The sequence below is a fragment of the Varanus komodoensis genome, unplaced genomic scaffold (assembly GCF_004798865.1).
Source record: "Varanus komodoensis strain SLA01 unplaced genomic scaffold, ASM479886v1 scaffold5, whole genome shotgun sequence".
In the NCBI taxonomy this organism is placed as follows: domain Eukaryota; kingdom Metazoa; phylum Chordata; class Lepidosauria; order Squamata; family Varanidae; genus Varanus; species Varanus komodoensis.
In genome coordinates, this window is record NW_025336087.1 from 36,383,668 (window position 1) to 36,527,846 (window position 144,179).

The following is a 144,179-nucleotide window of genomic DNA, read 5'->3' on the forward strand; positions in this document are numbered from 1 at the left end:
ATATTTGTGTTCATTCAAATACTGCAACTGTCATGGGGATGATACTAACTGCAGTGTTGTGCAGTGAGTGATTATTGCCCAGGCTCTGACAATTATAATTGATTGCCGTGCATAAAACTATAGCTAAATTGAGCTATTGCTCAGTCATAACATAGCTATATAATTATCGCTAAACCTATATGTTCTTGGGGTCATTGGATGAGAGTATGGATCCCCAGTGTAATGTAATCTGCAAGGAAAAGGGGTCATAAGCAATATGCCCTTGGTGGGAACACTTCCTATAAAAACTTTGTGGCAAGCATAGTGACCCCTATACATTACCTCTCAATCTCTTTAAATGATTATCCATGTTCTTACTCTTGATACGAAACTAAAAAGCAGCTTCTTCTTAGATTGCTTTGTGAGTTTTCAAGATGGACGTGTGAATCAGAAAAACGTAAGCTTGTTGAGGTTCTCTGAATTCCACCTTGTTTTGCCATGTGCACATTGTCAGATTGCAAACTTTTATTCTTTTCTCATGGTAATTCATGCATATTTTCTTGTGCATGGTTCCAGTAACCACATCTGTTGCATACCTTTTGGAACTTTACATGTGTTTCTCTGATTGATTAAAATGTATGTCACATGCTTGCATATTTGAACATATTTTCCCACTGCAAATCACACTGCAAGCTTGAAAATGTACAGACCTCAACCATAGGTCATGTTCAGTTCCCCATTTCTTTTGCATTTGTTTTTGGAGGATGTAATTGGAGTAAATTCTGGTAAAAATACCTGAAATGTATCACATAGCTTAGTTTGCAATAACATGCTGCCAAAGAGGTAGTAAATGACAAAAGTCTTAAATCCAAAGGTGGCAAATGACATGCACATGGACATATACATGGTAGGCATGACATGAACAGAGCTGGCTGGAGCCTGAGGTCAGACTAGATGGCCAGAGAAGCCCCATCTGACTCGTTCTGTTTCTAAATGACAAAAGTCCCTTCTTCAGTCTGGAACAGTACCTGGTAGACTTTGCAAATTTTGTTCACATTTCTGAAGATTTATTTATGTCACCTTTATCTGGTGGCTAAGCCACAGAATCAGAAGTGTACACCCCCTGCTAATATTTTTTAAAAAAATGCTCAGTCACCAGCAGACATATGACCTTTCCTCTATTTCCCTGCTGCTGCTGCTGCTGCTGCTGTTGTTTTAAGATATCTTCCATGCATTCATCAGAGGCCTCACACGCAGTTTTTCTAGAGCTGAATCACATATTCATGTACAATATTTTCTTGTTTATAGTTTAAAAAAACAATACAAAGCAGAATACCATCAGAACAGTAGCAAGCATGGGAAAGGCAATCCGTCTCTATGACAGTCTACCACTTTTTCTGTTGTAAAGGCCCTTGTCAGTTTTTGTGCTGGTGTAACAAATGGAAAAGGTAACATTATTGTATTTCTGGAATAATTGCATAAAAGTTAATGAATTCTAGAGCAGATTAAAGTGGTTTTCTTCCAACTAATTCAGATAATCGTAAAATGTAGCAACATACTTGTAAACTCACAGTTTTGAGGCTGTATAGGGAGTTCATTAATTGAAAAGAACAGGCATTCAAACTGGGTATCCAATGAAGGGGTATGTAGGGAGTAGTTCTAAAACAAGGAAGAGAAGACAGCTGGTGAAAACTATTATCATGATGGTATCGGATAGCATCAGGAACAAATCAGGAAGGAAAAGGGGAACAAATAGATCTTGGCATGAGTTGGCAGTGATGTTTATAGCCAATTTTCTTTTTGGTCCCTGAAAATATTGGATGTCTAGGGATGGCCTCTGTTCACCAGAGATGGCAGCAATTTAAATCTCTCTAGGTAGGCTGAAGGTATTACTTATGCTCAATTTGGCCCTCAAGAGAACATTTAAATTGTTTCCCTAACTTCTAAAGTATAGCGTTTGGACCCTGTGGTTGAATAGAACCTGGTGGAAATTAAGGTTTTTATGCTGGCCTTTAAAATGTGCTGCCCCTGCAAATCATTTAGTTAGATTGCCATAAAGAGTATTTATACAACTTTTACAACTAACCATTTCCATTATTCACACTCATGTTCTAGGTTTGAGTATGTTTGCAGCTAGCTAGTGAGCACTGTGATGAATCTATGCACCATATTTCACAGATTCTCTCTCTTGAATAGATATGTTGCTTCTTTATAACTGCCAGAACCTGAAAAGGTTGCAGCTGGGGTTCAGATTAGACATTGGTAGAGGAGGTTCAGAGGGCCAGAACCAGGAGAACCAGGTGATCCAAACGAATTGTGAAGATGAGAGACCAGGAGTCTGCTATTTGCAGAGTAAGTTTCTCAAACTGGAGGGCTGGTTTGTGCAGTTACTTTTTAGTATTCAGACTTGTAGGCTAGCTCTCATCATTTAGGCTGTACCTGCAGTTCAGGTTGGAACTGCAGCCTAAGGTTCCACATGGAACCATACAGCTGGTGGTGTAGGAGACAGGGTTCTCCTGGCTGGGTGCCTTGATGCAGGGCACATGCACACGAGCTGTTATGGATTGTGACTTTTCTAGGAGTAATTTATTTAATAAAGGGTGGGCAGATAGTATATTAATATATTACATTGTTTTATTCCACTGCAAGAAGCCTATCTATCTTCTGTTCTTTTTCCCTACTTTCTTTAATGTGTGGATGAGATACAGTTCCATTGCTGGTCTGTGGGGACTTGTGTTTATTTTAGATAAGGAAAAATACTCATAATTGTAGCATGCTTTGATTGAAGGCCTTCATATTCTTTAATTGCAATATGGAAATAACAAAAGATATAAGCTACTCCATGTACCAGAAAGCATGGAAAAGATAAAGGCCTATCTTTTGCAGATGTCAGAACTAGGCAATTTCTGGCTCTCCAGATGTGTTGACCAACAACTCCCATTCTTCTTCTTCACCATTGGTTATGCTGGGTAGGACTTAAAGGAAGTGCAGATGAAAATATTTAGAGAGTTGCCCATCCCAATGCAAATAATAAACAATTGCTACAGTTTTACCTATTGAACTCAGCTAAAATTTAGCTTCATACAACCACATTTTTCATTGGTCTTTTTGCCCAGTCCTCATCTTCTGCAAGTTTGGGAAATGCTAAAACTTGGGAAGCTGTAGAAGCAGTGGCCACCTATGTGAACACTGATTCTCTGCTTTTGGTTGGGAAAGAATATGTTACTAATGACCAACTTTATTGCTGATGAAGAGAAAAGATGAGGTGTACCCAGTGAGGTGTAATAATTGGGACATCCAAGTAAGACTGAAAATCCAGGTTTAAATCCCCAGTCAATCTAAAAATAACCTAGTTTTTTGTTTTTGTCTGTAAGGTGATATGGCAGAATTCTTGTGCTTTCAAAAGCTGCCAGAAGTCCAGCAGTTTGTTGTTGTTCCTTTGTCATTGTAAAGCCCCTTATCATTTTACAAGTTCTATTTTTCTAGGAAAAGTCGAAGGCAGAAGAAGAAGAGGAAGACCAAATAGGAGATGGATTGATTCCATAAAGGAAGCCACAGCCTGGAGTTCGCAAGAGCTGAGCAGGGCTGCCAAGAATAGGATAGTTTGGAAGTCTGGAGAACACTTGTTCATAGGGTCATCATAAATTGGAGACCACCTCATGGGATGTAACAACAAAAATTTTACATATAGGGAAAAAATCCTTATTGCAGTCCAACTTATCTGAGTGTTGTCAGCTTCAGGAAGTCTGTTTGATCCATATATATATATTTAAAAAGTACATGTAACCTTTCCTCCTTGGAATCTGGCCATTCTCTTTTGTCCTTCTAAAAAGTGGTGGTGAGGCCAATGCTCCACTGTAGTCTATGACAATCTTCTGTAACCTAGTGACCACCTGCCAGTTTTGGACTTCAGCCCAAAACTCTATGATCCATGATCAGAGATGCTGGAGATTATCATTCAAAACATCTGGAGGCTACAGGCTGAGCAATGTTTGGCTAGGGTACAACCCATCTATGGAAGACAAGTAGTTTTTCAATCCTGGACTTAATATCTCTTGTTGCATATATGTGTATTATAGGAGATTCTAGAAAATTTTTAGGGAACATGAATTTCCACTATTTATCCACAGGCTGAATTTAGGGGAGTAGTCACGTATAATTCTGAGTCTTTCTTGTTTCTTCTGATCGATTCTTTAACACTTCTGTAGCCTGGTTTGGTATGATTGTTGTCTTAATATTTAACATGTTGACTTGCAGGGTGCTTTGTGTAAGGTGATGCTTTATGTGGGTCTCTGCTTTTGTTTATTTTTATATGTATTTTATGATATTGAGATCTTAAATTGCAAGTCACCTTTAGTGCTTTGCAATTTAAGATCACAATACCATAAAAACACTAGAAGATCAGGATAAAAATATTTAAATAAATGAACGAGTAAAGAGACAAATTATGTCTTTTTATCTTAGAATCATGTTAGAAACTTCATGAAGTCCTAGAAACTTTTAAAATCACAACTCTCCAGAGCTACATTAATTTACTAACCTGATTAACTTAAAGAAAGAGTAAAACAGAATTGACCATGAAGCATAGGAGTTGGTATTCTGTATGAAAATCTGCTTTCCATTTTAAGCCTGAAGTAACAACAATGGTAACACAACATTGTTCATGTGACAGCTGGACAAAGAAGCTATTATGTGCAGCTAACCGGAGTTGCAGTCTGCTCAAACTTATATTCAGGCAAAACTTGGCAGAACCACAGTTAGAAAGTACACTTTGGTACACACTTTCATCTTCTATGCAGTTATAAGTCCCGGAGCAGAACTACTGAGTTTTGTATGGATGAGAGAACACCAGAAACTTACGGTATCCTTGATTTACAGTTACATAACCATATTGGAATTTGGAGGTCCTAAAAACAAGCAGCCAATCTCCAGGGAGCAACTTGTGTGACCAACACAAGTTCCAGCTTTCAACTTTCTCCCTGTTTCTGTATGTGTCACAGTTTAAAACTCCAGCATAACTGTTTCTTACACATATAGGCACACCTTGAAAGCTCTATGTTAAAATTCTCCCTGCAGATGAAATTTAGGGGACTATTAATTAATATGAATGTTCTTCTGTAACTTTCTTCTAGTGATAAGCCAGCCAAACCCTTAACAATATTATGTGATCAGTAGTAAATAAAACCAAACTAAATCTAGCCTAGATCATCTTTCATAATATGGCTCATCATAAAATAACAGGTGCAGATCATCTGCCACATGCACCCCTTCAACCAATGACTTACATTTTAATTTTATCAACTTTAAACTCTTGAATTTGATACTGCCTTCACGGATTGACTGAATGCCATTAATCAGACAATTGGGGCGTTAGCAAATGAATGGTTAAATGGGATGCTATGCCATTATAATGTAAGGCATTCCTGAACTGTGCCTTGCTCTGCTTCTTTATCCTTGCAGAGCATCTGGACTCAGGGTAATGGAGCTAGTTCATCTCACTATTTATAGCACCTGCATTTTTGATGGCATTTATTGAAAGCATTATACATTTCCTTATATATATTCATGCAGTCCTGCTTGAGTCAGTGACTGACGATGCTTCCAAAATATACCCCAGTTAGAAGCGCATATTTATGGGAGCAAGGTTGTGGGCCTGTGATAGCTGAACCTACAGAATTCAATCCAGCCAATCCAGCCAAAGGTGCTGTGTGATAGTCAGCTGCTGGGAAAGTGGCCGAACAGAGAGTGGGCAACTATATTCATTCTTCATTGCTACCTTGAAAAGGTGGTGGGCACCATCACCATCTTACAGGAACTGCACATGAGATGCAGCTCAGGACTAGGCATTAATATTGCTGGATTTAGTCCAGTGTGTTAAAATGGCCTGAGTCCACACATAGCAATTGTTCTTTATGAGCGGAGATCCCTTCATTTCCCTTACATTTATATACTGCCCAATAACAGAAGCTCTCTGAGCAGTTCAGAACTATTAAAACCATAAAGCATACCATAAAATGTACTATAATGTTTAAAACTACAGTATAAAGGAGAAGTAAAAGCTACAGGGAAACCTAGTAGCAGAACAAATAAAATATTTAAACTACAATAAGGATTTAAAACAACATAAACTAACAGATTTCTAGTGGACCTCCACCTCACTTCCTTTGCAGAGGCTCCTGGAGAAGGATCACTGAGGAGGTCTTAGGATCAGGCAGGTATAAGTGGGAGAAGATGAAACAATCTGGTCCCAGGCTGTAGGGCTAATCATAACGCCTTCCTTCAAGGTTTCACAGTAGTTTGTATTTTCTGATATTATAGACACATTATTGAGGACTGTAAAAATATTGCAAAGATAATGCATTGGAGGAATATTATAAAATTATTAAGAAAGTGGATTGAAAGAAGGTTTTTTTTTTTCATCTCTCATAATACTAGATGGAGGTCTGTGGTCATGCTATGAAATCAGATAGTGAGAGAATCAGGCCATGAACCCAAGGAAGAGCTGCTTCAGATAGTGTATAGTGAGGCAGTGGAAATTGGTATCTCAAGAAATGGATTGTTCTGTTTATACTAGTTTTTTTCCTCTGTTCTACTTTTTTATGTATTTGTATATGTTAAGAAAATAAAAATTAAAGAAAGAATAGTGAGAGCCACCAATTTAGGGAATTAGATAAATGAGTGACAATAAAGGCTATCAAGGCTGGCAAGTGGATATTGGTCATGATAGTTATAAGCTATGTCCAGGATTAGTAGCAACATGTCTTTAAATGACAGTTGATGGGGACCAGAGGGACATAACTGTTGTCCTCGTGCCCTTTCCCCTAATGACTCTGGTTGGCTACTATGTCAGGGATGGAATGCTCGCTAGGATAAGACTTTGGTCCGATCCTGCATAGCCGCTCTTCTGTTAATAGAACTGTATATTCCTCATCTAATACTTGGGAGTGCTCCTCAACCCAGAGCTTTCACTGGAAGCTCAGGTGATAGCGGTGGCGAGGAGCGCTTTCTTTCAGCTTCGGCTGATCCATCAGCTGCGCCCCTACCTGGAGTACGACTGCCTGGCGACAGTGACACACGCGTTGGTGACTTCCCAACTTGACTTCTGTAACGCGCTCTATGTGGGGCTACCCTTGAAGACGGTCTGGATACTTCAGTTGGTTCAAAATCGAGCTGCCAGGCTGCTGACGGGGACTGGGCGTTATGTTCACATGACTCCAGTCCTCCGTCAGCTTCACTGGCTTCCCATTGAAGTCCGGACCCAATTCAAGGTGTTGGTTATGACCTATAAAACCCTCAACAGCTTGGGTCCTGGTTACCTGAAGGAGCGCTTACATCCATATATGCCCTCCCGCCCCTTGAGATCAGCAATGGATGCCCTTCTCCGGGAACGCTCTATGAATGATATTAGGAGGGTGAGTACCTGGAGGAGGGCTTTCTCTGCGGTGGCGCCCAATCTATGGAATGCGCTCCCCAGAGAGGTCTGCCTGGCGCCGTCGTTATTTGGTTTTCGACGCCAGGCGAAGACATTTTTATTCAAATGTTATTTTAATTGTTAATATTATTTATTCATTTTATTCTTTGGCCAGGGCAACTTAATTTATATTGTTAATTTATATTATTCTATTGAAGTTTATTTATGGTTGTGAGCCGCCCCGAGGCTTCAGCAAATGGGGCGGCATAAAAGTCTCCTAAATAAATAAATAAATAAAATGTAATAACTCACAGATTATTTGAAGAAAATAAAGGAAACTGAGATTCTTGCAATTGGAAATGTAATTCTGCTAAATTATATTTAGTTTGCTGTTGTTAAAATGGTTTATTAAGATACATTTGAGAAATGTACCAATAATTTGTTTATAGGAACAACTTGAAATCAGCATAGAATCCATTGAGAAAGTTTAATGCTTGTTTTGCTTATTGCATAACTGAAAGAGAGAAGAAAAGCAAGAAAATACTTGCTTATTTTTTTAAAAAAAATCATAGGTAAATTGATGCTTGCCTTGTATGACTATGGTAATCCCTATTACTCATATTCCATAAATAACAATTACATCAAGGATAAAATATTGTACTTAATTATCTCTTGCTTTTTTAATGGTAGTGAGAATAATTGTCCCCTCAGTAATCAGGCTTCTGCCTTTTGAAACCAGATGTGCTTTGCTGATGGTGCTGCAGAGCTAGGCATATCCCACCGCTGCCATCAAGTGGCATGTTTCATAGGAACATGGGAAGTTGCCATGTCCTGAGTCAGATCATTGGTTCATCTTGCCAGGATTACTGAAACCGATTGGAAGCAGCTCTTCTTCAGACAGTATTCTCTGCCCATTCAGGCAGGATTCTCCTGAACCCTAGCTGGGGAGGCCCCTTCTCTGATGTGCACCTTAATGTGGTGAGGGGGCTTGAGAGGGTCAGAAAAGTTGAAAGCAATGCCACCAACTGTCTCAATATTATTATTATTATTACATTTTTATACTTTGGCACATAGCCAAAGCTTTCCAGGCAGTTGACAGCAATAATCATAGAATCATACACTGAAGTCACCCATCCCACTTCTGCCCATGCCTGACCCTGCTTAGCTTCCAAGATTAGGCAGGATCAGGCACTTCAGGCTACATGTCTCCTAGCAGGCTGGTTACTTTGAGATTAAGGAGGTACTTTGAGATTAAGCTGGACCCATCACAAGGCGAGCCCTTTATTGAATAACCACAAATCTTCAGATTAGAAACAAGGGTGCTTTTTGAATTGACTTGTCAACAATTTGATTCTTTGAAGAGCAGAATTGCTTTGTGAGGTTTTGTTCATCCCGTGCTTCAGGGCCCTGCTAACTGCACAAAAGCAAGCCTTCTTGTTACCTCTACTAGAACCTATGAGAAAGCATTGTTCATAACGCATTATGGAATAACACATTCCACAAGCAGCTTGCTATTCTCTACTTTCCCTTTTATTGTGTGCCCTTTGCCATCCCGTTTCTGCACCTGATTGACCGAGCTCTTGTCTAGTGTCACAACACTCCTGCCATCTGCTGTTGTCTCTTCAAATTCTTCCCCCAGTTTGAAGGAAATTTCTCTGTCTTCATGGTTATCCCCATTGCAGCTGAAGACCACATTCGGCTTGACAGCATTAATCATCTTCCTGGTGGCAGAGCAGAGCATTCTTTCAGGCATTCCTCAAATTTATCACTAGAAACCAGTTAACTAGTTCCCAAGAATTGTTCACCCATTATAGGTTTCCGAAGCAACTTCCAAAAGAATAAAAACGAATGATTAGTACTGTACAAAAGAAGGCAATGATAAACCACTCCTGAATATTTTCCTCTTGAAATGCTAGGATGAAACAAACTAAGAGGGATAGTGCCAGAAGATGAGTATCCCAAGTCAGAAGTAGGGATGAGTGAGGAATCCATCTGAGTGATGGGAATCTGTCTCAATCGTTGGGCTCAGCAAACTGGACTATGGTCTACTTTGTGATGGCCATGAATCTAAGTTCCTGGTGAGTGCCCGGTGCTCACGTGGTTCTTGCCAAGAATTGAGCCTGCATGCATACTTCAGAAGTGTCAGTCCTTTCCTCTCCTGGCTTTGTTTGTGCTGTATATGACACTGAAGAAAGCTGCTGGTTGCACAATCTTCATTTTGAAGAGCTCAAAGACATCCTCTCAGCTTGGCTTACTTGCTAAGATAGGGCCAAAATGAAAGGAAGCACACAAATGCTAGAGAGATGGGTTCCATGGAGCCTCAATCCAGCATTAGTTAGAAGGTTCTCACCACCTACTGTAGAAGAATAAAGGACAAGTATGAATAGCACTGTTGCTAATGATACAATTAGAACAAAGCTGAAAGGCAGGCTGACATGCCCAGATGAAGTCCAGTGCAGCACAGTACATACAAACAGAGCATAGAATGTGAGATGTATGAATCAAGGCAACCTGGAAATCATAAAGCAAGAAATGAAATGCTTAAACATCACAGTATTTGTGTGAGCAAACTAAAGTGGTCCAGAATACAACATTTTCATTCAAACAAACACAAAATGTTTTACTCTGGAAATGACAAACTCAGAAGAAATAGAGCGGCTCTTATACTGAGACAGGATGTAGCATAAGCAGTAAGTATTTATGTATCCTTTATGAGCCGCCCCGAGGCTTTGTTGCGATGGGAGCGGCATAGAAATGTTTTAAATAAACAAATAAATAAATGTATATACAGTAATCCCCCGAAATTCGTGGGGGTTACGTTCCTAAAGCACCCGTGAATTGTGAAAAACCGCGAATTTGGTGCCGGTGATGGGTGCTGGCTGCCAAGGCGGTGCGGGTGGGAGGCGCAGGCTGGGCCAGGCTGGGGGGCGGGCGCATGTGCGTGGCGAGGCTGGGGCAGGGGCCCATGTGCGCAGAGATCGTTTTCTCCAAGCGAGTCCAAACTCAGAGGAAACGATCTCCTTGTGAGTAAGCTGCCGCACGGCGAGGCGCCGGCTTACTCTCAAGGAGATCGGCTTGGACTTGCTTGGAGAAAGATCCTGCGAAATACTGAAGCCACGAATACTGAACTGCGACTTCAGGGGGATATACTGTAATGCAAATCAATAAGGGCAATAATATAAATCACAGTATGTGGAAAACATACCAACATAGCCATCATTCAACTCTACGCCATAACAAAAGATGCAGAGGAAGTAGAAGTAGAAACCTTCTGTGCAAGTGTTCAAGAAGAAATTGATAGCACACCAAAACAAGACATAGGTGACTGGATTTAAAAAATGGATAACAAAGCAGATTCAAATATGGTGGGAGACTTTGGCCTAGGGGGTCACTGTCAGGACCAAAAACAAAGAAGAACATTGAGATTCTACCAACTTTATCTGAGACAATAAGGATTATTTTTCAAAAATCTCAGACATCCTCGGAACATTGTTAAATTAATCATTTCAAAATGGAAAGAATATCACTCAATCACAACTCTGCCTAAAAATGTTTGTTCATGAAGACTCAATGACACTTGTCACAAAGCTGGGTTTTGTGCAAGAATTTGTTACTGCTAGAACAGACTCTATATCAAAGCCTATTGGGAGTTGCTAAAAAGCAAGTGAGAGATACAGAACACTTTAAAAGGTTTCCCGGATCTGATAAGACTAAAGTTGAACTTTTTGGCCATGTTGTAAAACGTGATGCGTGGCACAAAGCCAACAGTGCTTGTCACCCTGAGAATGCAGTGCCCATGCTGAAGTACAGTTATAGTAGCATCTGTTGTGGAATGTTTTTCTTTGGCAGGACCAGAGAAACTGGGGAGGTTTAAGGACAAGATGAATAGGGCCAGATAAAGGACAATTATAGAGGAAAAACCTGTTCGACTGTCCTGGGGAATGAACCAAGGTTCACCTTCTGGCATGACAATGACCCTAAACACACAATCAGAGTACGACTGGAGCAGTTTCGAAACAAGAAGCTGAATGTCTTAGCATGGCCCAGAAAACCCAGTCCTCAAAATCTGAATGATTTGCATTTGAACAGGCAATTCATCAACAGTCTTTAATGATATGGCTGAATTACAAGGATTGATTCCAACTAAAGAAGTAATCAGGTCTGGATATGAATTTCTCATTGTTACTCCTTTTCACTGGTTAAGTTAAGGAGCAAGTCTAGGAGGCGGTTGACACCTCGCGACTCCTGGCTCAGAAACAGAGTCTGTCTAGGGTATCAGCATCGGACATTCTTTCCATTGACTGGATCAAGCTTCCTAGGAAAAGTGATCACTGTGACAACACAGCTGAATGGGTTAGGCAAATAAAGGCCTCACAAGCACAGGCAGCCTGTTTCTATTCTGTAGGAGGCAACTTTGAAGAGAAGGAGCTTTATTTAACCACCAACAGCCCCCACCCCCTTGTTTTTGAGTCATGCCAGACATGTAGGATGAGGGCGGAGAGCAAATGGCTTTGTAGGCTATTAGGGAAGTACTTGTAAATGATGCCTCATGCCTCCGCATGAGCTTTGCATGAACCATTGTTAAAGAATATTCTTAAGCCATAGAGCATCATTAATTGCTTAAGTGGGTTTTAAATATGCATGCATGTTTCTACTTGCAGAAGTCACCTTCATTATAAGAACCTACTAATAACTTTTAAAAAATGAAAATCACATAAAACTAGTTTCTTTCAATGCTGTTAAGATGTAATGGAAGAGTTAAGGAAATATATGTGAAAAATAATGACATATTCTAGTTTCAGTAATACTGTTCTATAAAACAGCACTTATCTATATGGCATTTATTCAGACTTCATCATTATTGGGTCATAAAATTCATGCATATGTATCATCTCTATACCAAATAATTGCTTACAGAGTCTGTAATTACATACAGCTTCACCTTAGAAGCCAGCACTGTTTACACTCCCATAGGGTGAACTTGGCTTCATTTTACCTTCAGTTTGCAAATTGCATATAGATTTGCCTCTGAGCTCAAGCCTAATTCTATGGACTGTACCCCTGACAGAAGGCTCTGATCCTATTCAATGCCCAGCAACACGAGCCTGGCAGGATGGAGGAAGGATGGGGCTAAAATAAGCATTTCTTTGACTTTGTTACCTTCATTGAAACAGGCCTCTGAGTGCAATTAAGCAATTCATTTTTAATGGACAGAGATGTGAATGGCAAGGCTCATGTAGGTCCTCGTCTCTCGTTCTCCCTCCTCTTCCTGAGCACTGCCTACTCTCTGTCCCTGATCTTTCCAGCTTACCTTCTTCCAAGTTTTCTCTTGTGGCTCCAGAAGAGGAGCTGCTATAGAACCTCTCAGAGTGCCTGAGAGGAACGGGCTGTGTGGATTTGGATCTCACCTCCTTAAGTCATAGTTATGTTCACGGGGTGCCCTCTTGCAGACAATGGGATTGTTCTGTGCATCTGGATTGTCCTCCCCCATGTACTTAAGGATAATATCAGTTAAAATGTCTTTTTGGTTCTCATTTTTCCAAACAAGTTCATTGCAAACTTGGAGATGCTTTTAAAAATAGCATCAAAATTGTATGTTGATTTGTGTACATTTGTTTAAGGAGTCTTTAAGGAGTGGTGCCTTAGCAAAGCGGGTTGAGTTAGCAGAGGAGTCTTTCCCAAAGTGCCATGAGTCCGATGGGATGGCCTGCTGGGCTGTAGGTTCCCTTTTCTTGGTGTATAAGATTATAGCCTAAGGAATATGAGGTGTCTCTTGAAGATAAAGACATTTATTATGGGATCTGACTGTGTAAGGAATATTCCTTCAAATTGAGCAGTTGCATATAATCAGGTCAACTCAGCACATTTTCCTATCTGAAGTGAGGACAAGACACCACCCCACACCTTCATGTACAGAAGCTAAATGGATTGGAGGTTGACTCTCATTTGGTAGATTGGTAGTTGGAGCCATGGGAGACACGGCTCTGTCCGCCTAGCTCCCAACCACAGCACGTGCCATTTGAGAGACTGTCTCGTTCTACCTAACGGTAGGGCTGGCCATGCACACAATTTTGTCTGTGCACACAGATTTTTAAGTGTTGGACAGGCAGGGGCTTTTTCACCTCCTCATCTAGCTATGAAATCCTTTTCTTAATTTCTGTATCTGCCACGTATTCTGTTTGCATTATCTACATAGCAGTAAAAGGTTCTGTGTCATCAGTGTGGCTATATTGTCCATGAAGAAGTTTGGAAGAAAGAGGGGGATTGTTCAAGATTTAAGTGTCTATTCCTAAGAGAATTCCAATTGAACCTTTACCTGCAGACCAGATCTAAGTCAACATGGTGCTGCTGACTGCATGCCTTGCCAATAAATATTTACCCCAGGTTTACTGAAGGAAAATCTCACAAAATAGATAAGATTTCTTATCAGTTGCAGAAAAACAAAGAGGATTAGAATGTATCCTATTAGCTTCCAATGGTTATTCAGTTGTACTGGAGAGTACTTATTATTAGAATTCTGACTATGAAACCATGTAAGAGTAATTACAATGTGTGTATGTATTTTGTTATCTGGAGAACCACGTCTTTCATACAAATTATTTATGTGGGTAGTTCATATGCAGTACAACCCTTGCAATGGCTTTGCAAAACTGAACTCCTTTCTTTTGTCCCTTTTGTTGTGTATCTTGTTATTAGTTTTGTAAACTTGATGGCACAGATTCTCCTTGTACTGTTGTGAGCCACTTTGGGAGACAATAATTGTCTGAAAAGTGGGATACAAATGTAGCAAATACGTATGAGTTTATTCAGCAGTAAATTGCATGCAGTCCCATGAGACCTTCTCTCTAGTAAGCAACTGCAAGATTCATTACAGCCTTAAATTACATTTTGGGCTCTTTCTTTCTAGTGTTTTGATGTCATTACTGGATAAATATTTTAACCCGAACCAAAAGAAAGGTATAAAGCCAGTGCACTGTACTGTTAATGTTTGCAGTTTGAGTAAGACATCAGTATTATCTTATCTATCTAGAAAAACATGAGAAAAAATATGCATTCAGGGTTTCTTTATCCTTTCCCCTTTGCTATGGCCATGTGCCTGAAACTTATGTTCCAAAACAGTGATCCATTTCACATGGCAGAATTATGGTATTTTGCTATTCAAAAAGGTATTAAATATTATTATTATATTACATTCATACCATGCCTTTCCTTTTCTTGCAAGGAACCCGAGGCAGCTTCCAAGGTTTTCCTTCTCTCCATTTTTGTCTCACAACAACCAAATCTCTGTGAGGTAGGTTAGGCTGAGAGCATGTGACTGGCCGAAAGTCACCCCGTGAACATCTTGGCTGAGTGGGAACCAAAACCCTGAGCTTGCAGATCCCCAGTCCAACTACTCTAACCAGTATACCACAATCTCTCTCTCTCTCTCTCTCTCTCTCTCTCTCTCTCTCTCTCTCTCTCTCTCTCACACACACACACACACACACTACAAAAGGGTATTGTTATAAGCGTGGGTCCTACCTAACATGAAAATCCTGTTTGAAGCTATCCTTATTTGAACAGTAGTCCAGTCCAACTGATCGGATGGAGTCAACGTTGAGGCCTTGAAGGTGCCTGCAGCATTCAGCAGCTGGAGAGCAGGCTGGCCACAGTCATCCTAATGAGATGTAGAGTGTCTCAGAAAGGGCCAGTATCCAGTGCTGTTTGGGTGCCTCTGCTGGCAAAATCCAATGAGACCTCCAGCCCCAAAGCAGGAACCTGGCATTTCCTAGAGTTACTTTAGAAGTTTTCCAGAATGCTCATTTCTGCAATGAGCATTAGAGTGAAGCAGCATCACTCCCCTCTGTGAGCTCCACTGATCTGCTCCATTCTAGTAATGTGCATTTTGTCTCACTTCTGATTGCTTTAGAAAGCATTTGTTTCCTGTTGTGTTGGTGCTGGGTCCTGCTGGGTTCTGTAGCAGTTGTTTCTATATTTCTCAACATTTGCACATTTTATGTGTATCTTTTGTCCTCTTCCTTGTTGATATATTTCCTCTTTTGGGAGTGATACTTAAGTATTGGGGGCAATTCATTGCATTGCAAGAACGTGTGAGTTAATAAGAGCTACTCTGCCTGATGAAAAGGTCCATTGGATAGATACTTCTCAAAACCTCTTCCCACATACTTTACTTTTTTATACATAAGCAATGCCCAAGATGAATCATCAGTTCTGGGTCCTTTGCAACGGTGCTTAAAAGAAAACATTTATACAGTTCTCTTTATAATCAATATATGGTAACTTCTCTGAAGAGAGTGTCAGATGGCAGAATTTACCAGTGTCGCGGGAATCTGTATAAACTTACTGTTTAGCCTACTTTTATAATGGAGCTTTATTGCGACATTAATCCATGCCACATGCTGATGACCTGAACAAACCCTGCAGGAAGACAGAAGCCTTGTTGTGTACATGTGGAACAGTTGCTCAAAATCTGATGCAGCAGCTGTGACTTGACTAGTTTGGAAGTCAGGGAAACTTGATCTCTTGATCTTTTAATCTTTTTTTTCACCAGACAGATACTGTAAATAACAACTGTTTCTGAAGTCTACCTGTCAGTTAGACTGAATACACAGTTTGAATAGAGGGTCCGATTTGAAATTTATGTACTATGTGAATGTTAGAGGAAGAAAAGGTTAGGAAAGAGCATGAAGTGGAAAGTGTTCTTCCTCCACACCCAATAATGCTTATATTTTGGCCTCTGTGTTTCCCCCTTCTGTATCTGAACTTAAATATAATAGCTACAATCCAGAGAATTAAGTTTGTATATGCTGCATTGCTGTGTAATGATATTCTGAGATCTCACTGATTTCTTAGGTTTACATTCTATATATTTCAAGGTTAATGCACACTGATATAACAAAGAATGTTTGTCGTGGTTCCTGATAGTAAACTAAGATCATCATCAACAGCAGCAACAAAACCACCCAGCAACCAGGGTGTATGCCTTTTCTGAGAGGATCCATTCTTCATAACTATGTAGCACCTACATTAATAGCAGGATGGTTTGTTGGTTTGTTACTGGGTTGTTTAGTTTCTAAGCAATCAAGCAATTCAGGTATGCATATCAGACGGACAACTTCCGACTGGAGATTCTTTATTGTGTGCAGAAGCTGCTTGCATCCTAGCAGATCATGGGTTAATTAGACTGCCGTTTCATGCGAATTGTTCCATTAAGAGAAACCACAAAGACAAATTGGAACACATGGGTATTTATGCAATATCCTCCTCTTTTGGCCCAGAGCTGGACAGACATTCCAGTCAATCACTCCAAAATTCTTCTTGACGCACATTGCAGTTAGTTTCTTTCAAAGTTCTTCATTAATGACACAGCTACAGATTAATTGAAAAAAAAAAAAAAACCAAATGTCTGTAAATCTTCTAGGTGCTTTAAGATTCTAGGTCCTTTGTCAGGCAATTCTACAAATGGCGATCATTTCTGCAAAGACACAGAATAAACAAAGGACCGTTGCTACAGGGTACCCTTTATCAATGCCATTCAATTTCAAAAGGAGGAGCAGTCAGATTTAAATAACGCAAGTATGCTAGAAGGAACACAGTTTGAGGATTGGAATCTTTTCTGTTTATGTTAGTAAAATATACTCAACATGAATTTGACTTAAATTAGTGTTTACACTGAGGAATTAACCTCTAAATTCTCTTTCAGATGGTTTCAGATAACCTGAAACCAGAGTCAATTAACATATTTTAATAAGGGAAATTATTTTGGAAAAATATTAATTACAACAAAAATGTCTTTGAGTGTTAGGATTTCTAAGGCAGTGCCTTTGTTAGTTCCCTTTAATGATTAAGCACACTCTCTAAAGTAGATTCTGTTCCACATTAAAAGGAAATGAATTTGAGGACTTAATGACATGGAGCATCTTCTTCTTTAAGTGGTACTAAGAAAAGCTACAGTTATATGAATAACATTTGAGAATTTTGCTATCAAATTGGTATTTAATTATCAGTGTTTATATGAATAATGTATAGGGTTGTTTGCTACCAGTAAACTAGTGCATAGACATTATTTCCTATTTGTAATGCCAAATACTGCATGCTATTTAAAATAATTTAATCCATTTTCCAGTTTCTCTCTGTGTCCCCAAAACAGTACTGAACTTAATATTTCCTAATATGCAGCCAGTTGTTCAAAGGGGAAATTGCTAACCTACATAATTCTTAACAAAACAAAGATAATCATGGTGGTCCATGAGAAAAAAATATCCAAAATCCTTTATGGGGGCCAACTAAAATACCACAAAAGTGTGCAAGTGTTAGTTCTCCAGAATGCTAAATCAATCTAGGTAGTACAAAAAGCAGAGGATGGAGGAAGACACAGAAAAGTCCAAAAATCTGGCCAGATGTGACCATGCATACTGTAGTTTCAACTCAGTCTCAGAATGAAAATTTGCAGACTGACTGAATTAGTAATTAATAGGTTTCAAAATATCAAATTATACCTAACGATGCATTCTGGGACAGATAATGCAATGGCTAGTCTACTGTAACTCAGATCTGCCTCTTGCTTTGGATGGAATCCACAGGTTCTTGAGTTGGCATAGAATGACAGTACAGAAAATATGACAAGCTAGAGAAATATGACAGTTCATATATTAGCAATGCTGCAGCTCAATTTTAAGTGGCGTGCTTGAAAAAAAAAGTCAATTGAACTTATACAATGTAGTATTACTTAGTAGTTGGAGGAAATGGAACCCTGTGTTTCTTTATACTGCCAGTCTACGCTGATTCCAAAAGCGTGTGTTTCACTAAGGCAGGAGACATCTGCAGGCTTTGATGAGACAAGCAGATGTGACAGCGGAAAGACAAACATACCCGAGAAGTGCAATTTCAGAATTTCAGTCTGCTCCTCTGATCTCACTGCTTTAGGAGCCTTTCTCCCCACTTTATCGGTGGTACCTCTTTCCTCTATGCACTTCAACTCCTTGAAGAGAATGCCAGAAAGAAAACCAGGAAGTGCAGCAGTAACAGGAACAAAAAGTCACAGCAGTTCTGGATTTAAGGGTTTCAGGGAGTTTTCAGCTGGTACTGCTGGGATCAGGGTTTACCCGTTACGGACTGCCCAGTCATCTCTTCAGTCAGTGGCTGAAACAGATAGTCCAGTTGCTTCAGGTAGTGTGAGTAAATACAGATTTACAGATACTGGCATATTTGTAAAGAAGTAAATCATGCAAATTGTGCACAGTGTTGTGAAATGGGCTGCAGAAGTAAGTTTAAAATACTCAAGTATTAAGGGAATAGAGGAGCCACTGAAGATAAACCTTACCTTGATGCTTCCGGTATAGGGCAGCCATATAAGATGATAAACTGGGTAAACGCCTTCCATGGTAAATTCCTTCCATGAGTTTTCACAGGAGACTATGAATAAAAATCTTATTTGGAAACATAATGACCACATTTGCACATAATAATGAACTAGGATGCCTCATTTATCCTCATTTACTGAAACAAAGAATTCAGTAAATTCTGAATATACTGATTCATGAAGTGTGAGTGGGTAAAACTGACCAAAACTCGATAGGTTTCGTGCATTTGAACCCAGGATCCTGGTTTGTGGTTTCCAAACAAGCTAGGTTTTATAAGCCAAGAGCAAACCCTGACTTACAATAATGACTTGTTTGAGAAAAACAAACAAGATCCCATGTCTGTACATCACAGCTGACTGTCCATTTCTGGTTTATTACTTGCTCATATGAAAGGGAGAGTGAAATGGGAATGAACAAGTTGCATGTACTAGCATGCAGGTGTTTCATCTTTGTGTTTGAACAAAGTCATTGAAATACATTCTCCTTCTAGATCAAACTTTTATATAATTTTATTTCAGTAAGAAGAAAGAAATACTATGTATGTTTTGGTTTTTCCTTCATTATTGTAGATCTTAGTATATCCGTAATTTACTGAAGTTGAACGTATGTTTTAACATAGACAGTTTTGGGATACTACTTTCCAAGAGCAGACAATCTATCCTTTGCCTCTTTTCTAATATAGTATTTATATGCAATTGCAATCTTAAATGATTTGCATTCAGCACGTTACAATATAAAATATCTCATTTATAAAAGAATGTTAGTCTAGTGCCATGCTACTATTGAATAATAGTTTGAGACACTTTTTCAATACTCATTTGAATATTTTTATTTGAATGTTCCAAAACACAGTTTTGACATTTGTGTCTCCCTTCATCTTCAGTGGTCTGCTTGATGTCTTTCATTACCAAAAAATGCATACCAAATGTTTAATATACCTTTTCATCAATGTTATCTACATTCTTCAGTAAAGACATTACCCTGACTGTGGCCCCATACTATATTAAATAAGTTAATAATTTAACTTGTTCACTTTTATGTATTTTCAATGGGTCAAGTTATAAACTATCTGACAGAACATGAAAGTATATGTACATTAATTTTACTAGCAAGTTTTTGTGAGTCAACATGTGAAATGTTTTCCTAATACACTGTAATATCAACAGCATGTTATACTCTTTATCTATTAACACTGCAAGCACAATCAATAAAAGCAATCAAGTTTATTCATAGTCACAAGTTAACATGAGACTAATCACTGCTGACAAGATTGGGTCAGGTACACATTTTGATAAGGTCAGCACTGGTTGTTTTAATTAATGTTTCTGTCTGTAAACAAAGGCAGCATTATTTTTGCTCTTATGTCCAAGTTCTACCTTTCGAGAGTTACTCTCTGCTGTAGGAGCACAGCCTCCAAACGCAGGAGCAAAACAGAGAGAGCACAGCAGACATCCTCTTCAGATGTTCAGCATGTGCTTTACAATACCCTTATATTCTCCCACGCACCTCCCTCACAATAATGTGCATGGAGCAAAGCTGATGCATGAGGCCCCCAGCTCTCAGTACTTAAATATAAGAGACATAGATAGCAGCTATGTCTTTTTGTATTCTAAAGTAAGTGGAGGAGGCACGGTATGGCTGAGGTCCCTAGCGTGATTTCAACCATATCCCACCCTTTGTAGTCCCAGTCTGGGTTGACCTGCCCTTGCACCTGACGTTTCTATTGCCCAGCAGTGACCCATTTGCTTTGTGGGAGTGATTCTAACTGTGTAGGGGGTATGAGTAATGGGGGGATAATTTCCCCCATTTGATTTATTACAGGCCATTTTACTGCCATTGATTTTGTGGGCTGCTATATGAATAAAATATCTCTATTCTGACTGGATGAAAATGGTAAATTTACTACACTTGCAGCTGCCGTATTAAGTCTAGCTGTTTAGGTGATAGTGGGGCTTTGAGGATCCTAGGCACAATTCCACTTACAAAATGCTTTTGCACATGAGTGGGATTTCAGCGTCTTATGTTCTTTTTGAGAATGGACTGCCACTTGTACCAGAATCATGACTGGTTAAGAAAAGTGGAACACTCATATGCTATAAAGGTAGCTAATCAGGGAGATGGAATGGGTATGTATAATGACAAAGAAATGGTCATTATTTAGAAATGTTTAATTTTACAAAAGAAAAAAATAGTTCCTTGCTAATCTGAAACAGATCTGGATTGGTCAGAACAAAGTGGATTTTACTCTCCTGGAATATCCTTTCCCATAAAAGTATGTGGTTTTCTTTGTCTCTTGTTTTGTTCTCCACTGTCATGGCATGTCTGAGTCAGTAGTTTATATGTTTTACAGCCATTGGGATGGATCAGAGTGCAAAACCAGTGGCTGCATGTAGCCCTGCCCCCCCCCGATACCCTGTCTCTGCAGCATAGACCTCCCTACTGCCAGACTACCAGATTTCCAGCTGTTTCATGGACTGGGGAAATAAGATATATGCTCCCTTCATATTTGGCTTTCCTGAGGAAATGGCATTTCCATAGAGAAATAGGGCACAGCAGGATGACACATCCTGTTTCTCGGCAGGATCATACTTCTCCAGTAGCTAAAAACCTGGTAATCCAGGGGCACAGCAGAAGTGGCTATCATGCCGCTTCCTGATTAGTGTGCCCCCTTCCAGTTGCAGAAAGGAAGGCAGCAGCTGGATTAGGAGGCCTTTGGTGCAAGCTGTGGGACATGGAGCTTTCCAATGAAGAGCCACTTGAGCCAGTGAGCCCTGAATCACAATTCCCAGAGTCAGAACCTTGTGAGCCAAATTCCCCAGTATGGGCAATGCACAAGCAGGAGATCACTAAATGGTGACAGAGGCATTGGCTCCTTTGAAGAGGATAGCACCAGAGGCAAGTAGTGTGACCCAAGAGGCTGTTGAGCTCCAGAGCTCATTGGGACGGGCTGTCTCCCTGAAGTATCCAAGCTCCTGCACCTCCAACACAAAGCCTCTCATCACCTGTCTGACTAAGGTGCCACAGGCATTGGTAATATCCACGGGTTCTGATCATGGTTGGGCTCGTGTTCACAATTCTGGTCCAAAATCAAGATTGCAAAATTTTGCTTGAAGCTGTTCATAGTGTTAACGTCAGAACAGCTATAATGATGAAGTATGGTTAATTCTAGAATCAGTAGACTAGGGGAATTCATACTAGAGCAGAAAAAAAGAGAACAAGACCACAACTCTGAACCATGGTTTTGTGATCAGGAATGTTACATCTGCATCAAGCTTTCTTCAACTTCATTGGTACCCATCTGCATTCAATCAGAGCTTTAATGCTTGATAATTGGAATTCTTTCCTATATTGTACACTTGACTTGCTCGCTCATTAGAATGTATTGTGTTCAGTTGACTAATAACATCTGATTGACCGAAAAAGTCCAGAATGAAAGAGAGTGGAGAAAATGTGCCACTCTGAGATAATTGAATATAAATTTGGCTTAGTGGTCTTCTCCTAACCATTGTCCTTTCTTTGTTACTCCTGCAGCACAGTCCTCTCTTACTTCAGATTCTCTTGTTCCTCATACAGCTACTGTGCATTTCAGGTTTTGTTTTTAAAAAAATATAGCTATTCAGCTTCTACACCCCTTTTTCTGTCTTTGCTGCCTATGCACCGGTTAAAATGACTTATGCAGGAATCTCTAACCATTCAGAATCAATTAGAACGTTTGGAATTTTGAGGTAGAGTTATGGGGACTCTCAGAAAATGGATGCTGTGAATGCACTGGTTCATTCATAAAATGGCTGCCATGATGGAAATGACTGGCCATAAAGTACTCATTTCCTAGAGAGCAAAGTGGTAAAATTGAAACAAGTCCCTTGCCCAAGAACCTATGTACAAGGTGGAAACATCAAGGCATCCATAACATCAAATCACTCTTTGGAACCCAAGCAAAGATGGTGCTGCAGCATAGCAGCTTCCTGGTTATATTGGAGACTCCAAGCTTAAGGAATCCACCAATGACTTTTGGAAGCCTTAGTATCCAATAACTGGCTATGTTAATGGTTGCTCTGGAAGGTCTTCATGCAGGCTTCATCTTAAAAAGGCTTAGTGCCTGAAGAGTGCTTCCCCATCCCCCATTAGACTTACAGCTGGAGGGTTCCTGGTGCCACCAGTGAGAAGGAAATGTGCAGCAAGCCCATCCTATGTTCATTTAAGAAATACATTTTCTTCAAAATATCACCAATATAATACTATACAGCAATACCAACGAAGTGTGACGAAGAACAAATATAGGATATTGCATATGATACTGAGAACAGTCAGTATCATATGCAATTTTCTATAAAGTTATTTAATTTGGCCTTTTTTGTATTGTCTGTTCCCTCACTTTACTTAAGGAATAGGGCCAGAAGGTTGAGACTGCTTTAGGAGGTTTAGGATAGAGGCTTTCCACCACCAGTCCATGGGCTGGCACTGATTTGCTGGAAATTTCCTGCCAGTTCACATCCCGCTTGCTGAAAACTGGCTCTATCTCCTCTCCCTCACATTTGTTGGGGGGGGGGGGGCGGGGGGGGGGGGGGCAAGTAGGTGTGAGATGGCTTGATGAGAGCCAGCTGGGAGCCACACCATGCCAATTCAGTATTTTGTTCTTTTGTGAGCATTTTTTGTTGCTCATTTTCTGGTTTTGCAGAATTTTCATTTTTTTGGTATTGTGTTTGGAACCTAATACACAGAATACTGTATTGGGTGTATGGTGCTTTTAGTTTCTGCTTCCTGAAGTGGTTTTCCTGTTTTTGCCAGTCCCAAGCTGCGGAAAGGTCGAAAACCACTGCTTTAGGAACCTCTAAAACAGTATTCATATAATGAAGGATAACAAGATTCCACAACATTGTTGCTGTTGCTGTTTAACCAGAGCCCCTTTGAAAATTAGATTGGACTTTGAAGTGTTCAAATAAAGATATATTCCTAAAGTTCTTGTACTGGTTCCTCAGAATGAACCCCACACTTGATGCCCAGTAACAAAAGCACTGCAAGAAGCAATACAATAAATCTTTATAGAAGATTGACTTAGGAATATAAAGATGGAGGCACAAAGCCCCACTTACATAAGTGGTGGAGGTCACTTGGTGCTTAGGAATCTACCCCGGCATCTCTGTCACCTCGCACAGCTCCAGTTGCTTGAGCTGGAAAGCAACTGGAGCCAGAAAGAGGTAAATCTGTGATAGTCGAATTGAGTTCAGTTTGCAGTCTGCGACTTAGCTGAAATCTTTTGGAAGCCTTAGTATTCAATAACTGGCAACGTTAAAGGTTGCTCTGGAATCGTCCTGGCTTTGTATCTCAACCTCACAGGCCAAATTTGGCCCACTTCGGGCCCCCTTCAGTTCCTTGTTAAGATTCCTCCAGTGACAATGCCTTTTTCCCCTGCTCCTGCCCTATTTTCTCTGTGTTTATTTGGTGGTTTCTGCCTTTTGGCCTTTTCTTCCCCATTCTGAAAGGCTGAAATTCTCCTAAGGAAGAACATAATAAAAACCATGCTAAACACTGATTGACTTAATGGTGGCCAGAAGAAATTTTGTGCTTTATTGTAATTTTTTAAGATACGTATACTATATTTCTGTAATATTCTTTAGTATTCTTTTTCTTACATTTTTCATTTTTTTCTTTTCTGTTTTTTACTTCTGTTTTATGAAAATAAGGAAAAATAAAAAATAAAGAAACAAAGATTAAGGTTTGATTAATGATTCAGGGTGATAGTAGTAGGAAATCTCCTTCTGGAAGCATCCTTTAAACATTACATATTTTGTGCTTCATACTATGAAGACACTGAGATATGAAATGTACAGCTTCCATATTTTGCATGTTGCCAGTGTTGTACATCCAGCTATGAGGAATGCTTGACACATTTATATTAATGTGTGATTTGAATCTTCTTCTGCATATTAGAGTGAGTAAGAGTTAAATAAACTTTCTACATTTTTATTGCTAATAAAAACACTTTAGCAATGCTAATCAGATGTACTGATTTTGTGTTTTGATTTTCCTTAATAATTAAGCAAAAAAACTAGGATGCAATCAAGTATTACACTAGGGGGTTCATGCAAATAGTTGGGTCTTTTTTTTAACACTGATTTTTCTGTTAAATGCATTCAAAAGGAAATTTATTGACATTTCAAAAAAGGAAATACAATTTATTCTCATAATCTGTTTTAATAAGGGAAATCACCACTTCATTGGAAATGAAACTGTAAATATACCATTTTATTCCTATTTAACATAACTCACTAACTACAATAATAAAATGTGGTAAGATTATTGTACTTTGATTCTCAAGAAGTTTGCAAACTCTCCCTGTGCTTAGACGAAAAGGCTGAAAGAAGGACTGAAAGAAATATTGAGCCCTTCCTTTGCATGCATCTTAACCCAGCCTGCCACTTTGTGTTGGTTTTCCTTTGGCTGAGCTCAAGCACAGGAACGAGCCTAGTTCTTTGCAGTTCTGGATTTACCACCTATGCACCTTTATTCCTCTTCAGACTCTGCTTTCTGTATCATTGCAGTTGACCTGAGTGGCCGCACAACCATTATGACATCTGGTTAGGTCATCCAGTGGTGCTTTACACAGACTGAACTTCAAACCATGGTTTGTCATTCCTAAAACATGGTTTCCCTCTTGTACAATTTGGAAATTCAAGTCACGATGTTGATTTTTTTTACTATTGTTACAAGGCACAGTTTGGTAACTGCATGATTCCCGAATTGAGCCACATTGTTATGTCAGAGCAGCAATTCTGGTCTGCTTTTATGCATCATTCCTGTTTGCTTTTGCTATGCTGGTCTCATTTGTGCTGCTTGCAATAAGCGTGTAAATTGTAAAGAACAAATACTCATTCTGTGCAAATAATGGTATTTGCCAGGAAGTTAGGGCCCGTCAGGAACAGATGTATTCCTAAAAGCATCTGGTGCCATTCTCTTTAGTACATTTCCTCCTCTTCCACTGATGGACATGGGAGCAGAAAGACTGCAAACCACTGATAGACTGGCTTCTTATAAAATAGCAAAAAGACAGGATAGGTATCACCAAGGAAAACAAAAGAGGGCACCAATTTTCATAGAATGTGCATGTGCTAATTTATATGACTAGCTGCAACTCTAGAAATTACTCCTATAATTTTAAAAGTATGAACTATGATACTCATCATAGTGAGAAAGTCTACAACTGCTTCACTCTCCAATCTGCCCAGCTGCAGTTGACGGGCAACTACAAGGCTCAGCTCTTCTTTCTGATGGTTCTTTTCTTTAAACCAGACTTGGCTTGGATAGCCCTTCAGACAGATGGCACTTTCAAAATGGTGGACACTCTTCTGCCAGTCCTCTAAATAGAGGACTGTCCTATGCAACAGAGGACATATGGCCACTCAGTGCAATCACTTTTCACTCAGTGAAAGTAGAGAAAACTACCATCCTGTATCCATGTATTTTAAAGTCAGTCTTCTTGAACTCAGTGGGGCCACCTGACTGGAAATGTGTAGGATTGTGCTGTGTTCAGTTACTTATGAAATAGACTAGATTAGACAACATGACCTAAATATGGTCTGCAGCCACTCATAGTACCCCTGCCAAGTTGTAAAGGATGAAGTTTATCTCTCAGCTCCTGCATGCCTCTGAAAACAGGCATTTTTGTTGAAAGGTTTCCATTTATCATTCCTACAACAACACACCTTCATCATTGTTTATTGGGCCTGCCTGCTGCTAAAACTAACATTTTAAAAGGTCTTGCTACAGACATAAATTCGTACTTTCATTTTTTCCTTTGTCATGATACTGCCTGAAGCAGGAAGTTTTACCCTGCCATGTAGCAGGGCCAGCCTCAGTTGTACCAAGCATAGTTTTGATGCAGCTTCTTTAGTACCTTACAATAATATTAGCAAATATTTCCTCTTTCCTCACAGGGCTTTTCCGTTGAAATGATGATTCTTTACCTGGACCAATTTGTTCCTTTTCCACTTATACTTTTGTACCACTGGACTGTCATTACTCTATCCCTAAATCTTGAGGATCCAAATGTGTGCAGCCACTGGGAGAGGTAAAAATTATGTATTTTTCTCTGTTAGTTTATATTTGTTCTAGTTCTTTTGATTAAATGTGTATATTACAGTATTAACTTATGAGAACAAGCTGTGGACTATATTCTGAAATTACTATATAGGAAACATGTGTAAAGGGAGTCAAATACACATAATTAATGGAAAACGGGGGGAAGAAATGAGGGAGAAAATCAGTATGATGGGGTCTCAGTTGGAGATCACAGACAGCTCCATCTCTGACCACAGCCCAAGCACAATGGCCACTCCTCAGGGGTGGCCCATCATTTTCTTCTCTGGCTTTCCCACCCAGAAACCCTCCCGTGTGACCCCCTCTTGGCCCTTCCTTCCTTTATGCGATCGGCAGGCTCAGCCTCTTGTACTCTCCCCAGCATGCCCCGCCCACTCCTGCTGCTGAGCGCCCAGGTGTCCTGCTCCGGAGCGCCTTTGCACTGGTCAGCTGTGGTGGCCTGGGCCATGTTGCGATGATCTCTCAGGAAGACAGCGGCTTGGGCCGAAGGCCATGGGAGAGATGGTTGCAATCATGCCCATGCCATCACTGGGATCTGAATGGGAGGGTAAGGGGGGATTCTGAGTGGCAAGGGGGGCACAGAACAAGACCTCAGGGGCCACATGAAGCTCATAGATCATATGGTGGACCACCTGGTTATAAATGGTTCCCTGTCATCCAGTTAACTCAGTGGAAGAACCTGCATATTTAGAGTTGGAAGCTTTCGAAGTATAAAGCTTTTAAAATCTGCACTATTTATTTATTTAATTTATAATATCTATCTATCTATCTATCTATCTATCTATCTATCTATCTATTTATTTTCTATGCTGTCCAATAGCCAAAGCTTTTGATTATTGTTGGCTTATTTGGTTTTCTTATGGAGTCAGGAAATTCAGAACTATACCATGTATAGGTATAATTTTGGTGCAGTGTTGTTCGTTTTACTGGCCAGGCAGTTCTGGGCCTGAGGAGATGTGCAGAAAGTGGCCACCTCGGTAAAGCAAACAATCCAGTGGCATCATCAAGAATCTGCTATGATAATTTTGCCCAGCATTTTAAGGTGAAAATCACTCAGATTCGTCACGAGCTGGATTTCACAGTCGATAGGGTTCCGTTACAGGAAGCATCCAGAGTCCTGTCTGCTCCAATATTGTTGGATGAGTTCCAGTTGTTACAGCCTGGTGATGTGGACAAGGTGCTTGGACTGGTATGCCTAACCACCTGCTTACTCGACCCTTGTCCTGCCTGGCTACTTACCAAAACCAAACACAGAATTGGTACCTGGGTCTAGGAGGTTATTAATGTTTCTCTGAGGGAGGGCCGGGTCCCTGCCCCTTGAAGGAGGCGGTGATCAGGGACGACCCGAAGAAGGCATCCTTGGACCCAGAGATGACCGCCAGTTATAGACTGGTGGCCAACTTTCTGTTTGTGGGCAAGGTGTTGGAGCTGGTGGTAGCGGGACAACTCCACGCCCTCTTGAATGAAACTGATTATCTGGACCCATTTCAGTCTGGTTTCAGATCCGGTTATGGTACTGAATCTGCCTAGGTCGCCCTGCATGATGACCTGTGCAGGGAGAGGGAGAGTGTCCCTGTTGGTTCTCCTGGACCTTTCAGTGGCTTTCGATACCATCAACCATGCTATCCTTCTGGATAGGCTGGCCTCCTTGGGAGTAGGAAGCACTGCTTGGCAGTGATGATGCTGATTCCAGAAGGTGATGCTGGGGGACTATGGTTTGTGGCATGGCAATGCTGGCAATTGTGGCATGGCAACCACAGGGTTCCATTTTGTCCTCCGTGCTATTTAACATCTACATGAAACCACTGGGAGAGGTCATCAGGAGGTTTGGGCTGAGGAGTCACCAGTACGCTGATGGCACCCAGCTGTACCTCTCTTTTACAACCAATCCAGGTGAGACAGTTGCTGTCCTGAACTGGTGACTGACCAAGGTAATTAAACTGAAACTCAATCCAGATAACACAGAGGTCCTTTTGGTAGATGGTTCAGGTTTTCAGATTTTGGCCCTGTCCTGGATGGGGTTGCACTCCCTCTAAAGGACAGGGTCCGCAGCTTGTGAGTGCTCTTTGACATGGAGCTGTCCCTGGAGGCCCAGGTGCCAGCACTTTCCTTAGGCTTTGGCTGATCCATCAGCTGTGTCCTTTCCTGGATGAGCACTGCCTAGCAACAGTGACACATTTATTTATTTATTAAAACATTTCTATGCCGCCCCTTGCCAAAGCCTCGGGGCGGCTCACAACACAAAATAAAATACAATAAAATACAAAAATAACAATATAAAATTAGCAATATAAAATAAATAACAATATATATATGCTCTGGTAACCTCCTGGTTGGACTATTGTAATGCGCTCTACATGGGGCTGCCCTTAAAGACAATCCGGATGATTCAGTAGGTTCAGAACAGAGCTGCCTGATTGGCTGTTGGGGACCAGTTGTTATTCTCATATAACAGCAGTCCTCTATCAGCTTCACTGGCTTCCAGTTGAAGCCTGGGCCCAATTTAAGGTGCTGGTATTGACCTATAAAGCCCTAAACAGCTTGGGACCAGGATACCTAAAGGGACATCTTTTTCCCTACATGCCCACCCACCCCTCAAGATCTTCAACAGAGGCCCTGCTCTGGGAACCCTCCTTGAAGGATGTTAGGAGAGAACACACTTGAAGGAGGGCCTTCTCTGTGGTGGCGCGCCAGCTATGGAATGCGCTCCCCAGAGAGGCCTGCCTGGCACTGATATTATACGCTTTTTGGCGCCAGGTCAAGGCCTTTTTATTTTTCCATAATATTAACGTTTAATATTTTAACAATGTTTTATGCTCAGTCATGGATTATTTAGTATTATTTGGGTTTATATGTATTTATTGGATTTTGACTTGTAAGCCGTCCAGAGCCCTGCAACATATTGGATGGGATAAAAATACCCAAATAAATAAAAGAAAAAATAAATAAACAAGGGGGTGACAAATAAGTGAAGCATATATGTGGTGTGGTTCTCACCCACTTAGACAGCTAAAGGCTTGATGTGATTATTCCACAAAATACCAAACAAGCAAGCAGAAAATATTTTTTTGTATAATTTTCATGCCTATAAATTGCAATCTTTTCATTTAGCCCTCCGACCAATTTGTTGCATGCTGGAGAAATATAAATACTATAGGTTGTCCCAGAGTATTTTTTCCCTTGTTTAAAAATCCAGATGGCAATGCAAGATACCGGGCAGAAAAATACACCAAAACAAAACCCAATGCAAGTCTGACTAGTGGTTGGTTCTAAGTATAGTCATCTTTTATCTGGCTTCCCATATTCGAGGGTGTGGAAAGATGGAAAAACACTGTTAAATCCACATTCTGGAAACTAACCATACCACTAAGAGTTGTACTGGAATTGTGGTAGGCAGCACAATTAAATCAGTACCTATATACTTACTATCACTTGTATTTTTGAAAATCCAAAGGATAATTGCAACAACTGACTTGAGAACATAACAAAAAAGAGCATCCCGCACTGAATGAATGAAGAATGTGCAGAATGCCAGACAAATATTTCATTTCTTATTTTTTATATTCTATAATGTAAAGATTAGTGTCTTGCGTGCAAGTCATGGCCTTTTGTGGGCATTGTTCCGATAACAGAAAGATAGCATTTCTCATCCAACTGTAGCTTTACATGTTCCTTATACTGCATTTATATTAAAATGCTGTTAACCTCAAACACCTGTCTAAATAACTGAGGCTTTCTAGGACAATCTAATGTTTCCTGAAGTTGCCCAGTGCTGGGTGAGAGCTACTGGGGCATGGGTGGGCACAAGAGGCGGTAGGAAAACAAAATATTGGGTGAAAATATGTGTTGATATGCTTGAGACAAAATGCTCGATATAATTTGTACTTAGCTCTTTACCAAACAAAAAAGTGTACCATTCATTTGGATAGTTTATGATCTTCTATGCAACCCAAGGGATGCAGGTGGTGCAGTGGTTTAAACCGCTGTGCTGCTGGGCCGGTTGATCGAAAGGTTGCCGGTTCAAATCTGCACAATGGGGTGAATTCCCGTTGCTCCGTCCCAGCCAATCTTGCAGTTTGAAAGCATGCAAATGCAAGTAGGTAAAAAGGTACCCCTTCAGTGGGAAGGTAACAGCGTTCCTTGCACCTCAGTGTTTAGTCATGCCGGCCACATGACCATGGAGACTGTCTGTGGACAAATGCTGGCTCCCTCGGCTAGGAAACGGAGATGAGCACCGCCCCCTAGAGTCAGGCATGAGTGGACTTAATGTCAAGGGGAAACCTTTACCTTTACCTTTATGCAACCCAAGGAAAGCAGAAATATTTTGTTTTAAAGATCCTAGGACTAAACTTTCCTCCTTCTATATGTACTTAGCATTCTCTTGTATCTCTGAACCTTTGGTAAGCCTAAATCTTTTTCCTCCTAACCATTACACTTTCTTCAATTTCTCAGCAGTTTAATTATAATACATGCTAAAGAACTTAATTTTGTTCTTGTGCAGTTATTCTGTTACAGTGCAAGAATCCTATCCACATCCTTTTGATCAGATTTACTACACCAGCTGTACTGACATTCTGAACTGGTTCAAATGCACCCGGCACAGGTAATTAAAAAAAAAAAAAACTGTTTTCACATTGCTTTGCTTGGGTAATCCTTTGTAGATGATTGTTGCTTCATGTTTAAAAGAGTGGAGAATAAATCACATGCACTGACATATTGCTAGCACCTGGAAATCAGATCATATGGTCTACCACAATTTATCTGTGGGCATATGGATGCTGGTTATCCTCACTAAGACTACAAAAGATTAAGCTCTGAAGTGATATCTGCGGATTTTGCCAATGATTATTAGGCAAATGAAGATTGTGTGAAGCAGTGTGAAAAGATGTTCCCCCTTTCTCAAGAATTATAGATAGAGTGTAATGTTGATGCAGTGCCATACTGTTATGAACTGAGAACAGAACCTGTTGAGTGCTCTGTAGTGTAGCTTTCCTATATTTTTGCAGGGTTTGTGGTATGGCAATGTCTCACATGAGCCCTTGAGTGTTGTCCTTATCCCGTTCCACCTCTGCTACCATTTCTCAAAGGACTAGCTCACTCCCTCCCACCTCAGAGATGACTGTATTTGGCTGGCCATCTCACTTGCCTCCCTCTCTGAACATCAAGCACAGGCTCTGTACTGAGGTTCTCCCACAACTTCCCCAGACACATCAGCCTCTGCCCACATCACCAGTAAGGGCGCGGGTGCCTGTGCATGCTCCATTCCCTGGTTAAGCAGTCTGATTCCAATAAACAAAGGAGTTTAATTTTTGCCACTTGAAATGAAGTCTAAATTCATAAGCTCCCTGTGCTTGGAAGTGATGATACCTCTACTCTAGGCAAATGTAATTCTTCCACACACAATTTATCCAAGACTCCAGTAAAGTCATGCTCTCCTTCCCTTTCCCAGAAAAGCCCCACAAAACTGCCCTGCTGTGATGGATTATTTTTTCATTGTCCTTTTGGTTCTCTCCTTTTCAGCAATACTTTAGGGACTGTGGTTGGTTCTTCACACTCCAGTAGAAGCAGAACTTGCACTGTCTGTCACAGGGGGTAAACAGAGCGCATAGTCTTCAGTAAAGAAAAATTCTTCTTGAAAAACCATGTAGAAAAGAGACTCCTTCAAATTGTCTCTTTACTTATTGACATGGCATACTTTGTTCTAAGGATCCTAATCTTGCTGAGGAATGATTATATGTTCTGAACAGTTATCTGTTAGCCAGAATTTCTCCCAATTCTTTGGCTCAGTAGGCCACAATTCCACATGAAAGTTAAGCCCAGTGTAATTCATAGATGCATAAGGGAATCAGCTGCACCATATTAACTCTGTGCTGCATTTCAACACTCAGCAATTCACATTTGAATCAGGGTTGCCGGACAGAAATCTAATTCATTCTTCAGCTTGTTTTTGTTTGTCTCCCAACATGCAGAGTAGTTCTGGAAATCCTTGAACACTTCCATGTAAAAGCACTAGTATGAATATTCAGGTTAAAGACAAGTGGGATTTCATTTATAGGTTAATCTACAACACTCTTGAATGTGTATAATTGTTTATTTTCAAAAACACATCAAAACTTTTACATTTCTGTGTTTCAATAGAATCAGTTATCGAACGGCCTACAGACATGGAGAAAAAACTATGTATAGACGGAAATCGCAGTGTTGCCCTGGATTTTATGAAAGCAGGGAAATGTGCATCCGTAAGTATGTTTATTCTTACTAACATCTCATTGGATTTCTCTGTGCTTGAGTTGTCAGAAATTCAGTAGTCTATACTCCTGATGAAGCATGTTAGCATACATTGGTGAGTTCCTGAGCTCCAAGAACACAGGCGCTCAAGTGCATTACCTGGTAACGCAAATGTCTCTTTCAGGGAGAGTGGGTTTTGTGTTGCCTTGTTTGCTTTGTTTTTGTGGTGGTTTGACAGTAGTATCATGAGCTCATGGAAGACATGCCCTTACCGCTCTGTTGAAAGGCAGCCTTGTGGCTTCTACTGGTTTGGGGTAGAGGATTACTCTTTCCTTTCCTACTGGCAACCAGTAAAGAAGAGCAATATGTTTCTTTTTATTAAGAGTCTAATAAGACTGGCTATCATATTTTGTCATCTCCTGTTGGAGAAAAAGACTTTCCATGGTTGTAGATAACTGAAGGGATTATCAGTGAAGCAATTCTTCTGAATGCTTGGGAGCTGCAGTGACAATGCAGCTCTAAGTATGGCTTGCATGTACTGTAGTTGTCACTGAATTGTGGGTAGCTGCTTCAGAGCTCACATTGCTCTGAAGTGCTGCTAGTCCAAGTCTGGTTTAAAGGTAAAATGGACCCTGAGTTGCCCATTAATGCAATACAGTAAGAACAACGGTAATTAACCGTTAGCACCTGGATGGCAAGCCAAACAGGCAGAACCACAGGCGAGCTGGTCACAGTTTTCTTCACTAGGAAATCAAGTTTCCATTTAAATTTCAGGAATGATTAATGTATTTACATTTATTTATATAAATTAGCATATGCATATATTACATAAATCTAGGTCCTCTTTTGTTCTCTTTTTTGCGATAATTCCCAGCTTTGGTGATGCATGTACCCACCCCAATTCTGTAGGTTTTGAAAAAGCCTCACTCAGGGTAAGGAAGTGGCAAATGTTATGCCGCTCTGTCTTTTGTCCTCTTTTTGGGGATGCATAAATTGCCGTGGTACCTTTCAAGTTCTTTGAGGACCTACTCTAATCAGCAGGGAGTCCTTCACTTTGTTTATATAGGCAGTTGAATTGTTTTGAGAGGGGCATTTTGTTATGGCTTTGTTACTAAATGGTCTGCCGTTTTCTTTAGTAGGACAGGAATGTATTTGGGGCTTTGGTCATGCTTTGCTATAAGCTACTTTGAAAATAATGCATACAGGGAAGTAGCATACAAATAAACTGAATAACGATGACCATTGCTTCCATTATAATTTGAAACTATGTTGAACTACAATAGTTCTGAAGTTAAACTCACTACTTTTTCAAGGATTCTTCTTAAGGATACAGTTAAACCCATATATGCCTACCCGGCCTATGCAGGGGGCCCTTCTGTGTGAGCCATCCCCTAGGGAGCTGAGAGGGATGGCTGCTAGGAAGAGGGCCTTTTCTGCAGCTGCTCCCCATATTTGGAATGCTCTCCCCAAGGAGATTTGCCTGGTGCCTTCTTTATACTGTTTTTGGCACCAGGCAAAGACTTTCCTTTTTAAAAAGCATTTTAATAGTTGATGCAATTAAACCTTTGTTTTGCATTTTTATCTCTATTTTATTAGCTTTGTATTTTTTAATTATTAGTTTTATTGTGTTTTTTATCTTATGATTGTTAGCCTCCCAGAGGCACTGTGCCAAAATAGGTGGCATGAGAATGTTTTAAATAAACGAACAAACAAAATATGGATTGGGATTCTTAAATGAAGACATACAAATAAGACTTGGAGCTAGAGTTCCCAGTAAACCTCGTAAAGTATTAAGGTTCTTTAAGCTGTCCCAAATCAATGCACTCTGAAGCAGTGAGACCTATTTATTCCTGTTACATCAGTCTACACGTTTACACACAGTGGGCCTTCCTGTGCAAGTGTTTGGGTTCTCGCACATCTGTTCTCCCTCACTTCATCAAGCAGATTGATAGTAATGTAAAAAGCTGTAGTTTAATTCACCCTCTAAATTCCTTTTCCCTGGATGTGCCAATGCTGATAGATGCACGATGTTTCTGACCGACAGCTCCAGTTGGCAGTTGTAGTTTCTGTCTAGCATCTCTGGTGCCAGGATTAGAAGAGCCACTGATTATTTCTTCAGCTGTCAGTCAGCCAGGAAGATCCTTGAGCGTACGATTAAAAGTGTACAGTGGCTCTCTGAGGCAATGGACAGCAAAAGAGGAAGAGGAAGGGATGCATGGAAAAGAAAGACTATTCTCAGGGCTCTGCCACTCCAAGGTTTCCCATCTGCTTGTTGTTTAAAAAGATGAAACTCTACTCGCATTATTTCCTGGATGCACATAGGAGCCAGAATTATTTAGTTCTCTTGATATGTTCTCTGGTGAGCAGGAAGGGACTGTCAGCATGTATGTAAAACAGCTATATGGACTAGAGACAAAGCTCACCAAAGGGGTATCTGTGGTATGAAGAAAGTCTCTGGTTTACTCCTCTGCATCTCCATTTAAATCCTCAGTGGCAGCCTTGGGAAGGAGTCCTTGCTCAAGACCTCAGAAAGCCACCACAGTCCATGTAGATGTTAGTGGGACAGACAGACTATGCTCTGACACACAGCGGGGCAGCTTCATATAATAATTGGTGCTCAGAAACCATTTCTCAGTACCCTTGGGAAAAACCATTACATTTTATTTTAAGGTCACAGGCAAAGAGGAGATGCCAAACAGGTTAAATGCCTGATGCTAACCATTCTATCCTCCATAATAAACTATACTTTCAAAGTCCTTTAACATCCTCCCACATATGGTCTTAAAATTTCCTGCAAACCGTGGCACAAACACACCCATTATACCTTCATAAAATGCTGCAAGTCTTTGAACGCAGCCCAGAAGTAAATATTCTTACAGCTGCTCCTAGTGTGTAACGTATCTCCTTAGCAGCTGTGCTGCCTTTTAAGCTTCTGATACATGAAGAACCGAAACTTATTATGCAGTTCCCATTTAATGCTGCATCTTCATATTGCCATAGCCATGCAGATTTGCATTAATAGTAGGACCTGGAGAAAAAGGATTGTAAGAACAGGAAAAAGGAATAATAAATAGGGGAAAGAGGGACAAGAAGGTTGCATACACTGCCGCTTGTGCTGTTTGACCAAATATCCTTTCAGCCTTGGGCTGCTTGCATTAGTGAATCTAAGGGAGAAATGTCTTTTTAACTCCTTATACAGGCTAGATACACACAGCATGCATTTACAAAGCATGGTAAAAGATGGAAGGGAGAGTTTTTATCCCTTTGGAGTGGAAATGCTTATCTGCAATAATAATAGTAGGAACAGAACCAGGAAGCCATTGAAGATACCCTTGCTAATGATGTTTACTAAAGCTGAAAGTCACAGGGAAAAAACCTTTAATGCACCTGCTTTTAGGAAATGTTAATATTATTTCCTATGAATGCTTTACATCACTGGAATCTGTGCTTATGATCTTGATGTAGGAAAGTTTTTGCATTCTTTCCGTTTTTTAATTTTTTCCTTTTTTTGGTCCCTGAATGTAGTGAAGCTTTGGCCATCATGGTGCCTTCATCATAACTGAAAAAATGTGGCACAAATACCAACAGTTGAGGAAGGAAGAAAAATAGGATGTCAAATACAATTGGTTAATAAATGGCTGGGTGGGTTGTATGTAATGAAAATGATAAAGTAAGAAAATCAGAGAAGGAAAATGCAAAATATTAGCTGTTTTTGTGTGCCTTGGCTTTAAAGTACATAATGCTCTTTTCCCTTATTTGGTATATGGATAACCCTGGAGGCATCACAGTGTGATTCCTGCTGAAAGTTAAAATCTGGAGAGGACAATCTATGGTTATTAATTACCTAGTCAGTGTGAGATTATACAAAAATTATACAATACATATGATGTTTTTCTTTTTTTAAGGGAATCTGTAGACAATAAAAGCAGCTAGATTATTAAAATATTAGAGGTTTCCCCCTCTAATTCAACATTTTTATTCTTCTTGGTTTCTCTGTGTGTCTCTGACAGCTCACTGTGCTGATAAATGCATCCATGGCCGTTGTATTGCTCCAAACACCTGTCAGTGTGAGCCTGGCTGGGGTGGACCCAACTGCTCCAGTGGTAAGTCTGCATCTGCTGCTGTCCATCTCAAGCTCCGTCTGTTCCGTTGTCCTTCTTTGCAGAAGTGTTTTCTGTGCAGCATTTCCTGTACTTGTCTGAGTTATTGACTCTGATGTACATGAAAGTATAGGGCCTCTGGGTGTGTGATCCAGTTTCCCTGTTTTCTCTTTATTAAAGTGCAGAATGTGCCAATTATCAGCAAATAAAACCACTTGTGAATTTGTTTCCTGACCCACAGACAGGGCTTTTAACAGGTTACCTGGGAATGGATGATCTGAAAAGCCAAATCACAACAATGAAATAATGACCGAACAGCAATAAGCTCCCGACCTTGGAAATATCTCCAATACCAAACAAGCTTGAAAATATTTTCTAATTTCTGGGAAATTAAAAGCAAGAGAGGACTTCTAGTTATACAGATTTCTTGATAAAGTTCCATAACCTTAACTGGAGGATTATATTTAAAATTAACTTAAAATATAACCTGTGCTTTATATATTATTTCCATTCTCCCCTCTGCCCTCATGTGCTGTATAATAGATGCTACTTTTTGACTTTGCTCAGCTTTTTCAGAAGTGCCTGTTTTGAAATCCAACATATTAATGGATGAGACCCAAAGCTGAAGCATTTAATTAAATGATGTGAAGTCTCTTTGCTTTGTCACTCCCTTGTCCTGATGCACTGAAGCAAGTAATGGAACTTGTCCCTCACTGGGGAGTCCTTCTCCTTGAAGTGTGTGTAAGGAACATGTACATGCCTCTTCATTCACACTTTCCAAAATAGCTTGAAGACTACACATATCAGCCAAGCAACATGCATAAATATCATTTCCTACATTTCAATAAAAAAGCATAGCAGTATCCAGTTTTGGGACCTGGGGTATTCAAGTGGCCTACTTGAGAGCAGAAAGGGTTTGAAAGTACTGTAACCATTCAGAGGCTGGACTTTTCTACACCAGTTCCAATTTCATCACAATTGGAATCCAAGCACTAAGTGAATGGGATATATTTTGCACCTAACTAACCTCTAGGTGGCGATGTGGTATATCAAAACAGTGCAAACACGCAAATGGAAAAAACGTTTTACTTCACTTTAAATGCTTTAAAAATACTTATGAGAAGTGCTCTTTGACAAAAAGAAGTAAAACAGGAAAGTTATGATGTCCTCTAAACAACCTGTAAAGAACTGTGAGTAGGGAATGATAAGTACACAACAAACGCCTTGGGTAGGAAAGCTCAATATCTTTTGATTTACCCTTGATGCACAAAAGTCCTATTTTCCATTGAAGTTTTCTTTGTTCATCAGCTTTCAAAGTGCTGCAGGAAAGTTTTTGAAAATAGTCTTAAGCACAATGAACTCTGCACTGGATCGTACTTAATGTTTAAAAAGTGTAATTCTTTTGTGCATCCTGAACATTATATGAAATATATACCAAGTGCTTTAAAACGCCTTTGATAGTCACATGCAACTAGGAGATCCTAAATGGCATTCCTGCATTGTAAAATGTGAATCTTTACGTTGCACAGTGTCAACTGACTCTTTCCTAACACCTGCACAAGAGACAGGAGCAGATACTCCCAAATGCAGCAAGTACTGTAGGTCAAGAGCCCTTGATAGGGTGGAAAAACAGAAATGACTGAACATTTCTATTTCATCATAACTAGTTTTTCAGTATTGGTAGCTGACTGAAGGTGAATTTGCATATAGTTTTGAATCCTTGTGCTTAATACTTGAAGGCTCACATGACAGGAAACTGCTTACATGAGTTGTTATTTAATGCATCATCTGCAATTCACTTCTTATCATCTCATCATAACATAAGGGATCCAAGCTGCTAGTGATCAGCTTGAGATGCACAGTGTTGTCACTTACATGGATGTTCTTATTGTGAATGGGGCAACATTGGGAAGAGCTATAAAACAGCCACTCTGCTAAATTTATCCTTGCTATTGGCTTAGGAAACAATAGGAAACAGCTCTAGATACAGCCTATATATAGAATTTATCTCCAAATAGCTCACAGTTCATTAATGAAGCTATTCTAAGGTATGCTATGCTGACATGAAAGGGCTTGCCCCACCCTGGATGGGGTATAAAAAATGTTATTCCAGCAACCATGTTAATGAGAACCCTACAGATGTTCAGCAGTTTTGGTAACAATTGTTCGTTCTGCACAGGCTGCCTGAAGGTTTCTAGGAGAAAAGCAACCCAAATAAAAGGTTATCACAGCATGAATAATTGTTGCAGAGGAGTTTCTTCATTTAACCACTTGAGTCCACCTCTGCCACTAGTGACAGTGTTGCAAGGAAGATTACCCCCTTTCAGACTCTGCAAAAAATGCACACTTGATTATTTAGGTTTAATATGAACAGTGTAAACACTGTTCACCCAGACAAATGAACAAGTCATAGACAGTTACTTCATCTTATTTGGACTGAAGCTCAATTTATTTGGCCTCATGCAGTCCTGAATGGGGTTCAAAACACTAAGCACCTCAATTCTGTTAGATGACAAGAATAAGTATAGCTGGATGCCATCGGTATATTGGTGATAGCTCAGTCCACATCCCAAGATAACTTGGGATACCAGTGTGCCAGAGTGAGAGTCAGTGTGGCGTAGTGGTTAAAAGCATGGGAATGGGACTCAGGCAATCTGGGTTCGAGTCCCCGCTCGGCCATGGAGCCAACTGGGTGACTTTGGGCCAGTCACAGACTCTCAGCCCAACCTACCTCACAGGGTTGTTGTTGTGGGGACAAGGTGGAGGAGGAGAATGATGTAAGCTGCCTTGAGCCCTTTGTAGGAAAAAGGCAGGCTATAAATTGAAAAAAAAAAAAAAAAAAACTAACTTTACCCAGCACTTCACACAGATGGTAAAAACCAGAGGCAACAAAATGAAGCTGAATTCGGTAGAAATTCTGCAGAATATGCACAGTAGACCAGTACAATGGGGATTTCATTATTTTCTGGTTGGTGATAACTCAGAAAAGCAATCTGTTAATCAAATTCCATTAACTACTGATAGTCTTTGGGAAACTGCTGGTTTTCTCCCTTCTTCCATTCATGTTCGAGTTAAAGCCCCTTCTTCTGTCCCTCCCATTCCTCTGTTCGTTTGCCACTTGCTGCTAGTGCCATCAGGTTCAACAGTGCAAATACTGTGTGCTTGTCTGTGCACAATAGAAGTCATGTGAAAGAGCCCTTGTTGCTGTACCCTGAACTGAGAGGTCCCCTGGGATGCTAGTGATCCCCTATAAAGGTTTTTGCATACTAATTGTAGCTAGGTTGAAATGCTAAAAATTTATTTCTTCAAAAAATATACTTCAAGGGCATATTAGGACAGAAAAGGGCTTTTGGTTCACATGCTGTTGATTTTGAGTTTTGGGAGAAAGGGGCTTTCACTGGCTGGCAGGCATCCATACTCCCCTCGCAGACAAAAGAGAAATGAGATACTGCTTTTATTGGATTGTCCTGCTGCAAATCAAATTCTCCATAGTCATTCCAAAATGAAAGAACAGTTTTAGCTTGCATAGTTTGAGCAATACCGTTTGTTATTGTTTGTGCTATAAGGCATGCATGGTTTTTCCTTATCAGTGTCTACAAACAGGGCTTTTCACTGTGAAATGGCAGGAAAATTCTCACCAAAGAAATGAATGAGCAGCAGTGAGAGGAGGCTGATTGGAAATCTGACAATATGGAATTGTTCCTGTAACATGCATATTGTTTTTATGATGGAAAACTGTGAAACAGACCAGTCTTTCAGACAGAGTAAAGCTGGACTTTGTCATTGAGTTAATATCATCTTACCATCTTCTTGTAGAATTTTCAAACATCTTAGAAAAATGGTTTGATAGTCTGTCTCTTCATTTCTTCTCATCCAGTGTTCATTCTTTTGCATATAAATTCTGTAGGTAAAATTTACTGGTGCAACTTTTAGCCATTTTTAGCATACTGGATAGTAATTGAAGTCAACTCAGTTTTGAGTTTGACCAGTTTAAAATGACAATGTTAGGGCTGTGCTACATTTTTACTTAAAGCATCCAACAATGGCATGGCGAAAGACATAGCATTTTGCTAATCTAACAGTATAATCATATTTATGCAGAAATAATCCCCCTGTATTCAATAAATTTAACTCCCGGGCATTGTTCATAGGCCTAACTTGCATTGGAAAAGGTGCTTTTATGAAGTAGCTACATTAAATGGCATCACTACACATAATCTGTGACATTACACTTTAGCAATGCATTCGGAAAGCTGTATTACACTGTCATCTTAAGATGCTCAAGAAATTGTGCTGTGAATATTCCCGAAGACAGGAAATGAGCAAAGGGTATGCTGAAGTTCAAGGGTTCAAAAGCTTTCTGTCCAGTGTGATTTAATATATAATGAGAGCCCAACAGAAATTAGCTTTGAAATTAGAACTGTGAGGAGACAGAAAGACAGGGACCAAGCTGCACGATAGGCACAGTATTCATGATGTGATCTCCCAACTTTTCAAAGAGGGTGAATGCAGTTGCAAGGGCCTGGCAATTCATTTTGGGTAATGGCTCTCACTCAGGTTGCAGCCTTATAGGGGGCAGAGCTAAGAGGAAACCCTACACTCTGCCAAAAACCTTGGAAAACACTGTCTTGTGTTCAAAAATTGCGGGTCAACTCAAGAGCTGAAAACTGCTACTTATACATGTGGGTGAGAATAATGAGGTATAGAATAATGAATGACTTAGGATGCCATCCTGTACCCATTTTTCTGATAGTCAGTCCCATTGAACTCAACAGAATCATCTTATACATGCATAGGATTGCACTTTTAAGTGGCGCTGAATTTCCGGCTCGCCCACTGAGCCATATTGCCTGGCAATGACTTTGGTGTCTCTTCACCATAATGCTGGAGGCTTGGATTTGCTTAGCTCTAACGGGCCCAGTTAATGTGATTTGCTTTCCTTGCCTCTCATTATCAAAGGACGTCCAATAAGTCGTCTGCTTTCTTTCCCATCTTGCTTTTCACACTCCATGTTCTTTCTTAGGATCTATCCTATCTTATTGTACTCTATCTTCTTATTGCTTCCAGACACTGCACTCTTTATACTTTCAATGGAAGCTCCCTGGAGGAATGCGCCTGAGCACCAAGCACCCCATAGGGTCATACGGCTGGTTCTCTCTCTCTCTCTCTCTCTCTCTCTCTCTCTCTCTCTCTCTCTCTCTCTCTCTCTCTCTCTCTCTCACACACACACACACACACACACACACACACACACACAGGTGGGGGGAAGCAGGTAAAATATTATTTCTGTGACTTAGCTGGGTTCATATTAGAAAAGTCTGAAACTTCTGTAAAAAATCCATTCTTTGATTGGATTGTTTCACATTTGATGTATCTTTTCTTGTTCTAAAACTTATTATATGATATTGTCAAACTGTTTCTATCTATTCTTTCTCTGGCAAACCTATTATAATTTGAGTTTGTTCCCTGAAGTGTATTTTGGATAAAACAGATAAAGGTGATGAGATGTAACTGAAAAGAAGCACAAGGTGTAACATGGAAACACTCATACAAAATATTATCTTTTTAGCCAGAGAGTTGACATTCATATAAACTCAAGGTTGATTGAATGGACACAGAAGATAGATCAATGTAATTTGAGCTGGACAGAAAACAAATTAAAGCTGTCTCTTTCAGCTGGGGAATCAACACACCACATTGTCAGCGTTACACTGAAAAAAATTGTTCACAAAGCTGTAAGACTATTGATAGATCTGTTTGTTTCAGAATTTATAAAGGAAAGGGTGACAGTTAAAACCCTCATAAATGCAGCTTTGTGGCTCTTGGTAATCCCACCGAGAAGAAATTCTTTGCTCCTGAAAGGGGTTTGCTTCTTACTGTTACTACTACTTTGTTAAAAGAACAACTAGTTCGCTAAACGCCTATCATCTGGAAAGGCCCTAAGTGAATGTTGTATCTCCACAACTGAGTCGTATTGCACAGGCAGACTCCCATCACACGCAGGTATGCCTGGCCCCTTTTAGACAGGAAAAGCTGCTTCCTGAGGTATCTGGAGGGCAGGAGAAAATGCAGCCCTCCGTATTGCCCTGCTGCCAAGTCACCCTTCAGCAGCAATGCTTCTCTCCTCCCAGGAAGCACCTGTGCTCTTCCACTGAATCCTCCACTAGGGATAGGCAGTCAGCCTTCAGCTCACCTTGGAAGCACTTGGGACTTTTCAAGTGTTGCAGCTGAATACTTGACAGTGTTTTGAGTACTCATCAGGAATACCAAACAAAAACCAAAAAACCTTGTTGAGTGCTCACTATTGCTCTCTCTCCCACTTCTTTCTTTCTCTTCCTGAGAGTGAATGGATGTAATGGGCCAGACAGAAGCAGAGGCCCTGCTTGCAACTGGCTGCGTTTGCACTCGGAGTCCATTTGGCCTACTGCACCCTTCGCTGCAGGTGGGACCTTTCCTTATTTTAAAGAGCAAGTGCAAGGGCTCGCACAACACATTAACCCCTCCTGAGAATTTTAGCAAGGAATGTGGTCCGACAGCTGATCAGGCAAAGCAGAGGGCTGTGTGCTTTCCCCACTCTTCCTCCCTTCTCCTTTCTCCCCAGTCCCGCTACAGAACCATGGGGATACCGAGGAGGGCAAAACGAGAGGGCTAAACGGCGGCACTTTCGACAGCTGTCCTCTGCTTCTGCACACAGTACTCCTGCCAGCGTGAGCTGTTCCCCTCTTCAAACTGGGTGGGGAACTTGGAGCAGGGATGTGGGGGGAGAAGGAAGGGCAATTCTGTGCTCGCCTTGAAAACCCAGCACAAGATGACCTCATGCTCGGCTGCATGTGCCATGGCTGACCTGTGTGGCCCTGCCTGACGCTCAGCTGGGTCATCGAGGGTGGGTGACTGTGGGCCAGGAAACTGCGCTCTGCCATTCTCCCCAGGAAGACCCAGCTGAATATGCTCCCTGCCTCCGGCTAAGCAGCACAGAGGGTGTCTGTGTATTATTGCAGTGGCAACTTGCCACAGCTGGCCAGTGAAGCATCAGGGTGCATTCAGAGAGCTTCCAGGAGTAGTCCCAGCTGAAGGCACCACCCTGGCCCACACTCTCATGCCTTCACATGGCATGGGGCCTGAGGGAACACAGCACCCCGAAGTGGAAAAGGGAGCAGGCGTCTACTGCCTGCCTCTTTCCAAGTCCCACCTGGAGCTGGAGAAGGTGGCACAGGGCAGGCACTGTAGCAGCTTGGCTTGCACCCCTCTCCTAAGATGCCCACAGGGCAGGCCACTGAATGGCATCCCTCCTGCCCAGTCCGCCCTGTCCCTGCTGGGCAGAGAGCTGCTGTTATTACCTCCAGCAGTTGTGCTGGCACCAGGCAGGATGCAGTGCCTTGGCCTCATTTCCTCTCAAGATGGTGAGGCCAAGCAGCTGGTTCTTCTGAGGGGCCCTCTTCCTCAGGGCCCAAATGGGGATGGGTTAGGGTGCATGGAGAATCCAGCAGCTTCGCCTGAAGCAATCGCTCTCTCCCTCCAGCATCAGCAGGAACCTGGAGCAGCTGATCACAGCTAGAGCCCCTCAGCCAGAGCAGGACTTTTAATTTTTGACCATGGCTTATTGTGTCATCTGAACTCAGTCAGGTTCTGTTCAGTGAAGCCCAATTGCTATGACACCTATTTGAGGACTAGATTCTGCTGAAAAACCTGGTGTTGAGGATCTTGTTTCATTTAAGATGTCACATTCCAAAAACTACTGAGCAATGTTAAATGATAGCAGGCATTAGGAATGCAAGATAACAGTTATTTAGCTAAAGAAAAGTACTCAGAAAAGCAACAACTATACACTTGTCTGCCTAAGCAGGGAGTGGCTATCTGCCACATTACAAAACAGTAGCTGAAATTTATTAGAGATAAGTGAATTTAATACCATTTAATTCAAGCAGTACATGCCCTGGAAAGCAGAGATGGAACGAAATATAGAAAAGATATTAAATGAAAGCTAGATTTTAAAGGAGACAAATGTACCATGAAGCAAGGGAATGTAAAAGGCTTTGGAAAATGAACTGTGTATATGCCTGACTTACAAAAGGTTTTGCATGTATAGCTTAACTTTAAAAAAGGAAAGCAGGAAAGATAGGAAGAGGGGGTTTTCAGGACAGTGGTTTGTGATACATAGAGTTCAAGAAATAGCTGTGCTATGGAAGGGCAGACTTTATATCGCAAAAATCTGGGATTTGAAAGCAAATGAAGATTATGGGCTGGGTGGCAGAGTGAGTAGCTAACTAGGCAGAGGGATAGGAAAAAGAAGGTGATCTGAATGGGAAAGAGAACAAATTTGGGATTAAAAAAATGGTTTCAGCATCAGCACTTATGACAGCACAGGGATTGCAAAACACTAGGAATTTGACAGCAGATCAAGATGTGTTTTTTTGGATAAGGACAGAATGAGCCACAGAAAGAATGAGAAGCTTCTGCAGTAAACCAGGTGTAGCAAACCAGGCTTTAGATAAGTGGCAAAATATTTAGGGAAAGACAGAAAACAATAGATGACTTATAGTTTCCCTATGGATCAACTAAAGGAAATTACAAAGAATGTATGTCTTTGACTGATTGTGGGGTGGGAGATAGAAAGAAGGGGTAATAGACACCCCAAAATTATTTGTGTAAGAGTGGGGTTCTTTTCTAGGAAGAAGAAGAATTTCAGATATGATTAGCTATAGGTTATGTGGACAAGTCTGAGTTAAATAATTGAAAGGAAGACAAAGATAAGATTCCTGTTTCCTGAAGGATCATCCCAGCTGTTATTGAGGCTCTTGAGAAGTTTAAAAAGGCGTCAGTTTTAGAATAAACTGACCGGCAATGTTTTTTCTACAGGCTTAAGCAAGAGGGCAAAATTAGCATACTGGTGGGAACCGGGGACATGATTTATACCTTTTGCAAATGATATTCAGGCAGGGATATGGAAAGGTATGGAAATTAATTTGGATACAATTAGATTGCATAAAGGTCATGCAAACCGTGTGCGCGCTGAATGCTCCTTGCTTGGATCCTATTACGGCAGAATTTCTCCTTTCCATGCCAGATTGGACCTTCTTTCTTCAGATACAGGCTACTGTTCCCAAAACAGCAAAACAGAGAGCAGCAGTAACATGAGGATCCCAGCCACCCTGGTCTCCTGCATGCACTTGCGCGCGCGCACAAGCAAGAGATTGAGAGAGCCTGCCCACCTCGTCTCTTTCTTTGAGAACAGCGTTAGAACAAGACATGGGAGATGGTTGCTGCTGTAAGGATCTTTGCTGCTCTCCTGCTGTGGCTTTGCTGTAGCGGGGGAATGGCACTGGTGTGGTGGTGGCAGTGGCGTGATCCACAGTGGCTACCAATCCCAGGCCACTGACTGATTCACCTTCCCATTCCTGTTACAGATCATGTAAGACAGTCAAAAGTGAGGGAGTGATTTATTGAACAACGACACACACCAGGACAACACTTAATTCCTGCAGGGACAACACCAGTATAAAAAAGCGAATGTTCATGAAGCTAGTGTTTGCTTAAATACAACCACATTGCTTTCACTGGTTGACTACCTGTTAGACTATGAGGGTAATTCAGGTCTTTATTGTATTACTTAACATCAATATACAATCAATAGCATGTCAGAGGGGATTATCGTGAATCGTATTTGTGTACCATCCCAAAGCTGAAGATGACTTTAAAGAGCCCAGCTGCCATCAATGGTGTACCTTTATTCTCAAATCTCCAGGCTCAACAGATCAAAATTTGAAACAGCAACATGCTTGCAGTTATTTTTCTCACAGGATCTGGCAGATACAGATGAGAGCTGAAATGATATCCCTCGACACAATTTGTGTTGGATATGTCAAATGCTCAGAGAAGCCTTTAAGTTTTTTATTAGCTCCTAAAAGCCAGAATTGAATTGACAACTAAAACGAATGTAGTCAGTCATCCCAGGAAGAAGATGACCAGGAAATCAAACCAAACTTGAGCTGGCTTTTCCTTTTAACCTAACCAGAACTGAATCTCAGTCATTATCAAAGAGACCATTCTGTATGCCCAAAATATTATGGAGGTTCAGTTGATGGCTTTCACTATTTGCATGACTATCTGCATCAAACACTTTGAGTTTAAACACTTTAAAACAAACCCTTTATACTAATATTAAAACATCACAACAATGTTATCTGAGAGCTGCATCAGATGGCCTTTGATGGATTGACATGAGATGATCACAGACTTAAACCCGGGAAAACGCACCACAAATTGTATCCTACAGATAAACCACATTCAGAGTTTCCTATAATCATAATTTTCTCTGTCTACCATTTCCTTTTTGTTTAAACTAACATAAAAACCCATTTCTACTCTTTCTGAACAATATTTAAGTAGATTTACAATCTAAAATATATTAAAGGTTTGGGAAAACATTCCAGGTCTTTTACACCTCATTCATAAATGTTCTCTTTTCTTCCTTTACATATTTCAAAATCCTTCTCCAAAAAACCCAACAACTCAGATTCTTAAATAAAAATGCTTTACACTCAACAAGAAAGAATGAGAAATGTGCCCATGAGTAGAAAGCATACCATGAACAAATAAAACTGAGTAGAATGCTAACAAAAGCTTCTAGAGAAAATCTTGAATGAAAGAAAGTGTACTGTGCAAAAATGTACTATGTATTTCTGGAATCCATTAGAAAAATAAATTAATAGAAACTATTCACTGAGATATATATATGCAGAGAGAGACAGAGAGAGAGCGCGCAATAGAAGCAATGCATTTATTACTGCAAAGTTTTTCATAGGTGGGACTTCATAAAATTTGGACCTTAATATATTTGTTAGTCTTGATTTGCAGCCACCAAAGTGAAGGTTTTTCCAAACTGACAGCTCCTAGCAGTATCAGTTAAAAGCTATCCAACTTGCACTATCATTCATGAAATGTGAAAACATCCCAAGAATGAAGCCATTGATATTAAAGCTAAGGTTGTCTCTTGAAGATAGATTTTGTTTCCTGGGATTTTTTTCTCCACACAAAGATGTCATTTGTCATTGAGCTTCAGAGAGCATTAATAATTTCCCTTTGTTGCTGTTGCTGGTAAACTTGTACTATCTTAGAGTTCTATGCATTTTAATATTGTTTATATAATATAATATTCTTAATCCCAAAGGCATATCTTTCACTGGAGATGCTGTAAGCGAAATGTTAGCTCTTCCATATTTTGCGTGAAGTCCTGAATTTGTTCTACAGAGGACTAAAGCAATATTGTCCTCAAATTATTTGAATGTTCAAAAAGAAAGAAAGAAAGAAAGAAAGAAAGAAAGAAAGAAAGAAAGAAAGAAAGAAAGAAAGATGTGAATAAAAGTTTAATGAGATTTTTAATTTTCCTAAAATATACTTTTGTTTTGCATGGATTCAAATGCTTCCCATTAAATTTTCAAATCATTACTTGATGACTTTACTAGAATATATCATTAAAAATTGTGCTTTTGTTTGCTTAATATTTATTTTCCCTGAAAACCAAAGTGGCTTCTTTCCATTTATAATGTGGTTCCCCTTGACCTCATTTAAGCATTCTTATATGACTGGCAATTTACTACTTGATTTAGTAGAAATTAGTCTTGGCTGCCCTTCTCCTTCTCTTCTCTCTGACCTTGGAACAGCTATGGCAGTTGTTGGGGTATATATTCTGATTAACCCCTTGATTGATCATCTGTAACCTGAAGGTAATCATTATAACAAGATAATCATTATACCAGACATACTGCTTCCAACAGATCAACAGCTGTGCAGTTTCCATATGCTTTTAATATTTCAATATTAAGCGATAAAGCAATGTTTCAGACATAGAATTTCTAAGCACACTTACACAATTTTAGAAATCATAATTTTCATTGTAACTATGCTCATACCTCATTTCAAGCAACTTCAAGGAATTATGCTTGGCAGATCTTTTCAATTCTCCATCTTAGACCATTTAAATTAGAGGCCAATCAATATTTGATGAAAAACAATCTGACTTGCCTTGCACACGAATATTATTTGCTTCCAGTAATCATGTGTGTTCCTACAATGGCCATAATCTGCTTCTTGGATTAAAAAGGTACTGCAAAAAGAGATTGGAAGCTTTCTTTACTTAATTTGTAAGCAGAGGGGAAAATCAGAGTTTTGTGGCCCCTTAAAGTCTAATAAATCTCTAAAGTGCCAACAAAGATTCTTTGTGGTTTTTGCTGCAGCAGGCTTACATGATTACCCCTTGAACGTAATTTATGAAGTCTGACATTAGTATTTCTCTTTCTGTAAATACACAATTTCAGTGGAAGTTAGTATACTGTAGCAGCTAAAAAAAGTCCTTATGTTTCTCAGGAGCCTTACACATGTATCTGCAGTATGGAGATACAAGAATGTTGCGCAGTAAGAATTATCAGAAAATGAATATGTCAGAAACAAAAGTGCTATATAAATGTTAAGTCTCACTATTATTATAGGGCAGAAGGCCAGGGAGTGGAGCGCCTTCCTGACTGATGCATTCATGGTAAAATGAAGTTCTTGCTGCATCTTCCAACCTAATAGTGAAGATTTTAAGTTAGCTGGGAGCAGAGCAGAGTAACTCCCGCTTCTGTAGAAAGCAAAAATGGAAAGACCTCTCAGGCATGGCTCTGCATCTTGCTGAACAGCAGGATGACTCTTTCACACTGGTATATTTTGTTTTTGGGGGGAGGGTGTGCAGGGAGGCTAAAACCCCTTTTCTTCCTCTCTTAGGTTTTTCTTGTGTTCTGGGTTTGGCTTCTGTGGTGGGGAGGGATGAAAAAGCCAGGCAGGGCTGCCTGTTCTGCTGCTCAAAATGCCTCATCGCTAAAGAGTTAGTGACAACTGCTCCTTCTTTGGATGTGGCAAGTAAAGTTTGCTAATGGTGGAAGAAAATGATCCTCTGTGAGCAGTGGCCATTTTCTGAACCCAAGAAATTTCTATGCAGTGTTGGCAGGGGCATCCATATCAGGGGTTCAGCAAGGCCTGATAAAGGATACTGTTCCATCAGCCTTGGGTGCTTCCAAGGGGACAGGGATGCCAGTTCTGGGCAAAGAGGGCATCCTGCACTTAAGCAAGCTGATGGTCCACGAAGCAGCCATGGCCCCAGCCTAATAGCTTGCATAGGAGTCTCATGGTTGCAAACAAAAGGGACAAAGATGCTACAGTCCTTCATCATACAGCCTTTCTTCTTCCTCACCCCACCACTGTCTCTGCTTCATCCCCAAGCTGTGAAAAGTTGTCCTGCATTCAGAAAGCCCATCTTACAGTGGAAATGTTCAGACACACAGTGAGGCAGGTTAATATCAGCAATAGTCAGCCATGCTCAGGGAATGTCTGAGCATGTCATAGCCTCAAGACCAACAGTGCTTCAACAGATGACATAACAGTTATATGAGCAAGTACTGTCTCATCTGCATTAATGCTGTGGAAAATGTGGAATAGCATGCACTTGCTGGGGCAACTTTGAGAATGGTTAAACTCTATCAGTATGACTGGTGGTGGGTTGCATGAAATAAATCACTTCTAGTCATTGATAAGAAAGGTAAAAATAAAAAGAGCTGCATTTTCTGAGCTTCATTTTATTGCATGGTACCATGCGATACCATGGAAAAGGTAACAGCGTTCGGTGGAAAAGGTAACAGCGTTCCATGTGCCTTGGTGTTTAGTCACGCTGGCCACATGAGTGGCCAGACAAAGCTGGCTCTTCTGCTTACAACTGGAGATGAGCACTGGTCCCAGAGTCAGACACAACTAGCACGTATGTGTAGGGGAACCGTTACCTTTAATAGGTTGACTGTAGTTAGAGGCACTGGACTTTACTTGTGCCTAGTACAAATCCACCCCAGATATGAATGTTCTGCCTTTTATTCCATATCAGTGCTGTCCAGTGACTAGCTCTTCAATTCTGAGTGGTTTGTTCAGACATTCCAAGACATTCAAGTTCATTTTTTATCTTTCCTTGGAGAAGGTCTGAAGCAGTCTTATTCCTCTTTAAAAGCGATTGTAATCTGAGCACTCTAGGAGGTGTTATGAAAAATTAGTCTGATCTCTGTGCTAAGTCTTCAGGGAAGATACATGAGAAGAAAACAAATATCTTAAAACATGTTAGTTTCTGAGATTGATTAAGCATAAGCATGTAATTTTCTTATAATATAATCCATTATATATCCATTATATATCCATTATATATCCATTTCTTATAATATAATCCATTTCTTATAATATAATCCATATAATCCATATGCATTTAAAATTTCTGATTTGTGTGAATAATCATAAGACTTTCTCTAGTTTTAGAGGTAAGATGTCCAAATTGAAATGCACATGATATGTGATTGTTGCATGTTTATATAGCATAGTGTACAGAAACAGATGTGCAACTTGACCAGACTAGAAAAGGAGCATTGCAAAAGCTTGTTTTGGACTGTAAGACCCTATCAAATAATGGTGCTTTTTGCCATATAGACACAATGATCATTCTGTTGTACATTGCAAATCATAAAGCCATTAGAGGACAGTCCTATTCAAGGGGAAACTGTCATAGCCACATAATCTACAATTTTAAGATATATCTGGGTTACTAATCATATAAATGGGAAATGATCCTTAAAGGAAGCTAGCCTCTTTTGTTTGTGTAGTCTGAATGATTTAGTCCTGTGCCAGAGTAATTTTCACCCTGAGGAGATGTCTTAAGTTCTTTTTGTCTCCTCCAAGAAAAGTAGGTCTGTTCTCTGGCTGACTGCTCTGCCTTGGGAGCAGGCAATGACAACAATAGCTGTCAGTCACTAAGTGCACATGATCAGCCAGCACTTAATCTCAAATGTGGCCATGGAGCTATTGTTATCGGTACAACATGAAAATAAAAAGCAGATGCTCTGAGCATATGTTTAGCAAATTCCCAGTGAACCCAGTGTGACCTTTTTATGGGTTACATGTACTTTTTCCCATCGGAGAAAAACTACCCTGTTTATTCTTTTTTTGGAAGTGAACAACTAAGAAATTTTGCAGGAAATGTAGTCATAGGGCTTTTCATACATACATTTTACAAAATGATGCCTTTGATTCAGTTTGCCATGGGTACAGCAACAATGCACAGAGGGCCTGCCATAGGGTAAAATGGAGCCTTCTTCCTTGAACTTGGTGTGTGTGGATGCATAAAGGTTCAATGGGTCAGGTCAGTACAAGGAATGGAAGATGTACGCAAGCTGCCTCTGCCCATTGGCTGAACAGAGGGATGATGGGATGGCATATGGGTCCCATGTACATGGCCTGGTGTTGTCCATTCCCTTTGACTGATCAAAAGGGAAATCAAAAGCTCATATTTCCAGTATTTTGACTCATCATAGAATCATAAAATAATAGAGTGGGAAGGGGCCATGAAGGCCATCAAGTCCAACCACCTGGTGTTGTAGGACATCATGATACACCATTCCACTCAGGGGTCTGTCCAGTTTCTTTTTGAATGTCTCTAGTAAACAGTTCAGTACAATTCCCTTACCTGTTTTGTTTTTTTCATAAAGGAAAATGGGGCAATCCACTTTACCGCCAACTTTCACAGAGTTACAGCATTTAATTATTGGAGGATGTGTGGTGACATGTAACCCCTTTGTAATTTTTCCTTTCTGCTCAGCATGTGACAGTTACCACTGGGGACCCCACTGCACCAGTCGTTGCCAATGCAAAAACGGAGCTCTGTGTAACCCCATCACCGGAGCCTGCCATTGCTCTGCTGGATTCAAGGGATGGCGCTGCGAAGAGCGCTGTGACCAAGGGACATATGGAAATGACTGCCACCAAAAATGCCAATGTCAGAATGGCGCCACTTGTGATCATGTGACCGGAGAATGTCGATGCCCTCCTGGATACACCGGAGCGTTGTATGCAACACCTGTGCTTGTCATGTGTGGAATAGCAGCAGATTTCATAGTTACCTTTCCTGTCTTGTTGTCCCTCATCTGTCCTTATGATTTTATGTGACTGTTTTACGCAAGGGTCATAGCTTAGTTGGGCTGGAACTTTCCTCCCAGATGAAAGCCCAGAATACTAATTTGTAGACAACAGATAAGCAACCAAGCCTTACGGAACCTTTAAAGAATAGCAAATACATTATAGCATAAATATTCCATACAGGTAGTGTTATCTTTAAAATGGTTAATTCATGTGTCTAACAAATTGGCCTCTGGTGCACAAACAGTTGTGCCACAATGAGTTTTGCTGCTGCTGGAATTTTTTGCAACTATTTAACAACAAAGCAATGTGTCAGTGAGCACGAGAGGCTTCCAGCCCACCATGCTCCTTCTGGCTGAGTGTGCTGTCATGACATGTTGGACTTGAACCAGAGAGATTCAGCTGCAAATCTCCGCTCTATGATTAATCTCATTGCATGGCATTGAGTGATCACTCTCCTTTTTAGCCTAACCTACCTCGCAAAGTTGTTGTGAATGGGGGCAGGGACCAGTTCTGAGAATTGAAGTGTAGCAGATTTTTCTGCCGCTGTGCAAAAGAGTATTACTTGCTGGAACAATTTGACAGATGACTGACTGTTGTAGTAACTCATGTGAATGAATTTGTTAACAAGGCATTTCTAAAAGACAAAAATAGGGGCAGGGATCAGGAAGCAGGTAGAATCCATTGTAAATAGGAATAGCTTGACCATATGCTATTTTGTACATACTTTCAGGGTGGCTCAGCCAGAAAAGTAAATAAAACTGATTGCCTCAGGTGCATATCCTCTGTTTGTTCGTGTGCCCTGAAACCCCTGTGTATGAATGTGAAGAAATGCTCGGTTCCTCTCCAAGGCGCTGCTAGGAAAACTTTGGCTTGAGCTGCTCACATGGATTGTGATAGGCTGCTTCAGAGCCTTCTTTCATAGTCTGTGGGCAAAAGGCCCAAAAGCCAACAGAGCCCAAAAGGGGTTCTGCAGCGGTGTGTGTGTGTGTAGGGGTGCTTTGTTCTGTCCACCCTGACCCTCAAGAGGACTGAGGGGAAATATTGAGGCAGAGGAGAGGAAAGGAGGTCCCACAGGAGGACTCATCAGTGAGAAGGGGAAAGGAGGGGCACTATTTCTCAAGATGTGCCCAAAGATTTGTTGGGCTCCTTGTGGGTAGGGCAGCTTATAAGCCACATTGCATTAGCTTGCCTGCCTACTGAGTCAGAGAAAAGGCAAGAGAGTAGAAATCCAGCTCCTCAAGGAACCCAAGTAAGCCCAACATACAGTCCCTCAATGAGGTGTCAACATTTTCCATAATATACACTCAAAATTCTGTGAACGATTCTGGAAGTGGATGAGGGAACCCTACAAATTAAGCTAATGCTATGAATAGATTTTAAACCTTTTAACATAGCTCTGTTATTGATTATTTATTTATTAAAAGTTTTGTATGCTGTCCTATTATACAAGATCTCAGGACGGCTTACAATATTTAAAAAGACAATTAAAACAATTACAATAAATAATAAAACAGAACAAAACAATAAATCACAAAATAAACAGAGCGACTAAACATAAAAACTATTAAAGTTTAAAATATCGTTTAAATAAAAAGGTTTTGGCCTGGTGCCGAAAAGAGTATAAACTTGGCGCCAGGTGTACCTCTCTGGGAAGTACATTCCAGAGTCTGGGCGCCACAGCAGAGAAGGCCCTACTCCTAGTTGATTACCTTTTTACCTCTCTTAGAGAGGGTTCCCGGAGTAGGGCTTCTCTCATAGATCTTAAGGGGCATGAGGACATATAAGGAAGGAGACGTTCCTTCAGGTATCCTGGTCCCAAGCCGTTTAGGGCTTTATAGGTCAAAACCAGAACCTTGAATTGGGCCTGGACTTCAACTGGAAGCCAGTGGAATTAATTGAATTAGAGTCAATACATTGGTAGGAGACTGGTGATGTAGGCCAAATCCCTTGGTTTTTACAGATTAGCAATATTGTCCATCATCTATATCCTCATCCTTTCTGCAACTTTCTGTTTTCCATTCCTAAGCTGAAAAATTGTTGGTTAATATTGGTTGGTTAATACTTTTTTCAGCTGTGAGGATCTCTGTCCCCCTGGCAAGCATGGACCACAGTGTGAAGAACGATGCCCGTGCCAGAACGGGGGAGTGTGTCATCATGTAACTGGAGAATGCGCCTGTCCACCTGGCTGGATGGTAAGCCCACTCTTTGCAATGGCAGAGCATCAACTACTGTGACCGAGGGTGAACTTTTAATCTGAATGACAGCCTGGCATCAGGCATGAAAACAGGAAATGTGTCACAACAAGGGAACAAAGCCAAGCCATTACAAAAACATATGGTATTCCATGTGCACCTTTATAGAAGAATCTAAACAGACTTTCAGAGAACAGGAAAGGAAAATGCCTGCTTTCTGTCCCACACAGGATGAATTAGTTGAAACTCTAGCAAGGCTCAGACAGGTATTTACTTAGATGTTTCTGCTCTGGTCTTCTAGCCATATACTAGTTCCTGTCTGCATCGGATGGATATTCTGCTATTATATTACTAATTTTACATATTTTAAAAGTCTGAACAAGAGCCAAAAATACAGTTTCCCTAAAGATTCCATAATGATTCCATCCGAATACTTCTCTAGTTCAGGACTTGCCAATTTGTGACCTCAGCTTTTTGTCCCTACCTGAGCTGTTGTCTTAGTTTCATAGCAGTTGTGCCATGCAACATTACTGGTTTAAACAACACTTGCTGGAAGACATCTTATCTTGAGCAATGGGACTGAGCAGGATCCATATAGCAGATCTTCTATTATGAACTTTAACCCCAAAGCATGTTAAACCAACACATAAAGCAGAAAGAATTTGAGATACTGAAAAGGTTTTTTGTTTCAGAATTTTTAATACTAACACATTTGTTTGCACTAACATGTGTGCAGAAACAATGCAGAACTGTTGGAATATCTAAATATTTACTGTTGCTTAGGAATAAAATCTAGGATTAAATATATTTTACAGCATGGATTTTTTTTTTCATTTTATAGCATGAAAATTCCAGTAGCTTATCAGCCTAACACTTAAGGCAGTTGTACATTGTACTGCACACTAAAAGCACCTGGCCTTTGAAAGATGCATTCAGGCTCTCTGGTGTAGGAACCTGCTAATCTTCTTGCTTCCTTCAAATTCACTTCAGCTTCTGCCCCTCTGCTACATCCCTGACATAAAACGATGGTTGTGTTTCCAAATAGGGCACAGTCTGTGGTCAGCCTTGCCCTGAAGGGCGCTATGGAAAGAACTGCTCCCAGGAATGTCAATGCCACAATGGAGGGACATGTGACTCAGCAACAGGTCAATGTCGCTGTGGTCCTGGCTACACAGGGGAACGGTAAGCTGATAACCCACCAATGGATGGTGCTGCTGCTACTGTGGACAAGGAAGGATGAAGAAAAACATAAAGGGGAAAGAAACTCACAATTAATTTCTTAATATTGGGTTTGTGTGTACTGGATCAGCCCAATCCGCATGTGTGTTGACACTCCCAAAGTATTCCAAAGGGTTGAGGCAGAGCTTTGCAGAAACCATGTTGATTCTTCTTCAGTAAGACTTGCCTCCCTATGTGCTTGACAGTTGTATTTTTAATAAATATGAGGGGTCTTCAAAAAGTTTCCACACTTTTATATTTTATATTTTAGAAATATATTTTATATATTTTTTGCTGATGGCATTTAAAAGTTAGAGGGACACTGGGAAAAATGCATCGCAAAGACAGGTGACTGTGTAGAGAAGTGATGTAATTTGTTTTTGAAATTCTTAATAAATAGAGTTTTTAAAAGTGCAGAAACTTTTTGAAGAACCCTCTTATTTCCACAAATGTAAGCTAATTGCCCAGTACTTTCCTGTAGCCTCTTATTTGTTTAAAAAACCTTGGCATCAGATATGAAAACTTATCTGAGAAAGTTATGTTTTTGTTAGATCAGCAATTTCACATTAGTATCTCAACCCAATGAATAGACCTTATTGATAAGGTCTAGAATGTCATATCTTGTTATTACTATTCGCCCCAGTTTAGCAGATGTCTTTTAAAAAATCAGTTCAGGCACAGGTATATACCTACTTCTTCCACAGTGAGGATGCAAATAATTAATTCAGCTTCTCTGCAAACTTCTTTTCCCCCTTTCCAACAACTTTAATTCCTTTGCCCAGAAATCCAATCCAATCCAATAACCTCAACTAGTTTCCTGTACCTAATTCATTTATTTATATTGCTAGTCTTGATGTTTCTAGCAATGTGCAGCTCAAATTTCTTTTGTGCATCACTTACTGCCTGCTTTCATTTCTCTTACAAAAGTTTGAGTTCTTTTTTGTTCTCTCCTGTTTTTGAAGGAAGTCTTCTTTCTTCTAATACCTTCCTTAGTGGCCTCTTCTTAGCTTGGTAGTACATATGGACTTGGTAGTTTCCTGAAGTTTTCAATAAAAGATATCTGACTCCCTGTGTTTTCCTTTTCAACTCTTTAAAAAAATCTCCTCATTATTAGGTGTTCCCTCTTTGGAAGGCAAAGATAAGGGTGTTGTACTTCTCTGGGCATTTTTCACTTACCCATGCATTATATTTGATAGCTCTATGGGCCTTGTTTCCAGTCTGTTCAACATTTAAATCTCACACCACATCCTCGGTGCCAAAGCATTGCCTTCCTCTGGTCCATTCCATGACCAACTGTATCTAAACATGTTCGTCTTGTGAAGAGACTTCTTTTTGTGAGGCTGCTCGAATCATTCATTGCTAGAATATTTAAGACTTCGCATTAATTCCTGATTTTATTCTTTGTATTCATTTCACTGAGGGTTTGGTTAGGGAAACTACAGTTTTTTCCTTTATTTTTGAACCTTGTATACCCACCTAGAGTGACTCTGAGGAGGGCTCTGATGCTTTTGAGATTTTTAGTTGGTTTGAGTCTATGCCATCTTTGCTTTGACAGAATCAATTATTGGGCTCACAGAAGAAAAGAAACCACAGTGGCTTCTTTTTACTTCGCCAAGCATGCCAGTCATACAGTACTCATTTCCGTGGTTACCCACACTGCATTCAGGTTAACCATGACTTCCGAACCCACTGATGGTAGGCAGTAGGGTATTTTCCAAACTACCCTGGAACTCTAGAATTAGCCATGGGTTGCTGGGTGTTATGGAAGCCACCTGTCTAACCCAGCAACTCGATTCAGAGAAACCCACACATAATACAGTTAATTATGGAAATGAGGCAGGGTGTATATGGCATTTGTGTCATGAGGGAAAAAAGTCACTGTGGCTTCTTTTCGTTCCCTGATTGTGTGAACCTGACTATTAGCTTTTCAGCTAACTGAATGTTGCCCTTTCTCTCTTAATATTTTCCATTTGGCCTAACATGGTATCAGGCATCATTTTCAGGGATGGAGGAGAGGAATTCTTTTCCGTTCTTTTCCCAGCTTTCCCATTATTAAAGTGTGTTTCATTGTATGTTTGCCAGACTTGGAATTCATGCCTGTTCCCTTTCTGCAGGAGAACCTCCCAGTGGATTCTTGTTTAGCTACTGAGTACTCTCCATTTATATTTTATCAAACTTTGCATACTGTCTGTGTTGTTTGAAAAGAATGTGAGCAGCTGTCCTTACCCTAGTCTCTTTTCCTAACCCTCAATTATCTCTGCATAACCATGTTTTATGTTATAAAGGGCCAAGATTATTGGCACAGGCTTTCTGGTGTATTTATGTTTCAACTGCAACAGGAAATATCACATTTTGCAAGTTTATTCATTCTGGATTTGATCCTGAAGCAAAGTGAAGGCACTTCTTTAGAGGAAAAATGCTCCTTGCATGCTACATCCTCTGTGTATTGTACAAGAAGCATTTGCTTAAGCATATTCTCAAAATTACATTTCTCATATCAAAATTGTGACAGAATTTGGAGATAGCTACTTTAGAAAATATGCTTTTTTGTTCTTAAAGCAGGACATATGAAGGAAATTCCCTACCAATTTACTCTGAGGAATATGGGGCAGCTACAGCCAGGGAAAAACAGGCCCACAGTTCAAATGAGATTAGGGTGAGGTATCTCCAATTTTAAATGGAGATACCAGGGAAAGGAAGCTGAGAACTTGCATGTGTGCAGTATTGACCACTTATCTATGTGTCTTTTCAATTTCTTTGTTCATACGCCATGTGTAGAATCTCAACATTTTCTACATTTCTCTAACTTGTCCAACTATCTGCAGCTGTGTGGCCTCTTTTTTGTTGGTTCTGTGGCTTGAGATTTCTGGAACAATTTGCTTTAAAATCATCTTTCTGTGACACACTTATTTCCTCTGGCAGTGTACTTATCGCTTGGACTATCTATGATAAACATGGTGTTGCCTTGTCCTGGAGTGTAAATGAAATGTTGTGAAGGATAAGAGCAAGTAAAACATAAATAAAATTAAAATTGACCACAGTTAGCAACTGCTTTACTAAAGTGTCAAAGATGGTTTATGGTACCACACTCCTGAGAAACACTCAGAAAAATCCTTTATGTCTTGCTTTGGACAGACTGGATGATTTTTGTTTTAAACCATCTACTCTACTCTAGTCTACTGAGTGCAAAGCTTTCAAAAATGTTAGCTGCTGTTTGAGTGATAAAGATTTTACAGTGATGCGATAACTTTGTGCAAATGGACTTTTAAAGCTGAACAGTGGATTTAAATAGGAACAACAATCTTTTAGCATTTATCCTAGTCTATTATTAAGAAATCCTTTTGCAGAGATTTGTCGTCTTCCTCTTGACTGTTTATAAAGTATTTGGTAGAACAGAATGCTTTATCTGTCACAGGAGCAATCTCAAGTTAGCATTTACATTGGTATTGTAATGACTGATTCAGTGGCTTGATACAGGACCATCACCCCAAACCATTCTCCTTGTGCTATTTCTGTGAGGATCTGCTGGATTTGTTCAGACCTGTTTTATCATGGCTTTTTATAAGTTACATTTTTCTCCTGGAATGTATATCAATGTGTGCTAAATTTACGGTACTGCTCTAGAGAGGAAGACGTGCTGTACTGGGACTTCAGCAAAAAAAGGAGCATTTCAGAGATGCTTCAGTCGCTCCCCTGCTCCTGCTCCCAATCTCGCCTTCTTTCACTTTCTGACTTGCAAATGCCATACCGCTGCTCCTTCCCCTCACTCTGTCTTTGAAAAAACATTTGCGGCATCTCTTCAAACCTTCCCAACCATCTTCTTTGCCCTGTTACTCAAGAAACAACCATGGGAAATGCATGTCTACTCAGAAGCAAATCAAATTATCTTCAATAACCTTACCCACAGGTAAATTATGTTGACTTTGATAGAGTTCACTCATGGGAAAGTCAAAATGGGGTGCTTTGGAGTGGAAGGAAATGGGGCTCCCTGGCTTTCTACTATGGACATTGGAAGGAAAGGAAGAAGCAGTACCTGCCACTTCTTCATGAATTTTTGTGTGGGAACATGAAGAGCTGTCTACTCCCCACCCGCCACAACTTTTCTAAAGGTATCCCTGCTCCTTCACACCTTGGCCTAGCTAATTGAGCTAAAAAACAAAAACAAGCAAACATACAGAAAAACAAATGAACCTTCGAGGGCCATTCTTCTGTACACCATCCCTTTCCCAACTCCTCTGGCTTCTCTTGCAATTGCTTTTGTGGATGACGCAAGGTCATTTTTTTCTACTAAGCTGTATTCATTAGCATGTTCCCAACTGTAGGGCATGTGCTTTGTATGACTATCATGCCTCTGCTCCGTCGTAAATGGAAGGATCCTTAGTGTAGACCTGGGCGAATTAAGAATTTTCTCTTCCTTTCTTGTGTGCATGCTGTTTCACAGAGCTATTTTCCTGCATGCAGCAAGGTCTACTTCATGCCCTTCACATCCATACAGTGGTGATGTGTATGCCTATACTTAAAATATGTCTTGTATTTCTTTAACAAGTTTATATACATGCCCCATTTGCACCTAGATTTATTTTGATTAGCACATAATATTAATAATAATTAATATGGTGAGGTTTTTAAAAAATGCACAAATTGCTGAAATCTAGTGGTAGCAAGGATACCCTCTTCTCCATGCTTGCTACCACTTCTTTCAATTAACCTACAGTCATTCTGTTAGTACTGTGTTGGAATGACATCTGCAGCTGGGCACACTGGGTTGTTTAAGGGTAATCAACAATAACAAAGTATGGGTTTAAGTTTTGGGTTGCTTAACTCTAAACAAGCCAGGATATCCAGATTCTAATGTCGCAATAACAAATGGAAGAATCATAGGTTGTTCAAGTTAGTATTTTAGTAAGCTACCACAAGAAGAAAAGGCAGGATACTAATGCTCTAAATAATTATGTTAATAGTTTTCAAACATCATCAGGACCACAGCCTAATCTGTTGTATAATCATGTTCTGGCTGCAGTTCTGGCAGCATAAGGTGAAGCAGTAGGGTCATGATTTCGTATTTTTCTTCCCGATTCTCTCACTAGGTGTCAGGATGAATGTCCAGTGGGGACTTTTGGAGTAGCATGTGCAGAGACCTGCCAGTGCATGAATGGTGGAAAGTGCTACCACATTAGTGGTGCATGTCTTTGTGAGCCAGGATATACAGGAGAACACTGTGAAACAAGGCTGTGCACTGAAGGTGTCTATGGTATCAAATGTGACAGAAGATGTCCTTGTCATTTGCCAAACACTCGCAGGTAACCTTCTATAACTTTTCACTTTCCTGTTACGAACTGTTTCACCAGCAGTCTTTGGATCAATTTTGGTAAGCCATGTAATAAGACTGAAGATGAACAAAAACAGGAAGCAGTATCTAGATGTCTAAAGATGTCAGTTGTAGTAGCTGCTGCTCACAAGTCTGGAGGGCTTTTAGTTCTGGCCTAATTTCTATCAGTTCTTGAAAAGATTTTGATTTTGCAGTGCATTCCTAGTAGTGCAAGGAGCTTTAGATTGCAGAATTAGATTTCATATTCACAAAAGAAGTGTACATAAAATGTATATTTCTACAGAAGAATAGAAATGCACACAAGAGTGGAAACCACATTTCATTTCATTAATATCAGTTGCCTTGTACAGATTTGAAATGAGTGATTCAGGCTTCCCCAAATGCAAGCAATACTTACATTTATATAAGTAGTTGATTTAGATTTTCACTGAACATACATTGAACAGTTTCATTACACATCTCTGATGATTGTTGTTTCAAGAAGAAAAGAAAATCACCTTGTGCAAAAAACTGTACATGAGCACAGCAGGTCTTGCAAGATCACAACCTGTATTTAAGCTATACTGTATGAACACTTTTCAGTTAGAGTGCTCTGACAAATGCTCAAAAATTTTATTTATTCTTCTTAAATAGGACTATGCATTATTTTATCAGAATTAATGGTTCCATTTAATCAAGAAGCTTTTATTTAAAATGGTTGCTGTAGCACCAAGTGCTAGAGAAACTTTAATAGAAGTATTGTTACCATTCTGAGGCATCATTATCAGCAAGGACTGAATATGTAAAAGTTCTGATTGCTTGCTGTGTTCAGTAATTGCTTTGGGGCCAGCTCCATTTTCCATGTGTTTTCCATTAATGTTATTATCAATATTTTATTGTAATGGTTGTCCAGAGAGCATTATGATAACAGGCAGCTTTTATACAAATTTAATAAATAAATGTGTTGTTGAAAAATGTTGTAGGCGAAGGGAGAACGGTAAGTGACTTCTGGGCTGGAACATTCCACCAATCTTGTTTTTTATTAAAAGTTGTTTGGAGGAGTTATTAATCTCTCAAAATTAACAATGATTTGTGTAAACACATTACATTGACAAGACTGTACAGCACAGCACTGTATAGCATTTCTGATATTTCAAGGATTACCCTTGATTCATGTTAAACACAGCTGTTCCTTCATTTAGATTACTGGAAGGCAGCCTATGGTTGAGTCAAACTAAAAGTGGTTAGATGTAAACAGAAGCATATGACTACTTTGGAATATGTTTTTGACATTTCTCCCATTCTGTGACAAATTGAGTGGACATAGAAAATATGTAGGCGTGGGAGCATCTGTTTGTTCATTTTACAATTTAGTTCAGAAGAGAAAACTCTTGAGTTGGTACTTCCAAAGAAAGAAACTAAACGTTTAACACATGGCTAGACATATCTAAAATATATTCACATAGCTCTCCTTTGTGAATCAAGAGTAGCTATCTGTACATCAGCTGTGCATGATCATGTGTATTAATGTGATATACATATTATTCCTTCATTGTTTTCCAACTATAGGCATACAAGCTCATAAAAATATTCTCTATGAATGTGCTGTGGTCCCAGTTGCAGAAACACATCAGTGGTTTAAAACTATCTAGATTATCTAGATAGTTCTTGGGTTTTTAAATAGGATACTAACTTTGCCCCTTCTGTTGAGGCAATAGGCAATTAGCAAGTCTGACTTCTCTGCATAACTTACTGTTGGATAGATGGTGTTCCATTTGAGTCATTGCAGGTTTAAATGCTAATCTGATGTCCATGATGCAAAATATAAAAGAGATAAGTATGCATAGCATTCTTTAATATTTTTCAATCAATCAATTCTTTATTTGGTTATTGACCAGCCAATAAATAAAACAGAAAGTTACAATTAGTTAAAATAAGAAAAATACAGTACTTCTAAAATTACAGTAATAAAGATAAGGAAAATAAAAGCATTCTGGTAGAACCTAAAAACATTTAGGGTTACTTCTACCATGCACTGTACAATATATCAAACAGTATTTGGGCATAGTCAAGGAGACAAAATCAGATTGATTGGATAAAAGTAACTTAAGATAAAAAGAATAGTAGTGACCAGGATATTTAGAAAATAAAGTGGGAATAAGAGTTCCTGGTGAGCATCTGTATAGAGAGGACAGTAAAGAATAACATATGACCTTAATAATTGAATAATAAGTGATTCAATTATTTCTCCCCCACATGGGCGCTGGCTCTGCTCAAGGAGTAGTTTTTGATATCTCCCCTCAGTAACAGTTGTTGGGAGGGCATTGAATCTAGCTAGAGATAAAGCTCTTCTGAATTTGGGGGTTGTTATGCTACTGAGCTATCTAGCTGGTTGAAGAAGATGTGCAGAATGGTTCAGGAAGGTGTTTTTGGGTAGAATTGGATAATCTGCTTGTAGTCCTAGATCAATGGCCCACCGTTTCAGTTCTGCTAATGCCTGTTCATAGTCCATCTAGGAGATAGCAGGCCATGAATAACCATATAATTGCAGTTTGGCCTGTATTGCCTGACTCCAGGAGTTCTGAAAGCTGTTGGTCATAATTAAAGAGACCAAACTAGCTGGAAGGAAGAAGAACTTGAAACAGTAAGAAAAGATGTAAATCCAGGCTTAAGTTGTGATTTTAAGAAGACCAGCTTCATGTTGAAGGACCATATTCAAAATACAGTGGGGTGCTTGAAAGATGGTCCTCAGGAACTTAGACTGAACTCTTTCCAAGGGATGAAAACATCTGTAGGGTCCCAACTGAGCTCCTAACAGGAGCTGGGCTTGAATCTTAGCTGAGAAGACTTTAGCTGCTGTGGGTATATACCATGAGCCTTTGGAGAAGTAAAAAGTTTGTAAGGCCAACACTGTTTTTTGTGCATTTAAGATGACGTAGTTGGCATGAGATTTACAGTTACCCATAACACGAAAGACAATCTCCAAATATTTGAAGGATTTAACTTGCTCAATTAGATGGTTATTAAGCCACCAAACATGCATCTTGGGGCGCTTGGCAAAAACCACAACTTTGGTTTTAGAGTAATTAATTTCTAAACCATCTTGCTGGCAATGCTCAGCTAGTACATCCAGCTCAGGCCAATCTGTGCTTGAGAAAGTAGCACAGCATCAACTGCGTACAGAAGAGCAGAGATGTGTCTATTTTCCAATTTTTGCAGATGAAGAGAAGGGCTGTTGATTTTATCAATAAGGAAATATATATATAAAAAGCAGAGGGACTACTATACATCCTTGTCTCATTCCCTTCTTAACTGGAATTTCTTTAGTGCAGTGTCCTTGGGCTTTGCAACATAACTTCACCCAAGAATTCTCATATAATTTATATATAAGCACAAGTAATCTTAATCAATTGAAGAAGAGTTCAGTTTCTTACAGAGTTTGGATCTGGAGATGAGGTCAAAACCACATCTAAGGTCCATGAAAGCTGCACAGAGTGAAGAGCTGCTCCAGAAGAATGTTTCTCAACTTGATGTTGAAGTGTTAGTGCATGGTCAATGATTGAGCGGCCTTCCCTAAAACCTGCCAGCTCATCAGCCAAAATATTCTCAGGTATAACCCAGTTCTGAAGCTTATAATACACGTATCTAGCGTAAAGTTTGCTAACTGTACTAAGGAGGCTAATAGGGCTGTAATTGGCGGGTAGATCTCTCCCTCCTTTTTTATAGACTGGAATCACCAAGGCTAGCCCCCAATCCTTGGGAACCTTAGTATGTCAATATACATGAATAAAGAAGCCAAAACAGGTACCCACCAATCTAAATTGTTTTGAATAACCTCCGCTGAAATGAAATTGTATTCAGGAGCTTTGTTTGGTTTCAGATGGTTAATCAGTTTTGTAATTTCAGTGCTTTAATATCTTTGTTACCTAAGCATTGCCAATTAAACTAACCAAACAAGAACTATAATAAGCTTCTAAAGTGTTTCTGGTTCCCAACTGCAGTTACAAATTATGGAATACTAATTTTGCTGTCAGTCAATATATGTGCAACTCAGACTTCCTAATTCCTAATATGGCCAGGAATAGGGGAATATCCCTGGCAGAATATCAATCAGTTTGACTTTTATGCCACTGTACATATGTTCTATCTGCTCTCAAAGAGAGAGAGAGAGAGAGAAAATAAGCAAGCAGCTAATTCCCTAAAGATAATTGTATTAATAGGGAGGAGACTTTATTTGTGCAATGATGTCTGTGATTTCCGTAAGAAATATCTTAGTGCACTGATTTATTATTGTGCAATAAGTCTATAAAATGATCAGAATAATATAAGTATAGGAATGTAAAAGTGCACATTTTAATCCTGTTAGTACAATTATTAAGATTATGATTATTAAAATATCAGATTAAGCCCTGATTATTCAGATCATTTTAGGTAACAAAATAAAACATCAACTTCTAAACTATTTCAGAAATATGTAACAAGAATGTATCAGTCATTTTCCAATCAGTTCTTGCTTCCTGTATATATGGACTGATTTGAAAGCATGCTTTACATGTGCATGTACATTATTTATTTTACTTTGGGTTTTGTGGGGGAATGGGGAGGGCTGACCATATTTTATTAATAGTGATAAAGAACAGGAAACAGTAAGGAACTGCTCTGACAAGGAATCTTGACCAGAGACATTCCTTTTAAATCACTGAAGGAAGGCAACCTCCTGCCATTCTTCATTTAATGTGTCTGGACGTGGGTACATTTTTTTCTTTCAGAATGCCTTAGGGAATATTACTTCAATCCATGATCAGAGCCCATCTTTAAACAGGCTGTCTATTGTAAACATAATTGATCTGGATATTAAGGCATCCCTTTGGTGAGCGCTAAGCTAAGTGCTTTGTTTGCCAGAGCACGACAGAGTAGCCTTTGTGTCCACTTCCAGGCACATATATCTTAGCACAGCTGATGGTGTCCATTTGTTACAAGCTAACAGCTGTGTGCCTGGGCACTGAATGAAGCTGCTGTTTGCAGGTAGAGACAGCTGGTGTCTCCAGGTATGGAAACTACAGGCCGTCCACATGTTCCAAGGTCGCGAGAGTGCTCCTGACCTTTACCCCGCAAAAGTGATTTGGCATCACTGTCATGAAAGAAAAAAGTCACAAACTAAAGCCCTACTCTGAATGAAGAGATTAAAGGTTTCTCACTCAGGAAAAAAACTACCCGGGAGTTAAATGTGTCCTTGTAAAAAGGCTTTTTAAAAAGAACAACTAGAATCAGTTTTGGAGGCTGAAAATTATGGAGATTGCAGTGAGCATGGAAAGTGGTATTTAACACTTTTCTACCCTGCAGCAGTTGTGAGGAAAAATTCCTAAATGCAAAGGCATATTTATCTACATGTCCAATTTGGGCCGAGGTGTTATGTCAGTTCGCATACCATAAAGCAGTACTGCATTTCTGTATGGTCTCCCTATCAAGTAAAAATGCAAATTATGACCTAGGTCTCAATGGCAGTCAAATTATTCTTGTCATGAACAGTTACTTCATTATGAACCATTCATACAGTGCTGAGGTTTGTTACATGATTCAAAACAATGGTATAATGCTTATTTGTACTTCTGCCACACTCTATTTCAACAGTTAATTTCAGCCACATTCACACACGTTCTAATTCACTTAAGGCATAAAATAGAGTGTCTAGATATTGCTGTCATGAAATGGTGTCATATTAGGGCTTGCATGCATTTCAGAAGAAGCCCTCTGTGTGAAATACTTTCACAATGCGACTCTGACAGAATGCTGTTGCGTGGAGGATTCTTGGTGTCCTATTTAGCTCCAAGTGTTTTCTTCCTTTCATCCCTTTGTGGCAGCTGTCACCCAATGTCTGGAGAATGCTCCTGCAAGCCTGGCTGGTCTGGACTCTACTGTAATGAGACGTGTTCCCCAGGGTTCTATGGTGAATCTTGTCAACAGATCTGCAGTTGCCAAAATGGCGCCGACTGTGATAGTGTGACTGGGAAATGCATTTGTGCCCCAGGATTTAAGGTAAATCATTCCAGTCCAGATTGGCTTTATTAGGCCTTTGGACACAGAGTCAGCTTTTCAGTGATAACTGAGACAATGAACTGAACATTTAAAAAGTCAGGTCAATTAAAACCAAATAGTTTTATGTTCATATCTACAGATTACTGAATTTAATAAGTGGATTTGCTAGAATAATTTTCCTGTGTATGAGAATAAGAAGAACAGGAACCCACAAATGAAATAAATGATTACTAAATTATACTGGGGCTACAAGAAGAATTGTGAGGGTCAACAAATAGTCTAGGGAACTTTCTCAGTATCCCAAAGCCAGGATAGTTTCTTGGAGCTACACCAAAGCCTTAGGGGCCTCAGCTTGTTAGGAAGAACACGAGAGACAGCCTTGGAGCTTGCCTTATCCAGTCTTTCTAAAGATAAGGCCAGCGTTTGTGGTAAGAATGAAAATGATTCCTTCACTAAAGCTGCTTTGTCCCCACCCCACCAGGTAGTAGGGTTGATGCCTCTGAAACAGTTGAAGCAAGTAGCTTTATAAAATCAATGGCAAGAAATGTCATCGTTGATTCTTGGCTTGAGTAGAATTAACATGCTGTTCACCCATGCAACTTTGGAGACCCATAGACCATCCTTGGTCACTTCAGATTAATAGTACAGCTGTAGCGAAAAGGAGTATAAGCTGTCTCTTGCTTGTTCACATTCTGTTTCCGTATCTCATCACTGAATTCAATAAACTGTATATCATCTTTGATGCAAGTGGTTTTGTTTCTTCCTAAGTATCCTCAAATGTCTTGGTTGGACCAGGCCCCGGGGTTAAAATTAGTACAGTGGAGAAAAAGCATAAGGAACTGTTGGAACAGCAAATACACTTCTAGTACAAGGATTTAAGTGATGGTTTTGCATAATATGCACTATAAATAAAGCACATATGGACAGCCCATGGGTCACATTGTGGCCCACAGGTGCCCTCATCAAAATATGTCAGCTGCTGCTCAAATTGTGTTCCCCCAGCAGGCTGATCAGCCCTTTGGGCTTAAAGGCATAAGGACAGGGACCTCCTTTCATATATGCCTCCTGCTGAAAGCAATCAACAGCACCTATATTTGGATTTGCATCATGCTGTGTTGTGCATCAAGCAACATGCAGTTCCTAAAATCAAGAGTATCTGAGAAAGTCAACAGTATTTCTATAAATGTCAATGGCAGTGTGGCAGTAAACTCTTAGGGAATAAAGGGACAGATTTTGCATATTCAGATGGATTCTACAGAAGAGCCTGTTAAATGTATTCCTTACAATATTTGCACAATTCCAGCGTGGGCTATTGAAATCTAAAATATCCTAAAGGACTTTGTTAGACTATTTTCAGATTGGTAAAATATACTCTATCTAAGAAAGCAGGTATATACAGGAGAGGATTGTGTTTTTTGCCATGAATACCCTGGGCATAAGTGGCCAGTGGTATAACACCTGCACAGACATGTGGGGAAAAGTAGCATACAAAACAGCCCTTAGATGTATGCTCTGCTCTAAATTTAAATAATGGCAATTGCCTGTTCAAATACTCCCCTTTAAGTCATTTTTAAAGAAAGTGTGAATGAAGTTCCTTGTCTTACTTCCTTATGCTTTGTCAAACATGTTTTAGGGTTATGACTGTTCTATTCCTTGCCCTCCTGGAACATACGGAGTAAAATGTTCATCTACATGCAACTGTAAAAATGAGGCCATCTGTTCCCCAGTGGACGGTTCTTGTACCTGCAAAGCAGGTAAGATGAATAATTTATCTCTTTTTAGAGAATTCAAATGAAAGATTTTAAAAACTTAGAATGGACTACTGAAACAAGGAAGATGGGTATCTTGATTTACACTCATCATTAGTTAAACATTAAGGACACAACACTTATAGGCCCCTGCTAATGTGTTTGTAGAGGTATTAAGCGAACATACAAATTTTCCACTTCTGAGCACCATTCTTGTAACTAAGCTCTTCTCAAAAACCAAACAACCTGGTTCTTATTATTCTGAAATATGTTACATATACCAAGGCCTATGTCTAGAAAAGGGGGCAGAATTAAAATACAGGAATCAAATGCGTAATAGGAATCTGATTCCTATCTTGATCTCAGACTATTTATTTACATGTGCAAACCAACAATAAACAAATGGAACAGATACATAAGATAATAACTATAATTAGAACTAGGCTATACAAAGGAATGCGTACTGGCATCCTTCAGCATGCATGTATATTGAATATGTATTGATTAGATCCATTAAGTGCTTTAAGCAAAGTATAAATTTAGAATTCCATAACTTTTATTTCAGATTGTTCAGCTAAGATTTTTTCCCCAACTTTAAGGGATATCTCCGGTGCATTTCCTATACTTCTATGCATCAAAAATGCTAACAAGCAACACTTTTAACCAACTTCTCTTTGATATTTGTGGACCACCACAGCATAGTGGTTCAATCTTGGCATTTCCAGAAAGGGCTGGAAAAAAATCTTCCCTGAAGTGCTGAAGAACTGCTGTTAGAGCAAACTAAATGTTCACCTGTGTATGGCGGAGTTATGCATAACTGTTTTCCTTACAAGCATGCATGTCCCCAAACCAGACTGGGATCATGGCACTTAAAGATTTGAGCTCTTGCTCTCTTGCTGGACTCCTGGAAACCGGCATGTCTCAGGCAGGAACTGGGGAGTTTTTTCCACCTCTGAAACCTCTCCTCCAGAATGTCTGATCCTAGGGTCCTTAGCCCCAATGGCTGGTAGGGGCTCTTAGTCTTCTTCCAAGGAGGAATTGCCCAGTGGGGGCATGACAAAGACTGCATATTTTGCATTCTTAAACAAGAATGATAGGCCTTGTTAGGGAGATTCAATGTTAAATTAACCATTTTGTATGGGTTTCTGTGATTTTAGTTATTTAAGTAGAAACCCAAAATGTGACATTTATTCTATATAATATGGGTTAATGTATTTTAGTATCCTTTGTTGAATTTCTGTTTTGTGATGGTGTGATGACAATATACAAAAATAAATCTGAACTGAACTGGACCAATACAGGGTTATGGTTAGTTTGGAGTTGAATTTTTTGGACTGTTTTGAAAAGCTGTGTCATGTATGAATCAAACAAGAGCTTACTAGAAGTCAGTAGTTCAGACTCTAATTTTACTTAATTCATGCATTGATTCAGAGTATCCACTGTCTCACCTGGATTTGATGAAAAGGAGACAAGTGTCACCTGCATCCCAAGTGTCACCTTGGTGTAAAGTGTCACTTGGTGTCACCTGCATCCCAGTCTGTATCTCTAGATAACCATTCCTGATAGTTTCAGATAGAGATAAACAGAACTCCTGTAGAACTCCTTAGTGTAGTTTTCAACATGCAGAACAAAAGTTATCACCAGCATCTTTTGATTGGCCACCTACAGTAAGTGAAAAGAGAACCACAGCAGCACAATCCCACCAAGGCCCAGCTGAGACACTCTATCCAGAGGAATATTACCACTGATGCCATCAGAAGCTGCCAAGTGATCCACGAGAATCAGTTGGGTCATACACCTCTTGACCTTCTCAGTTAAAGCCATCATCCAGAGTGCCTGAGGCAATTTGCACTCTAAATCTTGTTGAAAAATCTTTTTTTCCTTTTCTATCAAATTGAATGAACATGATAAGGGAAAAAGAGAGAGAGAGAGAGAGATGTTTTGGCATAATACTAAGTGGCATCCAGTTAGCCCAATCTTATTTGGGTAGTAAAAGGTTCTCCTATGAGAGTAGTCCTGAAAATGATGTGGTGGAGAGTGACTCTGGACCAGTCTGCAGGTCATCACTGAGAGTGAATGGTGTTTGTGTGGACATTGGGACTGCACTGTTTTTCATTCAGTGGATTTCAAAGTCAGAACTGTACTGAAAAGAGGCGTTTTGTCTTTATTGTGTCAGGCTGGCATGGAGTGGACTGCTCTATCAACTGCCCTAGTGGGACTTGGGGTCTTGGTTGTAATTTAACATGCCAATGTCTTAATGGCGGGGCCTGTAATACGCTGGATGGAACTTGCACCTGTGCACCAGGATGGAGAGAAGAAAAATGTGAACAGCCTTGTCCGGTAATTAAAAAGAATCCACAAGATGGGCTCTGGGAGTCACAACAGTAACACACATGAAAATGTTTGTTGAATTTAAGATATTATATTATTTTAATAAAACTTGGTACACATTTTATCACTGATATCTTAATGAATACAGTAAGTTTAAAGTGTATACTTTGCTTGCCTTCAATTTACTTTTACCAGAATGTGTATGGGAGAATTTTTTATTCTCACATCAGATTGCATTCGCAGAAAATGATTCCTTTAATCTATTCTCTTCTATGTTAAAATGGATTACAGAGATAAACAGAAGACTGTTATTCTTTATTCATATGCCATGTTGTTCTGCTTTAGAAAAGAAGGATAGAGCTGGATGGCTAATCCTTATGCTGTGCAATACACATATAGGTATAAGTTTAAAATAGCAGGAAATGAATTTGGTTTTGAACAGCAGTTTGGATTCTCCTGTTAGTGTGATCATGTCCAGATCTAGAATGTAGACCTATGCACGTGCACACGTGTGCACACAGATTCACACACACTGTTTTCCTGTTGTTCTTACATGCTGTCAACTCATCTCTGACTTATGGCAGTCCCATGAATGAGTGTCCCCTAATAAGTCCTGTTCTTGACAATCTTGCTGAGCTCTTGTAAACTCAAGACTGTTATTTACTTTACAGAATCACTCCATCTCCATTTTTTTCTGCCTCCAAGTTTCCTGCAGCCATAGAAATTAGTTCCTACCTCAAACCCTAACCCAAACTGAACCAATTCCCTATCAAGATCCCTAGGACCTACAGTCCTAGCAATAAGGGCTTGACTTCTTCCTGGCACCTTTAAGACTGTTCACTAGGCTTTCCCTAAAATTTTTAATTTGGTCCAGCCTTCAGACTAGCAGCAGCAGCAGCAGTCGACCTCAGGTGTCAGCTTTTTCCTCTAAAAGTCACTCACTAGCACACCAGTTCTTCCTTCTCATGCTTTCAGCTGCCAGATTGGTTCCAGGTCTTGTGGCTGCTCTTCTGACAACTTTCCTCAAGCCAGCCCCCCTCAGGTGAATTCTCTAGGTGTTTCCCAGCAGCTATTATAGCTGCTCCAGTCATCTATAGTTGCTCCAATCAGCTTTTGTGGAGTCAATATTCCATCATACCACCTCTGTTTCAACTCAGGACCAATGGACATCGGTAGAGGGTTCAGTTGTTCTCCAATTGGGTCATACCAGTTTCATTTAAACTCGTACCTCACAAAAAGGCAGTTTGCTCAAATATGTAGTGGCGCTTCAGTGCAAATTAAACCACTTCTGGAATTCAGTACTGAAGAGACACAGGATAGCTATCTGATGTTCTCTTGCATTGTGTAAGTGAATATACAGTTCCTGGCTGGTGATTGTTCTCATCAATTCCATTCTTTAGGTTTTTTTAAATGATGTGTGCATATAAGTTTGTGTCATAGATGTATTCATTTCAGTTGCAAGCTTATGGTTTCTCCATGTTGATTGGGTGGCCACAGGATACATTGGAGTCCAAGCTGCATGACCTAAAAATGGTCATCTAGAGAAAATGGAATAGGTGAGGTATGGCAGTCCTGGAGATGGTCGCTGCGGCACTTTGCATCTTGCATTGGATGCGTGCAAGCCTTTGACTTTGGAAGCTTATAAGCATCCACCACAAGGACAATAACCTCGAGCCCTTAATCAAACAAACACGTTCTGCTGTTGTTCTCAGCGATCAAAGGTACTCTGCCCCATCAAGCATGTGCTGAAATGTGAGGCTTTGAGCCACTTGTGTGTTAGCTCAACTAAAATCACTTCGCTGTGTGATTTCCCTTCATTTCTTGCTTGCTGGCAGGATGGCACATACGGGTTGGACTGTGCAGAGCGCTGTGACTGCAGCCATGCAGATGGCTGTCACCCAACTACTGGCTACTGCCGCTGCCTCCCAGGATGGTCAGGTAAATTTGGAACCTGTAAGCCAATAAATACTGCTGTAAATAGACCTGGATTACCTGAAGCGTATGGAGAAATAACAAGTAATCAATATAAGACAGAATTACATATACTGTCAATCATGTGTGCTTAACCCGGCTGCTTTTACTAGGGGTGGGGGTGGGGAAAAACTACAGGCAATGAGGTAGAATTTTCTGATTAAAATCTCCATTTACCAAGCCTAAAATCTCCATTTACCAAGAAAATAGGATCTTTAGGTGCAATAACAGCCCTTTCAGTGTCATAAGGCATCCAGGAAGGAATGATTTTCTACAAACCACTGGAACAGCATTACATTCCTTTAAGAAAACCACATGTTTCTTTTTCCTTTTCGAAATAATGACGCCCATCTTGTACTAGTTCAATGGGAAATATGCTTCTATGGGATAATCCCTTGGTGTATAAAGGTGTGCAGCCATATGGATGGGCTTGATTGCATAGACCATTTTCATGAAACTGGGATCTGGAAATACCAGTATTCAAACAATCGGACCGGCACGCGTAGTCGTAGGCCTTTGATGTCATGCAAGTAGTATGTGCAAATCCACAGAAAAGTTCTTCCCGCTGTACCTGTGTAATGTTTAACAGGCATCCATGACATGAGAAAATTTGCTCCCAATGCTTCTAAATTAGTGACACATGAGAATATACATTCATACCAGTTGGTAGGAAGGTCATTTGTATTCTGCTACATTCTGCATTGGCCAAAGATTTTTGCTTCTATTTTCTTAAGAGTCAAACAGTAACCATGGGTTGTTGTTGTTGTTGTTGTTGTTGTACTACAAATTCATTTTTGGGGTCCTGAAGATTAGAACAGACATTTTGCCTGGAAGTTCTAACTACTTTGATTGCTGTGGTTTGAAAATTTTGCCTGATTGCATTTTGGTAGACTTATCCCTGGAGTTAATGAGCAAACTAGAAGGGCTCAGCAATTTGGGAAGAAATAAAAGAACTTATCTTGCTTAAACAGTCATTATGGTATCCCAAAAGCCACTGTTCTAGTTCTATTCTCTCATTTCTAGCCATTTCTTTAGTGCTGTCTCTGAACTATATTTCTTGATTCACAATCCTAAATATACCTTGAAGTTTGTATCCATGATTTCATGAGGGTCTCCCTAAGAAATTTGCTCAAGACCAAAGCTCTACCAAATTATCTCATATGTAGGTACTTAAATATGTATTACTTAATACTGAATTTTGCTTTGCTAAAAAGATATATCTTGATTCCCGAGCCTGAGTATCTATCAGATACATTATTAAAGTTGCACTGATTGGTATTAGCAGGAGGGAATACTATTATTGTAAGTTAATCTTTGCAATTATTTTTCAATTTGCAAATACATGTAGAAGCTGTTTTTGAAAATACACTCCCTATTTATTTGTCAACTGAATATTTTGAATGCTGCATTGCATTCATTCCTGCACATGTGTTACTGCTTCTTGCTTTTTTAATTTAGTAAATATGCTTGCTACAGTTACCCAACGAATTCCATACTCTAAATATCATTATAAAATGGCAAATCTATGATCTAACTATTTTAAAACCAATCCTTAAATATTATCTTGTTCCATAGTTCACATTCATAAATACCAGTGGGTATATTTTGGCTGAAAATAGTACCACTTGTATGTGGGTGGGGATTTTTTTCAGACACCCATACCAGGAAGCTATATTGTTCATGTTATGTAGTATGTCTAGACAGCACTGTCACATTTTTTCCTTTTTAAATACTGGATTTGAATAGGATTAATTATTTGTTTATTTAGAATATATGTACATATTGTTAGAGCTGCTATATACATGTAATCAGAATGATATACATAGCCTAGTCCTATCTGACAGTGTTGTCAGTAGACTTTGAAGGCCAAAGTAAATCTTCTCCAACCTTAATATTAAAGCCAGTGGAATATATTATGATAATTTACTCAATCTGTTCAGATATTTCCCAGTCTCATTCCTGAAATTAGAATTACTATTCCTCCTGGGCCTTTGCAGGCAGCTTACCAGATCTTCTTTATGTATTATCATATACTCTGTCCATCTCCTAGGATCATGCTCCATATAAAATCCAGCAAATCCTCATTTGAGAGTAGTAGCTAATACTGATTATTTTATCAATATCGGGTTGATGCATGAGGTATTTATAAATTTATAAAAGACTATATTGAAAATTCTTTCAGAATTACCTTTGGAAATTGGTGAGAGTGGTTAATCTAGAAATAGTTCTGCTCTGGCTTCTATGAAGTAGGTCTGAGTCTGCTTCATGCCTGCATGGGAGACTAAACCACCATTATAAGCTCTGCTTGATAGAAGAAAGGCAATGTAAATAAATAATTCAGTTCACGGAGTTTCAGGATGTTGTTCATTTGCAATAACTACAGGGAGTTTCAGAGAAGATTCTTGCTATAGTTCTCAAACATTTCTCTCACCAAACAAATCCCATCCAACTCTGATTTAAGGAGTTAAGAGGCAGTAAAGCATATAGGCTCGAATACAAGGGTTGGAAGACTTGGTGTGAATCTAACCAAGAGTAAGGAACATAGAAAAAAGTGAGTCAGAAGGTATGACCTGGGCCATCTAGTCTGACCCCCGGCTCCAGCTGGCTCTCTTCATGTAATCCCCAACAAAGAAAAGTGTTCAATTTCTACTTTGGTTCAGTCTTTTCCCAAAAGCAGGTCTATGAAGCCCCTGGTAGAAATAAAGTAAAAACCGAAGGTGAATAATTGATGCTTGAGATTAAACAGATGGTCAAGGAGCACCTGATTTCTTTAAATGAGTTCAGATCTCTAGGGCTCAATTAATTACACCCTAGAATAAGAAAGGACCTGTCAGGATCTGGGCAACTCCAGAATTCTATCCATGTAAGGGTTGATTTAACTCCTCCTGTCCCTAGCCCTTAACTACTACACCACATAGAATCTTAGTAAACCAAAGCAGGAATGCAGGTTTATGCATTCAGTTAACAGTTTCATTTCTTATCAAAACAGTCATGTTGATGCTATGCTTAAAAGTATGTCTCTACAATCAGCAGATCTAAGCTCTCTCTGACAAGCTTTTTCCATTATACTGTTAAGGGAAAAAAGCACATATTTTTATAAAATGTTTTGAAGCATTTTACAGGTCATAGCACAGTATTTCTTTGCTGTGCCGTGACATTTTGTGTAAAATGTCAGGACCTACTGATAACTTCTATGCAGTTGCACAGAAGTGCGAAAAGCACTTCAAAACTTACACTAGATCTACAGTTATGAAGTATGACCGGTATTCTATGAAGCATGTCAACAGGTTGTAATACTGGTGTCTGGCTTAAGTCTGTCTATTTTAAATTAGCATACAGAATATTAATTGCATTGAACTGACCATTACACTATATTGGACATTGGTGAAGATTTTAATTGTAGAATTAATACAGTTCTGCTCTGCAGTCCTAGTTGAGATATCTGATAAGGGGCATCTGGCCTCCCCAGTGACTCAGAAGTAGATACTGAGCAGCAAGCTGCTGAATGATGCCTCCTATTCATCCTCACATGCAAGTAACCCAGCATTTTAACACATCACTTTTGACAAAGCACAACACATGCTCTGTATAGATTACTGCTTTTCAGTCACTCACAGGGTGTTTTGTTGAGGTTCAGTCTCTGACATAAGCAAAATGGAGTGTATCTCTTTTCTTTACAGCTGCCAACAACATAATCGTAAAAATGGGAAGCAGAATTGCAATGTGCATCTGAAAATGCACTTGGGAAACAAGTGTTCCACAGACAAAATCTAAATAAACATGAAGTGTGTATTTATATATGGCTCCTAGTTAACACCAGCTTCCCATTAATCTTTCACTACATCTGTTTAGGCCTTTCTCCTCAGCCCATTCCATGCCATTCCAACCCACAGAATTAGTCTGACTCTCTTCCTCTCCCTTCCTCCTGTCATCAGGAGAAACAACAGACGCCTGCAGTACCTTAAAGCAACCTTTTGGTCCAGGGGACATGTCCCTGCAGTCATAGCATTAACTGGTGTTTGTGTTTGTGTGTGTGTGTGTGTGTGTGTGTGTGTGTGTGTGTGTGTGTGGTGTCTTTTGACCTCTTATACTGCCTTCTGACCTTGGAGGCAGTTTTCTAATTTTGGAGCTGCACTTCCATCTCCTCCCAGCCACCATAAAAATTTCTTTAGTGGTTTCTTATACGAGGCTGTAACTGCCATCCCATAATGAGAGCTGTGGCAAGGGTGGAGAGGCGGCAGCCATGGATCTGAAGGGTCCACAGCCTGCTCAGCTCCCAACTGTGCTGCCAACTAGAAGCAGAATTTAGACCAGCTCCGAAAGGGCTCTTTAGAGTTAAAGAAAAGCCCACAGAAGGGAGAAGAGTTGGCCACTGCTGTTTATTCTGCCCCACCAGCAGGAGCCCAGCAGGTATGTGGACAGTTCTGAGACTCTGAGATCAGAATGTTCCGTCCTTTGAGTTCCTTTTCATATCACTCTCTAAAGATTTCATGAAATAAGCTTCATAGGCTATAGTGTCTCTCACCAGAAGTTTCAGTCTTGAAGATGCCAACAGACATTTTGTTTTACAATTGGAGGTTTACCTTTTGTAAACTGCCCAGAGGGCTTTGACTGTGAGTGGTATAGAAATGCAATAAATGCTGCTGCTGCTGCTGCTGCTGCTGCTGCTGCTACTACTACTACTACTACTACTACTACTAATAATAATAATAATAATATGGCAAGAGTCAGGGCAAAATGAAGCCAATTCTATAGGGATTTAGGAAAAGAATCCACATATCACTGACAATATAATTGTGATGCATCAACTAGTGACAGGAACAATAGCATTTTATTTTCAATGCACAACTTATTTGTTCAAGTTAGTAAATAATCAAATAGTATATTGCCTGTGACTTATTTGCAGGATATGAAGAAGACTCTCTGACTATATTGCACCTTTATAATATGAGGCATTATGGTTTTTGTCAGCTTTCGTATTTTCTATACCAATTGGTATGCATTCTAGCACCTGTCTTTAGGACAGCTGACTGGATCTGCAACAGAAAATGTGGAATGCAGAGCTGGGTCTCAGTGCTTGATAGTTTGGGTTGGTACTAAGACTAGATCTTCTGCACTTCAGGGTATTTCAACGTTGTAACAGTACAAATGATACCATCCAAGGGATTATTTACTTCATTCACATAATTAGAGATGCTACAAGAATGCTAATTTAGATGTGAGGCTTTTGGCATAGTTCTTTGAGCATTAAATGCAAGAGGATTTCTTCAGAGCTGCTTAGCTGAAGTTTATCATGACCATTGAGCTATTGCCTAGCAACTCGTAAAGGCCATCAAAGGGTTCTTTGTCCATTTTTCTGGCAAAAACATTTCCTTACCAATCTGCTTATCAAGAATGAAATTAATGTAAAAACTTATTAATAATTCTTTTGTTTCACAAGATACATTGTAAAAGGCCAAAGTTTATATGCAGTTACATTATTCATATTTCTTTCTGTTCAAATTGTTTCAGAAGACTTGTTTGCAAATACTGTTCATGACACATTATTGTTGTCTTAGTCTTAAATAATTCACTAAGTAAAGCAGAGCTGTTTGCTGACATTGGTTATTCAAAATCTGAGCATGTATAAGTCTGTCTGTATTGCAAATCCTTTAACAAATGTTGTTTTACAGGGATAGACATTAATCATTATATTTCATATATATGTAAAAACATGAAGTCATTGGAAAGCTGTAACTTTTGCTATACATGTGCATGCAATACAGACAGTAATTGTGCTTGGATATAATGGTAACATCCAGCAGAAATCTGTGGGTCAATTAACCCATAAATTGTGGGGTGCTTATCTCACGCAAACAGCTTCTGGTTTCCTGGAAAAAACTTATAAATGTGGAATGGGGTGATGTCTGAACCCAGTACTGGGAATTAAACAACCACAAGTGTTTGTCGCAGAAACAGCCGATGAATGTCACATTCATAGACTGTTCCAGGAAGTGGAAATGCCTCATGCCTGGCACATGTCCATAGAACAGCCATTAACCCACAACCACTTAAAATGCATTATGTTGCATTGGAGGCCCAGAACATTTTGGACTTGACGTATTTGCTTTTAATTTCTGAAGGTGCAATTCTGTGGGGATGCCCATAAGCTCTGAACTCGGAGGATGAAAGGCATCCTACACACAGAGGGAGGAGTGCCGAGGGCAATGCTGCCTGTAGGAGACTCTCACTTTGCAAAGAGCTTAGGTGACTGGTTTCAGCTATCTAGAATTGGTGCTTCAGACAAGATAGAGAAGGAGGCCGAAACACGCAAAAGCAGGTGGCTGCAATGCGGGGCGGCGGGTGGTGGTGGTCCTGAGTGCAGCTCCCCAACTGCAAGCTCAAAGTGATTCTCCAACCTCATAGCTGGGAATCCAGAAAATCTTAGCAGCCATAAGACTGTGTTGTCTGTGTGCCTTCCCTGGAGAAGTCAGGTAAACAGCAACAAATGAATATCTCTCAGACCATCTCCAGTTTGTTCTTGTTTGGTTCTACTGCAGCCTATTGAACCTGTTGTCCAGCTATTTACTCTAAAACCGTTTTTTCCTTTTCAGACACGTGCAGGCCTGCACCCATTTTTGTGTTTTGCTAGATAGCAGCCTGGGCTCAGTTTTAAGGTGCAGGTTTCGCACAACTTTCAGTGGCATCGAATCAGAGATCTCTGTGCATCTCTCTCACATTCAGATGCAAATGTGGGTGACTTTGTTTAGGTTTCAAGTCGAGGAAAACTGTTCCAAGCTGTCGAAAAATAAGTTACTTTGTGTCTTGCTACAGAAAACGTGGTGAGCTAGGCAGACAAAAATTGGCTTGTAAGATGTTGATGGTATAACAAGGTTTTCTTGTTTCTTGGCGGTCAGTTCAAATTCCATTCAAATTTGCATTCATTCAGGAAAAGCAGTCCCTTTATGGTTGTTCAGTATCCTGTGTAAAATTAGTTGTTGAGTTCTTGTCAAATTTCATTGTGAGGCATTTTTCACTATCGCACGCTCTGTGTTTATTTCTCTGACAGGCTTAAGTCCGTAGAAAGGTTTGAAATGCAAAGATTTGCACCTTTCTCCCAGCTAGGAAGAGATATTTCCCAAACAAGAGTCACCCCAGAGAGTAGGTGGACAAGGCCACTCATTTTATGGAAAGACAATGTAATTAATTGTCTCTGTTGACAGACAGCCCCAGTTCTTCTGCAGACTCGCAAAACATTCAGTCTGGGGTGCTTAAGAAAGATTTTTCGTACAAAACCCCAAAGCCTATTTTGTTAAATTTGCCTTCAGGACATCCGATAGGAAGCGGACCTGAAGCATATTTTGCATGAAATATCTTACACAGCAAGTCATTCTTCTGGATGAGTCATTCATTACTTGAACTCTTATAATAGTCAATTGATAACAGAAAGCACTGGAGCCACAATAAAGTCTGAGAGCCAAGTGGATGCCTGCTAGTGTTTGACACGAAAGAGGACTTTTTAGAAGCAAGAACAGCCATGAAAAGGTATCAAGAAATTTACTGTTAAAAGAGAAATGAGCAGCTGGTGGTTTAGTTCTTTCTTTTTTTTCCTGACTGTTCATACACTGGAATTCTCCCTGTAGTGTATATTCTTTTGCTTCAGGTGATCAGAAGAAACCTTTTTATGGCCAATATTCTTAGCATGGCAAAGCATTTTGGAACTTTGCTGTGCTATGCTTTTTTTGCTTTGGCATGAAATGAAGAAATAATCAGCTTCCACTCATTAAAACAGAAATGAGCTTCTTCAGTATGCATTGCCTTACAAAATGAGGAAATAAGCCAAAACTGAACTTTGTGTTTTCCAGAATGACTGGAATAGAGACTCATAAGGAAAAAAAAAAAGACTCCCTTTCTGGAAGTAAAACAAGTTTTGTCTAGTTCACTGTTCTGCTCCTAACAATCTGATTGCTCATCAGCAGGACGTGACTGCCTGCACCTATCGCTTCTCCTTTATTTTTTGCACTGTTGTTAGATAGGTTAGCTCTTCGAATGAGTGATACCTTCAAGGCTGCCAGAGCATGCTTTTACAAAAGTTTATCCTCTATAAATAGTTAGTGAAGAATAGAGGTTGCAGGTGTAAGCTAGGACTTGGGAGACCTGAGTTCAAGACCCTATCCTGCCATATTGCCCATCCTGAATAACCACCTTACCTACTTTGCAGGGTTGTTCTGACAAAAAATGCAGATGAGGATTACTTAAGCCACATTGGGTTCCTTGCGAGAAAAATAGCAAGATATGAATAAAATAAATAAATAAATAAATAAATAAATGAGACTACACAGCCATCCTGTGTTCAAATCATGGATAATGATGATGATGATAATAATAATAACATAACCAGAGAACTTGGTAAGAACCTGAGAACTCCACTTCCCTGCTTCTCCTGGTTTTACTTCTAAAGTCCATGCAAATTTATACATTTTGCCTTTCAGTGATTAAATAATTAAGTTATTCAAGTAATGGGACTAGATTTTGCTAGCACATAGCCCAACATAGAGACCTGGGCTTTATTGCTGGTGTCATGAAAATATATGGTGGCCACTGTACCAATTTCCACTTCCTGCTTGTCTGATGGCTCTGGATGCTAGACTTGTTTTGTCTTTGGGCTGGTCTCCATGTGTGTGACTCTTTCTTTATGGAATCCATGGTAACTTTCTCCTCTACATGAGACCTACTGAGGACTGGCCAGCTCTCAAAGATGTGCTGCAACTGCTAGTTCTACTTTAAATATCTATGCATCCCATATAAGCATGCCTGGTTCTTAAGCTCTTGTAGAGAGATCCTTCTTTTGCCTTCGTAGACACAGCCACAGTTTCAAGACAAGGGGAAAGAGGGCCCTTTGGTGTCTGTGGAACCTCTGCCAAGGCTCGGTTCACTTGCTCTGTGCTATCCTCCCACCAGCAAGCAAACCTATTTTGTTCCAGTTGGCCTTTGGTCTGAAGGCAGGTTTGCTGGCTGATCCTGCATTTACTCTGTCATTATTGGTTTTTTAAAATTTTGTTTAATGTATTTGTTATTGTTCTTATTGCATTTTATTAGTGGTCATAAACTACTTTGAGTGTCTTTTTGAAAGAAAACTGGATCAATAGGAAAAAGGCTTCTCCTTCTACAGATTTCATGATTCTATTTTTAACTATGTTTTTAACTATTACAGAAGTCTGGCTCATAAGTTCATGATTCCTAGCTATCTCTTTCTAAAAATAGGTGTATTATTGTCTGCCTTTCAATCAGTTAGCAAACATTCATTAATTTATAATTTGGGTGATCTTACTTTGTCATGATGAAATACATATTTTAACACTTTATTTATGTAAGAACTCCTTCAAAAATTCTATCTAGCCATGATGTTAATGACATATAGATAATAACCTCAATTTTGTGAATGTGAGGGAAGACACCCAACCTCTTTGTAATGATTGGAGCATAAGACCTGACTATTCCACTGGGAAGTTTTGAAAACAGAAGTTAGTTTTAAATTGTTTTGATCAAACTGTAAACTCCTCACATTGAAAAAGCTGAGCAGGACTGAAACACATTATGGCATGCACACATTTTACCTGACTGTCCAAAGGGGGAAAACCTCAGAAAATTTTATTCTGTTTATTCTTATTTTATAACCACTGAATTTATGATGCAGTAACCAAAACTGAAAAAAAGTTACTTATTTCTTCCAAAGGTTATATGACATTACTCAATCACATCCTACTTCTGAAGTCTGGGGCAAGAGGGCTTGGTAATTTCAGTCTCATAAAAATAACCATCTTGAATCTATTCATCTGTAATTGAGCAATGTAATAAAACGTGCCAAACTTCTCTGGGTCACATTTTTGTCTTGTTAGGTTTGCCATAGGTCCCCGTGAGGACTGTTTGTTAGAATCCAAGTCTGCCCTGGCAGTGAAATAGAGGATAGAGAGTCTTAGCTTTTTAAGCAAAAAAGTGTGGTTTTCCACTACAAATAATGGAAAAAGAATGTGTGATTTGCATAATATTTACATATGCTGAGCTATATAGAGAGATGCAAATTTAGACATTATTATAATTTAAATACAAAACATATTGCATGTCTCCCCATAGTGGGAAGTTATGGCCAGGGCACCTGTGTACCTCATTGCTTGATTCCCAGCAATTCCTTCTGATGGCCCTTCATCTATAAACTGGGCTTGGATGAGGCAGACTTTCAAATAGAGGATGCTTGGAAATAAAGGACATTCCTTTGGCAGCCTTTCAAACATAAGAACACACAGGCACTCTGCATTACCATTGTCAAATATAGTCCAGTCCTTACTCTCAGTGCCCAAAAACATGTGGAACATGACTTCATATATAATGAATGATGCCCCTGTACAGGTAAAATCCAACATAAGTCCTAGGTAGAGTCAATCCACTGAAGTGTCTGACTGACTGCCTTAGGACAGTCATGACTCAAGACTAATTTAAGTCCCATTCCTTTAAGTGTCTGTGCTTGTAAGGGGGACTTCAGCTGGATGTTATCCTCAGCTTCCATATTCCTTTCTTGTGCCAGTGTAGTGTTGACTTGCCCATTAACAGCCTTGTATGATTTGTGAAGTTTCAGTGACAGCTCTGTCAATTCTTTGCAGGTATGCGTTGTGACAGTGTATGTGCCGAAGGACACTGGGGTCCAAATTGTTCATTGTCCTGTTACTGTAAAAATGGAGCATCATGTTCTCCAGATGAAGGAATTTGTGAATGTGCACCTGGGTACAGAGGCACTACTTGCCAAAGAAGTAAGCTTGAAAGTCTCCTATTCTTTAATGCAATTATATTACAATACCGAATGGTTGCTTTGTACAGCAGACTTGGAGACTGCCTTCAATTTTTAATGTTTTGTTGTCATTCTTACTTAAATGGGCTTTTCCAATCTCTAATAAAAAAAGTTCCAGTAGCAATCTCTTTCTTCTTCTTATCATGTAATTTGTAAATTTAATCTACACTGTAAAGGTGTATACTATCACTTAAGCCCCATGTTCAACAAGACTAGAGTCTAAGTGAGAAAGCAAATGCATATATACTCATAGAAAACAGAACAGGGTAAACAAGTTAGGACTGATTCAATCATTACAACACTCATGTGGAAGTTGCTGAAAATAGAAATGCTTTTCTTTGTCAGCCATTCAGTGCTGGGGCTATTGCACTTCTAACTTATTGACCACATGGATCAACCCTGTTTATAAGTAGTACGTACATCAGTATTTCATGCTTGTGGCATGATAAAACTGGCATGGAGACTTGCTAAACAATTTGGATGAACCTTGTGGAAGTGGTTTTGGCACCTTTCATGCAGAGACATATTATTCACCTTGGCTTTTAGTTGCAAGGCTAATAGGAAACATAATTTAAGGAAAAAAGCACCAAATTGGCATTTACTTCAGCTTTCCCCAATGTAGGGCCCACCACACACAGAGAGATTCCTCAGTTAATAACACACAGTGATCTGGTTGGCTCAAGGTGAGCTGTCTGGTCATATGCTGTCTATCAAGCCACATTCCGTCAAAACCTTATTGAAATTGAGTTAAGCTGCACAGCAGTAGTCCTTGATGGATTGTTTCTTAAGTTGGCTGCAAGTGTCATTATCGATAACTGCTTCAGAGTTAATCATTCAGTTAATGTAGAGGAACCACAGATAAAATATAACGTAATAGCATAGTATGGAAACAGTAGCTCTTCCCAATATAAAGCTGAAATCAGTCTTGTAGGAATTAGCATCTTCAAGATATTGCAGCATCTAAGAAGGCAAGCAGAGCTAGATGCATGCAAACAGCCTGAAGTTTAAGAAATGAGAAGGATATGATGACAGACCCCCAATGTTACTGAAAAAAACAAATCGCTCTTAAATATGTATTTGTGGTTGAGAGTTTTCTTTTTTCTATTTCTTTGCTCAGGCAACCTGATTCAAGCTGGCTCACTTCTAAATGACTCATATAATTTAAAGGCAAAAAAGTTAGCTTTGTAAATGTTAATTGCTGCTTGACAACAGGCACTTAACTTGAAGTATTGCTTAATATACTAATTTGTCATGAAAGAAATGCCAGAAGAGGGGAGTGATGTAAAAAGAGAAATTCTGCCCAACAGCTTCTTTCTTTCTCTGTCAATCCAAATGGTGATATATCTGTGAAGAAGAATGGGTTAGTGTATTTGGCATAAAAATGAATTGAAGTGCTTTCTTCTTTAAATCATGAGTTGAATAAAAACAAGCAGCCGTGAGTAGCTGTCTGCACTTGGATTGCCCTTGCGTTGGAAAAAGTCCTCTATGTTGCATTCTGTCGGGAAGTGCCAGGTTACAGTGATTCATTTTTGTCTAGCTAGAGAGAGAAATGTTACACTACGGACAGTCATAGAAAATGATGGCATAATGATGGCGATGATTCAGTACAAGGTAAAGGGATAATAATTGCAATTACCATGATACAATTATTTTGGATAAACTTCAATACGTGTCTTTTAAACTCCAGTTTAAATCACAGATCTATTTGGCTTAAGGTGTTGGTGGAATTCTCAGATGTCTTCCTAGGTAACTCTCAGGTGACCTCTTTTTGCTTCCAGTTTGCTCTCCTGGATTCTATGGCCATCGCTGCAGTCAGGCGTGTCCCCAGTGTGTGCACAGCAGTGGTCCGTGCCACCATGTGACAGGGCTGTGCGACTGTTTACCTGGTTTCACAGGGGCGCTTTGCAATGAAGGTACACTTTGTAACAGGATCTGATAATACATACGATGTGTTCTCCCTTTTTCCTATTTGCAGGCAAAGCCATTGTAGGGCTTATGGGTGCCCACTTGCGAACTTTTTATTCTATTCTATTTTTTATTCTATTGTTAACTTTAGAAAATAAGCTTGAATGAGTTATTCTTTCTGGATACACCTTAAAAACCTTGTTGATAAGAATGCATGTTTGTATAGTATGTATATGCGATATGAATTGTACATATCAGAGTATAGCCACAGAATACTAAATAATTTGTAGCTATGCTTTATTTAAAGATGCATTTTTAAAGTATGTCATTTAAAATGTAGCATGTAGTTGTGCATTGTGATATATACATGGTGATGGTTTTCTAATCTGTGACGGCATTTTTCTGCCGTCACATGTGCTGGCTTGGATGGGGGGAAATACCAGAGTCATATGAAAGCAATTCACATTTAATTTGGTTCCTTTGTTGTCTTTCACTTCAGAGAAATGTTGCCCTCAAAGGCTTTTACACTGTAAGGATCTTAGAGGCCATTACCCTAGATATCTGGCATTCTGTGGTTTGAATTACTAGCCAGCACACTAGTTCTGTCGCTCTTCTCACAATATTTGCATAATTTCATCCTCCAGCAGTGACAAAGCATTGAAACATGGTTAAAAAGAACCCACCCAACAACTACTAGGGTCTGCTGACTTATTTGGAGATGGGAAAAAATTGGGAGGAGTTCTGTGTGAAAATCAAAGGAACATTCTTTCTTCTTTCCCCAAGCGTTCAGGTGTAACTCACTATCCTAGGCATGTGGGCATGTACATGACGATCATGGAAATACATGAGCAGCACTTTAGTAGAAAAATGAGAGTTAATCAGTATACTGGGAGCTCAGAAAAATTGAATTGGGAAACACCTGTGTTTGAATGACCTTGGAAAAGGGTTAGAGAATGAGTTAGAATAAAGATAAATGAGTACCAGGCAAACTGGTGCCTGATCTCCTAAACGATACAGAGACAGGATATAAAAAAGGAACAGACAATCTGTAGACCTTTAGCTTTTTGTGGCCTAGGATTCCAAATCTTCCTTTCAATTGGCCATGCTAGGTAAGGCTGATAGGAATTGTAGGCCAAAACATCTGGAGAGGTGACAAGTTGTTTATATCTTATAGAAAGACACAGATGGAAGGGGTCTAAGGAAAAGAGCAATGTGGGAAGCAGGGCACAAGAGGAAGGAGAAAGAGAGGGTGGCTTGAGCAGCATCAGCTGAGAGGTTTAGAAAAGCAAAAGAAACCTGAAGGACAGTTGCATATGAAGACCAAGAGAAGGAGAGGTAAGAGAAGCAAAGGCCAAAGGAAAGGAAAGAAGAACAAAACCCAAGAGGAATAGAGAAGAAACTGGCAGTCCGCCACCAAGTCAGCAGCTGTCTTAGGACCACTTTCTCACTATTTCATGGCCATCTCTCTGGTATAACAACATTGTAACGATGAAACAAAAAGGAATAGCATCAAGCTAAACAAGTTATGAAGTGAATATTACTCATGACTTCTTAAATTGCTTTTTCACAGTCTGTCCCAGTGGAAGATTCGGGAAGAATTGTGCAGGAATTTGCACCTGCACCAATAATGGAACTTGTAATCCAATTGACAGATCTTGTCAATGTTATCCTGGCTGGATTGGGAGTGACTGTTCTCAGCGTAAGTACTAATATTTTCTTTGCTCAGAAATTTTGTCAAAAAATTAACTTCAGTTCATTTATGTTAATTTTCTCCTAGATTCTGAGGACATACTTTTTAACTAAAAATGGTAAGGGGTACAAGGGTAATGGAATTCTTTATATTTTCATTTCAAGCAGAGCATTAAAACTGGCTTTATGGGATTTGAATAGCAATTTCACTTTGGGAAAATTCAGACTTCACAATGCTGTTGTTTGCATAGTTTTCACTAGGAAGTGTTAAATTCTTCTCTAAGCAGTAACCCTACAAGAGATCATGGTTTATGTGAGGTTTACATAACCCTCATATAACCCACAATCATCTCGTTTGCATGATAACAACAGTCCTTGGCAGAAGATTCATATTCAGAGCACCATCCAGCATGCATCAGTATGTGCCACAGCTCATCCTGGTTTAAAAAACCCAGGATGGGCTGTTTTGATAAAATCAGAACTGCCTGCAAGCTGTTGATAGGCTAGTCTCGCTCAGGGTTCACATCAGGAATGGGAAGTTGTGACCCTCCTGTTGTGGTTGGTCTCTGACTCCCTTCATCCCTGGCTGTTGGTTATGCTGACTACGGCACTCCCCATCCTTGGTTTACATGCAAATTTTGAGCAAATGTTTCAGTAATATGCAAGAACCAGAGAAGTAGAAAATCTAGTATGTTTCCGGATCTCCCTCCTAGGAGTATCAACTTCTTCTGATATGCTTCATTGGTTTCCTTCACTCATTATTTAACTAACAGGTAAACTGGATGTATCCCATCATTTTACAACATCTAGTTCTTGCAGAAAACTTTTAAGAAATTAACATCTATTTTATTACCTTATCACTAAGTTTGTCAATTTTCACTGCATTGTTTATAATATATATTTATGTATGACTAAAGCAGGGTTGGATATTTCATTCTGTTTGTTAGTTTAAAGAGAAACATTTAAAAATATCTTTTTTTTTAAGTTCTAAATGCAATATCAAAATGTTTATGTTAATTATTTCAGTTATATTCCCAGAAATTAATGCTTTGTCTTTTTACCTTAGTAAATCTGTAACTGAAACGCTAGCATATTTTTAAAACTATTGATTTAGCTTAATAATTCTCTGAATAGTTTGTTGCTGAATAATGATTTTTGTTCTGCTAGTTTCTTATAATGAACCATGGAAATAGGGCTGTGGGAAAAAGTGAGCCAGTAGAATGTAAAGAGAAGTCTACTATGCCTGATCTTTAGATTAGGAAAAGGGAGTATTATCTGTATTGTGTAAAGGTCTAGAGTTATTGTCAAAAGTAGTGACCTCATAACTTTAAAATGACCTCTGTAAAGTCTCTTAAAGATTTCTCTGTGTGTGAATTGTCAGTTCTTATTCGTTTTAAGTCACTGGATTTTCTCCATAAAAGCTCTTGGCCATAAATAATAATTGCATTAGAAGATTTGGAGAAAAAGAATTAGATCCAGACTAACAAATCTTGATCATATTCTTTCTAGTTGCTAAATTCTAAAATATTCAGTATTTGAGCCATAGACAGTCCTCAAGTAATGCATAAACTATCATTTTTTTCTAAATATTCCCATTTTGCAGTTGTGTTGTCTGAGATTGTCAACAAACAAATCTGAAAACATGTACTTGATGGTTGTTTTCTGTATTGTCATATAGATAATGATCTATAACATGGAAAGAGATATTGATTAGTGTACTGAAACATAAAATAGTCCTCAGGCAAAACTTGTGAGCTTAACCTCAGCAAATCCTTCTTATGAAGGATTTTGTGCAAATGCGTTTTGGTAATGTGTTTAGAGTGTAACTGGAGATTCAGATGAGCAGTATTTCCAACTGTGTTATATCACAGTTGTTCACAGTTTTGTATGATGAAACACGCCATGGATTATTTTGTATGATCAAACACACCATGGTGCAGCATTAAATAGATTATCTGAACACAATCACTGCGACTTTAGATAGCATCATAGCCCGAGAATGCATTGGTTAGAGTACCACTTCAGATATTTGAATTTGAAACATCACATTATGTTGTGGAGAACATGGCTGCACATTTATTCCAAACACAGATGTGCTTGGGTAATTTTTGCAAGCATTGGTTGTGTATTTATTGTTTTCAAGATTTTTATACCACTCCATATTCTAGTATGGAGATTTTGGAGCACTGGACACCAAAAGGTAAACAACATATGATGAAACATTGTGTGTAAAAACGAGATCAGCAAAACCTGTGCCTCCTGTTTCTGCAGTTCTTCTAATTCTTCTTGTCAACTGGTATTGTGTATTCATGAGTAAGCTCTCCCTGCTTCCTTCAAACTAATCTGGTCACTATCTGAGGCTATTATCCCCCAAAATCAGAAGGATAATTTCCAAAGCCAAACTTCTGGCTCAGAAAACAGCCTCCTTCCGCACCAGTTCACCCATTCTCCAAAATGTCCATCTCCACTTCCCTTTACTTTTTTGGTTAATGACACGGCAAGAGCAGAAATGTAGGAGAAAAGAGAGGATGGCAATTGGCCTGTCCACCCATCCTACAGAATGTCCTAATAAACCAAATAGGAATGATTCCTGAGAAGACTGGGAACCCTTTCCTCTTCACACAGATCTCCATTCTCCCCTCTCCTCATATCTTGCTAGGGTTGGGCACAGGGAGGGACACATGCTGGAACCATGAGATAACCTCCTTCCTCCTCAGTGATGGTCAGGTTATAAAAAGGGAGTGCAAGGATGTTTTAGGGAAGGGGTAGGCATGGCTTTTTATATCCGTGGACACATTTGGCCATTTGAAATTTGTGGTCTCTGACATCACCACAAAATGGGTGCACTGTAGATGAAAACAGCATTCTGCAGCTATCCACCACTTCCATTTCCTAAAAATGAATCTGAAGGCCACATGTTCCCTGGAGAACAAAGATGGGAACAGCTATAGGCCATCTTCTTGTGGGAGCATAAGAATCTGATTGACTGATTCACACTTTAATCCTAGTGTATCAACTTACTAAAACAATTCTTAAGATTCCCTGTGAATTCAAGGCAACACTGGTCTTGCAGCAATGATAACATTTGTGTGTGAGGGGGTATGGGGTATTCTCAAAATGACCAAAAAATTCAAAATGTTGTTTTTGTTCAGCATGCTGTTTGCTTAACATCCTTGGATACCTGGGAATATCACCAAGTGTCTATGGTTAATGTCTATGGATACATGGGGATACTACCACAAAGGGTATTGCAGTATTATGCATTGATCTTCTAAAAATCTTCTAGATATGAAGATTTATCTGGCTAAAGCAGTCATATTGGTTTTACCATGGTACTTTGTGAGATAGAAAGAAATTAATGGGAAGTTTCCATATTTTCCTTACTTTTCCTTATTTTACTTACTTTTTCAGTCCATAATTGGTACACATAACTTTGTACCTTAATGAGTAGAATGTAACATGAATACAATTTACAGGCAAAAAGAATCCACTGTAACATTATTTAAGATTGATATCATATATTGCAATAATGATAAAGTTGAACACAGCTAATGTTTAAAGTACTTTTATTTTGCATGTTCTTAAATTCCAACATTCACATTGAGAGATGAGGCATGTCAGTTGTAAAAGTATAATAAACTCAGCTTAAATGAAAAATTCCTTATATCGTATATACTTTTATTACCATTTATGTGATGAAAATCAGAAAACCTGGCCAGGAGTGCTTCCAGGCAAGGTTTCATTGTACAATTGTCCTGTTCTATTCACAGAATTTTATAGGACATCCAGATGACATCATTGTCCATGTATAACTGTCCTATATTTTTCCACCACATGGTCTTTTTTCTTACTCCAAAGGGAAGATGCAATAGAAGCCATCTTTCTGGAATTTTCCATCAAGCCTGTGCTGTGGAAAAGCATAGGGCTGTGCATAGGGCTGTGATTTGTCACAGGTTCTAACTGATTTATTTTGATGATTCCAGCTTGCCCTCCTTCCCACTGGGGCCCAAATTGTATCCATACTTGCAATTGCCACAATGGAGCTCGCTGTAGTGCTTATGATGGGGAGTGTAAATGCACCCCAGGCTGGACTGGGCTCTACTGCACACAAAGTGAGTTCTTCCTTATCTTTACATAAATATTATATTATGCAGCTGCCTGTAATAAGTATTTAGCAGTGTGGAAGCATGAGTATTGGCTTCCCTGTGGGGAGCCAGAAAAATATATGTTCCCTTTTAGCTTACTTTATGTTTGGTCAGAGGAGGAGAATTTGTTCATGCATTCAGGAGATAGTCAACAAGTGCCAATGCATATGTACTGAAATAAGGTATTTCGTTTTTAATTTCATTTGCAAGGGCTGCCTTTGGAACAACTGCTGAAGAATTCCCTTGGCAGGACTGAGTATGTAGATGTTCTACAGGTGTCCTTCTTACCAATAGAAGGGCTTCAGCCACCGAACACCCTTAACCCATCACTGTAATAATAGCATAACCTTTTTCTTTCAAAGAGCAAACTCCATAATGCTAGGAAGAAGGAGAGTAATATAACTGCTCAGTGTTGCATGAATCAAGATTCTTTGCCTCATGATCTTCTGTGCAAAATATATATGCAAAGATCTGTTCATTATTCAGCAGCCTCGCCTGTCTTTTTCTGCTCGAAACTCTAATGGATTTCATTAAAAGTCTAATGGAAGAAGTCAGATTTCCAGCACAGCTCTGTGCACACTTATTTGGGATTATGGTCCATTAAATGCAGTGATACTTCTCCTGAGTAAACATCCTTGGGATTCTGCTGTAAATCTTACTTCTTTCAATATACTTTTCAAGTAAAATTATTGCTATTTCCCTATAATCATTTTCAAGCTTGTCAAGGCTTATATCTTGCTTAGCTTAAGAAATCTGAATGTTGGAAAATACAAATCATTTATGCTAATCTGCATGTTGTGAAAGCATTTGACACATTATTAAAAACAACAAGAGGCTGCTTTATTTTCCCCCCTTCCTTTCCATTATAGGATGCCCTTTGGGTTTTTATGGAAAGGACTGTGCATTAATCTGCCAGTGTCAGAACGGAGCCGACTGTGATCACATCTCAGGGCAGTGTACATGTCGCACAGGCTTCATGGGGAAACACTGTGAACAGAGTAAGGTGGAAACAGTTTTCTTTCATATATTTAAGAAGAAATGCTCAAGGAAATCAGAACTTACTGAGTGGTTTTTCACACTCACACAAAACTTGGTATATATTATGACAAACAGTTATGCTTTAAAATGTGCATTTTCAGCACAAAGTGTTTTACCATCAATAGCTGCGAGATTGCACTGCATTTTCACCTACATTAACTTTTCTGGAACTCAACAGTCCAAGAAAAATTGGAGAGGTTGTGTTTGGACTTCTATCCTCCATGCAGTCTCCAAGCCACCCAGAGTTTCAGTAAGGATTTATAAGAACAGTCATTTACCTGTTCTTGGATAAACGATGCATCTTACAAGCCTTTATGTTTAAACTGCAGTTAGCTTCTATTTATGAACATACTTTAAACCCATTAGATTGCAAGTGATAGATTCCTTATAGCCTAATGAAACATTGCCACCTCGTGGTAATACACAAAAATCATCGACAAAGAGCACACAATTCAACAGTGAGTTTGCTTCAGTAATACACACTCACATGCCCCACACTTTCAAATGAGCTATATATGTCAAATTTATCCCGAAGTGGTATACACAGGGACTGGTGTCAGATTCCTTGCTTGTTCCATATCCTAACAGTCTTTCGGAGTTTTGTTCATTGGAGTTGGTTCAGACAACTTCAAATAGTTGAGACTCATCTAATTAGCTATGGAACAGCAACATTCTGTTAATATAGTGTGACTCCGTTGTCCATAGGTGACAATAGGATAGCCCGATTGCACACACTTCTACTTAACTAGATTCTGGCCACAAGGTGACATTGAGGAATGTCTACAGTCTTGACCAGGTTAAAAGATAAATTCTACAGGGGATGCTTATTGTTTCATAGAGTGTCCCCAGGGTACATATGGATATGGCTGCCGGCAAATATGTGATTGTCTGAACAACTCCACTTGTGACCACATCACTGGAACCTGTTACTGCAGTCCTGGTTGGAAAGGAGCAAGATGTGACCAAGGTATTATCTTCCTTAAATGCCAAATTAAACATGAATTAGAAATGCTAATGTATATGCAAGATCATAACCAACAGTGAAAAAAAACTATGCACAGTGTAATTGTTTGGATAAATTTAGGAGAATACAAATCCTCATATCTTTCTAGTTCAGTCCTCTGATCAAAATGTGGCCATACTAGAATGCTGGAACATGGTATTAATACCTCTCTCTCTCATATTCTCTCTCTCTCTCTCTCTCTCTCTCTCTCTCTCTCTCTCTCTCTCTCTCATTTTTTATCCTGCCTTTTTCCTGCAAGGAACCTCTCCCTCTGCCCTCCCCTCCCTTTGCACTTTGACCTCATTACAACCCCACGAGGTAGCTTGGGCCGAGAGTGCCAAAGTCACCCAGCGAGCTTCAAAGCCAATGGAAATTAGAATCTGTAACTACTTAGTTCCAGTCCAGCAGTATAATCAGTATACCATACTGGCTCTTTACACTGCAATCCTGTGCATATTTACTCAAATGTCATTCACACTGTGTTCAATGGGACCGGTTTCATTATGCATATTATTAGTAACATGTGTAATCTTATGCTTGTTTAATAAATATTGACTCTTGTGTTTTAATTGGACTTACTCCCAACTAGGCGTGTTTAGGATTGCAACCTAACTATTGCCTATGGGCATGCTCTAGGAACATGTCCAAGTATCTTGGGAAGAAAGTTGACTGGCAACTTGACTAACTAATGTAAAGGAAAGGTTGTGCCTCCTAAACCTCTTAATTCCACATGGCACTTTATATGTTGCTATACATTTTTCTATGTTGTAACTTTTGAAATCCAACAAGTTTTACAAAAAAAAAGTTTATATTGTATTGTATTGATTTTAAATAATATATTTGCTTCAGGGACAAAACATTATATTTAGTTTTAAAACATTTTGAATTTAAAAAACAGATGTATAAGTGACTAATATGGTATGGTTGGAAAACTGTATAGCTAAGATGGTGCAGTAAATATCAAGAATCTAAAATTTGAAAATCTAGAAGCATCAGAACTTTTCTTAAATGTCAAGTCGCAGTTACTTCAAAGAAAAAAAAGGAAAAAGTCCAAAATTTTCCAGAACTCTTAAAATTAAAAAGTACTGCAGATTGTAAAAAGCATTCAGCATAAATCAAGTGCCTTTTTAAGAAGTCCAGAACAAATTAACAGACGTATGCCTCACTGCTCTAATTTATTATCATGTAGACTTTAAAGCATAATTTCTCGCACTCCGGCTGGAAATAAGATACCAGTTGTCTTGTCTTCTAACATGTTTTTAGATGCATTTAAATTATACTTATATGATGTCTACTTTTAAAACTGAATTTTATGTATTCTAGATTGCATTTGTGCAGAGCACTTATGGACTGGATTTCCATAACTCTTGTTTTCCAGCTGGGGTAATCATAGTGGGAAATTTGAACAGCTTAAGCCGCACTAGTGCTGCAATGCCTGCTGATTCTTACCAGATTGGAGCCATTGCTGGCATCATTATTCTCGTCCTTGTTGTCCTCTTCTTGCTAGCACTATTCATCATTTATAGACAAAAACAGAAGGTGAAAGAAACAAATATGCCAGCAGTTACCTATACACCTGCCATGAGGGTCATCAACACAGACTATACTGTTTCAGGTAATGACACATAATTCTGAACCTTATTCTTAAGCTGTAACTTTAGCAAAGGACAATCTTTGTCTACTATGACTTCTGCAACTATTTTATATATCATGTTTAGCATTATAAGATGTATGTTCTATATATTTTCATGCACGTGTAGGGAGTTAGTGGGGGCTTTTGCTGTTGGGAAGTATTACAACTTGGTGGTAGTTTAGCCACTATTTGCACTTTCACCTGTTTCCATCAATGCAGACTTTTATAGCTGAAGTCTCTAAGACAGAAGCACCATTTGTCTGTTAATTGGCAGTTCTTAGTGGTACTTTTCATGTATAAGCAGGTAGCTAATATGGCCATTTAAGCAATATCCCTTCAGGTTTATTCACAGAGTCACTTCAATCTGCTGTTTCAGATTCTGGCTAATGGAAAATCAGTTTGATCTGAAGCATGGTTAACATTCCTGCCAATAAACCTCTTAACTATCTTTAAAGGAGGCAAAAGACAAGATTTACTACAGGGAGTATTCTTGAGACTGTCTCTCAATTTGCTAACCAGAGAGCACCTTGGTTAGCAGGGAGCCAGTGTAGTATCTCTTTGGTCCATAAAAAGTGTTGGGGGGAAAGTAGACACTATATTTGCCTTTGCTGATGCTAAATTTAAAGCACTGGTTATCACAATCGGAATAAGCCACCATGGCTTGAAACTTATTAAAATCATGGTAGGCATGCTTATTTTGATTGTGCAAACCAACCTGTTGGTGAAACATCCAAGCAGATGACTATCACTAATATTAAGAACAACTGAGGAAAAAGAGGTGGGACATGCAGAGATGTAAGATATGCAGTGGAATTAGCTAAATAAAAACAAATCAGAACACTTGCTTCTCTCTTATAGAGGAAGAGACAAGACCAACTTGTTGAAATGCATTTTAGGAAAACAACTGATATTGGTTGTGTCAATCCTGTTTGTTTGTTTGAATCTTGAGGGAATAAGTCTAGACCAAGCAATGGTATAGCACCCACTTTTCATCCTCTTTCTTCTCAGAAACCATTCCTCACAGCAATGGTGGGAATGCTAATAGTCACTACTTCTCCAACCCAAGCTATCATACTCTAACACAATGCTCAAACTCAGCAAATGCCAACAACCTGGACAGGATCACTGTGGCAAAGGTAAAAAGACAGCGGGCTGAATGCATGGAAATGTTACTACTTTAGTATTTTACATGTGCAGGCTGTCATACATTCTATTTGTGCTATGCAGTTGCTCTCTTTGACACATACTATCAAACAGATGCTGGCTTCACTATGTGCCATCTGTCTTTATCTAAAATAGACAAACAACAATCAACTCTTTGTGAATCTTAAGAACATGGACCCTGCAAAGCGAGGCCCTGTCATGGACTATACGGGAACATTGCCTGCTGACTGGAAGCATGGAGGCTACCTCAATGAGCTTGGTACAAAAATAAAACACACATTAAATATTGAATGTGTTGCATATGGCACTGTAACTGTTATGGGAAAGGGAGCAATGTGTGCTACCTTCTTTTCAAGGAGAGGACCATGATAATTCTCTCCAAGCAAAATGCTCTCCTTGCTCAACTTGAGCAGAATGGATTCTGGGAATGCCCATGTTACATGTTACACATCCTCTTACTAGGTGCATAGCTAGCTTACATGTAACACAAGTTCTTAATATGGGCAGCTATGCATAGTGTAGTTGCCATGAAAAAGCTGTCAGTGTATTAAGACTTGCTAGTCAACAATGTGTTACAATACAAGAGGTTGCCAAAATTGCTGTTGCAAGAAATTAATGTGTGTCTTCTGTTTCTCAAAGCTTTAACTGTGTCTCTCTCCATTATTTTTAGGGGCTTTTGGAATTGACAGAGGTTGTACGGGCAAATCTCTGAAAGGTTAGTTTATATTTTTTGCAAAAGTGTGAATGTATTGGGTGTCCAGTAACAGATCCTGGAGCCCCTGATCTGAGTAAGTGTACTCAGAAGCCCATACCGTTTCTGACAGAGTGGGTTAAAAGAACAATGAAGTCAGAATAGGTCAAATTTATTTACATCCCATTAAAGGTGCATTCATCACAGTTTTTTCTTATCTGTTTCATTATTCCTAACATTTGAACTGATAGAAAAAACATTCAGAATTGCCAGTTCTGAACATCTCCTATGTAGGAACATCTGTAGGCTAGCCACTCTGCTAGGAACATTTCACATATAAAGGGAAAACAAATATCTTTAAACATGTTCAGGCATATTGCATACACTTCATGCTCCATGTCCAGTCCAGCTTCAGCCATGTATCAGGAAAGTTAGCACAGAACTGGATGCACCAGATGATGAATAGGAATGTCCATCCCATTCAAAGCAATACAATAGGACAGTACCTCACTTATGCCTGCAAATATGCAGCCGATGCATGCCTGTGGCTCCAGCCCAGCCGGTGATATCCAAGTCTGTTCACACATTTTATTATTTATTTATTTTTATTTATTAAAACATTTTTATGCTGCCCCATTCGCCGAAGCCTCAGCGCGGCTTACAACAACACATGTGGATCTATCTCATTCAGTGAGGCATAAATGTTTTCAGATATGTTAAATTGCATTACTTCATTTTAACATCATTAATTCCAATGTCAGGTGTGCAGACAGTCAGACCTCAAAGTCTCACCTCCATGCCTAAAGTAATGGTTTGAAGCTTGCAAATACAGAAATCAAAAGACAAGAAAAAATATCAATTCTTAATTCATCATTAAGGTTCATTAAAATGTTTTAAGTAATACCTAAGCACCATTGAAGAAAAAAAATGAATTCAGCCCAGAATAGTTTTGAGCAGGAAAAAAGAACTCAGTATGTTATGACTTTTCTTCACTGCTCTGGAGTAGTTAAAGGTACAGTCCTATCCCTGTTTAGATAGGGAAAAAGCCTTACAAGTCCCAGCATGCCCTAGGTGGCTTGCAGAAGATTCCAGAGATTTTCTTGGTCTAAACATCCATAGGATTTCACCCTAAATTAACTTGCAGTGGGATTGCATGTGGTTGGATTCATATGTTACCATCTTTAATTACCATGAGTGACTTGTTTGGTCACACAACACTACAAAGATGAATCTTCCTTGTTTCAGTAATCTGGATCTTTGAGGTATGACTGTGTGAACATGTATGTGTTGAGCTGTCAACCATTTCCAGGGCATTATGAAACACAATAGATACTAATGAAGGCAACATTTTGGATTTTATTTTCTTTGTTGGTTTGTTTCACTATATATTGTTGGGTAAGTTAAAATGCAAAATCCTCCAAATACAAGGTCAGGTAGGAAAAAAGATAATTTAGTTTTAGAATATTGTCCATTTAATTTCCTTTTAATTTCACTTCATTTCGATGGAATGTATTCTTCTTTATATCATACCAATATGACACTCTTTTTATGCCTTTTTTCCAGATCTAATGAAGACTTCTGAATACAATTTAAGTAACTGCTCTTTAAGTAGCTCTGAAAATCCATATGCTACTATTAAAGATCCACCAGCACTCACACCAAAAAATTCAGAATGTGGTTATGTGGAAATGAAGTCACCAGCACGCAGAGACTCTGCCTATGCAGAAATTAATAACTCTGCTTCAACCAATAAAAATGTATATGAAGTTGGTAAGTCCCAATTTAATATGAACATTACTGGATGCAGAATTTTTGAAGGTTTGCTTGCATTTCAACAGTATGTCTGTCTCCACCACCAGGCACAAACACATATTCTGAAGACATTTCTGAAATAGAAACAGAAACAGAGCGAGTCAGAAGGGGTCTCCCGGGCCATCTAGTCTGACCTCCGGCACCAGCCGGCTTCACTCACGACATGCCCACCATGTGTACGTCCAGCCTATTCTTGAACACCCTCACCGATGGGGCCTCAACAACCTCTCGTGGAAGCCCATTCCACACCCTCGGGGTCCTAACTGTCAGGAAATGCTTCCTGGCATCCAAATGAAACCTTGGCTCCCTGAACTTTGCTCCGTTGGAGCGCGTCCTGCCTTCCTCTGCAGGGGAGAACAGGTCTCTACCCATCTCCATGTGAAATCCCCGCACATACCCGCACGTATGTTGCCAACATATCCCAATTTAAAAGAACTTTTCACAAGGGAAACTGAAAAGCAAACACAAAAATGGGAGGGATGATTTTAGGTAAATGAACATAAGCAAATCAGGACTGTAACTAACCATTGTCAGAACAATTATGTCCCTGAATCTTAGTTGCTGTGTTGAAAAGAACCTCTTTCCCAGATACAGAATCCACACTGCTGGTTTATTTGCTTGCTTGTTTGCTTGTTTTAATAACATGGAAGAAAACAATCTAAGAAAAATGCTTGTGTTTAGGAAATAATGCTATCCCATTTTCAATGAAGAATATATCAGTAGCAGGTTCAGTAGTTAAACAACATAGTTATATTGCAAATGATGAATGAGGGTTAGTGAAAAGCATAATAAAATTTTCTTAATGAAGAGGCATTTGTATCATCTGTATTTCTCTATCAAGCAGCCTTTCTTATTATATTGAAAAGACCCACTTAACTATGTTGTTATCTTGTATTCTCATGAATATATACTGAGTTACAATCACTTTATAGTCCACTTTAACATGACTGCACATTGCTTAATACCACCCGGGTGACCGTAGACCTTTGCATGTAAAGAAAAGTGGACTAGGATGCATGTTTTTGTTAATCCAGGGTTGGACGATACCTTTATTAGGACCACCATAATTCAACGACCTTATGGAATGCTGGTTGGTCCTAGTAAAGGTATAATCCAACTGGATATTTTGGATTCTTTTTTCATCATGAACCAGATGACTATATTTTTATTAGATGTGCAAATTATATGTTATGATTCTTTACCAACCACCAATACCAGACCACCATTTTTTTAAAATTGCAGAACCTACAGTTAGTGTTATCCAAGGAACACTGAATAACAATGGACCTTTCAGCCAAGATCTGTATGATCTTCCAAAACACAGCCACATTCCCTGCCATTACGACCTGCTGCCTGCTCGGGATAGTCCTGCTTCTTCAGAAAAAGATGACATAAGTGAATGACACCTCATGAGTCTTCTGCAGCACAGTGAAACCCTTACAAAAAGTTGGGATCTAGTTATCCTTCTTCTGGCCATCTCCCATCACTAGACACTTGCTACTGACTAGTGAAGAGAATTAAACCATGGTTTGTATAAACTTGTGGCACATGGATAATTACCAAGTTTGGAAGACCCTGTCAGATTTTCTACTGCAATTAATTTCTTTGGAAAAACAACTGCCAAACATTAATGTACTGGCTCAATGGCAAGAGCTTGAAGAGCAGTTCTTGGGCCAACTATGTTGCTTTTTCTCACAAAGGATGGCCTTTTTTTTCACTAGATCAACTTGCATCGACATGCAGCCAAGACTGCATAGTGATGTAATCTGAATTACTAATTACTTTGGGGGAAAAGAAACCAATGTGTTATTACATTGTCTTCATGTCAGTATATACCCCTTTGGCCAAGACATGTAAGGATATACAATATGTTAGAGCATAAATAAGTTACAGTGCTGGACTGACTTGGGAACGCCAAGACAAAATATCTGCTCCATTGCTGGTAATGGAATACAGTACAGGAATTGTTTTGAATGCAAGGAAAGCCTTGGATGAATATGCCCAAAGATCTGTGTCATAAAATGGGATTTGGAACAGGTTCTTGCCAGATCCATGGGCACAGCTGAGGCTCGTATTTAGCAGTTCTGGCAACAATATTTGCTATATTACTTTGCAAGTAATAATTCATAACATATCAGATCTTGTTTCATAAACATGTAAGTAAAATGGTCTATTTTTGTCAAGATGGATTGAATGCATAGGTTAGAGAAGGGCAAACGCAGTCAGTATGCGATGTACATTTTAAGTGCAGTAAAAGGTTTAAGTTTATAAACAAGTAGCACCCTTATTGTAAGATGGAATAAGGATAGTAAATGTTTGATTTATTATTCACCTGAAATCAAGTGATTAATCATTGTGCATACTTGTTAACAAGGCACCTTTTCTTTTTATAATTGATTTAGGGAATTTATGCTCAAGCTGGTCTTTTGCATTGCTAATAATCTGGCACATATACCCCACATTTCATTAACTTGTATCTCTCTTTTAAAATAATGTAGCTATGTTTTCTAGTGCTTTGGAATAACAGTGCACAATATATTACATGCCCCTTGTATTTTTGTCAAGTCCCTGCTTCCGAATCTTGTCTGATATAGGAGCACTGATTTTTATGAAGAAAAAATTATTTAGATAATGTCAATTTACCCAAAAGAGATAGGCTAGAAAGATCAGTGTGTAAACTCTTGGAATTAGTCAGAACTTTCTTTTAGAAAGCAGATTTACTATTCAAGCAAAGGATAATGCTTATAACATGAAGTATTAATAGAAACAAAATTAGATTGTTTTTCATATTAAGTTTCAGCTAATTTTTTTGACTCTAGAAGTGTCTTCTCTTTGTTTCAAAGGCATTTTCTGTGTGTTCCAATTAACTAATTTATAGTAGAATCATCACATAAGAGTTAAAATTGACAAATAATTTGACTCTCAATGTAGACTTGTTCTATACAGTTTAACTTTTCATTACCAGAAGATGTCTAGTCCTAACAGTTACAGCATATTTCTTAAACCATATGTTAAATATAATTTTTGTGCTCTTTTCAGTTTACAAATTCCCATTTCATTTCTATGTTACATCTAAATCTCTACTCAGTAAGTCATATGTCAGGACTTATCCCAACTGAGCATGCAAGCAAAATGTTCCAGTAATGTGCTCAACCTGTGTACATATATTGTTTCCTACCTTTACTGTCCAAACTCTAATATACCTGTCAGTACCCAGGCTTTCCAGTAGCTAGGGCTATTAAATTCAAAGACTTATTGTGACTGTGATCCAACAAATGCAGCTGGAAAGAGACACCTGATAGTGGTGGAAAAGAAAAGAGACCCTGGGATACTTTGTTTTATTCAGTATCATTAAAGGCATCCATTCTCCTTCAGTTAACTACAGCTTGATTTAGCCTGGACATCCTGTGTCTTTACATACTAAAAGAAGTGTAATTGACTTCAGACATGCAAACCTAAAAGACAATTGCATGGTGTTTTGGAAATTAAGCAGCGCAAATATCTTGCTGTAGGATAGGTTTGGGATGGTGTTTGGAATAGCTTTACACTCTTTTGTATTGTGTTATACAAACTCACAAATAAAGCCTACATTTTTGAAATTATGATTTCAGTAGTAATTTGCCAGCAATTTAAAATTCACAATAATTAGCTTGTGTGTTGGTACTGCCTAGTCCTACAGAACTGTACATTCCCCAGTTTCAACTCAAATCCACATGCTCACTTCATGGGAGTGCAGTTACTATGTGCCTTGTCAAAACAGATGAAAAGAAATGGTTGTGTTCAGCTCCTGTCACACTTTTGCTTCCTGGGAGAGAACCAAATTGGAATGAAGCTAATTGGAAAGGTAATGTTCCTGCTATGGAATGTAAGCTCCAGGGCTCTCTTCCTAGCTTCCTCAAGGATACCTAAATATACCATATGGGCTGCGGTATATTTAAAATGCAATTTGTCCTTTGTGAAAGAGCACTCCATATTTCACTAATTTTTTTTACAGCTTTGGAATGAAAATGAAACTCAGGTTACCTCCCATAATCAGCAAATATATTTTCAGATTAGAGTAAGAACATTTTTAAAAGGGAAGCCTGCACTGATGGCTTTTTCTTCCTAGGCATGAATTGCTTTGCTGCCTCATACAATGGATATAACATTCGGTTCCACAGGAAGGCTGTTGCATGGCAATCTTAGTAAGGGTCACTGAGATAGATCCAGACTTTGCCATAAACAGTAAACAGTGACACAAATTAGTCATAACAAAATTATCCTATTGTCTTCCATGAATCTACATCTGGATCCAGCCATCAAACTATTATCAATAACCTGGGTTTTATAAAAGCCAAACTTTTGCGTTAGTTTAAGATATTAAGAACCTCTATAATATTGCAGCTAGTCACCCCAGAGAACCAAGACATAGATGTGAGATAGAATAAGCTTTATTATCCATTTCTTACCCAACTTCCCTTAAATTGGGCTCATATCTTTCATGCACAGCAAAAAATTATGGACATCTTACTCCCAGGTAAAGAGGCCTTAACTCAGAGGAACACACAAGCTTGAGGTACATACAAATTCGTGGATAGGTGGCTTATTCAGTAAGAATAAATGTATTCAGAATTTGCTTGACGGGTGGCATTTTGCAACATTTTGTTAACGATCCCACTGATACTGTACATAGGAATAAATAATTGCTTATTGATATTGCCTGAAATTTGCCTCCTTTAATGCATATGCTTTATGCTTCATTTTGAAAGTGCTTTCTGATCTTCATCTTCCTGTGTTCATCTCCTCTGTTGGCAATAGTTGGTACGTGTTTGATGTGGGCATCAAGAGCTGTGAAGCCTCAGGTCTCTGTGGGCCACATCACTCATTCTGTGCATGGGGGAAGAGTTTAGACGATTGTAAACCTTTGTACCTTTTTTCACCAAAAGGACATGTTCAGTTTTTTGTCTCCTCTCTCCTGCCCCTTCCCCCAGTATTACTCATAGAAAGCTTTCATCAGGCTTCAAGGGAAGAGGTACGTTTCACGGTAAGGAAAACATTCCATTTTAAGCTGCTTCTCTTTTATGCCTAGAGCAGGATGCAGGTTTCTTTGCATTCACAGGTATACCTTTATTTCAGAGGCATCTTCTTTATTTCAGGCCAGCAAGGGAAAACACAGTGCAAAAGAGCAGGTTTTAGAAAGAGAACAGCAGCATGTTTTCAGCAACAGTGCAATGGTTCATTAGCTGCAAGGCCTTCTGGCATCAGCATGCAAACGACTCCTGCGCTTGCACTAATGCAGGCCCTGCCTGAGTGTGAATGTCTAATATATGGAAGGTTCATAGAACCAAGGGCCTGAGGATCACAGCCGGGCCAGATGACATTCCAGTCAGGTCCTCCAGAAGGTCATGGTCCTTTCCCTTATCCATTGGTGGTTTCCCAGATTTTGTGCAATTTTTATCCTATTCTAAAAGGTTGAAGAGCCTCCCCTAAAGTTTAGTTCTGGCAGTGAAAGTTTTATTTATTTATTTATTTATTTATTTATTTGGAACACTTATGGAACACTTATATGCCGCCCCATTCGCAAAAGCCTCGGGGTGGCTTCCAATACAAATAAATAACTATACAAATACATAACTATACAGCTGAGATGCACCGGGTTTTAATATTTTTAGTGTATAAAATTTTTATATGAATTTGTTTGTTTTTGTTTTTGTTGTGAGCTGCCCCAAGGCTTTGTTGCAATGGGGGCAGCATAGAAATGTTTAAAATAAATAAATAAATAAAATCTGGAGACCTTCTGGCATAAATATAAAATCAATAAATAAATTCAACATAACGTTTAAATAAAAAGGTCTTGGCCTGGTGCCAAAAAGCAAATAAGGACGGCACCAGGCAGACCTCTCTGGGGAGCGCATTCCATAAGTGGGGCGCCACCACAGAGAAGGCCCTCTTCCGGGTACTCACCCTCCTAATATCTAATGTTTTAACTGAAAATATGCCAGTAGTTTTAGTTTTATGTCCTTTCTTATGACTACCACTGGAACAGAGCCCCAAATGCGATCAGATGAAAGGGATTCAATATCCCTGGACTATGCGCTAAGTGGAACCTTGCATGAGTGAAACTGTCCCCTCCCCTCCCGCCCCACCCCCTTTCCTCTCCTGTCCACCATACAGCTGTCCTTTCCAAAAACTTCTGCAAGGGATTCAACAGTCTGGACCAGATCAGAGGACACAAGGGCAGCACAGGAAGGAGGGAAGGATCTGCCACGGGAAAAACTTTCATGATTTCCATCTCTGCCAGCTGCACCCAGAACGGACATCAGCTGCGTATGATGGCTACTGTCTAGCAGGGAGACTTGGAAAACAATGCCTAGAGATGACTCAGCTGCGACAGAGCACCAGGGCTCAGCAGAAGCAAGAGAAGGGAGACATTGCCCATGTCATAGACCAGCCAATGGTGGGACTGAATCAAAGTCACTAAAGTGTGGTGCACTCAGCATCTGTGCACAAGAGGAATTCTCTTCTGGCTCCTGGATGGACAAGCCACAGCTCAGGGAACAGGGTCTATAGCCTCATGCAATGTGCCCAAAGCCCATAGGAAGGCCACACGTCCCAGTGCTCCTTGTAAAATGCATCCTGGGAAAGCTTGCCATTGAAGAAATTTGCTGACTTTCTTACATGCATCCTGGTATAGGGCATGGTGTTAGATGTATGCTAAGTTTGGGCATAGGAAAATCGAGGCCAGGAGCAACATTTTTTCCTGCTTCCAGTAGATGCTCGCAATGCAAACTGCAAGTTCACATTGGCCTGTTGTAAGAACATAAGAGCTATGCTGGATCAGATGTAGGCCCATCAAGTTCAGAACTCTGTCCACACGGTGGCCAACCATCTATGGAATGGCCCCAGGTAGGAGGCAGGCTCGGAGGATGGCAAAACAGGCCAAAACAGGCCACGTCTCTGTGGCGGCTTCCCAACTTTGGAACAAGCTCCCCACTGTGGCCCACCTGGCCTGACCTTGCCATCTTTTCAGCACCAGGTCAAGAGAGCCCTTTATGCGGAGACCTTTAAAGACCTAATTTGTCACCCAGAGGTCGGGGGGGGGGGGGAATTATCCAGGGGATTCCTTTCATTTGCAGGGTCTTTTTTTCTGAATATTTGTTTGCTTTAAATATGTGGACAACTTTAACCTTCCAGTATCAGATTCACACAATACAGTAACTGTTCATTTCAGAGATAAATGCTTGTTTCCCTCAGCATATTTCCTTTTTCTCTGAGAGGAAATGACAGTAGAGAGTGGAACAGACACACTTTGTACTCTGTACCTGGACTTCAAGAACAGCGGGGCTGGTGTCCTCACCTCGTCCTTCTCGTTAGTTATGTCTTTCATAAGTGACTAGATTTGGTTAGTTCATGTGGTTTGAAGTTTAGCAATGTGTCCAAAGAAATAAATCAAATATTCAGTCAATGTAATTTCAGTCAATTTTACTTTCCCACACTAATTCTGGAGTATTTAATTTGTTGCAGTGTGGTTCCTGGCTGAGATAAATGAGTTGAGATGGTGCTGGGAATAGCACGCCTTTCATATGAAATGATGCTGCAGGATTTGAAACAGGAGGGCAGCCAGAAAGAAACACATCCTAAGGGTAGCACATTGCATGAAAGGCCTGGAATCAGATCATGTGCTCTCTTGCTCTTCACTTAAAAGCAACCGCAGGAAGAGTGCTAATTTTGGATGTGGCACAGAAAAGGAAAGAAGGTTCTGAGCAAATTTAATGAGACAAAATCTTGTACCCTGATTCCTCCCATCAAGTCATTGTTCTGTTTGTGGTTTTGTTTTGTTTTTCATTTCGGTTCGGTTCTGGCGGGGGTGGGGGCATGGACAGCATCTGTTATTTTCTGTAGCCCTAAAACCTTTACATTTTAAAAGCTGGATAAATGAAGCAGAAGAAACAAAAGATATTAGTCTGCGTGGGATGTGTTTTGCCATTTCAACAGTTAGGACCTAATTACTTTATATTTTGTTTTCTTTCTAGTGGTCTAACCTAATCAGGTTGGATGTTCTTTCTGTTTTTCATTCATAACACTTCACGGAACAGAAGGAGAAAAGGTGTCCATGGAGAAAAAATGTTCTGTTTTTACTGTTTTATAACATAAATAAGCTATCCTTCACTGCAACATGAAACAAAGAACTTTGATTACATTTCCACATATGGCTCTGTTCTGTTAGAATAGGATTCCCCCAAATCCTTGTCCCTAAATAACCCTCTTGGCTGTTACTTCAGCCCTATTTAGGCATTACACTTGGAGTTCAGGCAAACATGTAATCCAGGAACAAACCTCTGGCAAATAGGCATGTAGCTGATGTCACATGTTTCCTGTTGTTGTCCCTGTGTGCTCTGTGGGGTCAACATAAATGTCTGCAGAAAAGGAATGTTTATGTGAATTTGCTACCCAAATTCAGCAGCTGTTTTCAGTGGTGGTGGTTGTGGTTTGTATTCCTGCAAGGTTCCACCAGATGGAATACACAGGGATTTTTTGACGCCTCTGCATGTACAACAGTTGCAACGTACATGAGAATGTCAGATAGAAAGGCTATGTGGCATGTACAACATGGGAAGTGGACCACTTTGGCGCAGCCCTGCTCTTGGTTCACATATTCACTTAAACCAAGGGTGTCAACATTCATGGGACTAGGGCTGATTTCTTTACCCTGAAACCCACCAGAGGTACAGGAATAGCCCACCACCGAAATTGGCTGCCGAATTGCAGCTGCGATTTGGTGGAAGTAAGAACATCAAATTTTTGTTTAAAGCAAGGCACATGGGAAGAACACTCATAATTTAGATTTAAAATTGTGCTCCCGAAGACAAATATAGTTTTGCATTAAAGCAACGTGTGTGTAGTCCTTGTGCCTTGTTTTAAAGTGCAAATGTGTGGGGCGGGGCAGGGCGGGAAGTTCTCACAGCTGCCCTTTGCCATTCACATTTGGTGGGCATCAGAGGTACAAAATGATGCGGGCCTGCACATGGACCACAGGCCTCTTGCTGCCCACCCTGACTTATGCCTACATATGGTCTGAGGAGAGCTTCTGTTTACTGCAGCATGAATCAATTGTTGATATTTAAAGGAGTGACGTTCATTTAACAAATGCTGTTTTCTTGAATTATATTTTCTGGAATGGTAGCATTGTATAGATTTCTAAAACAAGGAGCTCCAGTTTACACCAGAGTGAACGAAGAAGGGTAATGGAATATCTTTCTCAGTCCTTGTAAACTCCACCACAGGGCTTCAGGGGTCTTGACAAACACTGCTCAAGCACTGCCAGCATCAATTGCTCGCAGCTCTCTCTACGGTGGCAACCAGAGAAAGGGCGTGCGTCCCTGCATGGCCATGCTCGTGCTGCTGTTCCTCTCCATAGATTCAGACCGAACCTGCCAGTCTGAATCTGGCTCAAAAGCCCCATGCCTGCCATTTGTATTGGGAGAAGGACGCTCCCCTTTTCTCCAAGAGAATAATTTCCCCCACAGGGCCGTGCAGTGCGAAGTCCTGATCCAGACTGTGAATCCAGCAGAGGAACAGGTTTCAAAAGCTCCTACCCCATATTAGTCAATCCTTGCTGTTCGCTGTTGTGCTGGATACTTCCCTCTTGATTCCTTTTGTTGTGCTGGATACTTTTCTCTTGATTCCTTTTGTTGTCATTTAGGGAGCCTGAGGAAGGGTTGACAGCTTGTGCAGAACAGGAACGATGGGTGAGAAATGGCTGCTGCCTCTGTTGAAATTTTTTTATTGCAAGATTGTTTCCCAACAAGCAAGACACTAAAGCAGGTTGCTCAAAATTAAAGTCCACCCAGTATTGCATTCCGGGGGCTCATAAAGTTCTGGAATTACACTACATTGTATTCTAGAGATGATTTTTTTAAAAAAAAGCATTGATGTCTGCCTATTGCAGTTATTTGGTCATTTTGCTTTGATGCCATGAACCCTCTTACAATTAAACGTTTTTAAAATCTGAAAAAACTTTCCTGCTAGTTTGTACAACCTGTAATGAAACTCCATAGCATGTCCACTAAAGTGAAATTTATCTGGAAATCCTGGACTTTATTGAACTGTGGTTTGAAAATTTATCATCCAATAGCAGCCTTAAAGTCAGCCAAAAATCAACATTTATCTTAAAAGTTGATGAATACTAAAACATAACCATGTAACAAATGGAACATATCAGAATCACTCAATATTCCCATCACAATCACAGCTGAATCTCATAAGAACAGAAATGGCTGGAAAGGCCCAAGGTCATGGGAACACCCCCCAGCCACACCACCATGCCCTTTGATGTGCTCTGAAGCCTTTGAGGTTGGAACATGACCAGAAGTGGTGGGCGTACCACCTGCTTCCCCCACATGAGCTTTGGAAGCAGAGATCACAGATTTTTCCTTACAAAGAGAAAACACTGTGCTGATCAGCAGCTTGCAGAAAGAGGCTAAGATAAAAGCAGAAAAGGGATGTGGTGTAACATGAAGAAAGCTACATCAGGAAGCTTGTGGGGTGGATGGGCTGGATGGAATACCTCAGTAGGCCAGATAAAGTCCACAGCTGACCTCTGAGAGCAACTGTGTTTGGATGTCACAGTAAACCATGGATGGAACTAGAGATGGGTGAGAACTCTGGTTCATTTTTAAGCAAACTTTACCAAAATGTTCATATTTCTCTATATATGAAGTAAAAAGATTTTAAAAATGTGAATGTGAGGGAAACCAGAAATGACAGATTTGTTATTTGAGTCTGTTGGGTTTGTTCTTCAAAATCTGGCTTTGTATTTCTGTGTAGATACAAAGTGCTGAATTGCCATCACTTCTTTGACAGGTTTCTCATCTTTTGCAGCTATATGGCAGGCAGGCATAATATGATCCCCTTTGTGCTAAGAATAGTATGATGGATCTGACCAGTGCAGATGGCTGAACATTTTGTTTCAGTTTATTTTTTATAGTCATTTACCAAAATTATCACGTTTTCATATTCAGGATAGAAAGAAAAATTTCAGTGCAGATAAAACTCAAATTGACAAGTTAATTCATGTCTTCTTTGAATGCATCTAGTGTCTTTCTTCTGACACCTCTTGCTTGGCAAAAGTTTGTTCTTTCTTGCTAGGTAATCTTCTACAGCAAAACCAAAGAAATAGTATTAGTGACAAGGTGATTTTTCTTTCCTTTCACTTAGCAATCTTTCTCTGTCTAAATAGTTAATACCTGGATAATTCCTAGATAACTACTTAACTTCTTTTCCCATCAGAAGTGGCATAGTATTGCGTGCCTGATTTACTCCTGAAAATGAGAAAATAATTTTCTTGTTGCCCTGAGACAATTTACTCTTCAGTGTTCCTACTCAGATTCCCTGGTGTTTCTGTTTTAATCTCAGTTAAATTAGGGTAGTTGCTTGTTCACACAACACATATCTAGTGTATGACTGTGAAATGTGTTGTGAGAACGAGCAACTGTTCTTATCTATCTATTGAGTTATTACATTTTTATACCATCTCCATAGCCCAAAGGGCTTTCTGGGTGGTTCACAAATAAAAACATAAACAAGCAATTACAAAACATTAAAAACCAGTCAAAAACCAATTTTTGAGCCAAAATTTGTCAAACACAGCATAGCAGTACAGTTAAAAACAATATTAAAACTAAGCTGACCTTCAAAACATCTGGTAAATAAAAAGGTTTTCATGTGGTACCAACAAGAAAACAGTGCTGGGACCAGGCACACGTCCTTGGGGAGCATGTTCCAGAGATGTGTTGTGATCACAGAGAAGGCCCTCCTAAATAGGAGGAAGAGGGTTCCTGAAGAAAGACCTCGTAACTGAGAGTAAGACTCGGACAGCAGAGAATTAGAGCTGAACCACTGAAGAGTCAATTCCCTGAGTAGAGCAAGGAAAGTATCTTCTCCCACTACAAGGGAGCCAGCATAGGGCACCAAATCATTCTGCAGTGATTTCTGTCTATCCGGCAATTCCTCTCACTTCCTTTGCCAGTTAAAAGGAAATAATTCACACAGCTTGCAGGGACTGGAGACATCTGATAGGATTCTGAATCAGCAAAATTGGGCCTACCAAAGGCCTCTGAATTCCATACCAACGCTCATTCTGACTTGATTCTGTACCAGATCGTGAGCTTTGCCACCACTGCCTCCACCTCCTCCTCCTCCTCCTCTTGCTCCTCTTCCTTCCTGGTTAAAGTACATTGGCTCACATTTTTGAAATGTGCTTGTTTTAAAAGGTATGTATTGCTGCAGTGTACACGTATCTCTTTTCTACGAAAATCTCTTTTCTCTGCAAATTGCATTACAAGTTTGGAAATTTATGGATGTTGACCATAGATTGCATCCAAGTCCATGTTTTATCTGGAAGGTGTGAATAATTCATGATAAAAAATGAACTGAGAGTAATTTCTCATACATTCCTAGTACTAGGTGCAATATTCATTGCACTAGCTGAATTCACACTGAAACAAAGATGGTATGTCTGAGTTTCTTAATTTACTGAAAGCTTGGAGTAATTATCTTGAAAGGCAAATAATCCAGACTCTTCCCATCGTGAAATCTTTGTAATATTATTGTCTTCCTTTTCTTTTTCTTTAAATTGTTTTAGATTTGTAGCAGCTTTGACTGGCATTTCCAAGTGCCCTTTCTTAGCTAGTCCCCAAAATGGCTCTCCTTTGTTGCTTTCCCATGATTTTTGATAACCAAAACTGCATATGGAATTATAGAGGAAGGCATTTGTCATTTTTAAAATGACAGTTGAAGAATTCCCATCTCTTCCTCTTCCTAATGGCTATGCTATTTTTGAGATCACATTATTGCACTGACGTCAGTGTAGCTGTGTTGATTTATAGCACTTCCAACATGTGAGTCTTTATCTCCTTTCATCTTTTTAAGATAGCTGGTCATATGTTAGCTCATCCGAGTCTACAAAGCTTAAGAAAATCAAGACCTGACTAGGCATAAAATCATAAGAATATCCGTGAAGGGTAAGACCAAAGGCTATCTAGTTCAGCACACTTTTCTCACAGTAGCCAAGTAAATGTGCCCATGAAATCTGCAAGCAGAACCTGAGCAAAATATCAGGCTTCCACTCAAAGCACCCAATGGTTGGCATGCAAAAATAAATAAATAAATAAATAGGGAAGAGATTGTTGGTTAACACCTTATATTCAGGACTCTAGAAGTATCTTGGATAAACTGAGGTTTCTCTTGGCTGGAGTGGATTTTAATACTATACTGGCAGTTGCCAAGCTCTTTCCCAAGTCAATTAATATTAAACATTACTTTTTTAAATATCATATTGATACACTTATCGATAAACTCTTTTATTTTAGTCTTAGTGTGACATTGCTGTACAGGCACTATCATTAAAGTAAAAGTATCCTTTCCGATGTGCATTGTGCCAGCTCTGTGATTTGCTTGTTTCATAATTAAAATAACTGAGTGTGAACCTCTGTGACAGATATATACAGAAATTGCTGGAATTCAGTGAAATTACAAATTACACATGTTCAAGATACTAAATAATAGCAGACTATGAATTTCTGGTTACATAAGGTAAAGGTTTCCCCTTGACATTAAGTCCAGTCATGCCTGACTCTAGGAAGCGGTGCTCATCTCCGTTTCCTAGCCGAGGGAGCCAGCATTTGTCCACAGACAGATTCCATGGTCATGTGGCTGGCATGACTAAACACCGAAGTGCATGGAACGCTGTTACCTGCCCACCGAAGTGGTACCTTTTTATCTACTTGTATTTGCATGCTTTTGAACTGCAAGGTTGGCAGGAGCTGGGACAGAGCAACAGGAACTCACCCCGTTTTGCAGATTTGAACCGGCGACCTTTCGATCAACCAGCTCAGCAGCACAGCAGTTTAAGCCACTGCACCACCTGCATCCCTTCTGGTTACATATCAGTGCCAAATTTTAAAACATCAATTTGAATGTTAAGTCCATATAAGGCTATTGACTAAAATTTGGTTGAAATATTATCTGATACTTCAGACCAAAAGGATAATTATTTGGCAAGAATCAAGACTCAAGTCTGGGTAGCTATGCATGTCTTGTCCTTTCCCTTTTCTGTGCTTTATTCATTTTTATGTTAAGAAGATCTTGCCATTTGTGTCGATAGTTATCTAGACACCCTGGCAAGAGAAATACGTATGTCTTCAAATCAAGCAGGAATGTATCTGCTATACAAACTTACTGTGTGTTTCCTTGTGGGGCAACTTAGGAGTTTCTTACTCCTGAAGTATTTCATGGTTACAAGTAAGTATTTAGATAACTGAGGTGATTGTAATCAGTGAGGTTAGAGCGGCTATAAATGCAGGATGTATGGACTGTGAAAGTCATATTATTAGCAGAGGCAACAAACCTGAATTCCATCTGTATATATATATATATATACTTTAAATCAGGGCAATGCCTCTTGCATCTGATGAAGTAGATTGTGATCTATCCGAGCTTATACCACAATCATTTTATTAGACAGTATTATGAAATAGTTATCTGGACTGTTTGTATTCATCCCTTTTCAAAATACATATTTCCTTAAGAATCCTTTTCAAACTCAAGGACCAGTTTGCAATTACAGCAGCATGCCAACCCTTTTAAAAATACTGATCATTTAATGTGTGATTATTACTGTACATTACACACAACAGTGTTAGTGTAAACTACTTTACTTTGGAGCAGGCCATTTGAGGAAGCCCAGAACCTTCCTGCCCCACAGGGCACACTCTGTAGGGTGCCAGCCAAAAGGGAGGGAAAAAACAACCAAGTTTCTCACCAACATTCGGTGGCAGATAACATTTGGTGGAGCGGTAACTGGGGAAATGAGAGCAGGCAAATTTCACCTATTTACTGCTCTGTAGCAATGAAACACTATTTTCCCCACCACCATAAGGGGGGGAAGGGATCCTGGGGCCAGTGGTGGCCACTTGTAGCCGATGGTCTGTGTGTTGTCAAAGCAGTTCTGCTTCACATACACTGAAGCTAATAATACCTAACCACTGATCTGAAACACAGCACAATTGCTGTAGAAACTGTGGGTGTCATGAAAAGATGGGGGCGGGGGAGGAGAAAGAAAGAGAGAGAATGAAAATGTGGAAATTGCTAGTGTACACTGGCAGCGTTAAAATAACCAAGACATTAACTGCAAGTGAAAATGACAATAATTCTCTTCTCACAGTGGCTTCTTCTTCTTGTTTACAGTCATATTTACTTTTGGTAAAAGAAACAAAAAACGATCAAATCTAGTTTTCCTCAACCAGGTAGCCTCCAGGTATTTTGGATTTCAACTTCCTTCAGCCCTAACCAGCATTGTCCTGACAGACAATGGTCAGGAATCCTGGAAGATGTAAGGCTGAATTATATGGAGCGCATCAGGTTGGGAAAGGCTGGTCTAAGCTATAAAAATCCACAAAACAAATTTTGTTCTAATTTCTTGAGAAATGTTTTTTAAAAAACCAGAAGTGCTTTTGTATAAATAAAATCAACTTTGTATAAATCTGAAAATATTTCCCAGCAGCCCACAAATGTGATTCTCTTCCCTATGTCATGGTCACACTGCATGAAGTATATGTTGTGCACAGTGCAGCAATTTATGGGGACAGTGAGGATCTAACACTACTTTAATGTTAGGCATCTACCATCTGCACTATATTCCAGAAGAGGGCAGCATTAATGCAATTAATTCATGTAAACATGAATCCATGAGCTGCAAAAGTATAGAATATTTTAGGTCCATTTGATGCACACACAAACGCACACCCACTCCGATTTTAACAAAATCAATTTGCTTTTTGTTTTCTGGTTTCAAGCATGCCACATGGAAAATATTAATAACAGTAATATTGATTTTAGATTCTAGAAGCCTATGAATATATATGTCATATCATATTTCTAAATACATGGAAATATAGATAGATGTGCATTTATATTGCAGTAACCTTTATATTTTTTCTTTATATTCCTTCCTGTGGCTGTAAATAGGAAATCTGAATTACGACACTCCTCCTGGATGCTTCAATTTCTCATGTTCTTTTAATACAGGACTTGGAACAAGTATCAGCCTTGATATAATATGAAGGAGCACAAATCATCAGCTAAAGGTTTTTTGTTTGCTTGCCAACATTGGTTTTGATCAATTAAATAAACAGTGGCCTAAAATTAATATTTCAGCATGCCAGTGAGATGCACCAGTGATCTTTCCCAAGAACTGTGTTTCCATCTGGGGTTGAAATCATGTCCATGAAAAGATCAGTAAGGGGAGAAAAGTTGCACTGCAAGATGGGTTCTCCATTGCCATGGGTCTTCCTGGGGCAACTATGTGTATTTAGGATGTTCTCAATTTGTGCATGGGGATATTGGTCTGCCCAGTGTCTCATGGGAACCAAGGATGTACCCCAAACTACTGTTCAAGAGCCTGAATAGTAAGAACACAGGAATATGACAATAGGTGGTGGATGAGTCTTATTGTCCTTCCTCTCCAGTATCAGCTCTGTTCCTTTTCCTCTTTAGCTCCTGCTTCTTTTCCTGAAGCAGGAGCCTTGGGCCTCTGTTCTCCATAACTTCTCCTTTCCACTGCCCTTCATGCCTTGCTCATGAATTGGCCTGTGCAAGCCGTGGGCTGGTCAGTCAGAGGCTCTGGCATAGAAAGCAAGCTCACAAAGGGAGACAGCTGTCTGCTACCTTGAGGTTCTGGCCATCCCGTCTTCCACCTTCTTCAGTCATCCAGTTCATGGATCCTGCTTCCATTACTGAGACTTTGGCAAGGTGGACTTGCCCCCTCAAACAGAAACTGAATTATCTGAATAGGATGCCAGGTGCAATTTCCTCTATAGCTGCCACATTTTGATATTGTGGCAGTAACTACTTAAATTGTCCTAAGCATCATTTCAGTATGCTTTTGGCCCTCATGTGAAGCAATTTTAGACTCCAGTTATACTTGGAGAAAGAGAGAAAGAATATCTTTTCTCCACCTGGTAGGAAGTATATCTATATGAGTCTATTCAGCTCCTGTACAAGAAGCTATTCTGCTCTAATTTCCTGTGGATTGCAACCCTGAGCTTTATGAAAGTATATTTTATTGAGGAAGAAAATACCATATTGGAAAGGGAAAGACATGTGACTGTAATTCAATTAGAAAAAATATTGATTGCTGCAACACAGCCAAATAGACACTTCCATGTGTCTGCAGCCTATATTACAATTAGAAGATCAGTGCTTCATCTGTATTCTGAATTCACTTTTTGGATGCAACCCTAAATTGCAAAGTTGTTACTGTCATCCTCTGAGAGAGAGTTTGCCACAGGTATGTGGTAGCTATTTATGGTTTTACAAGGATACCAGCTGGGGGGATAGGAGCTATTAACAAGTTTTGTTATTGTGAAAATGCTACCTGCAGAACAAGATGCTGTGATTAGTGTGATCATTAGGGACTGTCTTGTCAGTGGTTTTTGGTAGTGAGAATTTTGTCGCCACTGACAGAGCAGCAGCCCATAAAACTCTGGAAATGTCACATCAATTGCTTTTTGTTTTCCTTAGTTGCCTGACTCAGAAATATCATCCGTTGACTGCTGTTACTCATTATCTGGTCAGGTATCATTGGGCCAGTTTTAAATAAGCTGATGGTTTCCTTTACATATGTACAGAGTCTCTCACATACCTCTTATTTTAAAACCTATACATTTTGACGACTGAAAAGCTATTAGATCTTCTTTGCCATCTTGTCATGATTTAAGAACACTTGCTTCACCATTCTGCCTGTTTCAGTATCTACAGAAATATACCTGTGGACTGCACCAGAAGAATGAAGGAACTCCTCATGTGGGGATCTACAGGAATCCAGGCAGTTCTGTGTTCCAGGTTTTAGAGAGTCTCTGATCAAAACATGCCCTTTCTCTTCAACATTCTTCTCACTTCTCTCTTATCTGTGTCTGAACTTTCTTCCAGATGGAGCAGTCAACATGTGTGGAGGTTATTGCTAATTTCCTTATTCTTCTTGCTGCCCAGTCATTCAGGAAGAGCAGGGGAATGTGTAACAGAAAGAGGCCAACACGTTCCAAGGATTGGTAGTAGTTCCTCTTCAGGACATGATACCTGGTTCAGCACTGCTCCCCACAGACACGGACTCCTTCCAAGTTTTCCATGCCTGGACTAAATTCTGAGCTTTCATATTTAATATGGCTTCAAGCACACCATTTTCACTCTCTCTTTGCCTTTTTAGCCCACTCAGTTTGTTGTTGTTCTTCAGTATAGGATCCAGGTACCATTGCCATCATGTTTCAGAGTTGGTAGACTGCATGTCACGGGCTCAAACAGCCTCTGTTTTCCATACAAACCTAAGTTTTATTTAACTGCAGATTTTTCTGCAAACCACTCTCAAGCTTTCTCTTTAGGCCCAAAGCATAAATCTTGTCCTCACCCACTTTGTAGCCCCTCTCAGGAACAACAAGCTACTTCAGCAGAATCCAGAGTTCTTTCACACTGTTACAGTGCCAACCTCTATTCCTAGCATTGAACAAAGGCATGTGTCAGAAGTGCTGAAAGATGCTGCTAACTGGGCTGATTAGGGCTTCTTCAGCAAGCTGTTAGGAGTGCAGAAAGTAACACCACATCAGGATGTCAGCATGATGCTGTCTGTTTAGTGCATTTTATCAGCATCTACAGAAAGAGGTGGTAGCACTCCAGCCTCCTTGGAATTGTGCTGTTTTAAGCAGATTGAAGCAAACGGTTCCCAGCTACTTCATCGTGAGTGGCAAACTCTCCGGGTTGAACCCAAGATCCACTTTCCACAAAACAAAGAGAATGTGAAATGAAGATGGATCTCCTCAATTTTAGGGATCCCCCATGCCATAGCTTGACCCATTCAGCAGGAGTTTTAGACTCTGTATAGCATTTTCAGGGGGGTACAGATGTGCTGCAGGAAGAAGGGGGCAGGGAAGTCCACATCAGAGCTGACCCAAAGTAAAGCTGAATCTAACATATCCCATGTACACAGAAATGCTATAAATTTCCCAACAGCTCATATATATATATATATATATATATATATATATATATATATATATGGCAGTAACTTGTGTTTATGGGAAAGTAGTCTTAGATTCTGAATCTTTGTGGTTTAAATTTTAGTTAGTACATTTCTAGGAAAGGTGTCAAGCCTATGCAAGAACAACGACGAGACAAACAGTTTCCAGGCAATATACTAGATGTGATTTCACTTTTAACTAGATGCAATTTTCTTTTGCAGTAGTTTTGAGAGAAATATAATTATATTTGTCTAAAGGGAACCAATTGCATATGCATTAGTTATCAAAAGTTTTACAGAGGAAGGAAGACTGCCTGATTACAGTGATTGACATGTTGTTCTTTCCACCAATGTGTCTGCAATATAAAATCACAGTCGTTGTATAAAAACACTAAAGCTTGTCAGCATAACTTTAAAAAGAGTGAACTAAAATAACTGGCATCCCCACAAATGGTTTTAATAGAGCTGAGTTGCACCTGGTGTGTGATAATCCATAGTTCAAATACTGAAATATAAATCTGATTTAGCAAAACAGAAAACATCATCTAAGATAGCAAGCATTATAGTAAGCATATAGATAATAAGACATCCATTATAGCACCAATTAGATTAGTTTAACAAATGTATAAATCTTAAATGTTCTAGCTGCTGCTCTTCAACACATTTAAGCAACTATCCTTTAGTAGCGGGATAAGTACAATGGTTGTGATTGTACTTATGTGCTAGGAGGCCCCATGTGTAGACTTGCTCTTTAGCTTGTGCAGCATTTCTGAAACCTTGCGGTGGTGAATTTTCTTTTATCTGTGCAAACTCCCTATTGGAAATTCCAGGAGCTGACCCAAAAGTTCATGTGGAACCTTGGGGACTTGAAAATGGGAGCTCGGTTTGACTCAAGGAAGATGCGGTCAACCGCCAATCTTTTCTTCTCTTTGCTCTGTCCTAGGCAGGCAAAGCTTCAGACTCATTCTGAAAGAGGACTACCAAGCAACAATTTCTCTCTTTCCCATGACTAAGATTTCTACAGGTAATGAAGAAAATAAGAGCAACTTCTGGCATTGCTGCAAACATGGCAAAATGTGTTCATTTGTATGGAAACTTCAGGAGCACAAAGGAGGAGCACAAAGCCAGGGTTCTAACCGAGACTAAATGCCCTAGAAATGGATCGGACAGAAGCTGATCCTTTATGTGAAGAAATGCCTTGGGTGCTGGTAGACATATTGAGAATGTGCCAAAATCTAGCAACCTAGGTAAGATGAAGCCATGCCTGGAACTTTGGCTCACTGATTCAGGCACAGCTCAAGAGAAAGCATGGCATCTTCTCTGAAGTGGGAAGTAATAATTTCTCCATGTTCATCTCTGTCTTTTCCTTGTGTTTCATCAGCAGAAATAAGAGGTTGTACTAGCCATCTGCTATCAATGTGGAGTCAGAGGCATTTCTTTTTCCAAAGTGTTCCCCTACAGGGTTTGTATGGAATTTGGGGATAAACAGTGGGGGCAAAAATTTAACCACAGCCCCAATCTGAATTGGGGTTTACATTGGAATGCAAAAAAAAAAAAAAAAAAAAAAAGTTATCAGAAGACAATTTAGTTTGGCCCTCACAGCACTTGGTGTTCAGATATCTGCCCATCCCAGCTGGGTAGTAGGACTGCATTTTGTTGCAAAGAAAGCTGCAGCTTTTATGAGTACTATTCCCCCTTCCCTTCCCTTCCCTTCCCTTCCCTTCCCTTCCCTTCCCTTCCCTTCCCTTCCCTTCCCTTCCCACTTTTTAAAAAACTGGACTGTGTCACCACTCACATTTTTTCAAATGCAAATTGTCATTGTTACCTGGAGTTGTAAATACTGTTTGCACAAAAGTACATCAGATTAGTCTGCATTACTGAGTGGCAGCCCGAGAAAACCAGAAACTAGCAACCTCTCCAGGGCACCCTTGTCAGAAGGTCCTCCTGGAGCGTGAGCCCCCAGCATGTGCTCAATCATGGGACATTGCGATGGGGGCGGCATAGAAATGTTTTAAATAAATAAATGCCTACCCTCAATGCTCCCCTTTTTATTGTAAAGCTACATTCCTCTGGAGAGATTTGTTGGGGGCTGCATTCTGATGAGACTGGAAGTGAGCAGGGCAAGATCTAAAAGTGGTTAATCTGTCACTGAAAAGAACTGTGAAAACGTCGAGTGTACCACACCATCACAGTAAAGAAGGAAGATCAGAGGACTAACTTGATAAAAAAACAACATTATCAGTCCAGTTCATTTCTATTCTACTTCTTTCCCCATATTTTTCTATTAATAATCACTCTTACATTTTCCTCACTGTAATTCAGAAGGCAAATCTATTCACATTCTCCAAAAGAACATATTTCTAGGGTATTATGTCTGTAGAACTCTAATGTTAAATGCTTTTTTAAATGCAGTATTTGTTTGAATCACAGTGATATGCCATGTATCATGACAGCATCCAGATGGAATTTACCTTCCTGTGAATAGCATGTGCACAGAGAAAAAGAATCAAAAGTATTATATGATTGGGACATTTAGTAATGCTGGAAATTTAATTTTTGCATCTTGAATGGACCTCTATGCAAAAGCATCAGAATATTACTGCATTTCAATAAAGGCAGATATAATCCAATCCATCATTCTGAAGAGATTTATTCTTTGCAATATAAAACCCAGACATCAACAGAAGCAGTGCATAAGTATTCACGAAGCAGGATATTGATTCCTGGATTTCTTCCCAGGCCAGGGCACGACGCACTGTCTACAGTGGCCTCTCCATCTACCCTGCAGCTGATGCAAACACGTACCCTTTGTAACATCTGAAAAAAAAAGTTTCACATAAGTAACCGATGCATCACAGTCAGTAATGCAATGAAGTTTGATGTCTGTGCAGTGCTGTCTACCTTAACAGGATTACTGTTGCCTATATTGGATAGAAACTGGTAACCATTTACCATAGATGACAAGGTCTGCTTCTTATACCTCTCTTTTCTCATACTGGACAAACTGAGTTGCTCTGATAGTTTTTAAAATTAGAAAATTGCATGGCTCAAAAGATATGAAGAGTGGCCACCTTCAAAGAGGCATTTTGAAGCAAGTACCTAGGAGAGCTTTTGCAAGGAATAATATTTTTGAAAGGCTCTTTGATGCATTCACTCAAAACCAGGACAGGGAATAAAGAGCTCCAGGTATTCTATGAAGAAAGGAATACAAGATTCAGGGGACAAACAAGACATTCATGCAGCAGGGGTGTCCTTGATCCAAGAATATTGGGATCCAAAGATGATTTTCATTCACTGCAAGCAACACAATATTGCAAATACCGCTAACATGTTTAAGGATATTGGAATACCTGGATGTAAATCCAACATTTATATTTTTATGGTGGTACCTATTTCATATTTGATCATTTTAGATTAAAATGGAATGATTGTCTGGTTGGTTCAGCCTATAATCTATTGAGTGTTGGAGTGCAGCTCCCATCATCTCAACCAGCACAGTCATGATGGCTGGGGATAATTGGAACTGTAGTCCAACATATCTGAAGGTTAGGAAAGCTGATGTAGTGCATATTAAATTTTGAACAACAGCAAAACTAATATGCCTGAATGTTCACAAATGGCAAAAAGATGGTTTTAATAGTGATGCAAGGACCAGATTAAATTCTAGGCAGTTTTCTGCTCCCAGATAGATGCAAAATCAGTTATAGGCAGTCTGTGTTATAATCAGAGTTTTTCCATTAGTACAGGTGTGGTTGACTTACTCTTGGCCTTGATGCTGAAAATAGAATTCTGATTGGACCTAATTTCAGCTTTTTATCCACTCAACCATTGTTGCTAAACACTAGTTCAGGACCAATCAGCCACTTCTTAACCAAGGGCAAAACATTGGACAGTCCCTGTGGTTGCATAAAGATATTACAGGGAAGCAGAACAATACTGAACCCCATCAGCCAAAAAGGTGAACATCCTGATGTGAGCAGCCATGTTCTCCCAGAGATGCTTGTTAGGCACACACCAGCCAATGATTGTCTCCAGATCAGGGTGGTATCCATTCCATCCCTGTGTGGCAGTGTAAGAAACAATGCAGAAGAGTCCTCTGTCATTTGCTGCGTGTGAATATTTTTGCTCCCTGTAATTTTAAGATATTTTTAAAGACATTAATGCCAAAACTTTCTTGGCAGGGCTCCAGAGCTTACGGACCTCCATGTGAGCTTGGTTACTCTGGAAAATAGTTTATGTGGCAAATGTACCGCCTGGACAGCACATTGATCTTGAGAGGAATGATGGAGATGTGGCTTGCATGTATCCAGATCAGTGTGTCCGTCTGTGGCTGATGAATCAGAGAGGGTGTGGACTGGTCATGTCTGCAACTGAATATATGTAAAGAAAACAGTTTCATTTACGAACTTGTCTCCTTAATCTCATCTAATATTTGTATCATCGAAGTATAATATTTCTATTGTAACATTATTTGTAGATAATACTTACACCTATTTTAGTCAAAATCACAGTGAATGCTAGAATATTATTCCTAGAAGTGGAAAAATATTGGATATATTAATAGTTGGAACTCAACTAGATTCCTATCCAGTTGAATTCCAACATGTAGAGAATAAATGCCTAGTATATGCATATTCCTCTTTTTGAAGCTTAGAACCTATGCAGTGCGATGAAATCACTGGTCATGGAGCAAGCATAAAAGATGTGCTTGTACAAGGCACTTAGTCCTACTGAGTACAACTGAACTTAGAACGATGAGTACTGCAATTTGTATCATAAGTGCTTTTGCCCCGCTCAGAAAGGAAGGATCCCCGCTCCCCTTACAGTGTTTATTGAGTTTATACAGTTTACCTTTATGGATTATCAGATGCAAAAACAGAAACAGCTCTTGAATGGTAATTCCATCCACATGTGGGTCATATTCCACCATAGAAACAATGTCTTTTATTTTTCTTCTCTGGAAACTGAATATGTTTCATGCCTTGAGAGATTTATTATCTTATCCCCTGTGGTGGTTTTCCAACAGTTTCTCATGAGAAATAAAAATCAAGGGCTGATATTTTAACACCAAACTAGCTCTAGATGTATATGAATAGATTTATACCACAATCTGTTACAGGATTAGGGTTGCAGAGAGTAGGGGGAAATTACAGAAACATTTTTGTATGACAACTAGGGGGAACAAAATGCATTCTGTAAATAATACTATACTTAAAATTCAGAATGTGAAATTCTGCAGGTAAACACCGGGAAGAGTCTCTTCTTGGTGCTGGCATTCCAGTTATGCTTGTCTGGCACCATCTTCATGGTGTTTGGACGTAAGGAAAACTCCCTTGCATTGAGCCAGGGGTTTGAAATAAATTGCTTTTAAACTAGGAACGCAATTCAAATTCTGTGCCTTTTATTGAAACAGTTTTAGTATGAGGTTGCTTTTTGTAATAATTTATTCTATTGTAACAATTATTGTATTTATACTAATTGCTTTTACTGTATTTTAAATGTTGTATTTGTCTGTATGTTACCCAGAGAACTGGGCAAAAGAGTATATTATACAGAAAAGCAGATATACTGATAGATGCATGTTGATATAGAAATAAACATGAGCTATTTTTTCCCAAGCAGCATGTGTTTATTATAATTTTTATGCATAAGGTTTTCTGTCCTTCAGGTCACACTCCTCTTGCTTACAAAATTACAAAATACATGAAAATAAAACTACAGTTTCAAAACACGCAAATACATGGAGCAGCAGTGGCACTTCTCTGAGAAAGCTCGATCCCTTGTACCTACCAGCGTAATGGCTACTGCTTGTGGGGCAGAAAGTAGTCACTAGTCTTAATATTTAGGCTTATAAAGAAGTAGACAGTCTTGAGATAATGTGCCCCCCAGCAATTATCAGCTTAAAAGGCCAAAATTGGCAACTTGAGTAGACCCCAAAACAAACACCTAACTCTCATGGGTTTTCTAGCGGTCAGAGGGCTTTCTACATGAGGTTTTTATTGTGTGCACATTGTTTCCTCACTCACAGTTGCTTATGGGTGCTTTGGACAATGTTGCCACTCTCTAATTGATTGATTTACAAGCACTTTTACAAGTACTTTTGTAGGGCTTTCCGGGGTGAGGGGGGCAAAGCAGTTTGCTTTTTTAAATTCTAAAGCAAAGCATAATTACTCACTGGTATGATTACATTATTCTGGTATCTCAGAGCACCACCAAGGAGAGGAACAAAGGGAAAGGAATGAAAAAAAAAAAACAGCTCTTTGTTTGGTCTTTATTGGTCTTAAGAGTCTATCTTAATTCTGGGACAGAATTGGAAGTTGATATGGACTAGCAGCTTTGTTTAGGAAAGCTCACAGTGATCTGGTTTGCAGGATACAAAACCTTTTATGGACAGGTTGTTGTGTTGTTCAAACATAGGCTGAACCCAGGCTATTTCTGGAGCATGGCGACTAAGCAAGTTGTACTTTCTGACCCACGCTCAAGGATCAGTTCTGTGTCGAATGTATTGCAGTAATAGATTACTGCAGATGTGTTGGAACATAGTCCTCTTAAGACCAATAAAGGGATATTTTATAGCTCCATTTCATAGTCCTTATTTGTTGCTCAAGTTTTAAAACTAGTGCTCGAATCACTGGCTGAAAGAAGCAAGTTGACCCGCTCCTTGAGGTGAAGAGTGAGCAATAGTTCCAATGTAGCCCTTAGCTCTCTCACTGATATTCTGGCCTGGACTCCTCACACACAGCCATGTCTGCTGTATCAGGTCAGGAATTGTGCCTGTTCTTTTTCACGGACAGCTCGTTGTTCAGCCCAACTCGAGATCCGGGACATAGGCATGGATGCTCCTAACTGGAGTGGAAATGTCCTGGCCATCTGCTCTCAGACAGCCTCCAGTTCCTCAGAAATGACTTACTAAAATAGAACATAGTATTTCATAATTACAGTTTGAAATATCTCCTCTCCCAACCTACAAATGACTGTACATTTTCCTAGTGTACTAAACCCACTGCCACCAAATTGAAATGTACACCTATTTTTGTGCATACTTTTCAAATGTATGTATTCTTGTATGCATTCTCATTTGACTAAATCAAGCTTGAGCACTTATTCATTCCCCTTGCAGATTTTTCAGATGTGCACATGTTGTCCCACAAAATGCACTGCAAGCTGAAAATGTATGCATTTGGGGTTCCAGAGGGTGCAAATTGGGAGATCTCATTTAAATGCTAATCAAACAAAATTCCCAGTCAACCCTAGTTGGGAGGGATTGGGATGGGAGTGAAAGGACCTGAGGGTTGTCCTTCTTTCTTGTTTTCTTTTGCTTTCTTTGTAATATAGTGTAAGCCACATCTACCCAGTTCAGAATGGGACGACCAGTCTGAGATGGAAGGATGACATTTTCCCTGCTCCCCACTTTCCTCTCGTGGGGCAAGGGTAGTTTTAAAAGAAATTTCACTGACTCCAATGAAGACTGCTTTCTCTGTTTAAAATCCACCCTCCATGGAGGAGATTTGGGGTGTAAACAGTAAAGTATTTAATCCTTCCCTTCTGGCATGCAGTAGTCCTAATCCAAATTAGGACTAATCCACTTACACTAGTGTTTAAAAAGTGAAAGAGAAATGGCAAGCAACAAGCTGCGCGTAATACCATTGACACACTATATTGGAAGAGTTCACAGAATCCCTTAGAATCGTAGTGATGCACTGTGTGTTGCTGGTTATGAGGAAGGCAGGAGAGAAAGCAGGCTAGCTATGTCAGAAGCGGGTGGGGAAGGTGATGAAAATCTTGGGGAAATTGCAGCTGCAGTGTTAATTATCCTTTAAGCATGCAAATTAATCTGTGGTTATTAATGCTGGCTTGTTCTCATGTTCCTTCTTCACCCAAAATGTTCTGCTCCTGTGACTGATAAATCATCCCTCTTCCTGTTTTAGAAAAACATCTAGGAGTCAATGGTTTTCTACACTAAGCCCATGCTGGTAGAATCTGAACACTACCTCTGGAAATATTCATTTTTCACTGGAACAAAAAGTTAAGACCCCCCCCCCTTCTTACTCTCACAAGAGTTCCAGTACACCCTGGTTATCAGCCCTGCTGCCCTGTTCTGAACCAACTGAAGTTTGCAGACCGTTTTCAAAGGCAGCCCCATGTAGAACATGTGGTAATAATCCAGGTGAGAGGTTACCAGTGCATGGATCATTCTGGCAAGGCTATGTCTGTCCAAATCGGGATGTAGCTGGAAGATCAGCCTCAGCTGAGAAAAGGTGCTCCTGGCTATTGAGTCCACCTGTGGCCTGTGACATAATTCTGGGTTGAGGTGCACCCCCAAACTATGAACTCTGTCTCCTAGCAGGGCTGCAATGCCATCCAGGACAGGTTGAATATTTCCCAACTGGACAGATGACCACCCACCAACAGCACCTCTGTCTTGTTTGGATTGAGCTTCAGCTTTTGGCCCTCATCCAGTCCAGCAAGCTCAGTGCCTGATTTAGAATGGTCAGTATCTCACCTGGGTTTGAGGGAAAGGAGAGGTAATGCTAAGTGTCATCTGTCTATTGGTGACACTTCAGGTCATACCCTGGATAACCTCTCCCAGCAATCTCTTATAGATGTTAAATAGCATGGAGCCCTGTGGTTTTCCATGGTCTAACTGCCATGGCACCAAGCAACAATCCCCAAGCACCACCTTCTAGCACAGCCAGTCATTTAGGAGCAGAACCATTGCAATGTAGTGCCTTCTATTCCTATCCCATGCCAACTTATTCAGAAGGAAACCATGGTTGATGATATCAAAAGCCACTGAGAGGTCCAGGAGAATCAACAGGGTTGCACTTCCCCTGTCTCCATTCCAAAGGCAGTCTCCATTCCAAAACCAAGCCTGAAGCTAGATAGCCATTTTTATCAAGAAAACCTGGAGTTGCCTGGCCACTACCTGCTCAAACACCTTGCCCAGGAATGGGAAATTAGCAATTGGTCTATAATTATTTGCATCCCTTAAGTCCAGGTTAGGCTTTTTTTTAAAGGAGTGGTGTAATCACAGCCCCCTTTAGAGGGGCCAGCTCCATTCCCTTTCTCAAGGAGGCATTTACAGTGCTCATGGACCCAGGTGTGAATCCGCTCCTTAGTTCTTCCAATTAACCATGATGGGCAAGGGTCAAGCACGCAGGTGGAGGGTTGATCAAGGCCAAGCGCCTCCTCAGGCTGCAAGAGCTGGAAGTCATTCAACAAAATTTGACCAGATGGTGATCTGGATACCTCCTCCAACACAGCTGAATTAACTGTGGTGTTCAACATGTGAAGAATCTAAGAGACTTTATCCTCAGAGTGTCATGCAAATTCATCACAGTGGGCTACCAAGAGTCCAATTATCTCTCTTTTTGGACCACGATGTAAAAGGCACAAACTACTCGGAAAAGCTCTGCTGGACAGCACTGTGAGAATGCAATGCCCTTGGCAAAGAAATGTCTCTTTGCCACCTTCACCACCACAGAATAGGTTCAATAATGAACTCTAAGCCATGTTTGGTCAGACTTATTCCAAGTTCTCTTCCACCTGAGCTCTAGCCATCTTGTATCTTTCTTCATTGCCTTCAGCTCAGGGGGAGCCATTCGAGCTCTGCTCAGAGGGACAGGTTGCTTGGGTACAATCATAACAACCTGCCAGATTATCGCCAAATTCCACAAAGCAACCTGAACTTTGACAGGAGCATCAACCAGTTGCAAAATTCCACAGGGACCTTGAAACCTTCAGGATCCATAAAACCACAGGGATGGACCAGTTTAATGGGTCTCTCACCCATTCAGGGGGAAAGAGGGCAAAGAGACCAAACCTCAGAAGGAAGTGATCTAGCCATGACAAGGGACTCGATGTCAACCCCCTATTCCCAGATCACCATCCTCCTCCCCAGTTCAGAAAACCAGGTTCAGAGTCTGGCTTTTTACATGCGTTGGGCAGACTCTGTGTCTATGAACAATCCATCCTGCAGGAAGTAGTCTGAATTCATACAACATGTCAGCCCACTTTGGCTTTCCCTGCATGTAAATCCAGTATCGAATCAGTGATCTGGCTAGAAATCTATTTGCTTTTGATGTGAGCTGTAGCGAGGATGGGTGAGAAAGGCAAGTGATGTTAAAACATTGCTCTGTAATGGCATCCTTATGTTTACAAATTGTACACGATTAGTTAAGTGGCTACTGTATGGTTTAAGTTTATTTAAACGAATTCTCTCAGTTGCTGCAATATCAAATTGAAAAAGAAGCTTTTTTATTCCTGAATTCCTGAAGAAGCTGTTTTATTCCTAAATCCTTTTGTGTCATATATCAACCATTGCTGGTTCACATATAAACTAAGATGGGACTTGGATCCTTTAGGACTAATGCAGCAGAAGTCTCAGCTGTACCAAGACGACCGGTTAAATGGCTCGAAATAGAAATGTTTATGAAACAAAATGTTTTACACTAGCAGGTCAGTGTGAGGAAAGCTATAAATATTTAGGTGTACTGGCACTAATGAAGGATTGGTTTATTTTGGAATCCAAAGCCTGTCACAAGGACCTGGAGAGTTCTTTCTTATATGAATGGTTGGTCATTCTCAATCTGCTGAGAAGTTTTGACATTTCTGCTTTTAATGAATACCTTAAACTAATCACAAGTCATATGCTCTGAGCCTATTTAGGTTTACTCAGAAGTAAGTTCAGTGGTATGTACTTTCCAGTAAATATCCTCAAAGCAAGGCAAAAAAGTATAATTCTAACAGCATTTTAATAGGAAATAAGTATCATTAGACTGGGTGATGTACTTCTATGCAAATACTATATATAGTATACTATAATATACTTCTATATTTGCACCTAGATTTTCTTAACTGATTAGATGTAGCTACCAGCCATTATTTAAATTACAAAGGCAACTATTTCTTTTCCACACTGGAAAAGACCAATGAATAGTCTCAGGATTTATTTTCATACCACTTTAACTGCTTACATGGATTTATATAGTGAATTGTTAAAGAGAATATCAAGGAACTGAACCTGAAGGAGTTCAGGTTGATCATTCTTCTTGAGTTCACAGTAATTATCTTGCTTTGTCCAAAGATCACACGTGGATGATGCAGCTTCTGTGAATGATTCTACTAATGTATTCCCATTAGGAACCTTTCACTTTGCAGAACATTACTGGCAACATAAAATGTAAGGAAATTTCTTAAATTTGTCACAATATTCACATGATTCTTCATGAAAATTATGAAACTTCTGTATTTTCTTGTCTTCTCTCTGACTCTTTACAGTAAGAAGAAAAGTCTGAATCAGAAGTTTACAGTTAATATTAACAGGTCCTTTAATTTAAAAAGTCAGTGCATGTTGAGCTGATCCTATCATTTGATAAGATGAATCTGAACCTTGCTTCATTTCTCATGCAAGTATTGTAAATATTAATGTTTTGAAGGAACGAAGAAGGGAAAAGCTGCCTTCCATCAGCTGCTATCAAGTGGAACCTAACAACCTACATGCACTAGCAGGGGGTTGGAGCCAACAGCCTTCTTGACCCTTTCCAACTGTGCTATTCTATGATTCTGTGTTAGCATTTCATTTTTCACTCTGTTATCTGGATACCCACACTGGGGATAGTTCATTAGGAGTGTGGATTCAAATGCACAAATAGCTTTCATGCTAAAAAAAATCCAACCTTCTGTGTAATGGTGGAATCTCAGTTCAGCCAATGTGCTAGAAAAGGAGCTCAGTTTGGCTAATGCAGGCACTAGGAATCTTTTTATTGCTGATTGATACGAGTACTACTTCCAAGTTTTGGAGATCCTTGGGCAAGACACCATCAGAGGACACCTCCTTCAGCAAGTCTCTCCTTAACACCATTGTCTCAAGATGCAGTTCCTCCTTAGCCGTTTTTCCCAGCATTGCTACAGACCAAGCATCAGTCAGCAAACAGACAGGGGTATCTGTGGCTCATCCTTCCTTCTCTCAGCACTAACCTTATCTAGGCTAGAGTGAATGTAGGTATCTGCATGTTGCAGAGTGAGAAGGAGAAGCAAATCAGGTTTCGCTGTTCAGAGGACCCTTGCTAAGATGTGGGCCTTGGCAGAAGTCCAACCTTACCTACCTTTGGCATTGGGCCTGCTATTGACAGTCACATTTCCTGGGAGTGAATTTTGGGGGGGCTGTATATTGATGGCAAGCAAGGCCAAAACCAGAGGTGAGCAGATACCAGTTTCTTTCTGCCAGTTCCTTTTTCCTCCCCTTCCTCTCTACCCAGTGCTCTGCTGGAGAAAGGTCAGATTGCTCTTGCCAGTAACTTGAACTGACCTTTTGTGGGTAGCTTTTGAAACCAGGCCAAATTAGGCCACAACAAATTAGGCTAATGTGGCACTAGGGACACAGGTTGTCTACTTCAGAGATAGGACATTAAATAACCTGGCAAATGTTTTACTGTTTCTTTCCAATTATTTACTTAAAATTTGCATTTTATGCTATCATTAAGCAATGGTATGCAATACTGTTTCATTTTGTTCTGAGAAAAGAACAATATGGTCCGGTTGAATTACATCGGGTTCTATCCCATTGTGTTGCTTCACCAGTAGAAGAGAACCATGGAAGGGCCAAATTGCCACCTCGCCCTTCAGTCTCTTGTGCACTCTCAAATCTGCTCTGGAGAGTTGGGGACTCCCTGAAGCAGATTTGGGGCACACGAAGCTATGGGAAGAGGAGAGAATGGAGAAGTGCCATTGTGTGAGTGAAAGGCTTTATTACATGAGTGAATTTCCACTTATGCAAGGGTTGGGTCCAACTTATTATGTTAACTCCATAACTTACTACTCTGCAGAAGTCTTTTTAAAAGTATGGGTGCTATATAAGCTTTCGTTTTTATACCAAAGGAAGTGTTTTTCACACTAAGAATTGATGAGGAAGTTAATTTTAATTGATTTTAAAACAAAAGTTAGCTTTCTTTTCTGAGGAATTTGCTTGCACGGCACATTTTAATGGCTGTTTCCCCCCAAAGCTATTGTTCTGGATTGTCCATCACCTCCATAACTTCAAGAATCTGTGTGACTCAGTTGCTGTCTTACTGCTTTCAAAATTAGCTTAAGAAATCTGCATAAACAACTTGGGAAGAGAAAAGAATTCTGTAACATTTATCCTCCATAATGCTTGATTTCTTCCAGCAGATGCCTTCTGTTTTGCAATCTTGTCATCTTCTTCAAGACATCTTTTATAAGCTACCAAGAAAATGAGGAATGAAGGGGGAAATGAAAAGAGAGGACTTGACAGTTCTGAAATGTTTGTTTTGACAAAAAGTATCAAGCTATTAAGAGGCCATTGCACAGTTCTCCCTGTTTTGCTACCATTACAGAATGCACAAACATTGCAGGACAAACTGAACATAAATTAATTGTTAATAGCGGCAGGATATGCAAATGCAGGCAGTGAACTGCAGCACTACCATGGCCTGTAAACATTCTCTGCCTTCATTCCTGAATAGCTGCAGGCACTTCTTTATTATGTTCACTCAACTATATTTGATATCCCAGTGCAGATGGGGCATATAAGATAATGCAAAGGCCCAGTTCATACATTGGCCAAGTAGAATAGAACATTACCTTTGTCTGGGATCCACCTGATAGTCTCCTTGTCACAAGAAGTTGCAAATCCTTTTAGTTCCTTTAGTCTTGAGATTTTCAGAATCTATGCCTGTCACGTTGGACTGTATATTTGTACTTAGTGATACAAATACAGCAGAAAAGGATGGTTCTGAGCTTAGTTTGTTTCTCTCTGCATTTTATAGTTTTTGTATATTACAAAAAGTATTCACAGGGTTTTGATTAAAAGGCAATACAAAAATGCATACAGGCATACATAAATGTGTGTGTGTTAAATGTATGAACTGGCCAACTTGGGACCAGTATATGTGAAGAAACACTTTCTCCCATACCAACAAAATTAACCTTGGTAATGTAAGTCTCAGGCAAAAACAATTTCCCACCAAACAATAAGGGTCCATATCTAGGTATACTACTAAATTTTTCAAGATCAGGTTTTTTTAAATTCTGTGACATTATATGAAATGTTAGCTATTTGGTATGAATAATTCTATGAAGAGCGTCTGTGTTAGAATGTTATCTAACTGGCAAGTAAAATCTAAGGACTAGTGACCATTTCAATCCACCTTAGGCAATGTCTTTATTTGGCATTTTTATTGACAAGAAAAATCAGAGAGAGCAGGTACACCCGGGGGGGGGCAATTAAAACAATATTGACAGTTTATTCCAATGTACAGGAAATACATGCAGCATGAAGGTAGCCCCCAATAGGACTACAAAGATGGAATTTGTACAAGATGCTTTTATAATGTGTCAGTTACATACACAGTTTTGGGGAGGGTGGGGCATCAGATGGGGGATCACATACACAGTATGATAGAGGCACAGTAGGAAAAAAACAATAGGGTTAAACACAATACAAAAAGATGAACCTTCAGGACAGACAAACATTAGTATGCCTTAGGTGTGCCCCAAAGAAAGACCTTTCAGAATAGGGACATCGCAAACCTTATCATGCCAACTTGAGACATTGCATGCAAAGTCATTATTGCTGTTAAATTTGTTAGTGGAGACATTCCTCTCATTTTAATTTACCTATATCCTGATGCCATCCAGACACAAAGAAGTCCCAAATAACTTGACTCCAAAGTGACTCCTGGAGGAATGTTAAAGGTTTTTCCCCCCTAGTTATTGGTATGAGTTAAAATGGCTTAGATTTTAAGATCTGGAGAATTAAACTGTCCTTTTTGATTTATCACTGCATTGTCTTTCAGTGAAAAAAAGGGAGGCAACCTCCCTCCCAAACCTTCTGAAATGCCACACAGAGTCTTTGAAATTTTTCAGGGAACACATGCAGGAATATCACATAATACCTAAATTAGCAATGGTAAGACATTTATCTTAAGGTCACCCCAAACCAATGTTGCACAACCATAGGATTCTGCCATAAAACACTTACCTATACCCAGCATCCCATCCTTGCCACTGCATTTACAAATATGTAAAGTCCTACAAAGCTGTCCCATGTATAAGCTCCATAGTGCATGACTTTGAAGACAACCCACTGCTCTTTCTCTTATATTTCTAAATATAACCCATGTCCCTGTATACAAATAATATGACCAAAATATCCAGGGTTGTACTTATGGTGCTTACAAAAACAAGCCAGACAAATAATAAAAAGGGGGTTGGAATGAACCCAGAAAACCACCAAAGTCCTGACACCCAGTAAAAACAACAACAAAATAAAAACAGACCAAATGCCTCTAAGGAAAGAAAAATAGACAAAGGCCAGAGAAGGAAGGAAGGATCTCTTCCCCATCACCCCAGAGTGCAGGACAGAGAATAATGAGCTCAAATTACAGGTTCAAATTACAGCAAAGAACTTCCTGACTGTCAGAGCAATACAACAGTGGAATCAGTTAACCTACAGAGGTCATGGGTTCTCTCACACTAGAGGCATTCAGGATGCAAGCGGACAACCATCTGGCAGGGATGGTTTAACTTGGAGTCCTGCACTGAGCAGTGGGGTGGGGCCCAATGGCCTTCTGAGCTCCTTCCAGCGCTACTGTTCTATGATCCTGTGAAGCCATTCTGTTCCCTCCAGGCCGGATGGCAGTATATCCCACCTGCACAGTGCCCTCCCATTTCCCCTACCACCAGTAGCTGCATATAGAGCTAATATTTTCATTAAACGATCCACTACAACCACGAGAATCTTTTCTTGAGCAGTCACTGCTAGCTCAGATCCCATCAGCATATACCTGAGACTGGATTCTCCCCAGCCCCAAAATGCATTTCTTTACACTTGCATACACTGAACTGCATCTGACATTTCTTTGCATTTTTCCCAGCTTGGAGAGATCCCTTTGGAGCAACTCCTTTTGTTTTAACCACTCTAAATAGTTTGGTGTCATCAGTTCCTCTGTTACAATTCAGTTAAAACTCAGGAAAAGTCAAAAGGCATAAGTGATACCTGAGTCAGTTAACAATATTCTATAATATTGCCTTCTAATCACTTAAAGCAATTCATTAAATGTTTAATGAGAAATTGCCCTTCAAGGGAAGGCAGATAATTGTTTATTATTAACCACTTATGTTAATTCTAGCAAAACAAGAAAAAGATAACAATGCCTCTGCTCCTATTCCGCTGAACAATATACAGACTCTAATCTATATAATGGCTTAAATCTATTCAGTAGTATAATTCAGTAATTAAAGGAGAAAGTGAAGCCAATCCTATCTACATTCTCTGAAATTGGCTCTTTAGTAGCCAAAATGGCACCAGCCTCACAAAGCAGGGTGGTATCAGCAGGCTTCCGAGAACTCCAAGTTTTTCAGAAGTAAAACCCACTGGGGGAAGAAACATAAAGGGATGAAGGATGGTGGTCGAACCAACACCGCTCACTAAGGTCAGAGCATGCTTAGTGGACACAAAATGGAACAAAAGGAATGCCAGGGCGGAAAGGGGCTGGCAGGAATTATCCTGGAGAAGGTGTGGCTGGGTGGTTGGAACCCGAAATAAGAGCACTGCCTACTGCAACTTTTGCTTAGAGAGGAAAAGATGCTCAAGCTCCCCAGTGCCTTCACTGGTTAGCAGCCTGCCAGAGAAAAGCTGTGTTGATGTGGCCGCGGCGTGTTGATGGGTGCTGCGTAGGTACAGAGCCAATGTGGTTTTCTCCCGTGGAAGAGTAGGCAGAGAAAACAGAGCCAAAGAATGCTCCTTGGAAGAAAAATTGCAAGGTACCAGATTTTGCATCACGGAAATAAAAAGGTGCATTGATGAAAAGCAAGTCATTGTAATCACAAAGTGTATTTATCTCCTTCCAGCTGTATCCTTGAATTATTATCCCTATACAAAATCTTCCAATGAGTGGGTGTTCCTGAAGGTCACTGACTGTAATGAATATTCCAATTGGCTAATGCAAGAATGTGAACTGTCTGGCATCAAAGGCAGATTACTGACAGCAATCAATATGGCATAAAGGGAGTAACACTGCAAAATGAATTGCTTTAGTTCTTTTACACTGATATCGGGAATGCCCTGCGATTGTTGGGCAGGGGGAGCGCTGAGAGTGTTACTCCTTTTGAATGTTAATGTTTACTGAAGATGGTTTCAGACAGGGCTGCTGCTACTGGCTGAAGCAGAAGCTACTGAGAGTTGCTGAGGCAGAACTGAAATCATGGCTTGACTCAAAGAACGACATGAGTTAGCAGCGAATTACTTTCTAAGATAAACAGGGTGACTTCCATGCTTTGAAAAAAACACAAGCCAAACTCATGCAAGATAGAGCCTAAGGCTTTTAAATCCAGAGTTGCTTGCTTGTTGCTTGTGCCCAGGAGAAGCATAAACTGTATTCCAAAGAATGGAACTGAAACTACCTGTAACTGCTGCAGTATTGTGGGCGAAGTTTTCCCTTGACTGGACAAAGGTACTTGCATCTGTGGCAATGACAGAACTTCCCAAATGCTTCTTTCTGCTTGTGTGTGTAACTTATGCGAAGTAGATGCTATTTAGATTTGGCAAATATGAGAAAGAGAGCCTAATATCCGTGAAACCAGCAGGGTAGATTAAATTGAAAGAAATGCATGTAAGAGCAGTAGCAAGAAATAAGAACATAAAGTCTGCTTTGGAGCTATTCCTTGTATTTTGGATTCAGAGATGTGGGAGGGTTGTGGTGTTGTTTGTTTCTTGTTGACTTGTGATCTACCAGTGCCCAGAAAAGCAGCCTTTTAATACATTTTCTAGGAACATCTTTGATGTTCAATATGTGGCTGAGATTAAGGCTGCAAACATAAGCATTTGAAATCAGTGGGACATTCTTCTGAGTAAACATGTAAAGCATGAGGTTGCACGTATCATGAAAAATAAAGTTGCATGCTGCATGCATAAAATTACGTATTGATTACTGTCAGTAGGCTTAAAACATAGAACTTGAAAAGAATTGAGTTTCATCAACTAAAAAAGTACCATGAGCATTAATTCAAGAGGGGAACACTTGCTAGAGTGTATCAGTTCTGTTATATTGAAAAACAGCAACAATGTTCTTTAAAAATATTTATTAAAATGTTGAGTGATGTATTGTAATTATGCATTTCATAGAGATCTAAATAAGATTAAGAAACTCCTGATCACATTAATAATGACTTGCTCTACAACCACATGAATGTTCAGAGATTTATTTCTTCCAAGCAATTGCAGAAGCATGCTTTCATGAGCAGTATTCACATATATTTATTTAAGATGTTTTTGGTCTTTTGATTACCTACACTTTACAAACAGGAATTGAGGAATCTAAGTGTTGCTATATAAGAGACTGAATTCTTACTGTTGTGGACTGACAGGATAAACATTGTGATAACTCTCTGGATATCACAAATAATCAATACAATTTTCAGGGTGTCTTTAGAAAAAGAGCCTGATTTGGAAACTCCAGATACATTTCAGGTTTTATTTAGAGAACCAGTGCCTTGTTATAAGAATCGGTAATCAAATATGGAACTATGATACATTTGATACAAAGATTGGAGAGAATTGCCCTGTTTATGAATTATGTTTAAAGAGAATATTGTATCTCTGCAAATACTGGTTGAGAGGGCTTCCTCTGTTTTGTCTTGACAGATGTTTCTTCTCACAGGGCAAAGCTGCACCAAGAGCTTTGCATCATGAACATTACTTGCTAGAAGCCATAAAGAAAAGTATTAAACTGAAACATTAAGCCAGGGAATTTATTTTGTAAAGCTAAAATAAAATTGTTCATCTCACATACTAAAGGTGATCACTTTTAATCTTAATCTGTTACTTCATGGATGATGCAATTAACACGCAGAATGTACCTTTGACAAAATGAAGTGGTCTTAAATTATTTCTGAGAATTTACAAGCAAAATCAGCTGAGAACACATGCAGCTGGTCTTGCTTAGAAGTAGGGAAAAAGGACGGTGAGCTGCATCCAGATTCAGTCATACTTAACGTAGATCCATTGAAAACAGTGGAGTTTAAGTTTATCTGGATGCACATCATAACAATTATACTAGTGGTTGCAATGGGTTGAGTGTGCTGTTGATGAACCATAGATAGTTATGTTGTCTGAACCCAGCCATGCTAAGAAACCAAAGCTTGTTGATCAACAGCTCTCAAAGAGAACAAATGTGAGCAGTTCAACAGCAACTCACACCCACCCATACACTGCCCTGAGTGTGGGATGTCATGCTGAGTGAACCCAGTCACAGACCCAGCTTGCACAATCAAATAGCTCACCATAGCTTATATAAATTGTAGTGGTTTAATATTTGATACTCAGCTGCAGCTTTTCATGTTATGTTGTTGGTTTATGCAAGGAGTTTAACTCTCACACAACCTTCCCTGCCCAGGTTCAAATGATACAGCAAGAGTCGCTGTTCAAAGTGGCCACTTGCATTTCAGGCACACACTGCAGTCCACCACAGTTTAAATAAACCATGGTGGCCCTTTGATCATGTGAACTGGCCCTTATGTCTTGCCCTAAAGATAAACAAAAACATGAAAGCCACAGTGCCATGCAAGTTTAGAAAGAAATGTCTACAGTGTGACGTGAGACCCCTTCTGACTCGTTCTGTTTCTAGGATGGTTAGAGTGTTCAACTGGCAACCTGGGAGATTCTGGTCCTCATTTGACCATAAAGCTGAAGATGAATTTTGGCAGTTACATAAAGATAAACAAAATACATAAAGGTGAATTTTTGCCAGTTACTTACTAGCAATCGAAGCTACTTCACGAGGCTGTTGTTGTGAAGATAAATGGAGTGAGGATGGAATGGAGGAAGACGGTATGAATTGCTTTGGGTTCCTCACAAAAACAAAAGATGCAGGATACCAATGAAATGCAATAAACAGTAGTAAAAGTAGGAGTAGTGGCAGTAGTATTGTACCTAAACTGCATCTTAGGTTAGTCTAACAAATCCATTTCATTTCTATAGGTCTACTCTAACTAGGAACTAGGAATAACCTTGGATAGAACTTGTTAATTTTCCCTTTGGATATCATTAATCCTCAGCAAATTTTTACTCTCGCAACTGCATGAAGTAAGGTAAGTTGAGATGGTCACTGTTTGCTAAAACCTCTCAATAAATTTCATGAAGAAATTTGAACTAGTTTCCCTACACCCAAAAACTTAACGGCCTGTCTACTGTGCCATGCTAGATGTTAAACTTAATAACCATGTGGCTCAGAAGACTTTTCTCTAGTCATAACATTTTCGGCTCAGCTCTTTCTAAAAGAAATTAAGAAGACTATCAAATGATGTAATTGTTTTTATTCCAGTTAAATGTAAAAAAGAATAAATTTCATTTCAGTAGAATTTAAAACCCTTTTGTGCTGTAACTGTGTCTGTAAACTGAATTATGGGACTGTTTTAGCTTGCTCCATTTTCCAATTGCAATATTAAAGCATATTTTACATTATCGGTCTTTTTGTGCATGGGAATGAAAATCAGGCATGAGATGAGCAGTGAGATGATGTCCTGGAGAATCAAACTTCCCTAAGCATGTTCATAGGGTTGTCCCTGAACATAGAACAGCCTTCCCCAACCTGGATTTGCCATGCTGGTTTAGGCTGATGAGAGCTGAAGTCCAAAACATCTGGAAAGACCCAGGTGCAGCATGGATGGATCCATCTCACCAACCATTATTTCCAGCATATCCTTGGGGTGAAGATAGACAACCTACATAGGTCTGCAAGTAGTAGGTCTGAAACAGGAGTAGGTCTAAAAGCCCATAAAATAAACACACCTTGTTTATTGATTTATTATGTATCAATCCCACCTTTTCCCCATAATGGAACTCAGAACACCAATGATGTATATTCTGATTGAGCCCACTTTTACCACACTTTAGATCTGCTGTCTTCCTTCCTTTTTATAGAAAGCCAGTGATATCCCTGCACTCCTGCCTTGCACCATATTGAAATGTGCTTGGCATGCATGCTTTTTGTGGCATCTTCTTCTAGCTCAGTGATACTCTATTTTCAGATGGAATATCAGAATTACAGCCAGCATCCTGAATGTGGATGCACTCTAAGGTGTGGTGATAACTGGCAGTTTTATTTTGAGTCACTTTACTCTTGCATACATTGAACCTCACTTGGCTTTTTGTTGCTTTTGAAGCTCTTCACAGTGCATTTGGCTTCTCTCTATTCAGAAAAACTGCCATCTGAAAAACTAGCTGCCTTTTCCTCTTCCCTGGTTTCAGAACATTTACAAAGAAGTTGATATATAGCCGTTTCTCTTTCTGCACTCCCTGCTGCTTCATTCAGCAATGTTTGCAGAAACACCAAGAACACAGCCTGCAACACTGTGAGGCCATAAGTCTTTGTGCATATGTTTTCTTTGTATGTATGCCACCACCCACGTCCTCAGTCTCTTAAATAGTATGACCAACAACAATAGAACGTTACGTGATGGATTCCAAGAGCTCCTTGCATTGAGGGGCTCAAATAGCTGAGTACCCTCCCTTCAACTACAGTTGCTAGCTTTCCATGCCACACTGCATGCCAGAGGGGCTCTGCTCTGTATAAAAATAAGTAAATGAAAGAATAAAATGTATTTATTTATTATATTTATATCCTACCTTTTATCCTTTCATGGAACCCAAGGTATCTTGCATAATTCATCTCCCCTCTCAGTCTTATCCTTACAACAGCAACCCTGTGGGGTAGGTTGGGCTGAGAGTCAGTGACTGGTCCAAAGTCACCCACGTGGCTCCTTGACTGAGTGGGCTCTAGAATCAGGATAATGGAGTCCCAGCCCTATACTCTCAGCCATTACACCACACATTCATTCCAGAAAATGTCTTAACCCACAGGACTGGTTTTTAGAAGAACAGGAGGAGCGTCAGTGGAAAAGGGAAGGCAGAATAGTGGGTCTATCACCTTCTTCTAATCAATGCTGTCTACTGTGGCTTATTTATACCAAAGTGAGTTATAGTGCGTGCCGATAACTTAGCTTTTATATGGGCAGCTCTTGAATTTTAGTGCGGATACTGTCATCCAAAGCTAGCAACGCTGAGCTGTTGGAGAAGTTAACAAACCACGATGCAACCAGGGGCTGTTAAGGTTGTGGATGTTTTGTCAGCCATGCCAAGTTCCCACTCTCACTGGATTCAGTTAATACAACAAGTTGCCACCTTGGTCTGAATATCTGAAACGTCTACCTGCAGAGACTAGCACCCACCATGGCTTAAGATGTGGATCTTAGTATTGGATCCAAATAAGCAATTGGCTTCAAAGTTCAAACACAGTGAATTAAGGTTGCAAAGCTTTCAGCCAGGTGCTCAGAGACTCCAAACTCCAGGTGCTCATGAGATTCCAAACTCCATCATCCATGCAAAGCAAGGATGAGGCATGGGGATGGCGATCCCTGACACCTTGTCCCTCATGCCCTGGGTGTATGTAGAGGGCCATTTTCAGCCATCTAGATTTAGTGTGCGGAGGGCGAAGGGGCTGGGGCAGCAATTGGAATCAGTGGAATTCCACAGCCTCAGGCTTTTTTCCTACCTGCACACCCTCTTTTTCTCCTCCCTGAGGTCCAGATGCAGTTTTGGCCATAGGCAGTGGGGACCAGTGCAGTTCTTTAAATGCTGGCTGAGAGAGCATAAGGAAGGGCTAGCTTTCATAGGCTGAGAACCCACGTTTCCAGTGCTGAAACTCTGAAAGATCCAGTGGTCTCCTAGATGATGTCAGGAGTCCATAGGACTGCATCCTTAATGCATTCCCATCTTGCCTCTAATTATTTTTTCATTAGGATTAGTACTAGCCAATTTGTAGTTCTATCAGGCTGCTGATTCAGATTTCCATCTGGTTAATTTCCATTTGCCCTTTCCAAAACATCATTTCTTACTTCAGTCAAATTGCCTTTGTTGTCCTTCTTTTAAACATGCTCTAATATTAATAAGATGAAACATAAATAAGTTATACTATTACTTTTGGATGGAGTTGTGAACCATGCTGCTCTGCTATTCAAAGTTGAGAAAAAGTCCAAGCCTTAGCCTTGGCATGGAGTGGTTATTAATACGGGACAAAAGATACTAACAGAAGCTTGGCTGCTTTTGTCCAAAATTCACTGAAATGTCTCCTGAGTCATATCTCTCCATTAGATATGGGCTGAAACCAATTTTGTGTGATCTGAATAAGCTATGAGATTTCTTGGGAAGGTTTGCATCCCTGGGACTACAAGCACTTGACAGGCCGTGATTTAAATCATTGGAGATTTTTGTTGTACACAGTTACACAAAAAGCCTCCATTTATGATTTTCCTGTTGGTGTACGTAAAGTACTTGCACCCTATTCTATATTCAAAAAAGTGCCTAGAGCTGCTTACAAAGAAGTGTCTATTGTGTATACTTATTTGATAGATATATAAGCCGTCTTTTAAGAAATTCCTCCCAAGGTGTACAAAATGAAAAACCACAAAGCGACCCAGTTTGCATGCTTTAACAACCCATGGTTCACAATTTGTGAATTCTCAAGAAAATGAGTGGGAGCAAGTGAACACGTTTTCTGGTTTCTTCCCATCGCCACTGCAGGGATGCTGCACCCTTCTATGTCTATCATGAGATTTGAAGCAGCACTTTGGGATGAGGGTCATTCCATCCCCGTGTCTACAGATCACATGCCAGCAAATGTGTGGGTTGTTGTGTCATGGGAACCTGGGCTGCAGGGCTTATTGCAGTGGGCAGCAAACGCTCAAATAAGGCGCAGTGTTGCCGATTTGCTGCCACTCCCAACAAACATGTCCCCTCAGTTCATACAGCATGAGAAGCCAGAGTAAACCAGGCACTCAGAGACACCATGCCAAAATGGTCCCTGCAGGTGCCCAACATACTGTGATGGTCCCATTGGCTAAATCAAACCCTGTTAGGCTGGCATGTTGTGCAAACCAGCCCTGGGTTGTTAAGGCCAAACAGGCCAGAGCTGAGTGATCCTGGATTGTTTGGAGTTGTCCTGGATTGTATCAGGAAGCAGATATGCCCTTGGGAATGAACACAGAGGCTTGCTCCTGCTTGTCTTCTCATCTTTCCTGGTTTGTCACAACAGTAAAAACAACAATAATGTATTTTTAAAAATAAAAAGAACAATTAAAATAGGATAACACCATGCACATGGTAGTATCCAATAAAGGCCTCTCTCAGTTAAAACGTAAAGTAAGAAAAATGCCTTTAGGCCTCACTTTATGGCTGGTAATGATGGAGTCCTGTGAGCATCAGCTGGAACAGAGTTGAGGCAATTGAATCAGAAGCAATCTAAAAAGACATGACACAAGTATGGAAGGCATTGGAAGGGAGGAAATACCGACCCTAACCTTTAGATCCTTAGGTAGAGAGTCAGCAAGTCACGGAGCTGAATGGAAGGGCTCTGTGGCATCTTCTCCTCTCAGATGGGCCTCAGCAGTGGCTGCTGTTAGCATGGGCATGGGGGGACCTCTCACCTGGAGCTGCCAGGCTATTTATTTATTTATTTATTAAAACATTTTTATGCTGCCCCATTCGCCGAAGCCTCGGGGTGGCTTACAACATAGATAAAACAATAAGTTAAAATATCCATATAAAGCTATGAGTGCTGTTGCTTATGTAGGGAACTATCAGCAGGCTGGGAAGAACTCCAACTTTTGCATAAGTAACCAAAACATTTTTAGAAATTCTTTTTCTAAATCTAAAAGGGATGGACCTCCACTCCTGACACACACACACACACACACACACGCTGAACAAGGACTTAGACTGCTGCTTGGCTGCAGAATTAGAAGTGGCTGTGAGATAGGGAAGAAGGAAGACACAAATGGAGTGGCTAGAAAAAACTGCACAGTGCATGTTCCACTTGTAATTTCTGTTCCCCATTATTTCAGGTGACCAGAATCTCCAGGGCGACACCTATCATGATCTACATGTACTGATGATGAAAAGGAGAAGATTGGAGGATTCTGTTTTTCATGATTTCTGGAGAATGGATGATGAGCCCTTCACCTCCAGTTTCTTCTCTTCTGGGAATACTTCCTCAGAAATTGGCCTTACCTTGGAACAGAAGACCACTTTTGTCTTCGTGGTTTTACTATTCATTTTCCTCGGCATCCTCATCGTGCGATGCTTTCGGATTCTCCTAGATCCATATAGGAGCATGCCAACCTCCACCTGGGCAGATGGACTTGATGGACTAGATAAAGGCCAGTTTGACTATGCTCTGGCTTAAAACCAAAGACCAC

General features: G+C 39.7%; 2 protein-coding genes and 1 pseudogene across 3 annotated transcripts; 2 read left to right on the plus strand and 1 right to left on the minus strand.

The window, feature by feature from the left end:
* Positions 1-4,710: 4,710 nt before the first annotated feature.
* LOC123031329 lies at positions 4,711-9,199 on the minus strand (annotated as a pseudogene).
* Positions 9,200-26,585: 17,386 nt separating this feature from the next.
* On the plus strand, positions 26,586-101,265 carry MEGF10 (multiple EGF like domains 10). Of its 2 annotated transcripts, XM_044446408.1 has the most exons (24): positions 26,586-26,821; positions 31,352-31,453; positions 32,989-33,089; positions 37,089-37,181; positions 52,837-53,083; positions 55,228-55,348; positions 56,394-56,530; positions 61,654-61,866; positions 67,736-67,910; positions 69,544-69,664; positions 71,835-71,998; positions 73,825-73,927; positions 84,598-84,744; positions 86,561-86,695; positions 88,258-88,386; positions 92,360-92,488; positions 93,391-93,519; positions 94,398-94,526; positions 95,941-96,177; positions 97,204-97,331; positions 97,495-97,618; positions 98,030-98,074; positions 99,614-99,820; positions 101,105-101,265. In XM_044446408.1, the coding sequence occupies exons 1-24, from the start codon at positions 26,703-26,705 to the stop codon at positions 101,263-101,265; spliced, it is 3,396 nt and encodes a 1,131-aa protein (XP_044302343.1). In that variant the 5' UTR covers positions 26,586-26,702. The 2 variants fall into 2 exon arrangements, with proteins under 2 accessions (XP_044302343.1, XP_044302344.1); XM_044446409.1 differs by lacking the exon at positions 98,030-98,074.
* A 42,607-nt stretch (positions 101,266-143,872) lies between these two features.
* CTXN3 (cortexin 3) lies at positions 143,873-144,166 on the plus strand. Its single transcript, XM_044446795.1, has one exon. The coding sequence runs from the start codon at positions 143,873-143,875 to the stop codon at positions 144,164-144,166; it is 294 nt and encodes a 97-aa protein (XP_044302730.1).
* The last annotated feature ends 13 nt before the right edge of the window (positions 144,167-144,179 follow it).

What these genes read in the sequence shown, in the direction of transcription:
- MEGF10 (XM_044446408.1), top strand. Translation starts at nt 26,703, where the DNA reads ATGATGATTCTTTACCTGGACCAATTTGTTCCTTTTCCACTTATACTT. An exon ending in CACAGACTATACTGTTTCAG is followed by an intron (nt 96,178 to 97,203) that starts GTAATGACACAT and finishes CTTTCTTCTCAG; the next exon opens with AAACCATTCCTCACAGCAAT. An exon ending in TACGGGCAAATCTCTGAAAG is followed by an intron (nt 98,075 to 99,613) that starts GTTAGTTTATAT and finishes CCTTTTTTCCAG; the next exon opens with ATCTAATGAAGACTTCTGAA.
- CTXN3 (XM_044446795.1), top strand. Translation starts at nt 143,873, where the DNA reads ATGATGAAAAGGAGAAGATTGGAGGATTCTGTTTTTCATGATTTCTGG.